Below are 141,487 nucleotides of genomic sequence, written 5' to 3' on the forward strand. Positions count from 1 at the left end.
AGTGCTCTGCTCTTGTACAGGTTAAATTCTTAAGGTCTAAATTAGCAGAGCAACCAAGCAACTATTAGTGAAAATAATAACTGCTTTGGTAACCAGCAGGCTAGTTTAGTCTGGATTTTTTAGAGTGTATTATTTTGTGGGTGTTTCGAATGTGCTGAAAAACAGGGACATTTCCAGGAACAGATCAGGTCATGGACAAGACACTAAAAACCAGGACTGTCCCTGGAAAATGGGGATGTCTGTTCACTCCTAATTTGTGTTTATAGCATGTGAGATTCTGTGAGACAAGCAAGGAAAACACATATTGAACTCTATGATGGAACGGTTGTGTATTTGATTTGTAGTATTATAAAGAAATTTTTTACGACACATTTACACCTTGCAGGTCTCCATGTGCACGAAACGAACAATCATAAATGAATTATTCATAGCATGTTCACAAACATCATATCATCAAGGCAGTTTGCCTCTAACCTGTGATACTGTGCAAACGTGGTGTTAATGTCATCATTGGCACAGAGTAGCTGCTCTATAAGCTTCTCATCGCTCAGTCTGGGTATGAGCTCCACCATCCGGCCCTGCATTTCTTTGGTCATGGAGTGGAGCTGCTACTGACCGGCAGAGAGAAGAGAAACAGCAACAATCCTTCACATTTATAGGCCTAAAATCAAGACTGGAGGATGAGTGTGTTCATGCTGAGAAAAGAAAGTAAGGATGTGTATTTGTGGCCGTGTTTGATTGTAACCTGTAGCAGCTCTGTGTCTGACGGCTCAAGACTCGCAGGCTCCATCTGACTCATCATGTCTGACATCACTGATATATTATTATGCACCACCTCCAGTTCAGTCTTCAGTGTTTTCATCTGGAACACAAACACGCTTGAAACCAGCAGTATTCAATAATACAGCCATTTAAAAAAAATCATTTTACATCATTCATTTACCATGGTTAATGCAAAATTTTACATATACTCACATTTTAAGATGTATAACTTAACATTAGTTCATGTACTATGAACAAACATTATTTATATTAAGTTTTTTTTTTGTTAAAAAGTATAGTTAATATTAATCTGAATTGATGTTAATTTTTAAATGTACTATTAATAATTGATATTAATGTTGAAAAAAAAAAAATAGTTAACCGTCACTTTATGGTAATAAATTGAACCTTACTGTAATATGAATTGGTACTAAAAATGTTTAACATTATTTAAGACTCACGCTGTTAGGTGTTAATTTTGTGAGGAGCATCATTACATGAATTATGCTAAATAATAATAAAAAAAAAAAAAAAAAAAAAAATATCACACACATACCTAATATATATATATATATACATTTTATATATATATATTATATATATAATATATATATATAAAATGATATGATGTATATATGTATATATAAAATTATATTTAATATTTATTCAAATGCATTTTATAACAATTCATAACACACACACAAATATTTTTCTTATGATCATTATATCATGTAATATCACGTAAAATTTAAATATGAATTATTAAATACAAATATTAAACTCACTATTTCAAACATATACTACTTAAATAGTACTAATGTACTACTCACACTTTTGGGGGTTAATTGTGCAATGACCATCATGTACCATATGTATACAAATTACTAAATATTAATTATTAAATAATATCTAAATTGAGTCCTGCTGAATGGATACTGTTGTAGTCAGCTTAATCAATTTAGTCCATCCATAACATTTTATTCATTCCTAAAATGTCCCAGCCCCACCCACACTTCAGCCTGAGTCAGTACTGCTCTGTGTGTGTGTGTGTGTGTGTGTGTGTGTGTGTGTGTGTGTGTGTGTGTGTGTGTTTTACCTGTTGAGGTGACAGTGTGATGGGCATCTCTGTATTCTGTGGCTGTGAGGATGTGACGGAGTGACTTTCTGTGTGAGCCATTACTGGAGAGGCTGACTCAATGGTCTGTTGGAGTCAAGCATTAATAAATTAATAAATCTAAATCTGAAATTACGCAAAAGAATGGCACATATTTGCATGTTAGCACTCTACAGAGGATATACTATATGATTTTGAGATGTTTTTATGTTTTTTACTTTTATATAAACACATATAAATCCCAATAAATCTGTATTTGGATTTATAATTGTTTATTAAAAGCTGCTTGTTGTCATGTATTTGAATGTGCAGCGGTTTATACCCTGTTGGGAGTGTGTATAGGGGAACAGCCATTAAGTTCAGTCATGGGAAACTCAACGCCTTTTCTCCTGAGATCCTCATAGATGGTCACGACACCCGTCAAATCTGGAGAACTACGAAAGGCATCAGACCACGCCTAGAGTGAGAGAAAGATAGAATCAGATGCCAGACACACCCAGAGCTCTGTTTGAATACTTCACACTTCACAGCAAAAGAATATTAACCACACAATGACGTTTACTCTGAGAGTTTATAAAGGGTTTGTCTGGACCTGTATCATACTCAAGACTTTGTCCTGAAGAACCACTGGGGCGTTGTTTTTAGGCAGGATCGTCTGGACCAAAACATTCTCCACAAAATCTCTGGTGGACACGTAGATGTGGAATTTGTGTCCGCAGTTCTTCACACAGGCCTCCAACACCTGCAGCAAAACCAGAAGAATGATTCCAAAGACTGTGTGAAATATCATGTGAATTAAGACATTGAGTTGATGGTAATAACATTATGTTTGACACTTACACTCAAAGTCAACATAACCTCTTTGAAATTCCTATTTCCCAGTATCCTCTTCTTTATTGCTCTGACTGCATCTTTAGGTCTGCAAACAGAGCAGTATCATCACAAAAATTATGTAATGTTATATAATGTATGTTATACTATCATCATACGGTTAAATTAAATTATTATATTCAGACACTTAAGCCATTTATTATTATTTTATGTAATTTTATGTTATAAATATATTTATGTCATTAATAGAATGACAACAGTGGCAAAAACTGTTTTATTTGAGCTATACAGCTCAAAATAAAGACAAATTGTATTGTGATACTTTCTGGTTGTGATACATTAGTTATTATGGTAACACTTTATTTTAAGGTGTCCTTGTTACAGTGTAATTATACATTTAAGTACCGAGTAATATTAATTAACTACATGTACTTTATGGTTAGGATTAGGGTTTGGTTTAGGGTTACTTACATGTAATTATGCATAATTTATTGTTATTATAATAGTAAATACATGTAACGTGTAACAAGAACACCTCAAAATAAAGTGTTACCATTATTATTAAGTAGTTTGCTATTTTATATAACACAGGGTTAACCAAACTAAATAATTACATCATTAAAATCACACAAATGTAAAATTAAGATAATTTTACTATAAAAACTTTTAAAACAGAACACCTACTAAAACATGAAATAGATGTTATTTGTTTACCTACTACCTACATGTCATGTGACCATTAACCAACATGACAGAACCATGAACATACACGTGTTGTTAAATTTTATTAAATATTTACTCAAAGGAAGAGTTTACGCAATAGGAATTTATTTACTCAATAGGAATTTGCTTAAAATGTACTCATCCTCAGGTCATCTAAGATGACAAAGTAATCGACACAACTCCAGTCCATCAAGAAATTTCTTGTGAAGTAGAAATCGCCATTTTTGTAAGAAATAAATCCATAATTATCATGTTTTAACTTTTAACCATTGCTCCTGGCCAAAATATGACTCCATAATTCATAATAACATTTACTCTAGTGAAAAAGGTCATCCCTGGTTGTCCTCTCACATTAAAATATACCAACAAATTTGTTTAGACCTTTTTTGGACTGCATTTGCTTGTAAACAGTGATCTGTGCTTATTTCACTCCTGATTTAGACTTTTTTTTATCAGCTGTTTGGACTCTCATACTGACAGCACCCATTCACTGCAGAGGATCCATTGGTGAGGATCCATTGGTGAGCAAGTGATGTAATGATACATTTCTCCAAATCTGTTCTGATAAAAAAAAAAAAAAAAAAAAAAAAAAAAAAAATCTACATCTTGGATGGCCTGATGGATGGGGTGTTTAGGGTTTTTATTTTAGTTTTTATCAGTTCAGCTGACAAAAAAATAAATAAATGTCAGTTTGGGAATCCATGGTCTAATACAATGACGTCCAAATACAACTGAGGAAGAGTTTAAAAATAATTAATTATCATGACCATATAAACAGAAATCTGTTGTATCTGACAACATACACACCCTTCATCTGTTTCATTGACAATGTCACAAATTTCCATGTTGAGGCCCCAGTCTTCAGACGGGAGAGAAGAACTGGTGGCATGTTCTGAGCAAGAGACCAAGAAACAGTCAGACACACAAACACAAAGGCTTCAATCTAAACTGAAAGGATACAACAACATGTTCTGATCACATACTTATCGTCTCTTTTTGTTAAGCACAACTGAACAAAATGCAGAAACTCAGATGAACCCCAAGCGATTATGTAGATGTTTGAAAGCTAGCATTGTTCCCCATCAAAAGAAAAAACAATTAACTTTAAAAGGAACTTACTCTTGCCTTCAAACAACTCATTATACTCTCTCTCTCTCTCTCTCTCACACACACACACACACACACACACATAACAAACATCACTGAACCATCAGTCGACTGGCCTGATATTACACCAGGACATTATTGTCATCTTACTCATCAGCAGCAGTGTGGTTTATGATTCATAACAACACTGGTAGAGTTACAAACACTGATGATATAACAGCTCCTTTTCGTCAAGAAGAAGAGTCCAGACTAACTTTAAAAAGTAATTCACTTGTATTCACACTCACTTTATTCTGGATTAGAGAAATCTCACCCATATGCTGAACTGATCATTTAAACTAGGTTACTGAGTCTAATGTGACTTGTCGTATTGTTTACAGTGCTTAATGTTCTGCATCTAGGCAGGGAAAACAGGCTTTACAACAGTATGAAAGGGCGAGTTCCATCAAAAGCTCTGTCATTACACAGGTATTCATCCCATGCAATGGCACAAACCTGAATACCATCTTTAAAGGGATAGTTCATGCAAAAATTTAAATTCGGTCATTATTTACCCATGCTGTTTTCATCATATACACATATATCCATTCCATACATAATGTTCCAAATGGAACACTACAGGAGATGATGTGAATTAAAATTCTTAAAAATCCTTTTATATTGCACAGAAAAATAGCAGCATAAAGTGAATTGTGAATTCGTGACAGAATGTGAATGCTGGTGTGAACCTTTCCTGTAAGTTCATTTGGGCAATCTGACAATTTTATTCATCTAACGGAGAAATCTGAGCTGAACAAAGCATTGCAAAGATAATTTTGCTGCTAATGCATAATTATCGTGTTTGGCTGGAACAAACAGTTCCTCCCTAACTAATTGCTCTGTGAAGCCCATTTAGATGAGTCTAGCTGCAATGACACTATCAAGAGAAGCAGAAGAGCCTTTGAAATTAATGAAAAGTAGCCCTAATATTGCATTTCTTGTGAAACCAAGAGTAAATTCTGGAATGGGTTACATAAGCGCTTTAATACTCAGATGTAAATAGTTCTTTTCTAAACAACAGCGACGAAGAAAATGGGTCAAAACGTTATTAGGGTATACTGAGACGTGCAACTTCCAACACAAACCCTCTTCGTCCCGCCCTTCCTCGTTACTATTTGCGGAGAGCATTGATTGACACACATTTCCGCCAATCACAAACACAGCGTCGGGGCTTTGAGCCCGCCTTCGACATTGGATTGCACGAATGAAGTGTCAATCCAAATTTAATCGTATCCTTTGCTGTCATCCGTAATTAAACGATGCATACGTGTTAATATGTGTCTTGCAAGTGAACTAGCTACGAATATACGGCGAATATTGTTGAAATATATGTAAATATCAAGCCGTCGAATTGGACACATTAAGGTTAACTACACTCGCTCATCTGTGCGTATGAAGCTCGCTTAAACGTATTGCTTGTGATTTGCGATCTCATCCAGAGTGTCACTTACCTATAAGTTGACCCACGGGTGTAGAAAAAGGGTTTCCTATGAAAAACTCCATCCTCCGAGCGTGTCTGCTGCTCAGTGTTTCGGCTTTGGGCTGATCAGCTGGAGAGCTAAAACAAATTTAACCGATTACATCATCTCTTAAAGTGACAGTAGCACTGGCGGGGATTTCTAAGAATACAGTACACTGTATGCTGCGTACAGTTTTCGCTAGTATGTAAAGTAAAACAGAATGCATTGTGCAACAATAAACGTTTAAAACAGTAGCACGCTACAGTCTTGTCTAGAACAGCAGTGATAAGCTATTTTGCATGTTTAATTCAAGTCGTGGCAACTTTTAACCTATCTTAAATTGAATTTCTGTTCTCTAGCCTAGGCTATATATGTTGCACATTAGGGTAAAAGTTGTAGATCATCCAGGTGTTCAGTGCATACAGAAAATTCACATATTGTGCACAGTACATACTGCATATTGCATAATGAAATTTTTCTGGTTGCATATTAGATTCTTGTTGTTTGGAAATGGAAAGTCTTATTAGGAGTTATGCATACATTGATGTATAAGGTGTGGTGTTGTGAAATGCAGGCCCTGCCCTAGTGTGTTGCCCACATGATTTGGTTTGAGAGTTCATGACAAAAGCAGTCTGGTGACCTGTCTTGTCTTCTCTCTCTCTCTTAGTATTTGGCATTTCAGTTGTGTTTTTTTCGGTCTTGCTAACCTAGCTGGGCAGGCAGTGTGTGCTCTCATCACTTTGTGCCTGAAAAAGGAGTTTTGTTGACTTTTAGGGTTTTTTTTGTTTTCACACAAAACATCTGAATCCTTGATGCTTTTTTGGGGGGGGGTCTTGTAAAGACTAGAATCAAATGATTTATAGATTTTGATGCACGTCAGACTTTATGCGCATCTGTGACAGTGATTGACTTGATTTATGCATTGTGATATTTGGACATACTGGTTTTTTTGTCTCTAAAGGTCAATTGCCCACGTTATTTTAGATAAAAAAAAACTTTAACATGCTATGGTTTTTTATATTTTGTTGAATCTGTTTGTAGTTATTTTTGTGTTTTTGTCTATAAAGTTCTAGATAGTTGTAGTTAAACCCATGTCGGGCCTTCCATTAGTTTTTATATTTAATGGTTTTAGTTTAATCTTATAATAATCATTGTTTTTATCATGTCGTGTTTTGCTTTTTTTAGTTGACATTTCTTCTGTTTTTCTTTATGTATTTTAAAACAGTTATGGTTTTACATGCTACTTAAGTTATATTTTTGCTTAGGCCCCCAGGGAGGGCAACCATCTGTTACATTTTAATAGAAACATCTGAATCCTTGGTGTATGAGATGCATTATTTATTTATTTTAGTCTTGTAAAGACTGACATCTGAATCCTTGGTGTATGAGATGCATTAACATTGAAAAATGTGTAAAAGTTAGTTGACATAAGATAATGTAATAAAAAATGTTTATGTTTGTTAAATTAAATATGCTGTACTCCTGAACATGAAAAAATGTGTTCATAAGAAAAGAACGACATTGATCTATCATAGACTTCTGAGTCGATGGACTTTTGTGATGAACCACGTGGTGGCGTACGTCTCTGTGTGATAGTCTTCCGAACTCCACTAAGACAGAGCAAGCAAACCAACACCTGTGGTACTGACGTTAAGGTCAGAAATTCACATTACACTACACAGAGATACTGTAGGCTAATAAAATGTAGGAGTATTCATTAATTTTTTTTTTTTTTTTTTTTTTTCATTTCATGGTCTTAAATTTGTCCTAGTGTTGCATGTCATTTCAGATAATTCTAATAACAGCGGCAAGAAAATGACAGCTGAACAGCAAAATAATTATTTTGGCGTGTGTCTGACTGTTGATTAACATACCTGAGAAAATTTCAAAGCTTTTCACAGTTCTTCATTAGAGGCAGAACTCACAAGAACATCCTCCTGTAATTAACTTGGTCAGGAATGAGTCACTTGTGACTCACGCGGCACATTTCTGAGTGTGATGCAGATCAACAGAGGAAAAGGTTGAAAGCCAAAATTAAAAAAAAATAAAAATAAAAATAGAGGGAGAAAACACATTTTGGTAAGACCCAGCTAATTATTAAAATAAAGTAAACCAGTAGCTAACTAAATAAATTAAACTGATTCAAAAGTAACAGTAAACACTGTAATAAAAACCTTTCTATTTGTAACAACTGCTGCTCTTTTGAATGTTATTTTCTTCAAAGAATCCTGAAAAAAAATTAATGGTTTTCATGAAAATATAAAGTGGAACAACCGTTTTCAACATTGATAATAATAATAATAGTTTGATAATAATAATAATAATAAATGGTAATAATTGACAATAATAAATTATTATAATAGTAAATCAGCATATTAGAATCATGTGACACTGAAGACTGGAGTAATAATGCTGAAAAATCAGCTTTGATATCACAGGAATAAACTACATTCTAAAATATATTTAAATAGAAAACACTCATCTTATACTGTAATAATATTTCACAATATTACTGTTATTGTTGATTAAGTAAATGCAGCCTTGGTGAGTCTTTTTTCTAAACCATTTAAAAAAATCATACCAACCCCAAATAGCACTGTGTATCTGCAAACAGATAGTTTTAGGAGCTCTTCAGAGAACAATAAAATCCTCCATGAATCCATAGTCAATAACCTGTGCAGATAACGGACATAAAAAACACTGAAAAACTTAGTTTGGTCTTGTCCGCAGCACACAAGCACACAAAGCAAGGGGAAAAGCTCTTTAGAAGAATAAAATGGTCTTTGTTAGAGCACAAAGCATTTCATAAGAGTCGATAATTCATTTGAAAAATGAATCAGCTTTTCATTTTATAGCTGAATGTCAATAATGGACCTCACATGACGATACTGTCAAGACCAATTAGGAGATATTTATTATGAGTTTGATCATTTTGACATGATCGTGACAGCAGAGGTAAATATCACAGTGCCTGCAGCGACAGGGGAAATGAGCTGGATTTCCCTACAGCTGTGGACAGAGTTCAGCCAATCAACCGAAATGTCACAGACGCTGGATCCTCTGTGAGAGCTTGATGAAGAAGAATCGGCCATGTAAACTGAATCCTGATTATATTGTGCAGAGCCAGAGTCTGGTCATTCAAAATACCAGCAGATTTGACATCCGCAGACATTTATTGCCTGTAATTTCTCGGTTCCTTCCTGCCGGAACCGGTCAATACAGCCACACACTCAGTGACCTTGGTTTATTAAATAAGAGTATTGTTAGTGCTCAGGATGAGATTTGTTGGGACTTTACTAATGTGAAATCAACATAAAATCACTCTTTCCACACTATTATAGGACAAAAGATCTTTTTAAGAAATGGTCACTGAATGTTGATCTTCAAACTTAAGATGTTGGACTACGCATTGTAAGATGTTTCCTTTTCTATTCGTTTCATATTATATTTTGAGTTTGATTATCATGGTTTTGTTATATATATATATATATATATATATATATATATATATATATATATATATATATATATATATATATATATATATATATATTATAAATAAAAGATAAGTATCTGTAGTATATTTAGCTGTCCACTAAAAGACTATGAAGCATCGGTTCATTCATCACAATTCTTTTATATTCATTAGTGGAAAAATATCATTTAGAGGCATGAAAATAACAACAGAAACATAAGCATAAATCAATTCCTGCACAGCTAAACAGCATAGTACATGTCAAGTATGTCTGTGAGCATTATACAGTATTTCAATATTTTGTTGCTGCACATATTAATAGACAATTATCACCAGCTTCACAATTTCATTTCTTTTTCAAAGAAAAACACTTTAAATTTTTTTGCATAAACACTTTAGTTAATACAATGCATCACAAATACACTACCGTTCCGGTGTTTGGGGTTGGTAAGATTTTTACAAATATTTTTATGTTCACCAAGGCTGCATTTATTTGATCAAAAATACAGTAAAACAGTAATATTGTGAAATATTATTACAATTTAAAATAATTATTTGTGTTTTCTTATGTTTTAAAATGTTGCAAAGCTGAATTTTCAGCATCATATTATTCTGCAAAAATTATTTTATACTGCTTAATATGTTTGCTGAAACTGATGTTTTATTCAGATATTTTGTCACTTTAATGCATCTTGCTAAAAAAGTATTCATTCAAAAAAATCTTACTGACCCCAAACTTTTAAACAGCCGTGTACACAATTTGTACATATAAATAATGTTATTAATACTAAAGCACATTAGAGTGGAGAAAGATAAAGACATTTCCTTATTAAATTTGAAAATCAACTAAAATTGGGTCAAATATAAATATATGTTTTAACTTTCAGACTGCATTTGTATTATGTCAAGATACATATTGGGCACCACAAAACTACAACTTTCATCAGCGTCATAGTTGTAAATGAAGATGAAATCTGTGAATTTAGAAGTCAGAAGCAAAGGTGCACATTCACCTAATTAGTAAGCAGATCTTCTGGCCATCTCTGTTGTTTAATTGTACACCATAATTTAAAAGAAAAAGCATGCTAGTACCCCTCAGTACTACAAGCTTATGAAACATTTGTTAAGGTTTATTATTTGACCTCCAATCCCTTGTTACTATGAATTAGTTTTTATTTTTATTATACTAAACTTTTAATAATTTAGTTTTTGACATTTTTAAACAGGTTTATGCTAGCTTTTATTCATTTGATTTCAGTTTTGATTTTAGTTATTTTATTTTATTTAGTTATTTAAACTAAATGAAAATGAGAAAATGTTGCCATGGCAACTAGACAAAAAAAAGTTCAAGTTTTTTTTTATACTTGATTTCATGTTAGTTAACATTTTTACTTTATTTCAATTCATCAAATACTGACAGAATTTTAATTTTAGGTGAACCATTCCTTCAAAACCCAAGGACAATGTCAGTGTTTTTGGTGACATACATTGTGGTTGGCTGGTGATGCAACTCCACAACAGATAATTTAGTCTTTTGCAAGAAGGGAGGAAATAATGTGCTAGCAAGAGCAAGAGCTTAACAACAGCTCATGGGAATTCTGCAGCTGAGCCTGACGTTCGTCTGCTTTAAAAGAAGAGTTCACCCAAAATGAAAATTCTGTCACACTTTACTCACCCTCATCCAGACCTGTATGAATTTCTTGCTTCTATAAACCACAAAGGAAGATATTTTGAAGAAAGCTGGTAGTAACATTCTTCAAAATATCTTTTGTGTGTGTGTGTGTGTGTGTGTGTGTGTGTGTGTGTGTGTGTGTGTGTTCAGCAGAATAAAGAAACTCATACAGGTATGGATTAGGGGTGAGTAAATGATAACAGAACTCTCATTTTTGGGTGAACTATGCCTTTAAAACTACACCGTACCATCTAATCACACTGCTAATTCTGGATGTCTCCTCAATTAGGTTAATGCAATAATTCTTCTTCATAATATGCACATCAGTTTGGCGCTCATGCACTGCCGTCTGTTCTGAAATGTAACGTGAAAGAGTGCTTGAAAATATTGTGCTGAATCACAGATCTGGGGGCTTGTTTACTCGTCACTCTCTCCTGTTTTACATTCATGTATTTACATGATGGAGCAGGTGAAGCCGCAGCACTCTTTCAGCAGGGTGACACCTGTCTTGGTCACGTACGGAGACGAGGTCTGCTGGGCTCTGGACATCATTCTCTTGTCCTTGGTATGACCTGAATGAGAGCGAGCGAGAGAAACGCAGTGACCTTCTCTGAATCACACTCTCAAGCATCTCTGAACGCCGTCGAGCATCAGCGCTGAGGTATATTCATACCAGAACATTTGCAAATATATTGGGCTTAAATGAATTTTGACAGCATTAGATGAGTTTAACTTATCTGCGCACTGTACAAAAAAATTTTCAATAGTTGTAAATAGAATAAAGATTATACATTTACTATTTCAATTTTTCTATTTCAAAATGTAAAGTTTAACTCAATGTGTTACTTGCCATTTCTAATTAAATGTGAAATGTACTAACAATTTCTGAGAATTGTTTAAATAAAATATTATTTAGTGAATTTAGGAAAGTGCTACAAAAATACAATTTTTAAACGAGTTGAATTATTTGAATATAACTGAGTTCAGTAAAGTCAAGTTCACTTTGGTAAAACTCAAGTGGATTAAACTGAATTGATTTTAGGAGTCAGATTTCAGTTGAACTGAACTAATTTGAAAAGCACAGTTCACATAATTTGAGTGCATTTGAATTGAATTGAATTGAATTAGTTCCGTTCAATCAAGCAGTTGAGATTTGGTATATAATACTGTATGTATGTTAAGGGAAATCTTAATTGTTTGATTGTTATATCATCAGCTATATATAATCACCCATCAATATATTAATATATACTAATATATATATATATATATATATATATATATATATATATATATATACATAATATCCGACTTTACCTGCATACAAACAGCACACTCACATAAAGTAATATACAGTATACTATTAAAAAAAATCGGAATTGCAAAAAAAAAAAAAAAAAAAAATGTAAATGTAATCGTTGCAAAATGTTAACAATTGGACATTTATATGCATACTCTACATACAATATACTTGCATATGGCAATATATAATATAGCACATCTCAACTGCTTGATTGCTTGTATCAATGCAAAATGTTAACTACTGACCAGCTCTAGTCTGCCAAATATGACTATAGGGCATGAAGATTTTATGATACTACAAACATCACCAGCATGATTTTCTGTAAAGCTGCTTTGGAGAAAAAAAAGTGTTGTGAAAATAGCGCTATGTAAATAAATCTTGATTCACACTGAACTGAACTATGGAATAGAGTTGGACTGAGTTCAGATGAATTAAAATATGTTTACTTTGAGTGAAAAGCTCAGTTCATAAGATTTTTAAAGCAGCACTTATGATGATGAAATATTTCTATATTTTTGTGAGATGTTTTAAACCTGACCACAACACTGATTAGTATTTGACTGTGTTCTCTCTAATTTACAGTCAAGCCTTCCCACTTTCAGTGACATTTATGTACTTCTGCATTATTTATTCCGTTTCTGAACTAGCTCATTAGTTTTGAGCTAAAAGAAAACAATCAAGACAGCGGCGAGACACTGCAGGTGAATAGTTTGGAAAAAAAACAAAAAACTAATAGTTATCACCTTACTTACCCAACTGATTGATTACATTGATATTTAAAAAAAAAAAAAGAAAAAAGAAATATGAGGTAATTTGCATACATTTATAGTACAAAAATCTAAACACTGGATGATGTCAGTTTCAAAATTCTTGTTTATTTATTTTTATTTTAATTAATTTTTTTTTCGACATATTAGAGTCTGTTTACAGAGGTAATTTTGGGTTTCTCATTTTTGTAACTCCACAATTCAGAAAATGCTTAGAACGTTGAGAAAACACTATATTTTCACAATTTTGGGAGGATAAAAGTGTTGTATATAATCAAGCAAATTATATATGAACAAATCCCTCTGTAAAAACCTTCAAGATATAGACAGGAATAAAAATGTAAAGTTTGGTGTGTGTAAGTGCTACTGAAGTGGAGATTTATGGCTCAGTATAGGAGAAAAAACTCATTTTGAGAAAATGGCCTTTATACTGTACATATGTATTGTAATTGAAATCTATTGACACAAATAGATAAAGTGCTATAAAAGAAACACTTAACAGTGTCTTTTGGATGTTTTCTTTCCACTAGTCTGAAAAAAGTCTTTATGAAAAACCAAAAAGCCCAAAATCTCAAACTTGACAGGTGCATGAAAAAACAGTGTTTTTGCCTGCAGTGTCTCCCCTTAACACCCTGAGAACAGAATTAACATTCACGCTTCTGACAATGCCACAACATAAGCAGATTCCTTATTCATTTCTCTAGTTTCCATTTTCATTAAGCTTGAGCAGGCAGTGAGTAAAACAAATAGGGAGATGCTCAAAGAATATATAATATATTATTATGTTAATTTGTGCATTTAACAATGAAAAAAAAGAGGTTTAAGGCCTTAGCCTTGAGCTCACAGCACCACAGTAACACACACATACATACTTTTCATGCTGAAACTGCTGGGAAATTTGGTCTGTAGAAGTCAGCCATCTCTTTGTCCTCTTCTCGCTCTCTGAGTGAAGAATAAAAGGCGTCAGGAAGGCAAACGCAGAAATACATTCAAATACATAAGTCAGGATAAATTTTCATGTCCACATGAAGAAGTCTGGAGTCTGTAGTATGTTTGTTTTGTTTTTTTTTTTATTGTGTTGTGTGGTGTCTTGTGTTTTGTGATGATGAATTTTTATTTTGTATGATGCAGTAAAACAGAAATATTGTGAAATATTATTAAAAATAACTATTTTGTATTTGAATATTCTAAAATGGAATTTATTTCTGTGATATTAAAGCTGAAAATCGGCATCATTACTCCAGTCTTCAGTGTCACATGATCCTTCAGAAATCATTCTAATATGATGATTTGATGCTTAAGAAACATTTATTTATATTATTGTGCTGCTTAATATTTTTGTGGAAACTGAGATTCATTTTTTCCAGGATTCTTTGATGCAAAGAAATTGTTTTTTCATTTACTTGTAAAAGAAATCTATTATAACATAATAAACATCTTTATTGACACCCTTGCAAATAAAAATATTCATTTCTTAAAAATCTTACTGACCCCAAACTTTTTTTTTCATTTATTTGACTGCAATGGTTATTTATTTGATTTGTCATGTGTATTATTTAAATAGCATTTTTTTTGCCACAACATATATAAAAAATACAACATTATATATATATATATATATATATATATATAACATTTGTGAATAAAACTGAAGCTTATTCTGAATCTGTTCTTCAATATATTAATGAAATAATTTAAAACTGATTTTTAAAGCTTTAGATACAAAATCATTGCAAATGATCCTAATTTTCAAGCTAATTAATCACACTAAGCTTTCTGTATTTATATATTTTCACTGAGATTATATTCTGCATTTTTATAAATCCATTGTTCTTGTTCAGTTGTTGTTTGCTCCCCACAATGCCACAAGGATTTACTACTTTTTCACAGTCCCTGAAATCTAAAACCAGACCCACACGCAAACAACTGTGAAGTGAGACACCGAGCATTAACCAAACATTCACACTCAAACACCAAACAATCAATTATTCTCTTAGCACATCAGTTTAGTGTGCAAACCGAGATTGTTTGACATCTCTCTGTCTCTGTCTCTCTCCACCATCCATCCGTGTAATAGCTACTTGTCATGTGGGTGACGGCGGCTCATTTATCCCATGAATAAACTGTGAGGACTTCATTGGTGTTGGGCTCTGAAGCGTGCGTCACTCACGATTACTCACACACATATAGTCGTGAGGTCTTGGCAGATGGCAATCAGCCCAACCCACTGAAAAAACACATCTCTTTACTTTTTCCATTTCTTCCTTGCCTGCAAATCAATCTCTCTGGTTTCTCAGAATCAAGCCGCTGGGACTGTCAGTGAGCGTGATGTGAGGGGTGTGCGTGTGTGTGTGTGTGTGTGTGTGTGTGTGTGTGTGTGTGTGTGTGTGTGTGTGTGTGAGGTAAGGGTGGATTATTGGCTTCAAGTGGAGGGTTAGTATCTTCTTGGATTGCAGTATCTTCACAGATGAGGGAACAGCCACAAGAGGCACAAAACACATTCTTGGCGCCGACAGTCACGTACGCTAGCTGGCAATCCAAAGAGTTCCTGTCCCTGAAGGCCGGCGGCTCTTTAAAACTGACCTGAGCCTCTCAAACTCCATGTCGTCCACTAGAAAGTCCCGCGTCTCCACCAGCTTCTGGATCTGCTGAAGTAGTTCTTCCTCACGCTGTCTGTCCTCATTTGACTTTTCTGTGTCTGCAAAGAACATTTGAACATTATAAAAGTAAAGGCATTTATAATGTTACAAAAATATATTTATTTTAAATAAATGCTGTTCTTTTGAACTTTCTAATAGTCAGAGAATCAGGGAAAATTAAAATATACCACAGTAGCAACAAAAATATTAAGCAGCACAAATGTTTTCAACATTCATAAAAATATGAGATGTTTCTTGAGCAGCAAATCAGCATATTAGAATGATTTCTGAAGGATCATGTTACACTGAAGACTGGAGTAATGATGCTGAAAATTCAGCTTTACCATCACAGGAATAACTTATTAAAAGTTATAACTTATTAAAAATAAAGGTGCTTAAAAGGTTCTTCACAGCGATGTCATGTACAGTACAGTACTGTATATATATATATATATATATATACAGTACTGTATGTGTATATATATAATAAGTGCAATAAGTGCAAATAGCGATAGATTTTGTTTACACTATGTAAAAATACCAGCATTTTCTTTGCAATAAGTATAGTTATATGCTATTTATACAACACATTTTTTCATTGTATTTTTTCCAAATCAAAAATAAGAAATTATTTCAAAATATTGTCTTTTGTTGTGAAGACAGGACGTCATTCTGGTTTGGATCAACATGAGGTATAAGTAAATGATGATATAATAAAATATCAAAGTACTTCAAAATCCTGATCACAGATGAGCCAGAAAGGACCTGAAGGTCTCAGAATAAATGGACAATCATTAGCACTGGAATGTGTTTCCCACTTGGGTTGGGACGGTACATAGTATAAGACATTATTATCTGCCGGTGCGGATAAATAACCTCTTCTGTGCGCACAAGCTTTGTATGCGCTTGCGAAATGAGGTTTCTGCAGTAAACAAAACGTGGTGGATCTCCTTGGAAACAGGAGACCTATAGTGAAGTATGTCACAACCATGTGCTGAAGACAAGCTGGCATGAAAGCAGGAGGAATGATACTAATAAAGAACATGCAGAAATGAAAAGCAGTTGCATAATACTGGATAGCAAATCCATTTTTTCTTAAATTCTCTTCTAGACTGTAGATGTTAGCTGAATCAGTTCAATAGTTCAGGGTTGGTAAGAGTCTTAATTGTTTTTTGTTCAAAAAGGCTGCATTTATTTGATTAAAAAATACAGTAAAATTAGAAATAGTATATTATTATAATTTATAATGTCGGATTTCTGTTCAAATTTATTTTAAAAATGTAATTTATTCTTGTGATGGCAACATTTTCAGCATCATTACTCCAGTCTTCAGTTTCACATGATTCTTCAGAACTCATTCTAACATGCCTTGGGACAAATTTGCAGTTAAATATTTTGAATGAACTGAAGAAAAAATAATTATTACTTGAGTATCTAACAGACATGATGTTTGGCTTAGAACTGTTTAAAGCATCAGGGAGCTGCTCATTGTCTAAAAACAGATGTTCTTCACCACTGAGAATGAGATCTGTATCATCTCACAGGCTCAATGCAACAGCACAATATTATTGCTTAAAATTCTGGTACAGCATTTTTTGGTGAACATACCTGGGATGGAAACCAATTTCTGGAGTTCTTTTTTGAGCCTTGTGATCTCCTTACACAACTGGATGTCATCCGTCCTAACAAATAAGGGAAAAAATAAAGCAAAATCTATGTAATTGATTTTTTTTTTCTTTTAACCATCATTTAAAAATCGCAGCTTCTTTCTATAATATACAGTGCTGTCGATCAATTAATCGTGATTAATCACATCCAAAATAAAAGTTTTTGTTTACATAATATTCTGTGTGTGTGTACCGTGTATATTTATTATTTATATACTGTATGTATACATTTCAGAAAAATATGTTCTGTTTATATATATATATATAATGATTATAAATATATGCAAGTTATATATTAAATATATTTATATATAAATTAATTTATTTTTTATATTTTAAATATTTTTATATATATATTAATTTATTTTTTGAATATATTTAATTATTTTCTAAATATGTTGTCTTCATGCTTTAAAACATTTTCCAGTCAAGTCAGAAATCAAGGTACCCAGCTAACAGGGAACGTTATTAGAAATTTGGCTGAAGTTCTGGCAAGCTTGTTTTAAAATTATGAACAAACGTCTTCCAGTAACGATCCAGAATGTTTTTCGAAGTTATCTGGTCTAATAATGTTCTTAAAACATTAGCAAATAATTTACACAGCCTTCAAAGAACTTCTTTTTCTGGAATGCTTGAGCTGGATGTTTTTAAAAGTTAATGTTACAGAATGTTTAGAAAACATTCAAAAGTAACAATCCCATAATGTTTGCAAAATTATGAAAATGGAACACTCCTTTAACATTTGGATAACCAAAAAAAAAACAGCTTTTAACATCCAGACATAACATTTTCATAAATTAATAGAAATGTTCTTAAAACATATTTTGTTAGCCAGGTAAGTGTGAATACCATGATTTTATTGAAAACAGATTTCACTGGTTGATGCCAAAGTAGTCTCTGTTCAGCAATGAAATAACAGATAATATGTTTTCTATATAGTATTCACATTGCTGTCAAACACACACAAATAACAACACAGACACATATATTTGCAGTTGATGTTTAGCTCTGGCACACACATCTTACTGCCATAACAGACAAATCTCACTTGCAGGGCTTGTGACAGACTCCATCAGATGCTACTGTTGTAAATAAATGCAGTGCATTCATTTATCTATAAATGTCCTCAACAATTTCCCCTGCTTTTATCTCATCCATACGCCTGACTCTCACACTCCTGCTCTGCACTGATGCTGGATACACATTATTTGTGTTCAAACTGGTACTGAATGAAAAACAAACAAGTCAATGTGACACTTTCTCAGATTTGTATTTTTTTAAAGGCATAGCTCATTCAAAAATTTACCTTTCGCTTAATATGCTGTTATTCTTTTCCATATAATGAATATGAATTGTCCTCATTCTTTTTCTTTGTAGAGCGTTTTGACAATTAACAATTAATAATGATGATACATCTGTGTGAATATAACTTAAGAGCAGGAATATTGTTCATTTTATTTTCATGTCCCAGGCTTATACCTTTATTTCTGTGTCTAAGAAAATACCAAGTTAAAATGGTAAAATAAAATGAATGTAAATTACCCCATAATTACCTGAAGATTTTCAGATATTCAATATGATCAGTGTTGTAGAAAATAACTTTAAACTCATGCATATGGTATATTTTATTTTTTATTGGGTCATGTCAGCTTACAGTACATAGCCTCAACTGTGTCGCATTGCGTTATGGGATAATTACTTACATTTTCTGTTAATGTCTAATGTATTAGAGTCTAATGTCAGGAAGCATTATTATGGATTATGGACTTGTATTTTGTCCAGAAGTAATGGTTTAAAGTTAAAATACCTTAATGATAGATTTGTCTTACAAACATGGAGCTTTTCACTTTATAAGACATTTATTGATGGACTTATTGATGGAGTTACTTGTGGATTATTGTGATGTTTTTATCAGCTGTTCACTGCAGAGGACCCATTGGTGAGCTAGTAATGTATTGCATGTAGACGTAGCACATCTTGGATAGACTGAGGGTGATTAAACTTTCAGCAATTTTTCATGTTTGGGTGAACAATTCCTTTAACCTTGTATGTAAAAGAGCTACCTCAGGTTCTACCACAGTACAAAAACAGTAAAACTCGTTCAAAAAACCTGACTCACATATATCTGAGCTCAGACTCTTTTCGGACCAGTGCGTCCTTTATCCTCTCGATTTTGAACAGCTCTTCCTCGATGTCCTCCACAGTGATGGTGGAATCAGCCATGGACACCACATCCTCTTCAGCTGTGATGAAGAACACATGAACTATGATGAGAACTGCTCAAGCACATTACATTACACCCATGTAAAGAAGCAATTTCAGAAAAATACTAAAAAACAATATAATATAATAGATTTGGATGGACATGCATGACAGTATTCCAAAGAAACGGGCAAGCAAATAATGACCAAAACTTTGTATTAGATACTGTATACTGTTTTGCCAGTTTGTTGTCTTTCCCTTGAAGATAAAAATAACAGCATCATCACACATTTCTACAGAAGCAGGGCTTCTCTAATCTGGAATCAACTAATAAGCACCCTGGTGTTGTCCAGGCTTTAACTAAGGAGTTGGGTGACAGTGCTGCAGTGTGTGTTGTGTATGATGCTCGTCACTGGGCTAATTGGGTTCGTGTTATTATTACTGAACTCTGCATCAATCCGAGGGTGGGCGAGAGCTTTCCGGTCACTCTATGACAGACCGACATCATTTTAATCACATGTAGCATTGATTCAGAGAGTCAGTGCTCTATATATGCATGTATGATTACAGGCAGATACTAATAAAACGTAAAAAAAAATAATAATAATAATTTGGCAATAGTGAGGCTTACATTCTGGCACTAAATTTCATATTAAACATTAAAAACTTTCTTTGAGAATTTGTTTTGATTTGTTTAAAAATTAGTGTTTTTGGATTATTGTGATCTTTTAATCAGTCTCATTCTGACGGCACCCATTCACTGCAGAGGATCCATTGCTAAGCAAGTGAAGTAATGCTACATTTCTCATGAGGACACAAACTCATCTACATCTTGACTGGCCTGAATATGTTTACATTTTTGGTGAACTACTGTACTCCTTTAAATAACTCTGTCTAAAAATCAGGAAAAACTAGGTTCCACTAATGTTTTATTTGTGTGCACAGTCATTGCACATTGATTTTTTACAATTACACTTCTCAATTCGATGTCTGTATTTCAAAGACCTTCAGTCTTGAAAAAAAACAGCCTTTTTTTGCACCTTAAAAAGTGAGGCAGTTCGTATCCTCCGATGACTCATTTGGCTTATCCTATGATGCATTCAACAACTGCAATGCCTCATAAACTAAGTTCTGTCTCTATGGAAACAACCTGGGCCTTCAGTTTTACACAGTTATTGGATTTCAAAACAATGGAACTGACCCCCAAATCCAGTAGTGTTATGGTTAAGGCCACTGCAATCCCTGGTGCAGATCGACAAAGCAAACACACGTGGCATTTCACTTATTTTACACCCATCTATGTAAACATGAAACTAAAATGAATAAGAATTATGTCATACTTACTGGAATGATGCTATGCTATTCCACATCTATAATTACAAATGTATTCAGACTTATATTACAAATATTGTACTGTATGTAATATGTAAGTATGTCTCTGTATGGGCTATTGGGGTTGTTCAATATTTTTCATTGCTGTCCTTTTCTAAAATGCCAAAGCAAATCAGGTAAAGAAAACTGAGTTAAAGGAACATTACTGTTATTAGGATTTTTAGCACATGTAAGCTTTAAAAAAAGCATGTGTAAGCACCAGGTTCATTTCCTTTGGGTAACATATTCCATCTTTATTAAAGGAGTCTGCTGTTATAATAGCCGATACATATCAGGTTATCATGATTTAACGGTACTCTACTGAACAATATCTTTCTGATATAACAGACAAACCTGATTTATATCTGATCTCAAACCGATTTACTTATCACAAGATCAGTGTGATATTAGTTGATTCATGACTCACTAAGAGACAAAATACAGGAATATCATAATTTAGAGCAGGGATTTTACAACTGGGGTCCAAGGGGCCACAAGGGGGCGCCATGAAAAAAAAAATACAAAATGTATTCTAACAAAGCAAAACAAAAAAAAATCTAAATATGCATGTAGTTTTGAGGAAAAATGTTTTGCATTTGTTTCTAAATGTTATGAAATATTTCAGTAATGTTGTGAAATATTATTACAATAAAAAATTATTGTTTTCTACTTGAACATATTTTAAAATGTAATTTATTCCCGTGATGGCAAAGCTACATTTTTACCATCATTACTCCAGTCTTCAGTGTCACATGATCTTTCAGGAATCATTCTAATATGCTGACTTGCTGCTAAAGAAAAATTTGTTATCAACGCTGTTAATATGTTTGTAAACCATGATACTTTTTTTCAGGATTCTCTGATGAATAGAAAGCACAAAACATCAGAATTTATTTGAAATATAAGTATTTTGTAACATTATAAATGTCTTTAATGTCACCTTTGATCAATTTTACACATCCTTGCTGAATTGATCTGAAAAAAAAAAATAATTAAAAGACAGTAAACATGTATTAGCTTAGAACACTTAAAAAACACTGTTTTAGACAATCAATTTAACAAATGACACATTTTATGATGATGCTAAATGCTAAATCACCTAATTTAAAGGTGAAGTGTGTAATTTATATCAACACACACAGCATCTTTAAGGGGTTCAACTTTATATCTAGTGATTAACAGAAAACACAGGCGAGTTCACTGGCTTACAGATGGTGCTATCTGTGTTTTTACAGGCGGCTGACACTAACACCTTCCTCAGACTGAGAGCGAGCACATTGTTCTGATATAAGGTACATCTTTTATCCCTCCATCTCTCCACTTCAATGCTTTCTCTCTCTCTCTCTCTCTCTCTCTCTCTCTGCCGTCGGAAACACTATAAGCTATGAGTCACCTCACAGCGCTGAGCAGATATTGGCTTTTAATTGCCTGACAGTCAGTGAGAAAATATGTCTAAACAAACCATATCCACCAAGGCAAAACAAAAGGGATGGAAAACGGTAATAAATCAAGAGCAGGATTATGGGATACCCTGATGTGGTCTGGTCAGTGTGCTGAGACTTGTACGTACGTGTGTGTGTGTGTGTGTGTGTGTGTGCACGAGTCAGTGCCGCCTACCCAAATGTTTCAGATCAGTCCTGACAGATTTATTCACATGTGTCAGTTCACCAGACTTGGTCTCTGTCACACGTGGAAAACTCTGCAGGACTGACAGGAATTCACAGCTTCATGTTTTAAAACAACAGTGATAATCTGACAGGGAACAGGTAAGAAGTCAGAGAGGATTCAGATGGAGATGGTAGAAATGCAAGAATGTGAACTTGAGGTTTCTTAGTCATGTGAAAAAAAGTTAAAACATGTCTGAAGATCAACTAAACCAGTGATTCCCAACCAGAGGGGTGTGTAACCAAACAGGAACTTGATTTTGCTTTGTAAACCCTATACAATGATGTATAAAAGAGTATAAATCAGTCTTGGGGGGTGAGGGTTATTTAAAGTGTCAAGAATTGTCCATCTTTACTAAAAATAAAATATAATATAAAAGCCTATAATTAGTGTGTGTGTGTGTGTGTGTGTGTGTGTGTGTGTGTGTGTGTGTGTGTGTGTGTGTGTGTGTGCAAAATATCACTGGCGATATCATAAATATTCATGCAGGTCTAAGCTGGTCTAATACTAGTGTCTATACTATAAAAAAAAAACCTTAAACACAATACATTGTAAATGATGATAGTAGGTGGATCAACAGCCTTTAAAACATTAATGTGACAAAAACAGATCAGGTTGGCACATCTCCTACGCTTGAGAAATCCCTTAAACCTGGAGATTGTAAATCTACATGATTCCTGTTGGAACAGAGGAGGCGTTGGGAGCTAACGCTATCTCACAGTGTCAATCAGTCTTCACAGTTTCAGTCACAATGCCTGGAGCGACTCCTACACCAGCTTATGCAGTACGACAACACACACACAAACCATTTGATTGCATTTTACCACAGGAACTACAGCACTGAACATCAAAAGTTTCTGTAAAACACCACAAACACTTCAAAACGATCTGTTTGTCCAACCAGTGTGGAAAGGAGGCAAGTAATCAGGAAACCTGTTTGTCATTATTTATGCAATTACATTTAGTGGCAATTTAAAGATGCAAGGAGTTACTGAGGCATAATTTACTAAGGGTCACTGAAACCAATACTAAGTGTTTAGATACAATTTAAAACCACGTCTCTTCTGCCTGCACACACGTTGCACAAACAGCATCAAAGTACTACGAAACACGCACTGCGGCCTTGTAATAGCAAAACCCAAGAGATGTGAGGAAAACAGCACTTTATATGTCTTAGTTGTATTTATGTCTTCTGAAAGGTGAATCTCTAACCATTAAAGTCATTGCATCCATAGAACTGATTCTAGTTAGATCATTGTGCCAAAGGATTAGAGGAGTTTCTTACACTTTTCAGAGTCTGTCAAGTTCTATCAGATTTAATGAGAAGTTTTAGTGAACTGCCATGAACCGCAGATTTTCAATATGGGTTAAAGTTCAGGCTTTGCTCTGAAACACTTGTCTAGAAAGCACATTTCAGACTTGATCTGAGGTTTTTCAGCTGTAAAGTCAAAACTCTTTTGTAGCTGACACATGCCAGAGTGTGCGATCGGTGCGAAGTGGATCTGCATGATTCTGCCTGGAGCGAAGTGCATTTGTTTGTTGCAAAATCAGCGCTGGTGTTTCATCTTGTTATAAAATTGCACCGCGATGACTTTTTTTTTTTTAACTGGAGAAAGTAATATTATGGATAGAAGGCTTGTATTTTAGCCAGAAGCAATGGTTTGAAGTTAAAAACAGCTCGATGGATTTGTTTATTACAAACACACAGCTTTTCTCTTCACAAGACTTTAAATGATGAACTGGAGTGGTGTGGATTACTTGTGGATTATTGTGATGTTTTTATCAGCTGTTTGGACTCTCATTCTGACGGCACCCATTCACTGCAGAGGATCCATTGGTGAGCAAGAGATGTAATGATACATTTCTCCAAATCTGTTATGACGAAGAAACAAATTTGCACATCTTGGACAACCTGAGGGTGAGTAAATTTAAGCAAATCTTCTCTTTTTTTGTTGAAGTATTCCTTTAATTAATGGGATTTGTGTTTGTTTTCTGAGAATCGCAACAGAATGTCTTACATAAGCTGTGCACGACGGTTTGGCTAACAGTTGAGACTCCCCAGACTACATTAGATTAAACTGAAAGCCTTTAACAAACTCGTCCATCTGCAATGAACCTCCTCTGACTTCTCTTATTCAATTTACTGTGATATTCTGTTATGTTATGCAGAAAAGCTGAATCACAAAGACAGTTTTCAATTTGCAAAGTCACTTTGCATAAAAATCTTTTGAGCGCGGCACTCCGGTTTAACCATTTGCACGGCTGTTTGCTGCGGCACACTGTCATGAGGAGAACTGAATTCTTTCAGTTTGAAGCTGAGTGTTTCTGTAACAGTTTTAATTGCATGATCCAAATTTAACGTCTTGCCATAGTGTGCCTCGTGAAGAAAATTATAATGATGGGATGTTAACAGAATGTATTCTTGGCATCGCCACACATTAGGGACCCCATCTGTTAAAGATATTCTCTCTTATGTGGGACACACTTTAGTTGAATCTCTCCAACAAATAAGCTTATATATTTTATATATCTGACTGTTCAGTTCTTTAATCTCAACTCAGTGACTGGTGAAGATTGCCAGTACATAACTGGATTCAATTTTTATTTAATTTTTTCACACAAAGCTGGTGTAAGAGTTTGATGAGCGGGAAAAAACAAAACAGTTTGCTGCGTGGGAACGAAATTCCACGAAAAGGGTATTGCTTTACGGCAGCAATATATAAACGTGTACAGCTATACAGTATAATTACGACAGTAAATTCCAATACTCTGAAGTCGCAAAAGCACACAGAACTACAGTTGTTCAGGTATCACAAGGTCTGTTTGCTGGAATTTCTTTAGTAGCTAAATATCAGTCACAGCAGCCGACAGCAGTCTCGCTCTTTCCACCCTGCTGTCAGAATCTGTATAATGATGAAAATATGATTTGATGTATTCAAATAATAGTTGCTTCCTGGTGTGAAAGCAATACTGGAACCTGACAGGAAAAATAACTTTAAATGTCTAGCTTACTAATAAATGAGGGACAAATAATGGCTTTTACTGTTAGTAGCCTACACTTCAGGTAAAAAAAGAAAGAAATACAAAGAAAAAGTAACAGCTATTTTGTGCACACCCACTTAATAGGCTATTCACTAAATATAGGCTACTGTAAGAAAAACCGTGTTTCATAATTGTTAAAAACAGCCAAAACATGAATTCATTTACAAAGACCCTTCACATACGTCGCTTTCTGTAACTATGGACAGAATTAGCGACACTATAAATAACTTAATTTCTAAGCGACTTGACGATGTTAAAGAGAACTGCATCGATGCAAAAGTAACATCTTTAATGCATATGTCAAACTGAAGTCAAGTATGCCACGAGAAAGCACTCAACATTCATAAACGCATGCAGAGATCGATGAATTTCATCACCTTGTTTGACTGTGTCTCCGCAGAGCTCTGTTTGATCCAGGGATCCGTACAGTTTCGGGGTGTTGCGTGCTTTCTCCATGCTTTCAAGCTCCACAACACACTTGAAGTTTGAGCTGGATCAGAATGCCGCTGCTTTGCTCTTCGGCCGGTGAATTAAAGCGCGGTCTGACTGAAGGAGGTTTTTGACTCCATGTCCTCGGTGATGCACGCAGTGATGCGCGCGCCCGCACCTGCTGCCGATGCTGTGAGTGAGTGTGTGACACATTGATGCTCAACACATGTATTCTCCCATTACCTGAAAGCGCCACCCTGCGAATAACGGGAAAAGTGACATTAAGTTAAAATCTCTTTGTTTTCCTTTCGAAATTAGATTTTTTTTTTTTTTAAGATCAAATAGGCTACCCTTATCACACTTATGAGACTTCACCGTTTAAGCTTAGAAAATGTGATACATACTGTATGTGCTATTAAACACATTTTAGGCCTAGAAAAAAAAAGTTTTGTGAATTTAGTGTTTTGTCATTACAATGTTTAGAGCATATTAAAAAAAGGAAAAATAATTTTGAAAAATTATATTTTGGTAGCACTTTAATATAGGGACCATTTCCCTGGTTAACTGGTTGCTTATTAACATGCCTATTATTAACATATTGGCTGTTTGTTAGTACTTATAAAGCACATATTCTGCATGACCATGTTCTACATCCCTGATCAATACCTAAACTTAACAACTACCATACTAACTAAGCAGCAAATTAGGAGTTAATTGAGGCAAAAGTCATAGTTAATGGTTTCTTAATTGCGAGAAATCAACCTTAAAATAAAGAGACTGATACTTTATTCATGCTATGCTATGTCCTCTGTAGAGGACACCAGGACTAAAGATGCTTCTCAATTATGTTATGAAAGATATAACAGAATGATTTGATATACCATTTTGCTTTGTACAGTATGTGTAAAATGGCAATAAGAGGGATTTCTCATTGTATACAATGTGTCTTTTTTATGTTTTTTATTTTTTTATTAATTTGTTTTTTGTTGGGGCGTTGTTATGAAAGAAGTGTTGTAAGTGTGGGTGTTAATTGGAGTCATTTTCATAATAATATCTTATATTTTATATGAATATTGAAATATAATTTTTTAAAGACCAAGGAGAGGGAGTGGTCATAGTGTAAGTTCTGATCATTTGGTATCTCTGAAAATGTGCTGAATGTGCTCTTTACAGGACATCCAGACTTAAAACTATGGCATGTACGTTCTGAGAAATTCACTAAAATATAATGTCCTCTACAGAGGACAAAAGTATATTCCTGGGTCGCAGGAGGTTATAAAAAGTAATATGGACACACAAAGTGTGTATGCTTTTTGATGTCAAGTGCTTAACAACTATAGTGGGTTTTGGTCAAAATGTTGCCAAAACAATTAATAAAATACAAACATGCAAAATAAACACATACAATTCTTGCCATACATACCTGTAAATTGGCTCATGGTTTAAAAAAAAACGAATTGAATAAAAATACATATATATATATATATATATATATATATATATATATATATATATATATATATATATATATATATATATATATGCAGTATATAATAATTAGCATTATCGCTTGGAGGCAAAATACAAAATAACACTTGAAGAAAAGCCTTTAATAAATGCTGTTACGTAGTAGAGATGCAAATTTATGTAAAATCATATAAATGACATTTTTACATATTTTCTTGGGATGTTTTCTATTAGTTCAAGTTTATGAATATTTGTGGAAAGTCAAAGGTTATAAATTTATCCAGAGCAAATTCTTAGAAACATTTTATCAGCGCTACAGCCTATCCTCTATGATAACACAGCATGTGCTTAAATGAATTTGAACTGTAAAACAAGTGGTTTATCCCAGTTAACAGTCAGGACATAAAAGTTAAACACACAGTATGCTTGCACCGTGAATTAGGCCTACAGAAAATGTTTGTGTGGTTTGGGTTTCATCTAAAGGGAGTGTTATAATTTGGAGGCCTCTTGCTGAACCATTAACAGCCTGGTTGCACTGACAAGCAACCCTTTGAGGAGAAAGCACTTTTAGCTGTGGTTAGACTTGAGCTTTAATTCTGATCTAAAGGCAACAACGTCAACACTGACACATTGCTATGCCATGAAATGTCAACATGGCAAATTCACACTCGCTGATTATGTAATAATGCCATAAAACGATTAACACTGGGTCAAAGTCACCACCTGTTACGATGCAGAGCGTATCAAGACATTTAGACAAAATGACAAACTCTTGACCATGCATTTGTTGAAAGATGAAATAATTTAACAGATCTTTTTTTTTTATTTCAAACAATGAAATGTTAAGAATATTTATTCCCATCACTCTGTGTGTGTGTGTTTTTTTTTTTTTAAAGAGTTGTCCGTCACAGACATGCCACTCTACAAACTGCTCTACAAGCTGTACAGGAAAATTTACTCAAGAACAAGTTTGGGAAGCTTTTTTTTTTTTTTTTTTTAAATACAGGTTTGGCAAACTTCATTTCTAAGCCAAGTGTTCCCAATACCTTAAACTGGAAATTAGATAAAAAAAAAAATTATGATTATCTTCAATAAACCCCATGTACTACTGACACTTAATTGTGGAAAATGTAAGTGCCTAATCATGCAAAATAAATAAAAAACAAAGCCTCTGCATAACACGCAACTGACACTCAGCTTCAGATCACAAATATTTGCAAACATAACAATGACTGGTAAAGAAAGGGTGTGAAGATGTTAGAAACAATAGGCACTATCTGCTTGTGTGGCAGAGAAGACATGCTTACTGTAAGCAAACAAACCAGATTAGCTCATCTCCAGTCATAATCCATCAGTTTATGAAAAAGCTGGCCTGTAAAACAACAAATATTCTCACACACACACACACACACACACACACACACACAAGTTTATAAAAAAGATGGAATGAATGTACATTTTGGGATATTCAAGTATACTGTATTGGAGCTGTAAAGACTCTCTCAAAGCCTTAAATAATCCCTAATAGAGATTTATCTGTCTTGAGTGAGTAATTAACTCATATATCTTCATCCATGATGGAAATGTTGATTTTCTTACTTAGTTTTTTGTCTGATTTTATTACAAATATTTCAAAAACTAAATCAAGATACATTTACTTGAGAATTAAAATGACTTCAGATATTAATACATAAATGTGGTTTTAATGGGGTAAGAAAAATAATTCAATAAATTAAATTAAATAATTTAAACTGTTTATTTTTCTTACCCCACTGACATATACCCCCCCCCCCCCCCCCCACCAGAAAAACAAGACTTTATATATTGAGTATATTGACAAGATATTGAGTTGTTTTCTGAAAAAAAATTTAATAAAAATAAAAAATAAATAATAATAACAAAATAGGGTATCAAAAAGGAAAAACTTCCCCTTTGACTTCAAAGTTATTTTTTTTCTTTCTCCACTGACAAATATTTATATATTATTTATATATATTTTTATTATATAATATATATATATTAATCATAAATTTACTTAATTTTGATGCATTATATTAGAAAACAAAACTTATGTCATTGGTTATGTCATTACCTCTCAAGTAAATGCATCTTTTTTTTTTTGTAATGGAAAACAAGACAATAATACAAAGTAAGAAAATAATTATTTTCAGTGTACTGAACAGTTTCAGTGTTATTTCACTCTTGGTTCTTTTAATTTGCCCTCTGTTAATAAGTCACTCTTTGCTTCCATTGATTAAGATTTATCCACTGTCCACTTGTTATTTCCTCTGGCGTCGTCTTCCATAGCTGTCTCAAGCCAGTCTTTCTCCTGGTCTGACTCAGACTCGCTCATCTCTGTGTCAGCGGCCAGCAGGCGTGAGTAGTTTATCCGGCGCTGCCGAGGAATCTTCCACTTGAGTACGGCAAGAGCGCTGCTCCACAAAGCCAGAGTGACTGCCGTGCCTTGGAAAAGCACCTGGACCCCAAACTTTTGCACCACAAACCCAGCCACTAGACTGCCAAACGCCGCTCCCAACTCCAGAGAAAGCACCTCAAACAGCCTTAAAATGGTCTTTTCGGTGTCGGGAGTGGCGATGTCTTCACTTTGCGATGTTACGGACCACCAGAGGGCGCCTGTGCTGAAGCCCGCCAGCAGTTGAGCGGGTATAACAGCCCACGGGCCCCACAGGAAGGAATAGTAAAGACACTGCAGGGCTAAACTAACAACGGCCAGTACTAGCAACCAACCGTGGCACTTCAGAAACCGGGAGAGACGCCCAGCAAATGGAGCCAAGCCAATTTGGCTTAAGTGCGCCAAGGCTAAAGAGATGCCCATGTGGATTTCGGTTGCACCGCAGTCCTGCATGTGCCATAAGAGGAAATCGGACACAGCTGAGCTCACCATGCCCATCAGAATGACAGTGATGGCACAAAGTATGGCCTGCAAGCTCCCATGCACCAATTGTAGTGCCTTAAACCCTCCACTAGTGGGCCGCTCACGCTTGCGGAGGTAGATAGGTAGCAGTGCAGCTGTGGGGATGGTTAGGATCATAAATACAGTGTAGCAGTAAAACTCCAGTGTAGTTCCTGTAAGACAAAACAGGCTGGTTACAAGAACTCCAACCACACAGCTGCCAAAAGCAGCTCCAAGTGGCTTCCAGACCTTCACACCAGTATAGCGATCGGTGGCGTCTACAAAATCCAAGTATTCGTAGAGTCCATCATCCGCCGTCCACTCCAACGGGGCAGCCATTAACTCCCACAAACCCATCACAATGAGAACCAGAAAGAACATCTGATGCTGGGCATCCATAACTTTTAGGCTCCCAAGGAACTCACTGTGAGGATCTTCTTCCTGTTCAGGCTTCTTCAAAGATCTCAGGCCTCTTGCTGACCAGTTGGAGCTTACAAGTGTGGTAACTTCAACAGGGAGTTTGCTACTTATAGATGTTTGGTTTATTGAGTAAACAGTAGCGTTTGATTGCGATGGGACCGTTGTCCTCTCTAAAATGGCAGTGGGATTAGCATCAGGTCGACTAGCATTACACCGTCCACTTTCAGCTTGGTTTCCTGCGGACGGGAAGAGCAGAAGAGTCAAAACCACCAATGCCGAGCTGAGCAGAGAGCCCACTAAGACCACCCGCCGCTTGTCATACTGTCTGGCGAGGACGCTGGAGAACGGGCGCCACACCAGAGCAAGCAGGTGCTTGGACGCCATGATGATACCAATCATGGTGGCGCTGAGACCCAGGTGTCGAAAGTAGAGGGTCAGGAAGGGAAGGAGGCAACCGGAGCCACAGGAATGGAGGAAGTGAAAGACACCCGCCAGCCGCAAGGCTCCCTTCACATTCCACTGCTTGCTCTTCTGCATAGCTCCCTTCTTCATCATGTTTGACTTCAGTAAGCGCTCTGTGTGGATTAAAAAGATTAAATTAAGTAATAAAATATATGCATCTTTACAGGTCAATTAAGAACCGTATATAATGGTAAAGTGGTTGCATCAGTTTGTCCAAAAAAACATGGCATTATTATGATAGTACCATGTTACTTTTTGTGGAATGTTTAGAATTTGTATTCCTTTGTTACAGATATTATTTACCTACAATTAAATATTAAATAAATAAAATAATTGTAAATAGCCTACATAAATAATGTAAATGGGTAAAATATAAATGAATGAATATATATAATATATATATATATATATATATATATATATATATATATATATATATATATATATAATTAAGTGCTATATTATGGCTAGTAATACCACAGCACTCTTTGATATAGAAATTCTATTTCATTTTACAATGTCCATTTCTAATGGGTAACGCTATTTTTCACCAAAGAAAACAATGCACTATTGTATCTAAATGGTACTTCGAGGTGTTTCATTCCCAGGACTTTATAATTGTAACATTACTTTATAGCACAACAAGCAACACAAGTTAACTGGCTCCATATGGCGCAAAACTGTGTCCAGTAAACTGCATTTAAATCATATGTACACAACACATCCCCTCATCAAGATTTCCTAAAATATGACACTTCTAGAAAACGGAACATTGTATCAAAGGAAAGTAAATTAAAAGTGTACTTTATTAAAAAAAATAAATAAATACGGAAGAGAGCATGCAGTCACTGTATCGCAATTTCACAAAACGAAACCTGAAAGACTTATAAGAGTTTAAGCAGATGTTTTCCATAAAAGCCTTTTGTAATCTTGCAAATCGTATGAGCTGACTTAAATAAGTTTTTTGTTTGTATGTTTGTTTGTTTGTTTTTAAAGACAAGACTTAACATCTGCGAGTAGCCTACACGACAAACTCTCAGTACAGGTAACGTCATCATCGTGCACCTGCTGTAACACGTCACGAGATTGCCGTGCGTTTGCTATTTACCTGAGCTCTATCGTAGCCTATCCGTAAACTCATGGTTTGCCCGACAGAATATTGTCGATTAAAGTTCTCGTTGGCTTTTCATGTCCACACCGTGTCCAGGTAAAGTGTAACAGGTTTTCTTTCTCTTTGACAAACAACCAATGGGCGACCTCAGCGTAGCCTATATCGCGCAAACTCTAGTTTACTACGCCACCTGTTGGTGAGAAGATGAACGTACAGTATAAAATAAGCAGTCACATGAGCTTATATTCAACGAGTTATATAAATTCAACGAGTTATATATTACTTTACAGTTATTGGCATATCCCCCATAATGTGCTATGTTGTAGCCTACAGCACTTTTTGGCAAATGTAACAGGTTTCCCTACTTGCATACTGCACACAGTGTATATATACTGCATACTGCACACAGTGTATATATACTGCCTACTGCACACAGTGTGTATATACTGCCTACTGCACACAGTGTGTATATACTGCCTACTGCACACAGTGTGTATATACTGCTACTGCACACAGTGTGTATATCTGCCTACTGCACACAGTGTATATATACTGCATACTGCACACAGTGTATATATACTGCCTACTGCACACAGTGCGTATATACTGCATACTGCACACAGTGTATATATACTGCCTACTGCACACAGTGTGTATATACTGCATACTGCACACAGTGTATATATACTGCCTACTGCACACAGTGTGTATATACTGCCTACTGCACACAGTGTGTATATACTGCCTACTGCACACAGTGTGTATATACTGCATACTGCACACAGTGTGTATATACTGCCTACTGCACACAGTGTATATATACTGCATACTGCACACAGTGTATATATACTGCCTACTGCACACAGTGTATATATACTGCATACTGCACACAGTGTATATATACTGCCTACTGCACACAGTGTGTATATACTGCCTACTGCACACAGTGTGTATATACTGCCTACTGCACACAGTGTGTATATACTGCATACTGCACACAGTGTATATATACTGCCTACTGCACACAGTGTATATATACTGCATACTGCAGAAAAAAGGGTACCATGCTATTCTAATCTAAATGCTTACAAGGCTGCATACAAAATTGCATGCTTTACTTGTAGCCAAAAAACAGTGTGTGAAAAGAGCGGTATGTCAGAGTTCAAAGTATTCATAAAACATGTGAAGTTACGGGACACAACCAGGGGCGGACTGGCTATCTGGACATCATCCAATAATCAAAGAAGAACTGTGAGATAAAGTGACGTTGACAGCCGACAAAAGGGGGCCCCGATGCAATCTATTTTTGCTTATAAGAAACCGAAACTGCCGTATGCGGCCCGCAATGTCTTTTAGCAGGCCCGCTGGATCATTTTAGACTCGGATGATCTCATTGATTGCCTCAAATGATCTCATTGATTGCCTCAAATTTCAAAGGTAAAATGCATTGTCAACAAAAGCTTTTTGCCAAATGCATGACAGAAATGTTTGCACTGAACTACGTTCTTAGGGTTTCCGCGGGGCCTTAAAAAGTCTTCAGTTAAATCGTTTAAATTTAAGGCCAAGTAAACTCTAAAATGATACAAAGTCTTAATTATTAGAGGTCAGAAAGACACAAATTGCAATATAGATTAGTATTTAGATTAAACCTCAGAGTGCTATGATTTCACTGAATGAACTTGAGCGCTGCACGTTTCAGAGTCACAGGAGCTGTTTTGTGCTGCGGTTACCATGGAAACTGCTATATTTCCGGAAGTGAAACTTGCTGCGGCAGAGGACGAATTTGCTTTTTCAGTAAGCCCGTCTGCTATTTTTTTCTACATATTTTTATTTTTGAAATAGTGTATTGTTTGTAGCTATTTGATTATGTGGATCGAATCAAATAAGACACTAAGATATATCTATGTAATTTAATATAATAATTGACTAATAATAGTCTAATTGTTTCAGTTAATATAATAATTGATACTTTTGACTCTTACCTTTTCTTAAAAATTGTTTAAAGGCGTTGTTAATTTTGGGTTTTATTTTGTTTTTAATTGTTCTTTTTTTAAACTGTCCTCGTATGTTGTTTTGAGAATGTTCTGTAATAGAAAATAGGACCTCTGTACATTTGTTTGTTGCAAATTTACAGACAATGCAATTGAGATGTTTATTTGTTGGGGTGATATTGCTGACAACAAAGTTTTCCTTTTGAATTAGCCTAACCGCACAATAGTTAATAAAATCTTTGAAAACAAATTGCATTAATTATACTTTAATTTTCTTCAATAAAAAGGAAATTGAGTAAGACGGTGTAAAAGTTGTGTGAACTTGGATTAGTAATCTGGCCCTTGGTATAAAGGAGCAAAAATGCTGGCCCTCGTCACTATCAAAGTTGCCCATCCCTGCTACAGAGCATGTGGCCTATGAGCACTATATTAAAATCCCAGGACAGCCCAGCCCCAGTCCGAATGTTCACTGCTATTGATCACTTCACATTGTGAGGGGTTAATGTTGCATTTGTTTATGGGGAGGAATGGGCGTTTGTAGATTCTGGAGAAGTAATGAGTTTGGAATATTGAGTTAGAAAATAAAGTAAATGAAATCGCCTATAAGGTGATAAGCCTGCTTAACATGAATATCTATTTAAAATACTTTTTTTTATTTAATTATATGTAATCGCGTGAGAGAGAGAGAGAGAGAGAGAGAGAGACGTGTGAATACTCAAATTGAAGAATTCTGTTGTTTCTAGATTCTAGGTTTATGCTTATTATTGTAAGTATTTCAAGTATTTTAGTTCATACAATAATACATTTATTTCAATCCCCTACTGAATATATATATTTAATGCTTTTAATGGTTAAAAGTTGATGGTTTGTAGTGGTATTTGTAGTGGAAATCATTAGAATTTCAGTGATGGTCTCTATTGTTTTTGTCAGCAGGGTCACTATGGGTTTTGTGATGTTATTTGGCATAAATGCGACAGAATTGCTGTAATAATGTGAGATTGTAGTGACTGTTTGTAGTTTTGGTGGAGAAAATCCAGGGCCGTTTTTCACTCCCAGTCCGTTCCTGGACACAACTGATGGCATGGGTCACATGACAGTGAACGTGATGATTGTAGTACATCTAAATGAAGTACACACTTCCATACTTATATACAGTAGAACATACTTTTTAACAGTCATAAAAAGTAATTCATTATTCAAAAGAAGTACCTACTCAGAGAGTATGCGATTTCGGATGCAGCTATCATCTTTAATGCATTTTATTTTCTATCTTGTTAGTTAATGGCAAGTGTCAAATGAAAGTCTAAGTGCTTCCAAAGTATTAAATTAGGCTACATGTCCAAGTATCATACAGAAACATTATTGTCATTAAAGTAAAAAAAAAAAAAGTAGTGTAAACATGACATTTTAAAATGTGCAGACTGCAGGATGTTTCACAAAGATCAAGGTCAATTCAGACACCATTTCAACACATTCAGTTAGTCTATGAACAACATATCTGTTCATAGTTCAGCAGGAAGTCATGGCCTCTTGAGGTCACATGTATTTTAGGTAACAGAGAAGAGATAAAAAGAGGAAATGCACACATAAAAAACACCAAAAGCCTCTGAGAGGTATCAGGTTTCAGTTTGTCTCGTGACTCAAGCTGTTATATCATGAATTCAAATCGTATAGTCATTGCTCTATGCCACAGAAGGTGTTGATTGGTAGCGTGAGGGTCTTGTTGATATATTTGCCCAGCGGTTCACTTCCCTCTCCCAAACTGTACTTGGATTTTGTATTCGGCTGATGGGAGTATCCTGGGTCCAAGCATGGAGAAACTTCAATGCTGTGGGCAAAAGATGACATGTATGACTCCTCTGGAACATATGTTACACATAATAGGTCATGTTGACCATTAATAAAAGCAAAAAAGAAGGTCAACACTGTTGATATTTTAGAAAGGCATTATAATCTGAATGCTCACCTATGGACATTCATAAATGTTTTACGTCGGTCTTTATCCAAACAGACTGTGAATGTCCGCTCCTCTAGAACTCTGATATTGGCACTAACAGCTCTGAATGAATGCTAGAGAGAAAACAGGGTTGTTACATCAGTATTTCATTCAGGATTACTATCTAGAACAGAAAAAAATCAATCTGTCATAAGTTTAACATGTTCACTTACTGTGCTGGACCTTGTGGGATTCATATCTTGGAACCTTATGCTGACACTGTGTAGACCTGTAGACCAAAGGGACACATTACAAGTGAGGAAACCTGTGTCTTAATTTCTTTGCTGTTTTCGTTGCCAAGGGAACATTTCTAATTTTCCTTTATTGAAATGAGTAAAAATTAAACAAAAATAAAAATAAATAATCATCTTAAAATAAAAACTTGAACTAAAATTAAAATAAAACAGAAAATATTAATATAAATTAATTAAAATAATTTAAAATAATAAATACTACAAAAGTATATTAATGAAACTAAAATAAAATCATGTTAACACTAATAGCAATGCTGTCTTATTGCAATGACAAAGAATGTTTTAGGATTTTAAGTATGTGACATACTTTTGACTCTGCATGAAGGCAAGACACTGATCAACATGCCACTTGTCGACAAAGACATATCCATCTCCTTTTCTCTATCACTTATTGAGGCCTAAAAGAAATGTAAACCAAAATTTTATGACGGATCCTGTATTGTAAGAACATTATGCATACAGTATAACTTTATGCAATTATTCTGCATATTATTTTTTGCACATTAAGCAAGTATTTAATTTAAATGTGTTTTTGTTCAAAAGTAAACACTTTCTTTTGAAATATTTTATTACTTTTATTCACGTGACACTGAAGACAAGTAATGATGCTGAAAATTCAGCTTTGCATCACAGAAATAAACTTCATTTTAAAATATATTCAAATAGAAATCAGTCATTTTAAATTGTAATAATATTTCACAGTATAAGTGTTTTACTGTCATTTTCATCAAATGAATGCAGCCTTGGTGAGCATAAGATAGGCCTACTTTTTCATTTGTAAAAAGTTACCAACACCAAACCTTTAAATGGTAGTGTATATTAAAAACATAATAAAATTTTTTTAATTCTTATATTTATCCCCCAACTTTCAATGGTAGTGTATAGTAAAAACATTAGGCTAACTCCCTGGGGTCAACGTTCGCGCTGGCGATATCATTTGAAACTGTTAAGTGTCTACTTTTATTTGTGTACACTCACAATAACATCAAAATGTTGTGCTTTTGTAAAATAAAGAAAACAAACATAAATAAATTGATTTTGAAATGCTTATATTCAAAATTATCAATAAAATACTCACCTTTCTATAATTAACTGACACAAGTGCACCATGAAATTCTTGTGGGTTGTATTTTTTGTAACGCACTGAACCTTTAAGGCAAAATTGATGGCAAACATTTAGTAAAAACAGATGAAAAGTGCTGAGATATAGGCTATGATTTTATAAAAGTAAAACATTTCAAAAATGAAAATGACGTTAGCACCTTTAATTGTGTCTTTAAATGTGGCTCTGTAGCGTTTGACCTCGGGAAAGTCCATGGTGAGCTGAGCCACAAACACCTCCTCCACTGTGGTGTTGCTGAGGCCAGAGAAGCAGATCTAGACATGAGATTTTGAAGTGTTTTATATTTTGTTTTGGAAAACAATTTTTAAGATGTACAATCATGACATAATCTCTTTGATCGTAAGAATCATGGGTAATTTTTTGTCAGCACAAGGACAATTTCCTTTTCATCCAAGTATTCACACAAGTGGGGGGAGCCAGGAGCGATCGTAGCAGAGTACTGCAGTCAATGTTTTTAGGGGATGTTAGTGAATTAGAAATTATATCTATTGTTTCTAAGTCAAAGAGTAAGACTTGCCATTGACTGTGATGGAATAGATATGATTTATATTAAAAAAGACAATTGACTGTGTGTTGTCAAACCCCTGTTCTATATTGTAATCTTTTACCAAGTGGGTATGTTTCCAGATAGACTGAAAGAGGGCAAAAGTACTTATTCCACTATTTTAAAGCAGGAAATAAGCAAGAAGCTTCCGATAACTATAGACCGGTTTCACTTACTTTCACAGTTTTCAAAGAGGTACACTGGAAAAACTTTTTGTTTATAAGTTGGATAGTTTTTTAGAAAAGCATCACCCAGCTGAGTGAAAAGCCCACGTATGTGGCTTTATGCCGCAAAAAAAGTTCCACAGCGACTGCCTTAATGAATATATGTTGAAGAAATAACAGCAACAGATGAAAAGAAATTCACAGCGTAGGAGTGTTTATGATTTGACAAAGGCATTTGATACTTTTGAATCATGATATTTACTTTCTAAATTAAGTTGGTTATGGAATGAGAGGAATGGCCCTTACTTGGCTTGAGAAGTTATCTGCATACAACAGGACAACAATATGTCCAGTTAACCTGATGTCAAATTGACAACTTATGGAAATTAAATGTGTGGGGTAACCACAGGGTGAACTATTTTGGGACCCTAAACTCTTTCTTTTATATATGAACGATATTTGTATGTTTCAAGTTATTACAGTTGTGTTTATTTGCAGCATGATACTAAATTGTTTCAGTTCTGGAAGCATTAATATACAGAAATTAGTAGAATCTATTGAATATGAAATGACAAAACTGAAGAAATGGTTTGACTGTAAATAATGTCAGTGCAATTTTAAAAAAGACAAAAGTTATGGTCTTTGGAAATAGCGAAAATATAATGAATCTGTTGCCTTATCCATAGATGGAGTTTGATATTGAGAGAGTGTTGAGTTTCGTTTTTTTGCGTGTAATTATGGATGATAAGTTATCATGGAAACTCACATAGCACACATTAAAAGAAAAATCTGCCAAAAGAAACAGTTTTGTTCTTAATACAAAGTGAAGGAGGTATCTAATAGGAAAACAATGATGAGAAAACTTTATAGTTCCTCATCGTACCAGATTTATTTATTGCATAGAAGTCTGCCGGGGGAAACACAATCAGATAAATATCAAACCTTTAATATTCCGACAGAAGAGGAGCACTAAGAATTATTCATAAAGTTAACTATCGAAACATACAAGTAAATTATTGCGCGAATCCAGAATATTAAAGTTAGAAGATTTGGTTAAGTTTCAAACATTAATGATTTTGTTTAAAGCAAGAAATACATTGTTACCAGAGAAAATACAACACCTTATCAGTTAGAAACAAGAGTTTCAGTAGGAGAAGGTATAATTTTAAACCATCAATTTGCACCAAGTACAACCAATAAAACAATGTGCCCTTCAGTATCTGGGAGTAAAAGTGTAGAACTCCTTGCATGATAATCTTAAAAGTTGGTAGTAATATTGGTCAGTTTAAGTAAAGTAAAAAACATAGTATATTCAGTCAGGTATAATATGGTGATGGTCTATGTTGTTTTGATTTTTGGTTTTTGCTTGGTTTTGTCTCTTTGTTTGCTCTATATATATTGGCTTTAGTATATTGGGTCAGTATGTATGTAGGACTTACTGTTGCTTTTGTTGTGGGCATTGCCTGAATGTATTCTACTCGAACAGGAATGCTGAATGTTTTAAACCAACATTGTTTTTGGATCAGTGTAACTTTGGTGTGTATGCTGCTTAAGAAAGGTTATTTTGCTTTTGGAAAGGGCCGACATGATATTATAAGATTTGAATCTTCTTTGCTCCACTTTGCAACATGGGAATTTAAATTATCTAAAGAAAGAAAAACAAAAAGTTTGTGGTTTTTGTTCTCTTTTTATGAAATGTTTGTTTTTTTGAAATGTGGTGAAATGAAGTATTGCTTCATTCAATAAGACAACATGATGACAATCGACGTAACCTACACTCACAAAATAAAATGAAATGAAATGAAATGAAGTATTTTTACACTTCTCGCTTCTCCTCCCCCTAAACAATGTCTAATCATCCTTGATGCTAACATGGCCAGATATTGATACTTTCTTGTTCTACTCTTACCATCTGTTTAGACACTGTCTCTGCTCTTACTCCAGGCCACCCGTGACACCCCTTCTGCCCTTGGCTGTCTGATGTTCTCCATGTGAACATCACTTTAAGAAGGGACCTGCTGAAAGCGGCTATGGCCGCAAATCAAATCAAAATATCAAATTGAACTCCCGTCTCTACTGTGTATGAACAAGTCACTCTCATGCTCGTCGTTGCCCACTTCCAGCGAGTGTGTTCACTCTGCACGGTGTGTGTAGTGCACGTCTGCAGAGCCACCAATTACGCAGTACGGGGGTTACCATAATGGAAATCACGACTATCATAACAAAATCGCAACATAATTGGTCTAACTCTGATCTCTATTCCACTGGCTCAGGTCATCCCCGGTGGGTTTTCAAGCCATTTTCCTGCAGTTGTTTAAATACCTGCACTCACTCACACTTCATTAACATTTTCCCTTCACAATGGTGTTTTTCCAGCAAGCATTTAGACAGCTTGTCTAACCCACCTAATACCTCCTTTCCGAGAACCCACTACTTAAGAAACCCACCCTTAACCCACCTCTTTTCGAGAACTATAGACCGGTTTCCCTTCTTCCTTTCATTACAAAAACATTTGAATAAGGTGTGTTCAACCAAGTCTCTGCTTTTCTCACACAGAACAACCTCCTTGACTGCAACCTGTCTGGTTTCAGAAGTGGACATTCAACCAAGACTGCCTTGCTCTCAGTTGTTGAAGCCCTAAGACTGGCAAGAGCTTATTCCAATTTTTTAATACTTATCTTGCTGGATCCACAATATCCTCCTGTCAATATCCTCCTGTCAACCCTATTGGCATTGGAATTGCACTCAAGTGGTTTGAGTCTTACCTCTCAGATAGATCCTTCAAGGTGTCTTGGAGAGGTAAGGTATCCAAGTTGCAACATCTAACTACTGGGGAGCCTCAGGACTCAGTTCTTGGACCATTTCTCTTCTCTGTCTACATGGCATCACTAGGTTCTGTCATTCAGAAACATGGCTTTTCATATCGTATCATTTCTTGCTAGATGAAGGACCATCACCTTCAACTCAACCTTGCCAAGACAGAACTGCTTGTTGTTCCATCAAACCCATTGTTTCATCATAATTTCACCATCCAGTTAGGCACATCAACTCCTTCAAAAACAGCCAGAAACCTTGGAATTGTGATTGATGATCAGCTGACTTAACAGACCACATAACTAAAACTACCCGGTCCTGCAGATTTGCTTTATTCAACATCAAAGAGATCAGACCCTTTCTTTCGGAACATGCTTCACAACTCCTTGTTCAAGCTCTTGTTCTGTCCAGGCTGGACTATTGCACTGCTCTCCTGGCAGGTCTTCCAGCCAGTTCTATCAAACTTTTACAATTAATCATCATCTGATCGTGGTTGTATCTCTCTATTAGTGCTATTGGATCTTAGCGCTGCGTTCGACACTATTGACCACAATGTTCTTTTGCATAGATTAGAAAACTTTGTTGGCATTAATGGAAGTGCATTAGCATGGTCCAAATCGTACTTATATGACCGCCATCAATTCGTAGCAGTGAATAAAGAGGTATCATATGGATCACGAGTGCAGTATGGAATACCTCAAGGCTCAGTACTAGGGCCGTTACTCGTCACACTATACATGTTACTGTTGGGAGATATCATCAGGAAACATGGTGTTAGCTTTCACTGTTATGCTGATTATACTCAGCTCTATATTTCTTTGCAGCCCAGTGAAACATACCAATTTGAAAAACTAGCGGAACGCATAGTCAATATAAAAAACTGGATGACGATTAATTTCTTACTGCTAAATTCTGAAAAAACAGAGGTGTTAATTATAGGACCTAAAAACTCTGCATGTAGTAACCTAGAACACTGTCTAAGACTTGATGGCTGCTCTGTCAATTCTTTGTCATCAGTTAGGAACCTAGGTGTGCTTTTTGATAGCAATCTTTCCTTAGAAAGCCACTTTTCTAGCATTTGTAAAACTGCATTTTTCCATTTCAAAAATATATCTAAATTACGACCTATGCTCTCAATGTCAAATGCAGAAATGTTAATCCATGTGTTTATGACTTCAAGGTTAGATTATTGAAATGCTTTATTGGGTGGTTGCTCTGCATGCTTAATAAACAAACTCCAGCTGGTCCAAAATGCAGCAGCTAGAGTTCTTACTAGAACCAGGAAGTATGACCATATTAGCCCGGTCCTGTCAACACTGCACTGGCTACCTATTAAACATCCTATAGATTTTAAAATCTTGCTTATTACTTATAAAGCCCTGAATGGTTTAGCACCTCAGTATTTGAACAAGCTCTTGTTACATTATAATCCTCCACGTCCGCTGCATTCTCAAAACTCTGGTAATTTGATAATACCTAGAATATCAAAGTCAACTGCCGGCGGCAGATCCTTTTCGTATTTAGTGCCCAAACTCTGGAATAATCTACCTAACATTGTTTGGGAGGCAGACACACTCTTGAGGTTTAAATCTAGATTAAAGATCCATCTCTTTAACCTGGCTTACATATAATACATTATTACACTTCTAATATCCAAATCCATTAAAGGATTTTTAGGCTGCATTAATTAGGTCAACCGGAACGGGGAACACTTCCCATAACACCCGATGTACTTGCTACATCATTAGAAGAATGGCATCTATGCTAATATTAGTCTGTTTCTCGCTTATTCCGAGGTCACCATAGCCACCAGATCCAGCCTGTATCCAAGTCAGAGGGTCACTGCAGTCACCCGGATCCAGTACGTATCTAGACCAGATGGTGGATCAGCACCTAGAAAGGACCTCTACAGCCCTGAAAAGACAGCGGAGACCAGGACAACTAGATGAGCCCTAGATACAGATCCCCTGTAAAGACCTTGTCTCAGACGACCAACAGGACAAGACCACAGGAACCTGTTGAGTCCTCTGCACAATGTGACTTTGCTGCAGCCTGGAATTGAACTGCTGGTTTCCTCTGGCCAGAGGAGAACTGCCCCCCCGACTGAGCCTGGTTTTCTCCCAAGTGTTTTTCTCCATTCTGTCACCGATGGAGTTTTGGTTCCTTGCCGCTGTCGCCTCTGGCTTGCTTTGTTGGGGACACTTAATTTCCAGCGATATTGTTGACTTGATTGCAAATGATTGCAAAGATACTGTTTAAACTGAACTGAGCTGGATGATGACATCACTGAATTCAATGATGAACTGCCTTTAACTGAAAAATGAGTGTCTACTATTGTCATTTTGCATTACTGACACTATTTTCCTAATTAATGTTGTTCAGTTGCTTTGACACAATCTGTATTGTTAAAAGCGCTATATAAACAAAGGTGACTTGACTTGACTTAATTCAGCAGCAAGATTAATTTTTAATGAGCTGAAAAGAATGCACATCACACCTCTGTTTATCAATTTGCATTGGGTACCAATAACTGCTCGCATAAAATGTTTGACTACAAAACCACCACTGGCTTTGCACCCCTTTACCTAAATTTATTACTTCAGGCTTATGTGCCCTCTAGAAGCTTGTGTTCTGCAAGTGAATGTCACTTTATTGCGCAAAGAGGCACAAAATCACTTTCACAGACTTTTAAATTAAATGTTTCCTCCTGGTGAAATGACCTGCCCAACTCAATCCTGAGTCATTAGCTATCTTCAAGAATCACCTAAAAACACATCTCTTCCATCTTTACTTGACCCTCTAACTCTAGCATTCTCTATTCTAATTATATTCTTTAAAAAAAAAACAAAAAACAAAAGCAAACAAAAAAAAAAAAAAACCTAACACTATTTCTATTTGTTTTAATTTGATTTATTATACAAATAACAAAGTATAAAAGGCCTCTAAAACTAGCATGCTCTATTCTTTTTCTATTCTATTCTATCTTTTTATTTATCATATAATTAAAAAAAAAAGCCTTGCTAGGTGTACTGTGTTAAGCTACTTGCATATCATTGCTCTTTTGTTGATTTTGATTGCTTTGATTGTCCTCATTTGTAAGCCGCTTTGGAAAAAAAAGCGTCTGCTAAATGACTAAATTACCTTGACAGAGTAGATGGGAAGGTGAACCGGATGCTGGCTGACACGTGTGTAGTATGAGATGATATCTAGCAGGAAGGTGTTGGGGTCTGAAGATTCACTCTGAGTTGATTTCTACAATGACATCATTTAAGAGGAAGGTTTAAAAACTCCCTGAATCACTAAATATACATATATATTTATATCACATAGAGAAGCATTTTCTCAGTTTCATTTGGCAAATAATAACTTTAGACAGACATAACAAAATAAAAAAAAAATAGTAAAACATAACTCATGAATAACTCATGAGGGTCAACTAGGGTTGGAAGACAGAACCGGTCTGATTACAGAACAGATGACTCTTATGAACCAGTTCTTTGCAGTAAATCGAAAACACTAACATTGAACTGCTGAGCGAATTACATGTTTGAGTCAGTTCTTTTTGGAAAATCAACACATACAGTGCAACTGACCGCCAAAGAAATGTTTCTTACGAGCATCCCCAGTGTCCAAAAAATCCAACGCAACCAGTTCGACTGTCGAATGAATGACTCTTATGAACCTTTATTTTATTTTTTTAATAGTGAATCAAACACATTCAGCACCATTCTACACCGACTCTCAAATGAATGACTTTAATGAGACGGTTCTTTATAGTGAATCAAACACATACTGTACAGTGTCCACAGTGTAGTCTGACTCCCGAAAAAAAATTTTTTTATGAGCCTATGATCCTTTTAGTGATTCAAAAATGTACACCATCTTCAATGTAGTTTGACTCCTGAACCAATTACTCTTATGATTCGGTTCTTTTTGAATCAAACACATTTACAAATATCTTTATAAATCAGTGTTGTTTCTGACTAGTTGTTCATATAACAAAGTGATGTTAAATGTACATATTATGCACTTTGTCACTATAAAAAATAAATAAATAAAAGAATGAAATATGCTATCACATTTCCAGTCTGTTTAGTATTGTTATTTAATATATAGCCTATTTAAGGCAAACTAAAAATACTGTCATTTTGAAAATCCATGCAAGATGTAAAAATTTAATTCTCATTAATCTTTGTCAATGTAAATGTAATATCATTTAATCTATGCAAGATGTAAACATACATTTTGCAATGATTATTTAACATTTTTACCTAAAAAAAAAAAAAAAAAAAGACATTCAAATGGATATAAAATGGATTTAATAATGGAATTTAATTTATTTTTCCCACATATTTATCCCATTAAACTATTGTTACTGGGACTGCAAAGGATCCGGAGTAGATAAAAGGAACTGGAAGCAGAATTATTAAATTCTAAACAGTTCCCATTCATATTGTGATCTTTTCAAAGTGTAATAATTACCATCTGGGCCAGTTTTATTATCATGGCTCCCAAACGGTTGATATTACAGTCATACCATGGGTCCACGCTTCCCAAATATCCTGCCAATGTCAGCATGTCTTCAGGAACGCCCTCCTGGAAAGCACATGCATTACAGTGAGCTGTCATTGCTGGTGTTTTTTTAAATGAAAACTAAAGCAAAATCTATTATACCTGAACAGGAGAAAGCGTCTGGTCAGTCACTGGAATGTAATACATCTCCATATTCACTCTCTTTGTCAGCAGCAGATGTCGTGCCTCCCTTTTCCTGAGAACAAACATAGAAAGATGAAAACATCACAAATTAGACTCAAACTTTTTTAAATGCAAAGGTAAAATGTGTAAAAGAATGGATGCAAACATCTTACCGTATAGTGTGGAGAGTCTTGGCGAGCCGTCCTAGCGTTCTGTCATCACCCATTACAAGGATTCGAGCCGTGAGGTTCCTTTCCTCTTTAGTGAGGCTGTATCCTCCATTTCCCTTAACAGCCTTCATCATCAGTGTCTTTCTGTTGCCAGCTATGGGACATCGCGCACACACCCTCCTGTAGAAGGACTGAGAGCTGCTCTGCTCCTCTGGGCCGCCCTGAGACTCCAGCATTATAGAGGAGAGCTCACTGATGGGCATGTCTCCCTCTATGCCGCTGTCCGTGGACACGACAGAGGTACGCTTCAGGTCATCCTCATCCAGACAAGCAGAGTTTTGTTCCGTAGGAACCATAAGTGCAAAGTTAGCCAGCTCATTCCCTGTTTATTAAAAGAAATTGTAAGACGCAGCATGTTGGATTTGTTTTACATGAAAGCTTGTTTCCACCATGAGATAATAAAAATATAAAAAAGTAATTTCTCATGCAATTTTGACAAATAAAAAAAATAAAGTCAAAATTATAAAATATAAACTAACAATACAGAGAAAAAAGGCAGAACTCTCACAATTTTGTCCTTTTTCTCTGCATGTTGAGTTTACATCTTGCAATTGTAAGTTAACATCTCACAATTCAGATTTTTTTTTCCTCTGAATTCTACATTTACATCTTACAATTATTTTCTTCCACCACAGAATTAAAAATTAAAATGGCAATCAACATTTCTTAACTCGAAATCTCACAATTTTGACTTTTATTTCTCTTAAACTAAGATTTTCTATCTCCCAATTCTGACTTTTTTTCTCTGAATTTACATCTTGTAATTCTCTTTTTTATGGAATAAAAAAAAATATATATTTTAACTTTTATTTTAAAAATTCGGACTTTTTTCTAGTAATTGTGAGTTTATATCTCATAATTCCAACTTTTCTTCTCAGAATTGTGATTTAAAAAAATATATATATATATATCTCACAATTGTGAGCTCTACACTGTAAAAAATGAGTGTAATTTTAACTGTCAAATTTTGTAAAAACTGTTAACAGTAGGTTCTCACTCTATACTTTATACAGGGAAAAACACAAGATTGTAAAATTTTTAGAAGTAAAAAAAAACAAATCAATGTATAATTTAAAGTCAAAAAATATAAACTGTTCCCAGAATTCCCTGCGTGACACTCCACATTTGAAAGTATTTTGTTTAAATAATTGTGTTTCTTAATAGTTTATGTTATCAGTTATGTACATTTGGGAATTTATGTTACATCATCTGTGGGTTAGTGACTGTTTACTGCATTATTTTAGTGTCATGTGTCATGATGTGTGTTACCATATAGGCGTTTTGTGTTTCCGTGAGGCACTTTCTGTAGATTACTATATACTTGTGGGAAAGCTACTTGTTGTGAACTGTGATTCTTCATGTGGCTTCATCTTTTACCATCTGCGTTATTATGGTGGTTGTCAGTATATGTTCATGGTATAAAATAGATTTAAGTAGCAGTGTGCATTGTTGAATTTACTGGTTTAGATTGAAATAGTCTTGTTTTATCATGTTCAGTTTACAGTTTTTTCTGTTTTTCTGTATTTCTTACAAAGTTATTATTGCAACCACAGCTGCCAAAATTATTTTGTAAAACAAGCTTTCTTAGTTTTAAGGGTACAAGCATTTGTTGAAATAACAGCAGTTGAGCTCACATATCTCATCCTCTTTGGTCCAGACATGGAAGCTGACCTCAGGACTGGGCAGCTGAGTTTCTGCTTGCGAGGCTGGACATGACGGATCTAAAATGACCAAACGTGTGAAATAACTACATGTTTCAGCTTGTTTGGAATAAATAGTGTCTTACTAGACCGTGTTGAGGATCATTTCTACCTTTGGCAGCAGTCAGGATGTCTTGGTAGAACTCTTGTAATCTTGTTTTGTACTGATTAACGTTAGAAGGTCCATCTTCTGTTCTCTGCTCTAGGATGGTGACGAGATCCTGGAAGTGCAGCTCCAGCTCTTCACCTAAATGCTGAAATTAACAAAATATGCAGTTATTTAGGGTACAGGATTTTTCAGCAAAGACTTTATGGACATCTTAAACGATTAACAGGATCAAACTTGCTTATATTTATCAAGCTTCACCACATTTGATCTTGTGCTGCAGGTATTTTTGCTACTGAAATTTACTCAAACAAACACATAAGTTTGCAATATCTTTCATAAGATTATACACACACACACACACACACACATATATATATATACATATATACTAAAATGTAATTTTCTTTTACTTTTTATAAGAATATTAACCCATGTAAAACTTACATATCTAAAAATAGATTTTTTTTACAGAAAATTTTATTTCAGTTTTATTTTATTGAGTTCAGTTGATCAAAACTGACAGTAAAGACTTTTACATTATTACAATAAAATTATATTTCAAAGAAACACTGCGATTTTTAACTTTCTATTCAAGAAAAATATTTATTAGGATAAATTTGTTTTTCAAAGAAACACTGCGATTTTTTACTTTCTATTCAAGAAAAAATGTTTTAAAAAAAATTTAATTATTAATTAATTATATTTTCAATTGTAATAATATTTAACAATATTACAATTTTTAATTTAAAATTGTTGTAATACTTGACCATATTATTGTTTCTACAGTATTTTATACAAATAAATGTAACCTTTGTTGTGTTAATATTTAAGAGTATATTAAAAGAGTAGTTTTTAATGGTAGTGTATATGATTTTATTTTATTTTTTTTAATTTTAAATCCTATGTATTATATATAAATGGGTATAAGATGGAATAAATATGGGATGGGTAAAATATATAACAGATGTTTTTAAACACAACAAACCTCTAGAGACTGTGAGAGCTGGTCAACCTGGCACTTCTTTCCTAATCCAGCCAGCACTGTGTGCAGTAAAACTCTGCGTTTGTAGATTATTGAGTCTCTTCCAGGGTCTGCACACTCTACGTCAGCCTTGAGCGCACTCACCAGAGACAGAGGAAACACAACAGGATCTACAAACACAAACACCCTGATGAAAGAAAGATACAGTGAATAAAGAGACAATAAAATGCAAACATTTATGTATATATGAATCAAACAATTAATTGTGTATTAGTCACAGACATGGAAAGTTCTTTCTTGTAAAAAGGCATAGTAATAACTCCTTGATTTCAAGCGAAAAAAATTGTAAATGAGTCACCATGGTTTGACTTACTGAGCAATGTGGGCAGAATTTAAATATGTAGGTGAAATTTGTTATAAAGAATAGTATATCGCTAACAATTAAAAATAATAAAAAAATAAAGAACAGAAATAATATCTGATTCAGAAACAAGCAACGGTTTGTTCAAAAATTAAAGCAAGGTGGAGAGGCTGCAAAACAGAACCATATGAAAAGTGTGGGGTTGGTAAGATTTTTGTATGTTTTTAAAAGTCTCTTATGCTCACCAAGGCTGCATTTATTTGATAAAAAAAATAGAAATAGTAATACTGTGAATTTATGATGGCAATTTTTTTTTTTATCAATGTTGAAAACAGTTGCTGATTATTCTTTTTGTGAAAGCTAAAATATAAATGATTACAAATAATATATGCATAAATACAGTACATTCATTTGAAATAGATTTTTTGTAAAGTCTTACAATAATTGCCACTTTTGATCAATTTAATGCAACCTTATTAAAATAACCATTGATTTGTTAATAATTATTCTTACCGTGCCCAAACCTTCAAACAGTAGTACTGTATGTAAAATTATGAGAATGTTATTAACCTGGTATTACACTTACTTCTCTTGGAGTGGATAAATATCATTGCAAAGATTATGTTCGGCACTGACTCTCTTCTGATACAGTATTCCTAAAATAGATTAAAAACAGAACCTGAACAATGTTGCAAGATGGGATTTCCACAGAATATTTAAGTCGTATCTGTGGTACATCTTCTGAATATCTTAAAGTTTATTTAGATAAACTGTATCCAAACATGCTGTCTCCTCGCATGAATGGTGGTTAGAAAGAAATACACTTGTAAACAAAATCAGGCTAAATGAGTGTATCTAACTGATCATGAAACTCCAAATATCCAGTTTAACAATTAGTTTGATACATGGAAAGCATCCCAGTTTAATTCTGGTTCAACTCCAGATTTACACCAGAAATGTTTTTATTGCTTTAATGTAACTGTATTCTATATTTTACCTGGTGCATTTTGTTCCATTTTCATCTGTCTTGCATAGTTGAGAGCGATTGCACAGTAGGGTTTAGGTAATGTAACTAAACTTTTCAGGCAAAAATACATCCTTTGATATAGATCTTCTGGAATAAATACAGACTGAAATAAAGCAGAAAACCCGATGAGTATCACGCATCACACACAGCTGAAAAACAACCCAATCGTGTTGATTTCCAGTTAAGACACAAGGAATGCACTTGGTTATTAACGTAACCTTGGTTCCCTTAGATACAGAACGAGTACTGCGTCGTAAGCCGTTTAGGCTAAGATGCTATGGGGAAAAGTCCTTTTCTCCTATTTCTGAAGCCTCTTTCAATCACGCAGTGAAACTGCACGACCATTGGTTTGTGGAGTTCAATAGAAACCTGAGCCCTCCAAAAGGGGTGGGGCATCAGGCTATATAAGCGGACGTCTCACCTAGGCAAACTGATTTAATTTGACTAGAGCGACGACATGAGGTGTCCTTACACATAGCACGGCAAAGTACGCAGTACTCGTTCCGTATCTAAGGGAACCGAGGTTACATTAGTAACCGAGTACGTTTCCTTTCGATACTACACTCGTACTGTGTCGTAAGCCATTTAGGATAAGACGCTATGGGGACAATATAATCACGTCGTGCTATCAGGAAGGATGACCGGGTATTCGCCCAGAGCACCAAGAAGGGCTTGTAACGAATACGTAAAATATCCAGACCAGTCGGGGATGTAATTACACCAGTTATCTTGTTGACCTCCTACAGTTCAGGTGCCAAGGGGCCTGAGAACTTGTAGGGGACAAAGCTAACCCCAGGGACCCGGACGCAGTCAGGCTGGACAACAAGCAAAAACTGACCATGACGGTGGGCTTATGCTGACAGGACCTGCCTTTGTAGTGCAGGAACATCTGACAAATGTGGAGGGCGAGGCCCAGCCGGCCGCCGAACAGATTTCTCTCTGATAGACATGTCACTAGACCACGCCCATGTGGAGGCCATGCCCCTTGTGTAGTGTGCTCTAGCTACTATCGGACATTGGAGCCCGGAGGATGAGCGAGAGCTATCGCGTCCACTATCCATCTGGATAGCCTTGGCTTCGAGACCGAATGACCCTTGGTGCGGACTCCGAAGCACACAAAGAGCTGTTCTGACTGTGGGATATCGCTTCGATAGACCAATCTACTTCGAGTGTAAACTAAACGAGCCAATGCACATTGGCATGCAATTATTGCATCCAGCTGCCGCTGATCACAGCGTGAGTATAATAAGGCAGCAGGTGCAATGCATACCAGGTTTTCGCTGAGGAGCCGAGCCAGAGACCCGGCGGCTCAGCAGTGGTACAGCAACCATGGCGACGGGATGTGGCGTCTCTGTTCCCTCCTTCAGTGAACAAGGGTTACCATACGTAACCGAGACGTTCCCTTTCAGTCGGTCACTCTCAACGCCACGTCGGTGACCGATGAAAATGGGATCCCTACCAAAGCGCCATGGGTGCTGCCCCTTCCAGTGCCGTGTGCGAGCCGCCTGCACCCCTGTTAGGTGTAGGCCGGGGCTCGGAACAAGTAGTTCCACTCACCATTGTCAAAGCACTACCTCACTGGGTGAGATTGGATAACACTGGGAAAACGTACCCATTCCGCTTGGAACAGGGACGCTGCGGAAGCCCCATCCTTCCCGAAGGAGGTCTCGGGAGCAAATACACATATAGCATCCGTTTTAGGTGTATATGGAGAAATTTGAGGTGATTCAAACCCTCTTGGAAAGGCAGAAGTCTGCCGGGGAAACACGGGCTCTAAGGCTATACCGTGGACTATACGCATACGAGTACCGCTGAAGCGGTCGGTCCTGAAGCTTTGTGTCCGGTCTACATAGCATCTCAATGCTTGGACGGGACAGAGCAAAGCCAGGGCTGGGTCTGCCTCCTCCAGGGGCAGCGCTTGCAAGTTCATCACTTGGTCTTTGAAGGGTATAGTGGGAACCTTGGGCACGTAGCCGGGCTGGGGCCTCAAGATTACCTGGGAGTCAGCCGGCCCAAACTCTAGGCAGGAATTGTCGACCGAAAATGCGTGCAGGTCCCCTACCCTCTTGATGGAGGCCGGTGCAAGCAGGAGCAGAGTTTTCAAGGAAAGAAACTTGGGCTCGACTGAATGCAAAGGCTTGAATGGGCCCTGCTGTAGTGATTTCAGCACCAGAGTCAGGTCAGAGGGTATGGAGGGGGGCTGGGAAGGATTTAACCTCCTGGCCCCTCTAAGGAACTTGATGACGAGGTCATGCTTACCTAAAGACTTCCCATTCACGGGGTCATGGTACGCAGCAATAGCGGCAACCTGGACTTTGAGGGTGGAGAGAGACAGCCTTTGCTCCAGACCTTGCTGCAGAAAGGAAAGCACGACCACAATCAGGCATATTCGAGTGTCTTCTCGGCGAGAACGACAACACTCGACAAACATGTTCCACTTCAAGGCGTAAGCGTGTCTCGTATACGTGCTCTTGTCGAAGTGATGGTGTTCACTACCTCCTGGGGTAGGTCACCTAGAACCTCCGCGTCCCACCAGGGACCAGACATGGAGTTTCCAGAGGTCTGGATGCGGGTGCCAAACGGTGCCCCGTCTCTGAGTCAGTAGATCCTTCCTCAGAGGAATTGGCCAAGGAGGGGCTGTCGTGAGGAGCACTAGTTCGGGGAACCAGGTCCGAGTGGGCCAATATGGCGCCACTAGCAAGAGTCGCTCCTCGTCCTCCCGGACTTTGCACAGTGTCTGTGCGAGAAGGCTAACTGGGAAAACGCATATTTGCGTGGGCCCCACGGCCAGCTGTGTGCCAGTGCGTCCGTGCCGAGAGTTCCCTTGGTCAGGGAGTAGAACAACTGGCAGTGAGCGGTCTCTGGAGAAGCAAACAGGTCTACCTGAGCGGCTCCGAACCGTCTCCAAATCAACTGGACCATCAGGGGATGGAGTTGCCATTATCCCAGGAGCATTGCTCGAGACAGCTCGTCAGCTGTACGGTTGAGCAGGCCCGGAATGTGAACGGCATGAAGTGACCTCAGAACCGGTTGATGTACGCAACGGTCACTGTGTTGTCCAATTGGACCAGCACGTGCTTGCCTCATACCCAACCTTTGAGATGGTTTCGAGGCAAGGTGCACTGCTAACAACTCTAGGCAATTGATGTGCCACTGCAGCTGCGGGCCCGTCCAAACCCCTGAGACTGCACGCCCGTTGTACGTGGCCCCCCAGCCGGTGGTGGAGGCATCCGTGTAAACCACAGAATGCCTGGAGATCTGCTCTAGGGGCACCCCCGCAAGATCTGACCACAGGGTGAGGGTTTGGCGACAGGCTGGTGTAACTTGGACCCGGTGAGTGCTGCGCTTCCATGCCCACCTCAGGACTCAGCCATAAAGCCAGTGCTGGAGCGGTCTCATATGTAACAGGCCGAGCGGTGTAAGTGCCGCTGTGAGTTCAGCCTTCTGGACCCCTTCAGAAAATGAACAACCAGGTTGTTTTTACCCACAGACTTCCCGGCTATAGGAGCATGAGAGGCTGCAATAGCTGCAACATAGACTTTAAGGGTAGAGGGTGTACGGCCCCTATCCATTAAGTCTTGGAGGAAGGACAATATCTGAGATATTTCAAAAGTGAATGGGTCTTCACCCTGGGCTGTGCACCAGGCAGTGAAAACTGACCATTTAAGGCTATAGAGGCGCCTTGTCGATGGAGCTCTAGCCTGTAATATGGTATTCATGACGCTCTCTGGGAGGTCTACCAACTCCCGTCGAGAGGCCATACATGGAGAGCCCACAGCTCATGTCTGGGGGGCCATATCATTCTGTTCGCTTGAGAGAGGAGGTCCCGTCTCAACGGGAATGGCCATGGTTCCGCTAGCGACAGGTCTGAAAGCCATGGTTGGCTTCTCCACAGAGGGGCTACCTTGTGGGCATCCTCCCTGATTTGTCTGATGACCTGGGGGATCAGAGTGATCGAGGGAAAAGCATAAAGGAGGAGACTGGGCCAGTCGTGGGCCAGAGCATCCTTGACTTTTGAAAAATAGATTGGGCAATGAGATTTGTCTTCGGAGGCGAAGAGGTCAACCTCTACCTTTCCAAAAGACGTCCCAAATACTTTGAACAGTCTGGGGATGGAGCCTCCACTCCTCCGAGGGGAGGTTGCCCCGGGACAACATGTCCACCCCTGTGTTCAGAACGCCCTGCACATGCGCTGCCCTCAGTGAGAGCAGGTGGTGTTGGGCCCAATCTAGGACGCTTTTCACTAGAGTGAATAGGGGTTTTGAGAAGAGCCCGTTTGGCAATTTATGAAGGTTACCACTGTCATGTTGTCCAACCGGACTTGGACGTGTTTCCCTGCCGGGAGTGGTAAGAAAGCGTAGAGAGCTCGACATACAGCCAGCATTTCCAGGCGGTTGATATAGAGCTTGCTTTCTTTACTCATCCAGGCGCCAAAGGTCAGATGGCCTTCGCACAGGGCTCCCCAGCCTTTCTTGGAAGCATCTGTGAGAATGACTTTCCGCCTGCCAACTATCCCCACCGCTGCCCCCTACTCGTACCAGCTGGGTTTCATCCAAGGGGCCAGGGTTGCACTGCACACCTGACTCACCTTGATCATGAAAAATTTATCCTGAGGCCCAAACACTCTAGGTGGTTGAGGAGGAGGGATCTGTGAGCCATCAGCTCCACCTCTGACTGGGCCAAAATGAGCCAGTCATCGAGGTAATTCAGTATGCGCACTTCCATCTGTCTCATAGGGGAGAGAGCCGCATCTATGCACTTTGTAAAAGTACCGGGAGCCAGAGACAGCCCGAACTGAAGGGCCGTGTATTGATATGCTACTCCCTCGAAAGCAAATCTCAAGAAGCGCCTGTGATGGGGGGCTATCTGGATGTGAAAGTAAGCATCTTTCAAATCTAGGGAAAAGAACCAGTTCCCTGGGCGTATTTGCATGAGGATCTGCTTCAAAACGAATTGCAGTATGTAACCTCGTTTTATTGTTTTTAACACCCATTCTGACACTCCAGGGATGGCCTGCCAGGCCTCGGCCCGCATGGTGAGGGGCTGTATTGGTTCGGGCACTGAGTCGCTGTAAGGAACTGTGGTACTCGTAAATAGTGGAAATTTGCTCTCTTTTTGAGTATGTTTGTGTTTTATTGAATCCGCTATAACAGCGGTGTGCTGCCAGGGCACTATGCTGGGCTCTGTGCAGGCAACAAACACATTGCTTCGGGCACCCAGAACAGAACAGGGTGACAGGAAGGTGAGACGAGGCAGTTTGGAGGGTGGTCCGGCCGAAGTGGGACTTAGCCTCCTCCTCTTCTTGACCGGTGCATCAGACTGACTTCTGAGGCGCCGGGTCCAGCACTTTCTTGGGCTGGGGTCCCTGCCACTTCGGAAGGGGGTATCGCTTAGCAGAGCGTGAGCGCTGTCGGGGCTCAGGCCACGGCGTGAGCTGGTTTTTCAGCAGCGTCGTTTTACCAGGCTGCTGAGTCTGAGCTGGCTTGGGGCAACTCGAGACAGATGAAGACGAGCGCTTGGGCAAAAAGTGTCGCATAGCCTGGGGCGACTTTTGTGCAGCGGTGAAGCGCTCAGTGAACCCATCCACAGCGGGGCCGAAGAGACCAGCGAGGGAGACAGGCAAGTCGAGGAAGACAGTTTTATCCGCATCCTTGATCTCCATCAGATTCAGCCAGAGGCGTTCCAACACCACCTAGCTGGCCATCGAACACCCAATAGCCTGGGCGGTGGCCTTTGTAGCATGCAGGGCCAGGTCCGTAGCACTGCGCAACTCCTTAAATGTGGCCGGGTTGTGCCCCACTTCATCCATGGTGCGGAGTAGCTTGGCCTGGTACACTTGAAGCACCACCATGGAGTGCAATGCCAAAGCAGCCTGAGGCATAAGCTTGTCCTGCGAGAGCCGAAGTCGTCCGGCATGGCTTGGAAGGGAGGGTTTCCTTAGACTTCCATCCAATGGCAGCAGGTGGGCACAGGTGTGCGGCCACAGCTTCATCCACTGGAGGGATCTTCTCATAGCCCTTCTGCCCCACGCCATCAGCCGCAGTGAGGGCGTGAGACGCAGATGTTTTGAGGTGGGCAGAGTAAGGGGTGTGCCACGTCTTGGGATCTTCTCATAGCCCTTCTTTAGAAAGGAATTGGATGAGGTGTGTGTCCACAGATGTCCTGGCGTCGACCGGCTGGGTAGACAGCAAGGGGGTGAGGTCCTGCATCAAGCCCGACCAGTCCTCGGCGTCTGAGGCCGCTAATGACATGCTGTCGTCTAGTGGCTCGTCTTTGGACCCACCGAATGAGACCAGGTCGTTCACAGAACGACGATGGTCTAGGTGGGAGAAGTGGACGGGCAAAAACTCTCTCAGGACAGGATTAGCTCGTAGTCCACTGAAGTCCTGGCGTCAACCTGCTCTGTAGACGACAAGGGGGTCCTGAGTCGAGCCGTTTCTTCCTCACAGGCTCCTGGGAGGAGAGAAATGGGAAGGCACAAGGGGCAGAGTCGCTTTCTGAAAAGAAAGTTTTCCACTAGTGCAGAGAGGCCAGACTCATATCCACACAATGTGGAGAGGTCATGTCGATGAGCGCGGCTTCAGCATGGGACTTTCCCAGGCATCGCACGCACTCATCGTGCCCGTCATCACCATGCAGGGGTGCCCTGCATGAGCCACAGCTGTGGCGCGACATTTGAAACAACATGCAAAATTTGCTCTAGGAAATTTCCTCTTTTTATACAACCTCAGCAAAAGCAGGTGGAAGCACCGAGGCGCGATCGACACTGCAGGCGGCTTGTGAGCGTTTCGCTGACCGGGCGCTTGTGAAGTGGCGTGGGAGTAGAGCTGCTGGGGAACGGCAAACTGATCCGGCTGCCGGAAGCGGTACGGCAGTCAGGGGCTGCTCGGGGGTGGTGAGCTGAGGCGAAGAGCTGCGAGGGCGGCTGGCTGCTCAAAGCGGCGTGCTGCTTGTGAGCGGCAAGCTGCTAGAGAGCGTCGAGCAGGGAGAAGTGGCTGATCTGCTGCGCAGAGTGGCGAGCTGGTCAGCGGTGATCTCGGCTGCTTGTTTGGCTTCAGGTCTCGGATTCAGTGAAGAGATATCAGGGACATGCACACGGGCCTTGAGCCGACGTGAGCTCGATCTCATCTGAGCGCTGGGATCCTCTGCTCTGCTGTTTCTTCCTCACAGGCTCCTGGGAGGAGAGAAATGGGAAGGCACAAGGGGCAGAGTCGCTTTCTGAAAAGAAAGTTTTCCACTAGTGCAGAGAGGCCAGACTTATATACACACCATGTGGACAGGTCATGTCGATGAGCGTGGCTTCAGCATGGGACTTCCCCAGGCATCGCATGGACTCATCGTGCCCGTCATCAGCGTGCAGGGGTGCACATTTGAAACAACGCCGCGAAATTTGCTCTAGGAAATTTGCTCTTTTTATACAACCTCAGCAAAAGCAGGTGGAAGCACCGAGGTGCGATCGACACTGCAGGCGGCTCGTGAGTGTTTCGCTGACCGGGCGCTTGTGAAATGGCGCAGGCGCAGAGCTGCTGGGGAGCGGCAAACTGATCCGGCTGCCGGAAGCGGTACACCAATCAGGGGCTGCTTGGGGACTGCGAGCTGAGGCGAAGAGCCGCGAGGGCGGCTGGTTGCTCAAAGCGGCATGCTGCTTGTGTCTTGCTAGAGGGCGGAGAGCAGGGAGACGTGGCTGATCTGCTGCGCAGAGCAGCAAGCTGGTCAGCGGTGATCTCGGCTGCTTGTTTGGCTTCAGGTCTCGGATTCAGCGAAGAGATATCAGTCGTCGCTGAAGGAGAATGAAATCAGTTTGCCTAGGTGAGATGGCTGCTTATCTAGCCCCATGCCCCGCCCCTTTTGGCGGGCTAGGCCACCATTGGTTCATTTCTATTGAACTCCACGAACCAATGGTTGTGCAGTTTCACTGCGTGATTGAAAAAGGCTTCAGAAATCAGAGAAAAGGACTTTTCCCCATAGCGTCTTAGCCTAAACGGCTTACAATGCAGTACGAGTGTAGTATCGATAGGGAACAGTTCCTGCAATAACAAATCTGCCTGGAACTTGCTTACAGACGCATTTCATATCACTAACTGGAAACAATAACAAAACAAACAAAGAATTCGCAGATGCTGTGGAAAAAACAAAGCAAGAAATCTGACCTGTAGGACTGTGTAGACAAGTGTGTGAAGTAAAGGAATAATGCGAATCTTGGAATCGATTCTCTCAGCCTGGAATAAATCAAATCAAGGACAAAGCAGCTTATTATTCGCTGTAAAAATCTTTGGATGTTCTATAACTTGAAAGAATGACTGAGGAACAAACCTTTTCAAGCTCTTTTATGAGAACCCTCAAAAGAGAGACACTGATAGATGGATTTTTGTCCACCCTGTTATGCAGATTCCATCTCAACATGCCTACACACACACACGCGCACACACACACACACACACACACACACACACACACACACACACACACACACACACACACACAAACATATGTTTTTTTAAATATATGTAACAATATAACATAATTTTGAATTGTGTACTTTTTGGTGCTTTTTCAGAGCTTGGCAGATGTGCTTATGATGAGTTTTCATATCGAGCTCCAATAAGAAAATTCTTCAAAAATGCTTAACATACAGGTTTGGAGCATTTTTGGTTGAACTATTCCATTAATCACTTCATAAACAAGGGAATATCATATTTTCTTTAATCTCTATCCAGATATCAAACACATGATATTTCCAGGTTATATGACACATTTTAGAGATATAAAATGTATAGATTTGTATTACCTTTTAGTTTAGATTGTCATAGTAAAGCAGGTACCTTTATTGCAGGCTGATCCACCCTGAGGATTAGCGTCCAGTTCTCTGAGGATGGAATGGACATTGTGGTAGAGACTAGACTCCATGACTGAGGACACACCACAGACTGCAAAACAGTTAACACAGCTCCTTTAATTCTCATGGAACATGAACAATTAATTTTGAAAACTTTAGTCCTAAATTTGCAGATTTTGGCTTTCAAGAAAAAATATTAATACATAAACTACTGTTCAAAGGTTTTGGGTCAGATTTTTTAAGACTCTTATCCCTAGAGAAAAAAAATACTAAAATGTATTTGAATTACATTTATTTTGTGCTAAGTGTTCTACAAAAATATTTACATATTAATGTGCTTAATTAAAATACCCTGTAATTGTACTTTTGGTGTACTAAACTGGTATACTTAAAACTAATTTATGCTTAATGCACTTTAATTGCGCGGAAGTAGTGCTGAAGTCCAACTAAAGATATACTGAAGTATATTTGATTGTGATAAAGTGGAACTATTGCCAGAATACTTCAGGTTCACTTTAAATATCTTGCATTCAAAGACTGATATTATACAGAGATCATACAATCCTTATTAATAATGATATTAAAACACATTTTAGGCATAATATTAAAAAATGTGCATTGTGCAATAAAGAAATACTCCAAGTAAAGTTTAGATTATAATTGTATATCAGTACATCTTAAGTGATATATCAATAAATATGTTAATGGATTTGAAGTATACTTAATATGAAATACATTTTAAATAAATTATGGCATGTGTTTTTTTCTTTACTAGGGATGTTCACAAAGGCTTCAATTATATTATCAAACATAAAATAAATATATCATTAATGCAAACTATTATCACAATTTTAAATAAGCATTTTCTATTTTAATATATTGTAAAGCATAATTATTTTGTGATTCAAAGCTGAATTTTCAGCATCAGTCTTCAGTGTTACATGATCCTTCAGAAATCATTCTAAAATACTGTTTTGCTGCTCAAGAAACATTTCTTATTGTTTTTAATGTTGAAAACAGTTGCGCTGCTTCATATCATTGAAGAAAAATTATCATTTTATGATAATAAAAAATATACATTTATATTTAAAAAAAAAAATCCTACTGACCCTTAACTTTTGAACAGTAATATACTTCACTTTGTAGTCTACAGAAATATACTATAGTGTACTCCCATAATGTACACTATTAAATAAATATTATACTATGGTGGGTGAATAAAACTACTAAAATGCAAGAAATCCAGACTACAAAATATAACTGAAATGACCATTTTAACATCAATATCAAACCCTCAGAAAGAATGTTTCCGTGAAATGGAACTCAGTAATCTATAACAGACTAGCAAGTGTCAGGAAAGAGTGTTTTTAGTACATGTTTCTTCCATGGTAGGGTTCACAGCTCAGATAATATCCACATGACATGGATGAGTCAGTTAGAAAGGTCCTTCATTTCTGCAAGCAAAAAATGAGAGAACATGCTCTTGTGTAAGCACACAGACATGTCAGCAATATATCACAATGCACACAAAACTTAATGAACTTGACAACATGATTACTTTGGCACAATATATTTTTTTATGCCCATTTCTTGCATTGAGATTACAGTGTGTCAAAATAGGAAGGATGCAGAAAAGACCCTAAAGTTCTCACCACAGGAAGCAGAATTCAAAGAGGTGAAAACCTCAGGGGTTTTCATGTTGACAGAAATGTTGTTATTTCTCATAAATCACGTGTTAGACATATGGTTACATATCTACATTTAACAAATGAATGAGCTTCAAACACATTAAATCAGTGATCCTCAACTGAATCGCAACCCAAAAACAGGCCGCAGAGGGTGGGGCAAAAAACAATGTGAAATGCAAATAATAAAATGCAATTAATCACAAAATCTCACACAGGATAGCAAAATAAATAAGCAACTTTTAAAAAGGGAGGAGAAAATGCTTCCTATATCTTTTTTTGTCATGACAAAGGCCGTACGGTACTTTACTTTTAATATATTATAGTGTTTGTTCTGTGTGTTCAACTAGTAAATCACACTTTCGTTGTTTATGCAGTTGTTAAATTCATGAATTTTGCATATTGTTGGGCCTGTGCGGTTTATCGTACTATTAATTAACTTAATGTGTGATTTTAATTCCCTTTTATTTGTATTGCGCATTTCACGATGCATATCATTTCAAAGCAGCTTTACAGAAATGTCTACATTACAATTAAGAGTGATCCATATACACAAGTATTGTCCACACGGTAAAAATGTACAGTTCTAAGATTTTACAAATTATGCAGCTAATTAATGTCACAATTTCTTTTAAGGTTACTTCAATATACTAAGCATTTTGCCTTTGCATTGGGTCGCCACTTGAAGCTCAACTGAGAACTGCACTAAACAACCTTATTTTTATCATTTTGACACTCTACAAAGACAAATGCTTCTGCTTTCTTCCTATCCCAAACAGTACATTTTAATAAATTATTCTTTGATTATTATTGTACTATCCACACAAAAATAACATGCAAAATGGAAATGCACAGTAAATTCCTACCTTCTATGCATAAAACCGCTGTTACAAGGAACTGTGAATCTGTGGCAATCCCAGTCAAGAGCAGAAGGTATTGAATAATCTTGAAAACAGTCTTGTTCATAAGGAAGTCTCTTTTCCTGTCAGACCATCTCTATGAGTGCCTACCTGTGCTAAAAGGATGAAACAGGCACCTCACTGCTTTGACATTCAAATGCTTTCTTTCTCTCTCTCATACACAGACATACTGAAGACTAGAGTCGGTTGGTTTCCTGCAATACAAATGTGTAGCTAAGCAGCTATTTTTAGCCTCTCATTTTTTTTAACCTTTCACCAGCGTGCGGAGTAGAAAGGCCCATATCACTCAGAAACTCATGCTTTTCACAAACGGTAGTAAATCACCTCATAGTAAGCTCTATTATCGTGCAAAACAAAAACAAAAAAACAGACACACCTTTATGGAGGCCAAAACTCGAGCTCCACCTCTGTTTCGTATTACATTTAATATGAAGAAAAGGGAACTTGCAGTGACAGATATAGTGACTGACTATATGAAAATATACATGAATAATATACAGATCATTTACAGGGCCAACAATGCGCATGACCCCTAATAAAGAGTTTTAGGGAAAATGAATGAACGAATCTATGAATGAATGAATAAATAAAGAAATCTTCAATGCATTCAGACATTCATCAAAAAAGGGTGTGGTCATTCTGGTTTCACTTCACTGACCAATTAAATACTTACAGAAACAGAATTAAGGGCAATGACAGGTTAAATAATTATTCCCAAGGGGATTTCAAACATCTGAACCTAACAGGTTTCAGTCACTTAATATTTTAAATTTGGTCTTTACTTATAAATGAAAAATAGATAAAACCTCCCTTAAAAAAACCCCAGATAAAACCAGCCTAAGCTGATTTTGGCTTGTTTCTGGTTTCGCAGCCTGGCCAAGCTGGTTTTAACTGGTTGTTCCACTGGACTTTCAAGCCTGATTAGCTAAGACCAGAATGACCAGCTAAAGCAGTGGTCAGAACCCCTCTAAAAGTCGTGGGGAAGTTGTGGCCTAATGGTTAGAGATTCAGACTCGCAATCCAAAAGGTTGTGAGTTCGAGTCTCGGGCTGGCAGGGATTGTAGGTGGGGTGAGTGAATGTACAGCGCTCTCTCCACCCTCAATACCCTTGAGCAAGGCACCGAACCCCCAACTGCTCCCCGGGTGCCGCAGCATAAATGGCTGCCCAATGCTCCGGGTGTGTGTTCACGGTGTGTGTGTGCACTTTCGATGGGTTAAAAGCAGAGCATGAATTCCGAGTATGGGTCACCATACTTGGCTGTATGTCAAGTCACATTAAAACTAGCCTGCAAACCAGCTATGACCAAACTGGACGAAGAGCTCAAACCACCTTGATGAACAAGATTTGCACTCTATTTTTAAGGTATGTAAACTTGGTCCAATATTGTTAAAAAGCTGTTAAATTTAGCATTTTTAAATATACATTTTAAATACATTTCTGTATTATAAACTAATTCATACTTTATTCCTCTGAACGAGTGCTTCAAAAATTATTGTGAGCAACACTTTTTTACTTTAATAAATATATTTAACATAATTATTGTGAATATATAAAATATTATCTTTTAAATTTCACGTTAAAAATAATATAACAACATCCATTTTAAATGACTATAATAAAACGGTCAACTAACAAATCTTTTAGATCCATTATGGTGACACAATGCAAAGCACCTTGACTGAGGTAAACAATTTGTGAATAATACATTTGCATCGCCATAATATTACTAACACATAAGAATACATTTGTTGAAGGCAGATTTTTGTGCCATGAGATTCACTAAAGCACGTTCTGAACGTTCACAGAGCACTTTAAATCAGCTTACCATTGTTTGTCTGATGCAGATCCGCTTCACTTCATTCACACTTTACAGATGACAGAGGAGCCCACTCAACCTATGTCGCACCGCGTTACTGGAGCACTTCCCATTGCAATCAGCAAAGCCAGTGAACGACGTCTTTGAAATCGCTTGCTCGAATGATTACATTTTGAGAAGTGATGTATGTTCCGGAAAGTAAGCAAGGAAATAAATAAATAAATATTTTTCTCCTTCCTTTTACCAAACCAATAAAACCATATTTGCTTTCTAAAATTACAGACTCTGCAACCCTCATACCTCAGTCGGATGAACATAAAAGGAATTTTATTTTTTGTATATCTGCCCGCAGCTCTTGTTGTATGTGAGGAAACAGTTTACTTCCTATACATATACCACAACACTGAGAACACATCACACGTGGCTTTTATGTAAAAACCATGTCTTATTGTCATGTCACCCCAAAATGAGGAGTTAAGGACGTAGGTCTATAGACGTAGGCGGAATTATGACATTACCACCAAAGAGGTAAAATAAGAAGTTAATCTGTGACATTAACCTTTGCTGATGAAAAAGAGGACATGAGAAACTTGAACACTGACGTGCACATGCATTTCCTGTTTTCAGTGGTTCAAAATTGACCTAAGTTCTGTATTTGTGCATTTTAGATGTGTGAGTCATCACTGTTCAGTCATCATAAAAATCCATTGTGCCTACATGAATCGAACAAAACCCAACACTGATGGAAAACTCTGAAGTATTTTTGTACCATGCAAGTGGAAAGCAACCCACAACGCATCAGTGCTAAAATAGATTCTGTGTTATGATATGTTGCAGCCACACTTTGAGGGAACCTCACTCTTAGATTTTGAGACAAATTTAGCATGAAATCTCTTGCTCACCAGTGGATCCCCTGCAGTGAATGGGTGCCATCAGAATGAGAGTCCAAACAGCTAATAAAAACATCACAATAATCCACAAGTAACCCACACCACTCCAGTTCATCAATTAACGTCTTGTAAAGTGAAAAGCTGCAAGTTTGTAAGAAACAAATCCATCATAAGATGTTAATTGATGGACTGGAGTCATGTGTGTTATTTATGGATTATTGTGATGTTTTTAACAGCTGTTTGGACTCTCATTCTGACGGCACCCATTCACTGCAGAGGATCCATTGGTGAGCAAGTGATGTAATGATACATTTCTCAAAATCTGCTCTGATGGAGAAACAAATTCATCTTGGATGGCCCGAGGGTGAGTAAATTTTCAGGAAATTTTCATTTTTGGGTTAACTTTCAAAAAAATATATATATTTGTAAACGTTTCAGAATAAGATGAATTATTGAATTAACGGAAATATAAAAGGATACTTAAAAAACATCAGACCTCAGAAGTCATACATTTTTAGATATTCCAACATTTGGTCACTATTAAAGACTTTAATCTACCAAAAGTTACAAACCTGTCTTTTCTCTGAGACCTGTGATAATGACATTATTCCAGTTTATCCATGGCTTCAGCACCAAGGACAGTGGCGAGAAAAGCTGACACGCAGGATAAAAAATATAACATTCATCTACTGCCAAGAAACTAAAAAGTATGTGTGATCTAATTTTCATTTTAGAAGATGAATAGGCCCTACTTATGTATGTGTTGCTCTTTTAAAGCGGCATGACCGTTCTGCTACTGTAGCTTTCACTTAACCTGCACTTCCGCTGATTCAACTGATTCAACACACAACAACAGAATACCAACACTAATGATTGTTTCCTGCTTAAATCTTTACTTCTCTTCATCTTCTGTTGAATCATCACAAATTCCCTTGTAAACACAGTTGCCTGCTATTTTTTTTTTTCTAATAAGCTTATTGTTTTAGTAGATTATCAACAGATTATCAACTATGTGTGCAGTTTACATATGGCCTATCATGAAAGTCTCAAAAATGAAAATTTTAAAATTTTTAAAAAATGACCCCACCCAAAAAAGGTTTCGACATTTCCTGCTTTATAGAATCTTATAAAATGGTCAATTGGGAACCAGTTGGGCCAAATATTAAATGCTACACTATTGGAAGTATATAAAGTAAGTGAAGAGAGAGCTCAGTCAGATCAGACACTGCTGGTCGGACTATTCTCCCCTCTACCACACGGTGTCGCTGTTTCTTTATTGTGAGGAACGGTAAATCAACAAGTGAGTACGGCACACGGTGGGTGGCCAGCAGTGGATTTGCGTAATCAGAGCTGCGTCTGGATTTTAATGGACATTTATGATGTACATATGCTATTTATTTACGTTTTCACAGATTAAACGCCACATCCAATGAAAGAAGTTTGGGGTTTATAACTCAAAACGCAATGTACAACTATGCTATAGTGCAAATGCAAATTTGCAATTTGCATATCAATCTGTGCGTCTGTCCATTCAGACCTTTATTTATTTTATTAATTCATGTATTTTTTGTATTGCTTTATATTGTTGTACTGTATGCTTATATTGTCTGCTGTTTTAAAGTAAGAGTGATTTAGTGATTAGTTGTTGTTTTTTTCATAGTGATTAGTTATTTTTTCTGTCCTATATCAGATTTTAATTGATGTAATTTATATGAAAAAAAACAATACATTTAGATTTAATAATGCAAAACATATATACACATATAGATCAATATTCGTATTGTAGCCTATTTATAACGAAAAGTCCCCCTCCCCCCAATACTGCAGTCATCACGCATAAATAAATAAAGTTTTACTTTTCCAGATAGGCCTATTCAAAATTTCCCCTATATTTAAGAATAGCTCGCAATGCAACTATAGATAAACGTACATTAGAATTCCATTGTGCTTCTTGCACACATGGGCAATAAAGTGCTTTACTCATGCAGGAGCACGGAGAGAATGGTAAACGACTGAACCCCCCCCATTGAATACAGGCAGAGCAGCAGAAAGAGAGAAGGGCTGAGCTGCGACACTCAGTCACAGAGAGGCAGAGGTGTGAATGAGTTAGGCAGAGGAAGAAAGGGAGCCTTGGAAAGTAATAGCGGGTTTTCTGTTTCATATCGGTTGAAAGTGGGGAAAGAGATTACAACATATCCGGTAGAGAGAAAAGAAGGGGAGAGTGCCCTATAATTTCGTTTTTAGAAGGGTTTGCCATACTTCTCCACCAGAGCAAAGAGGTATAGTGCACTTTGTGGATTTGTCTTAAAAAAAAAGTCGCCTGTAATTACGCACAAATCTTTCACACATAGCATAGCTTTTGGAAACTCCAAGCTAAATTATTATAAATACATGCATTTCGGTCTTTTTTTAAATGCAAAAGTTTCTTTATTTGTTCAGTGCTGTTTCAGGGACACTGAGGACCCGTTGCAATGATAAGGATTTTGGTAACGTGCGTCTCCACGGTGTCCATCATCGGGATGGTGGCCGGTGCTCGCGGTGGATACGGAATGAGTATGTTCGCGGCTCAATCCTCTCCTCCGGACCCGTGTTACGACGAGAACGGCAACCCCAGACGCTGCATCCCCGACTTTGTGAACTCCGCGTTTGGAAAGGACGTGCGCGTATCCAGCACCTGCGGCGCTCCGGCGTCGCGGTACTGCGTGGTGACCGAGAAGGGCGAGGAAAGATCGAGGGACTGCAACATCTGCGACGCCACGGACCCGAAGAAATCGCATCCTCCTGCGTACCTGACAGACCTCAACAACCCTCACAACCTCACCTGCTGGCAGTCGGAGAACTACGTGCAATATCCACAAAATGTGACTTTGACGCTGTCCTTGGGGAAGAAGTTCGAGGTGACTTACGTGAGCCTCCAGTTCTGCTCTCCTCGCCCTGAATCCATGGCCATCTTCAAGTCCATGGATTACGGAAAAACCTGGGTGCCCTTTCAGTTCTACTCAACCCAGTGCAAGAAAATGTACAACAAACCGAGCAAAGCTGCGATCACCAAGCAGAACGAGCAGGAAGCGATCTGCACGGACTCGCACACGGACATGCAGCCGTTAACAGGCGGCCTCATCGCGTTCAGCACGCTGGACGGCAGACCCTCCGCGCACGACTTTGACAACTCTCCCGTCCTGCAGGACTGGGTCACGGCCACCGATATCAAAGTGACCTTCAACCGGCTGCACACGTTCGGGGATGAGAACGAGGATGACTCGGAGCTCGCCAGGGACTCGTATTTTTACGCCGTGTCTGACCTGCAGGTCGGCGGTCGGTGCAAGTGTAACGGGCACGCGTCAAAGTGCGTAAAGGACCGCGAAGGGAACCTAGTGTGCGAGTGCAAGCACAACACGGCGGGACCGGAGTGTGACAGATGTAAGCCGTTCCACTACGACCGGCCGTGGCAGCGCGCGACGGCCAGAGAGGCCAACGAATGCGTCGGTGAGTCTTTTCTGATGCGCTTTACTTCAACAAGTGCAGCCTGAGGCAAACACTTCAGAATAGGTTTCATTAATGAGTCGTGGTATTATGATAGTATAAAGTCTCCTGCTCTAATTAGGATATGTGGTTATTACCTATATAATGCAGTGACGATTGTTATTGCAAATGAAGTGTTTCCCCAGTCTAAAAGTTTGAGGCTACATTTAATATACATTGAATGAGTCGGTAAATCATTTCTGATGTTCTTTACCTCAACAAGTGCTGATGATTTGTTTGTAAGCAAACATTTCATAATAGGTTTCATTAATGAGTCATGCATTAATGTTATGATGGTATAGTGAAATATGAAAATTTATGAATGAAAGTCTTTAACTAGGATCTGTGGTTATTACATATATAATGCAGTGAGGATTGTTAGTGCAAATGAAGTGTTTTCCCAGTCCAAAATCTGAGGCTACATTAAATATACATTGAAACTTTGAAATTTTGGTATAAAAAACTTTGGTATAGGCAGATTATGATGAAAGAAATGTGTATTAGATTAGAAAAATGCTCGATATGTTGATATTTCATTAGTGGTATCAGATTTTTGGACTGCACAAGATGCAGAAATCTCTAAAATGATTAAAAGATTGGGTGATAAGGTAAAAAAAGAGTTCTGCATAATGTAGTTAATAAAAGTATGAAGGGAACATCATACTTTTATTCCAGATTGCGTAGATCTCTCAACCTTTAGTTTCATTCTTTCTTTTTTCTTGATTAATCGATCAACTTTAGTTCCAAAAGTATAACATCACTTAATGCAAATGAACATACTAAATCAAAATGAGTCTTCTTTTTTAATTTCAGGAGCTTGGGATGATTTTTCTCAGATATATATATTTCATCATTTACCTATCAAAAACTTTTGAACATATGAATCTAATGAAGACTCTCAACCTGAACAGTGCACGCTGGCTTATTCAAATAGGCTGTTAAAATACCATCAAAATGCTCCAAACAAACTGCATTCATTGTAATTTAAAATATTTAAATGAATTTAGATATGATTTACTTTATTGCAACTTTTTTTGTGAGAAGAATAGGCCTTTTATTCACATATTTAATGTGAGGAATACTTCAGAAAATGTCTTTTACCCACATTTTACCCATGTGAACACCTAACAATGTGTCCATGTTTCCGCATAAATCCTTTTATATAATCCCACATAATTTTTACTCCTAGAAGTGATTCATAGATTAGATTTGAGACATTTGATTATAGATTAAAACAAATATGTTGTAATCTCATTTTAAAACATACTACTGTTGCTTTTTTTTTTTTTTTTTTTTTTTGGCAACAAATTTTGCTTGAAATCACTCACATGTTATACAGGCTGCCATATAGTGCTCATAGTTGTTCCGCTTAATGGGTGGGTGGGTGTAACTGAGTTTGGAAGTGCCTTTCAACATCCATTCTGTGGAAGGAAGCATTCTGGAGGGCGAGATCTGCTGAAAAGGCTTGTCGTGTTATTGCAAGGCAGGTGTCATTATCAGATTGAAGGGAAGATTACATCAGTCTTGTTGTTTGTTTTGGCGAGTTGAAAGTAAACTGCTGGGTTCCAGATGAAAAGTCAGTTTCCCATTAAGGAAGAAAATAATATCTGTCTCATTGTGAAATAACTGTATAATTACTTTCATTTTTGGATAATAATTTTGCATTCATCATAAGGGCTCCTTCAGGTGTTTCATCAAATTCATAAGTTGCTCTTTTTATGGCCTGTCACATTTACTGCCATAAAAAGATTTTCTCTATTCTATTCATGCCGTGTTAAACATGACTCCTTAACAAAAGCATCAAGCTGTCAGCATATGCTCTATTTGATGAGGTTGTTGTCACTTGGTGAAGTCAAAAACTAAATTATAAAAGTGTGAACAGATATCAAACGCTTCTGACAGATGAACATTGTTGCGCAGTAGATGAATGTGTGTCACTGGGCCTGTGGTTATAAATAAAAGTTCATTCCCATGAATGGAGAATGAGGGCACCATCATGATATGAGAGATGATTGACAGAAGCTATTTTCTCATTGTGTGCTTTTGCACGCGACAATGCAGAGGTGAACAGGAAGGCTTGATGATTGTAAATGAGATCAGCCAAAAAAAAAAAAAAAAAAAGTCTGGTCAAAAGTTTTGTCTCAAAGTTTTTTCAAAGAGATTGTTACATCTGGTACAAATTTGCTTGCTTTGATCAAGTGTCTCATAAATTAGAGTAAGTCTTTTTGTCCATTCTACTTTGTGGAATGAGGTGGGCAGGGCAGGTATTTGTGGCAAATTAGGTGTAGCATTCACATGACGATAGGAATGTTATCTAGATACTTCCGGATTTTATGTATGCACTGTACAATTTTTGCCAAACTTGCAAAAACATGCAGGGCAGAAAGCCAGCAGACTGAGAAAACATTGTTAAAATAGATAATGTTGTTTTTATTATTATTATTATTATTATTATTATTATTATTATTATTTATTCCACATTTGTGCATTATGTTGATAAAAATATTTAAGATAAAGGTCTTAAACCTGCACCTTGCAGATGGATTCAGTTCATTTGCAAACACTAAAACCACACCTGCTATTTTAAAATGCATTAAATATCACCACATTACTTTAAAAATACAGAGTAAATTTTAAAGTCATATGTGCATTTGTTAAAATTACAATGTCACTTTTATTGATAATAAATACTATAAATTATTTCATAGAAAAAATCTTATCACCAAAAAACTGTTTAAAATTAATTTTTGGATTTTACAATTAAAAGCATCATGTCATGTGCAGTTAGACAATTTTAAATGCAGCTTCTGAAAAATGATATGCATTTGTGAAAATAAATTTGCATATTTGGTTAGAAAAGCTCTAAAATGTCTTGAAATAAATCATTTATTTGCTTGTGTAAATTTGGTCAGTCCAATCATAATCATTTGTTTCAAATATAAATTTCTGCTACATGAAATAGCTAAAAAGTAAAGTATTTTATTTTAGGGGTTATATCTTGTCTAGTAATCCAGAATTGACACTGATGACACAGTTTATTACAAATGTTTTGATGCATTTTAAATTCATCAACTGTTTTTTTCAGAGCTACTGATGGCTTGGTAGTGTACAAGAAATTTGTATCTTTGTAAGATATGAGTAGCAATATAACATTTTTACAGTAAAATGTACATATGTGTGTATTTACCTGTCATATATTCCACATTTGCATTGTGCAGGATGAAGATAAAACTCTTTAGATACAATTTAAGAGACCTCAGCTTTCAAAATTAGTTAAAATATTTACATGAAATAGTTAGAAGGAAGTACAGGAGTTTATTTTGAGCGACATTAGCTTGTCAAGTAAGCCAGAATTGACACTAAAACCTCCTCAAAAATCAGGTGCATGATGCCACTGTTTATGACGCATTTAACCTTTCATAAACTATTCAAGCATAGAGATCTTTCAGAGCTACTGATGGCTTGGTTTGTGAATGCTGTATCTTTGTAAGATATGAGAAGCGATATAACAAAATCTGATTATCAGACTAAGGATCTCTCACAGTTACATAGATATAACACAGAGACAATATAAAAATAATTTTGGGGGGGTTAAAAGAGCTAAATGTGTCATTTGCAATGCTCTTTGGTATAATATTGAATTTAATAGATCTCATAATGCACCTATCTATTTTAGAGCTACTGTAGTATTTAAACTTTAGATTGAAAAAAGCAATGGTATGGATGCCTGTTTCCACCACATAATGAAAAAATTACAGGACCAATGACTTCCAGGACTTTGTTTCTCAGAATTGAGAGATATACACTCAAAATTCTGATTTTTTTTTTTTTTTTAATAGTTTATGTTTCACAATTTGGTCTTTTTCCCTCAAAAATCTGAGCTTACATCTTGTGATTTTTTTTCTTTTTTGACCATGGAATAAAAAAATAAAAGTCAATTACAACATTTTGTCTCACAATTCTGAGTTTTATATCTTGCAATTCTGAGGGGGAAAAATCTGAATCTAAATGGTAAGAAAAGTTGTTTTTTTATTCCGTGGTGGAAACAGGGGAATAGGCTTTATTATAATGGTATTAAATTTTATTGTTGTAAAAGTGTATTATTTAGTTTGTGACTTTCAGAATTGATTTGATTGAAAGCATGTGTTGACTTGGAAACCATATGAAAATTCTGCTTCTTCAGAAACTTTCAAAACATTCATTTTCATTGTGCACAAATACGTCATCAGCAAGGCAGAAGGTTTTCAATATTTTTTGATTAAATCAGTATCAAATTAGCTCAATTCTCCTTCCCAAAATTCAGACAGAAACTTACAAATAGACATGAGGCATTCCTGCGCTTCAGATTTATGTGTAGACTTTTATCAGGAATTGCACTAAAATTGAATGAATATAGTGTACAAATTGCTGTTTCTTTTAGCAAAACTTTGTTGTGGACTAAACGTTCACATAAGCAAGTTAACCCATGCGTGGAAGCTAATTAAGGCAGACATGCATCGCAGCTCTTGACACAGAGCAGACTGCTGGAATTGTCTTGTGTTGGATCTCTCTGCATTGTTCCACTGTGGTCCTTGGGGTCATGGTGTTTTTGGCCTGCTGTGATACGAGCAGACTAAAAGGAACCGTGAGCAGATTTCTGGGCTACCATGAAGAGCTGCTTGAGGTCTGCGGACCATCTGTGGTTTTCTCAGTGCTGTTGCCGGACCAAAAGTCTGATGAAAGAGTTGTGCAAAAGGGTGATGTCATGAAACCTCTGCAGTCCCCCTGCAGAAAACAATGACTGCTAGACATTCATTTCCTCATGTGTGTTTAAAGGTGTTAGTGGAGCTTTCAGGAACGAATTTCATTTAATTTAACTAAAACTGTTTCAAATTTTGAAAAACATTATATATTTTTATATTTTATTTGTATTATTTTATAATAAAAACATTTTATTTTATCAGTTACTTGATTTGAAATTTCACACTTTTTAGCCCTTTTTTAAATGAATTTGTTCATAATTAAATGTATTTTTAATATATATTAAAACAATAATTACTTTAATTACATTTCTTTTTTCAACTGTTTTTAAATCAATTACTTCTTGATTTTTAAATCAATTTCTTAGTTTTTTTTTTGCTGCAGCGATACATTGAGTAAAAAGGAGAAAATTCCTCTAGCTCAGTTTTCAGAAACAAATGTCATTTTAACCAATATATATAATGGTATTTTATAGAAATTTTAAATGATATTGAATTTTTTATTATATTATTTATAATAATAATGACATTATATTTCTTTAAGCAATTACTTGATTTCTATTAAAAACTATTACAATTATTTCAAATCATGAAAAAGTAAAATAGCAATTTATAGTTTTTTTATATTTTATTTTAATACATTATTTATAATAATACATCCATTATTTATTTTTCCAGGTTTTTTAAAATCAGTTACTTAGTTTGCATTACTTTAGAGTAATGGGGGAAAATACTTCTAGTTCAAACAATGGAGCATGTAACTAGCAACCCCAAGGTCATGGGTTTGATTCCTACTGAATGCATGCAGTGATAGACCTAAAATTCAGTATAAGTAGCTTTAGTTAAAAGCATCTGCCTAATGCATAAATGCAAAAGAGTACAGCCCCACCCACTGTGAAATCTGACTGGTTTAAAATCTTGCTATCATAGCATATAATAAACATAAAAAATCTTCTCGCCAAACAGCAGTTTGTGGTTAGACAAATTTTTAAGAACCTTGTGTTACCAATGTGCCTCTAGAATATCAAGTTATTTGTTAAAAACAGGAAATGAAATTGTTTAAATCACACAAAACTACATCTGTGTGATCCCTGTCCCTAAATGAGCAGAAAATGAAGCCACAAAAATGAAAACAAATGCTAAGAGAGAAAAAAGAGTTCAAGCTGCTAATTGGAAGCAGGTGGACTGCTGGACAGTCCTTTAGAGCTGCTCCTGACACCAACTACATGGAAATTTACACATCTCCTAATGCCCCTGCAGTCAGCTGACTCAGTGACTCAGGGCAGAAAACACACAATCTGTAGTGTATTAAGATCTGCCATTGAGATAGATGTTACTTCATTATGAGATCGCCACAAAAACAAAAACAAAATAAATTGTGAGCCTCCTTCATTATATGTTTTTTTATCCACAAAGTTAACTGTGCAACATCTACTCAACACAAGTTGTGCACATAAGTTTAACATGTATAATATTTACAAATACTTAAGTATTTGCTCAAATCCTTAACTTTTTTTTTAATTATTTACTAACCTTCATGTTGTTCCAAACCTGAATGAGTTTCTTTCTTCTGTTGAACACAAGAGAAGATATTTTGAAGAATGTAGGCAAACAAACGTTTGCGTTTGTTTGTTCAAAAGTTGACGGTAGCCATTGACTTTCATAGTAGTTTTTCCCCCATACTACGGAGGTCAGTGGTTACCGTCAACTGTTTGGTTGCCAACAGTCTTCAAAATATCTTCTTTTGTGTTTAGAAGAAACTGTTTTTTAACAGAATTCCTTGGGAAACACCTCTGATATATATTTTAAAAACAAAATCAAGACGAAAAAAAACAACTGATTTTAAATGGCTTTTTAGTATTTATGCACTTACTTGCTGTTTATGCTGTGTTTTTCCTCTAGAGAACAAGTCTTTAATATGACATTTCTTTTATTTGTAGCCATTTTAAAAACATCCATGAAACCACAAGCATTGTTTGACTAACCAAAACTGTAGGATCGCAGGCTTGTGATTTTGTGGTAAAGTACAGGGGGAAGAAAAAAAAAAACAGAACAGAACAAGACAAAGAAAACACAAAAGGGATGTATTTTGGGATTTCAAAATCCAAACCCCAGTGTATCACCAGTCCTCTGGGCAAAGAGCTCCATGTTTTAGGGATTTTGTTTTGTTGAGCTCATAATTCAAAACACACATGACTTATGAGCCAGAAGGCTTTGTTTGGCTTTATGGGAGTTCAGAGAAAACACGATATATCCTGCTTTTAGAGGCTGTTTAGAAGAGGTGGTCCGTTTTCTGGTGGAAGGGTCTGCTTGCTTTGGCCTTCTGCTTGTTTCCCTGCTAATATTTATGTTTTTAATCCCCCGTCAGTCGGTGTATATTTGCGATCGGTCTTTTGGGTATTATTTGAATCTCTTTTTGGATGTCTGTGATGGTGTTTCATCCTCGGGGTCGAAATTCTTGCCAAAGCCTTCCGGCAGGTTTCAGGTCCTGTGATGAAGTCACTTTTGAAATACACCTGTCTTGGGAAAATGAAGGCTCATCTGTGAAATGCTGAAACTGGGGCTGTATTGAACAGTAACAAATGATATTTACTATGATACTGAATAAATGACTGAAGGAATTTCTATCTCCTTCACAACCAGAGAATCTTCTATATATTTATACGTATATTGGTATTTGCAATTCTGGTTAGATGCTTCTGAATGAAATTGAATTTTTTTATTTTGAGTAATCCTTCGCTCTACAGTACACTCTTAGGTTACATTTACTCGACAGTGATGTTTTGCATTCAGACGACAATGTAATCAAAACGATACCCATCAAATAGAAATGCGAAAACAACTAAAGCCACTGTTTTATGCATGCCAGGCCAGTAGGTGGCAATGTCACTTTGTAAAGAAACACTGCGCACCTGCATACATACCTATAGAATGAACATGTAATACGCATGTGCGTGACATCACCATTTTCACAAGTTTGTTAATTTTCATAGTTAACTTTAGAGAGAGATTATAATGGCATTGTTTTTAAAAACAGCTTTCAAAAGTTTTGTTTTCAGACCCCCAAAACACTGTTGCTGTGTAATTGAACAGCCAGAATGCTAAAAGAGTTTTCCATTTTTAGTTGGTGTCGTTTAAACACCCCCTTAAAGGCAGGGCTTTTTAAAAGTCTCTTCACACTCTTATAGCATTCATTAAATTAAGTGGTTTAAATGTATTTATATGTATTTAGATTTATATGGAAGGTGTAGGACCATAATATGTTCATCCAATGTTTGGTCCGAACATTACGTTAGTCTGTCCTGCCTGTCAAATATTAATTATAAATACTTGCATACCCCTGCGCACCCTGTTTGTGCAGACATGATACGTCATCAGTGCGTTCCAGCATGAACGAAAGGTGCTATTATTGTAACATTATACGTGTTGTACTTTTATGTTTTCTCAGTGGTAAATGAGACATGAGGTAAACTCAATCCTGCACCAAAGCTGTCTCTCATCGTGTCACAGGTTCTCCTCTGGTCTGCCTGAGAGCGTTCATGTGTTTTGTGGGAGGCGTGGCTTTGCAGAGTGATTATGCAGAGAAGGTGGGGATTTTGCTTTCAAAGCTAGCTTGCTATCACTAGCCTTTCTGAAATCGCCTACCCTACCTAAAAATAGAGGTTCTTTGTTGGAATTGGTGGTTTGATGAAGAACCTTTCCATTCCAAAAAGGTTATTCAGATTATTCAAATGCTCTTCACAATAAGGAAAATAAAAATGTTTTTTTTTTTTTTTTTTTTTTTTTTTGAGGAATGGCATCATTGCAAAAACAACATTTTAAACCTTTATTTTTAAGAGTGTAGATAACAATACAAGTCATCTAAAACCCATTACATTACCCACAACATTACAACTTATAACTAAAAACCATTATATTTACATTATTCTCTGAGGCATTCAAAGAATACCATGGTATTACTATGCCACATGAACAAGAAATTCCTTAAACGCATCATTTAAGTATTTAAACACACCGTATGTGTAAGTATTGTTTGAAAAACTGATGACACAGTATGTTGACCATGCTAACATTCTTTTAGTGGGCAACCACAACAGCAGCTCAGAAGTAAACATGTATTTTAGTGTTTAAGAGTTGTGCGTAGTTGTGTATGTGTGAGAGAGTCAATATCTGCTTGTGTGGTGTGACATTTATGTTTCTGTTGGTTTTGCTGTGCCAGTTTGAATCTTTTTTGCCTGTGTTTGTGATAGCGCTCTGGCTAACGCAGGACCACCCTGAGCTAGAGAGAGAAAAGTGGAATGATGAATGCTAGAGTAAATGGACACTTTTTCTGCTCTCTCTCTCTCTCTCTCTCGATGAATGACACATCTCTCTCTCTCTCTATTTATATATATATACTTCTTTTGGATTATACACACTGGCACAGACAAACAGAAATCGTACTTCTTGATTCAGTAACTCTTTTTTGTGCCGCCACATGTTCAAGCCAGGGCTAGAAATCAGATTCCTTTACTATTACCCACTTTTTTTTTTTTGTATTATTCCAGCCAATTACCCAAGATTCCTTTCAGATCTGCTGCCGCTGCTGGGACAATCTGTAGTTGAACTACTTTAAATGATGAGTAGCTTGTAATGTAGCTTGGATAACAGTTTCAAACTAGCCTCCTCAACATTGCTGTTACCGTCACATCAAATGCCGCATTTGCAGTGAATGCAGAAATAAGTCCAATCATGACTACATCTGCACAATAGCTGCCAATGGGGAGGAAATGATGGATGAAGTTCTTCTGTCATTGGCTGTTGAGAGATGATTAAGACAGAGTTGTGATCTCCCGCTGGGTGGCCCACATGCTGTCAGAAAGCAAAGGCATTTTTAAGCCATAACTATTCTACATATTATACCATCATCAGATTTCTGTCTATAAACCAGTTAGGGATCATTGCCTTGTATTTGCGGCTTAGTCATTGTGCAACTGTCTTTCTCATCAATAAAGTCAAATGAAGCATTTGCAAAGCATTTAAATTCTGCATGTTATATATTATATAAAAAATCTGAAAAGATTTAGGCTTTTATTTTTACTGCTTCATGCTGGGTAGCCCCACCCACACTGAAATCTGATTGATTAAAGGGATAGTTCACCTAAAAATGAAAATTAAGTAATTTACTCACCTTTATGATGTTCTTAATGCTGTATGCCCTTCTTTCTTTTTCGGACCACAACAGGAGATTAAAAAAAAAAAAATGTCCCATGTGTGCTTGTTCATATAATGGCAGTATCACAGTCATCTGCTGGAGGGCACTCTTTTGGACTTTGTGTTCATGTTTTAACTGGACTGCATTTCCCATGGTCCCCTTCACTCTGCTCCCGTCAACCCCTGCATCCTCATTGTTTTATTGGTTTCAGCTGTGTCTTGTTAGTTTGATTATCCTGGTGTATATATGTTGGTTGGTTTGTGCTGTAATGTGTTCATGCCTCGTATTATCTTGTGTATTCAAACATTAGTTTTGAGGAGTGTAGAGTAGCACTTGTTGTTTGTGTTTCTCCGATCACAAATGCAGACATAGTTTTATGTTTACGCAGAGCGATATGCATGCAATGCGTAAAAAGACAGTATAAGTCATTATAATCAGTAATTACGTCCCACTGGATGCAACAAATACCTAATTTGTAATGGGTTTCATTGGTTTTGTCTCGTAGTGCTGGGACACAGCATCACAGTATGGTAAGGGGTGTAACATTTCTGTCACACGCTTGAGGCATTTGGTTAATCACAACGCACTGGATAGCTGACCAATCAGAGCACACATCGCTTTTCAGAACGATGAGCTTTGTAAAAATCTACGCGTTTCAGAAGGCCGTGCATAAAGGAGCAACAGTGTACAGTATGTGGAAAAAGGTTTTTATTTTATTTTAACTTTGAACCACATAAACACATTGCATTACACCAAACACACAAAATAATGTTCTTTTTAGCAACATCATATGACCCCTCTAAATAAGTTTGGCTTTAGTTAGTGAAGTGACAGATGAGACTAACAGCTTCTCTGAGTGAACTGAGGTGCAAATTGTCTTTCTTGATCTTCAGGAAGAGACTGGAGTTGTATTTACCTTATGTTAACACAAGCCACTTATACGGCAATCAGCAGACAAATCTCAAAAATTAAACAGTCAGGCTAATTTAAAAAGTGTCAGGGGGGTGTGTTTGCGATCAACCCTGCAGGAGTGTGAGCAGGACTGTGCAGACTCAGGTCCCAAATCAACGTAATATGGCCGCGCCCTATTAGTACAATGGTGGATTCACATTTCTTCAAAAGTAGTGAGTGAAGGTGCGTTGTCACTTTTTTTTATAATGTATGGGTACAACAATAAGCAGGAAGTTATTGTTTACATTACATTACATTTATATAAATATGCATTTAGCAGACGCATTTATCTAAAGTGACTTACAGTGCATTCAGACTAACATTTTTTACCTAACGTGTTCCCTGGGAATCAAACCCACAACCTTTGCGCTGCTAATGCAATGCTCTACCACTGAGCCACAGGAACAAGGTCATCAAGGATACGCTGAGTGATTGTGGGCAGTCATGCCATCTTTTTCAAAAGTCTCTGTTTTGGTCCGTTTACACTGAAACGCAACCCCGGAGTTTTCAAAAGACTCTGTTTTTGAGGGTCAAAAACGCTGGAGTATTGCAAACGACAGCTGTAACTGTAGCAAAAGTTATGTGTTTTAAAACGAAAATGCACGTGTAAACGTAGCCTAAATATCTCTGGACCGGGTTGTCATGACAGTCAAAATGACAGTTGACAGATGAACAGGATAACTTTTTGTTGCGATGATCACAACAGATACATTTACATCAGAAAAGAATCACATGGATGGTATTTCATGTTGCTTTTTTTTTTTCATCTTGATTTTTCACAACTTGGCTTTTCCTGGGTGAGTCGGACTGAACTGCTGTGCTAACAGAGTCTCATGAGTGTGCAGTCATGCACGGAAACCATCATATTGTTCGTATATTCTCATATTATCACAAATCAACATAGCTTTTATGAATTTTGAAGCCTAAATACAATCAAAAGAAGTAAAAAGCTTAACATAGGCTACAAACAAACTGCATCGTCATCACCATTAAACTTACGATAACTCTTTGATTCTTTAGTTAAAAAATAAAAATAAAATACAAAATTTTCCCTGAATGTTTGAGTTTGAATAGTTTGGAAGAGCATGATTATAAACACAATGAGGCTTTGAAAGTGGACTAGTGAGTAGATGAGTTTGCCTGTTTGGCGTGAATACAGTTAATGTCCCGATAACCTCTGCAGTCCCATTTTGCTTCCTGTTAGCAACTGCCTTTTTCAAGACATGCAAAAGCTTTAAAGCAACACACTTATGCATGCACGTGTGCGCGCGCACACACACACAAGGGGGTAATAATAATGTATTTAATGTTGTAGAATAAATGTGAAAATATTTTGAGCTTGTGTTAACCCGACCCAATTTCAGAAATTTATTCAAAAAAACATCACAGAAACCCATTGACTTGAGGGCGATGGAACCGGAGGTACTAAAGTGCTAACCCTTTTCTGGATTTTGGCCTACAAAAATACATCATCCCTGTAGCACTCTATAGTAGACATCAAATATGTTTTGACTGGCTTTGATTTCATCACTTCACGTCAGCATTTCGCTTCTAGTGTGGAAAATATTTCTTCTATTGAATGAATACAGAAAAACGCATTTTTTTGTGAATCCTTCCTGTGTAAGCCAAGCATTTAGCTGGAGACATTTCAAATCACGCCAAAGGCCTGAGCCCTATAACTGGTATATTTATCCAGATAGTAACCTCTATTTCCGCAGGATAACTCTGTTGAGATATGCTATTTGCCCTCTACGCTCTCTAATGGGAAACAGAGTGAATTCTGTGTCCTGTGTTCAACACAACAAAACGCAAATGTCAAGATCACTCAGCAGTTGCTCTGTAGAGTCAAGGGTCTGAGCTAAAACACTCGCCATTTCCTTAGCACGCTCTTTTTTTAATGCACTATAAATACTCCAAACTTAAATGCACGTACAGTCACGGTTTTAAGAAACATTAAGCAGCACAAGTGTTATTGATAATAATAATAATGTTTCTTGAGCAGCAAATCAGCCTATTAGAAAAGATTTCTGAAGGACACTGAAGACTGGAGTAATGATGCTGAAAATACAACTTTGCATCACAGCGGGAAAAAATACATTTGACAATATCAAATAGAAATGAAGGAAAATGAGTACTGTTTTGATTTTGAGTTTTTCTTGCCATTTTGATCAAATAAATGCAGTCTTGGTGAGCAAAAGAGACTTCTTTAAAAACACTCTATGGAGCTGATGATGCGCCACACTGTATTGACAGATGCGGGAAGCCGGTCACAGAGCGATGACATATTGCATGTTGGTGTTGCCAAGGGTTACCAGACAAACAGTTGCACAGGTCAGCGCATTGTGTGTGCTCTCTAGCTCAGGATGTAATTGGCTTCAGTGTGTTTCCCAGGATACTTGTGGCTCACAGCAGGAAGTTCTTTCCTTCTTCCTTTCCCACCCTGTTGCTGGAAGCCACCTAGTTTCTAGTGTGTTTCATTAGAAAGTGTGTGTGGCACAGTGCGGCTAGGCTTTCTTTAAACAAGTTGTCGTTTTAAATTATAAATAATGACGCTACCTGAAAATGTGTGGCTTGTTGAGCAGAGGTGTGCTCTTACATTTATAGTATATTTTTTGACTAGCGGTAAATAAAACAGGTGGAAAAAAATAATATTTCGGCATCAGAATATCATAGGCTTTGTTCACATTGCACACAAATGTTTAATTATTCACTGGAAGGAGTGAGAGAAAATAAGTGTATTTCAACAGGTGATATTGTAAACTTTGTATGACAGAAAAAAACAGAGCTCTGAATATTCAAAATATATATTTCTGAATTCTAAACATTTGATGCTTTATTTTGTTTGTTTGTTTTGTGTTTTTTTCAGACAACTGAAAAATTTGGTGGTGAAACAAAAAGTATGATTTAAGTAAAGTAGGATTTTTGCTGCCTGTTTGAACAAAAGCTGTTAAGTAATGAGAAATTTTGACATGCAACCACTCAGTAATTCCACTCATAACACCACTTACTTTTTTGTTGCAAAGCCTTGTTTTTCATATTAATTTGTCAAATAATCATGCACTAAAAAATATGTGTAGAAACAATTTTTACTCAGAAATGTCTAGTAAATTTTACAAACAATTACAAAGAAATGGCAACACACTGATTTGAACATGAATTTGTGAAGCTGAAAAACTGAAGTAATATTTTCAATAAATCTAATTATTCAAAATCGACCATTTTCCCAAAATAATTTTTTTTTTATAATATATGTAATCTTTTTTTTAAAAGTATTATTTAGTATTTTTAAAATGTATTTTCTATGTTTATTTCACGAAACTCCATTATTTGAAGGCTATTTTGAAATCTCAGTCATGCAATCTCAAAGTCTCAGTTTAGAGGCTATTCAGCCCCAAAATTCGTCAAACATCAGGTGGAGTCTGTGCTGTTATGTACGACAGGCTTGCAACAGCACAGTCAAACCACAGTTAGGATGAGCAGTCTCCTGGAGTTTGTAATTTACAGCTCTGCTACTCAGCTTCTTGTCCGCGGTGGGGTAACTGCAGCTCGAGCGTGTGGCAGATTGGTTGAGCTTCAGCCCGCTGTGGCATCTACAGAAAACACACCTCCAGCCAGACTGCAAGTTTCATCTCATTTTCTTGGTTCTTCTATAATTGAGTCTGACTAACAGCAGGCTACTGCTCTCTGTTCCTCAGGCAAACTTTTAATTAGTAGCTTTAGAAAGGTCTTCATATTCTTCTTTTACTTGGATTTGGCTTATCTATAAGTACATCTGCTAGTTTCATTCTTTCTTCTCTGTCTCCTTATTGAAATAGACTTGAATGTTACAAACTGGTCTCTCGCATGCAATACAAATGGCTAAGATCTTAAAAGGGTCCCATCATGTCATTTCTTTTCCACTTATAATGTTAGTAATGTTTGGAATAAGCAGCTTAGCTTCAATAAAATACATTTTTTCCTTTGAGGAGGATGTCTTGAATTCTAAAATTACATTATGTTTTCAAAGTCCATTAAACTCTTTTTAAATCTCAACAGATCAAGGAAAATTTGATTCCACATGATATGACCCCTTTAAGACATTCTTGTGCACTGAGACATTAAGGAGAGTAATATGTAAACTTTTCCCGCATGTTTTGCGTTGATTTTGGAGGAAAACCTGTGGAATGGATTTAACCCTTATGTCATTTTGACCCAGAGAGGATTTTCTTTTTCCTGAAAAGGCTAATTTAATGCTATCGCATTGGACTACAACTTTACTGACTTTGCTTTTATAGGGTATAACAACTTCTTAAAAAATGTGATCAATTTTGTATTTTTGAATTTTTCCCCACCTGATTACACTGTGGTGCTCAGCAGTGACCAGCCTACAAATAATTGCTTATGAATTTCTTGCAATGCTTTGTTATTACCAAATATTGGATTAGATTTTGTCAACTTGTTTTCTTTCACTAAGCACAGGTTTTGTGTGAACATTGCCAAAATTATCCACAAATAAGTTTTTTTCTTTCACTCAAAAACTATGGTGCATAAGATCAGATCAATGAGGCCTGCGACCAATCAGTTGTACAAAACCTGTGCTAACTGAAAGAAAACAAGTTGACAGACTGAATCCAGTTTTGGTGATAATATAGCATAATGAGAGATTTGCAAGCTTTATTTTTTTTTTAAAGGCTAGCATTTGTTGACTGGAAACTGGAAAGATTTTTAGCACAAGGGTGAAACATCGTAAAACTTAAAAAGTAAGTGAGTGAAAACATATACAAATGAGCCATTTCTTTGAATTCTATAGGTGTGCAAATATCAAAATTTCATGTTCTGATTGATAGCCAGTAAATGGCATGTATAAAAATCCATACATTCTTGTTTAAAAAAAAAAAAAAAAAAAAAAACGCCAAAAATCTATTTAATTAACAAATGCAATTTTTGGCAAATGCACTCAGAAAAAAGGGTACAAAGCTGTCACTGGGGCGGTACCCTAAAACAAAAGCTAAAAGGTATGCATTTGTACCATATTTAACCCTAAATGATACACATCAGTACTTTAAAAATAAATATTATTACTTTAAAAGTGCATATTAGTATCTTTACAAAGATACCACCACTGTGACAGTTTTATACATTTTTTTTTCTGGGTGTATGGATAAAAATATCAATGTTTCAATAAAATGCATGTCGTAAAAAGCCTAAATTGTATCCCCAGATATGTGAGTTTTAGATGTAGTAGGATCACAAGCTAATATGCTTGTTTGTTTTGTAATGCATCTGTGTAGAATACTATAATTTATAGCAAATCAAACTGCATCCAAACTATGTTTTCTTAGTACCAGAATGAATTCTGCGAATGAATGAATAAATTCTGTTCTGATAATTAAATGAACAATTACACTTATGCATCACCATATTATAATGTGCAGTATAAAACACGGATGACTATTAGATCGGATATTGAGAATGAGTTAAACTTATATTAGCACTTATATGATGGCAAAAGAAATAAAAAAATAAGTTGAAATAAGCACCCACAATTAAATGCCTGTCATCAGTGAATAAATATACAATACTGACAAAAAATTTGTTCTGATATGTCATGCATCCCTTCTATATTCACACAGAAACAAAAAAAGGTATAAAACTGTCACAATGGTGGTACCCTTTCAGAAGGTATGTACTTTATATGTACATCTAAGGATATGTGCAATTTTGGGGTAAATAAGGTACAAAGATGTACTATTTTTTCCTGAAAGTATAGTTGTGCATTGCCTTGCAATCACCCACGTCATCACGGAGGCCTTCACCCAGCGTGGAGCTGCATTCCAGTAACACAGCGTCAATGAGGCTTCTTAGTGCCGTTCAAGGGCTGTAAATCTCAGCTGGTGAGAGACAATGAGACCAGAGTGACGACACCTGCAGTGGAAAAGCACAATCCAGCCGTCCCATGCCACATCACGCCATGATCCAAGGGAGATTCCTATTTACGGATCATTTGGGATTTGGACCCCAGACTCAGGCTGTGGTGGAACTGATGGGCCACACATCTGCAGCCCGGGCCTGTCGTGAGGATGATTTACTTAGGCTTGAAAAACAGAAGGAATGCCAAAATGATGGGAAGCGCTCACATTGTGGTCCCCCTCTTTCAAACTGATTTATGTTCAGTGGGGAAGCCTATCCAGCCCTGCCAAATTCTTCAGCGTCTGGTGTCCAGCGCTGCAACAAATGTCTTTATCTTTTGAGCTTAGCTCCAATCTAGAATTCCACCAATTCCACTTGTCTTCCACTTTCAACTCTGAGACAACATGAGATACTTTATTGAATTTTACTGAGTGTTCACCCAGAGTAGTACAGTAAATACACAGTAGAATAGTCTTTGAAAACTTACCAAAATTTACACAACTGTGAGAAACCTGAGGATGTTGGGCAAAGCTTACAGTAAATGCTGCCATTGTCTAGAACTATGTTTATGCTGGATCAAAAGATGGTAACAAAAATGCCAAAGTCATGGGTTCAATTTCCTGGAAGCACATTTTTACAGATAAAATATGTATCTTAAAATAAAATTATTTGCCAAATGCATAAATTTAAACATAGAGAATTACATTCACAGTCTCAAATACATTGTAGTTGCCATTGAGAAGTTTGGATTTCAATTAAGTAGTTTTATTTACATTTTATTAACTTTATTTGGGAGACCTAGATGCATAAAAAGAGTGGTCACCCTTAAAGACTTAAAGTTGGCATATTTAATCATAGTAGGTGACTTTAACTCATACAAAAATGTAATACAGTATATAACAAATATTGCCATATATGTTACCTATAGGGCAATATATAATTCTCTGGGCAGATGAAGATTTAAATTGATAAAATACCCACAGTAAATTTGTACATGTATATATATTAGTAAGATCTATACAATGATTTTTATATGTAGCAACCATATATGTCAACAGTATATATATATATATATATATATATATATATATATATATATATATATATATATATATATATATATATGTAGTAAATAAATAAATAATATATCTTTGTGTATAAATTTTATATATACTTATGAAATATCAACATGTACATGGTATGTCCGTAACTGTGTGTGTGTGTGTGTGTGTGTGTGTGTGTGTGTGTGTGTGTGTGTGTGTGTGTGTGTGTGTGTTATTATATGAAATTGTTTGAATTTCTAGAAGGTTTTATATATTCTTTCCTTCAAATGACAATATATTTCATATTTGCATATGGGATGTAATAGACCCTTGGCAACGAGACAAATGCAATTTTACACAAATATGAAATACGCAAGGTGCTAAAATGTTTTAATAAATTAAATGTTGCAAAGAAGCAGGAATTTTATGCCACAAATGTGTGACTTTTAGATGTGGCAGAAATGTAAACTAATGTGCCCAAGTTTGTTTTCTCATAAATATAGAGTAAATACAGGTAGAATATACAGTAGTTCATAAACTTTATGTAAAGCTTCTTAAGCATCTGCCAAACAAATAAATGCTTAAAATTACAGACACTTTAATTCAAAGTGTGCATGCTGTTTGTTTTCTCAGTATCAAAAAAATTCTGTACAATAAATTGAAATGAAAAGGAAGAAGAGTTCATTGAATTGGAATTCAAATTAATTTTACACATCATAAACTTGAAAATAAAAATTAATAAATACATATTTTTGAATTATTACAGTCACAATCACCTTACAATTCTTTTTGCTACCTTTTTTACATTCTTAATTCAATTTTGAACAGTTCACAACGCAGTACATGCACTCCCTGAGAAACAACCCCTTGACCTTGGCATAGCTAGAGTCATGCTATACTAGTTAAGCTGCAGGAACACCAGTAGAAGTCCAATTAGAGACATTAAATCTCAGTAATGGATCCAGCAAAATGTTCATATTCTTTGATGTAAGTTTTTCAGTGTGACAGGATGTTTTTATTTGAATTGGAAAAGCATCTGAAGAGTCCTAAGACTGGTCTTGCTGCATCTCTGTTGGCAGGTTCTCTGAGATTTACAGCTGCTCTCACACTCTTAACACTGTACATGTAAAGAAAATTAAAGTGCTGCAAATTAATCACCAATTACTCAATGGGTGTGTTGCGTTTAAGAAAACAAACAGGCAAAGCTCAGAGATAAATCAAATGACTAACAAGCCGTGCAATGATTGGCTGATGCAATAAGTCAGCGAGGTGCGATGAGTTTCATCCTGGCACATTTCTGCTGCGATTATATTCCAAAAGGAAACATACACTCCTAACAGAACACGCTGACATCCCACCTATTTTGTTTATTTTCATAAATTGCTCAGAAGCCCTGAAATATTAGCACGACTAATGTGTCAGCCAGTGATTTAATTGGAAATTTTTATGGGCCAATGTTTTCCAGCGCCGCCCGCCCAAGCAGACAAATCATGGATACTAAGGACTCGTATACTCACTGCCATTTTGATTCAGAAAGCCTCCTGGAAGTTTAATAACACAGCGCAGGGGTTCTATGAGGAGGCAATAGAGTGTGACATGAAGATACACAGGCCATGAGAAACAAGTCACGTTTCTGAGAAGAGCTGGACTGCTTCCCTCTAAGCGATGAGCGTAGTAACTATACCAGCCGCATTCCTTATGGAGTAACCTGGGCCCATTCCAGCCCTCTAAACAGGAGAAATGGCCAGAGATATTCTGGCTATTATGCATTATTATCCATTACATGTTGTTATCATTGGCACAGAGTACGAGCAATATTTATTCATAAAAGAAATGGAGATCTTGACATTACTGATTGGATAATTATACAATTTTACAGTCCCTTGGAGTCAAATCATTTATTTGCATTGAGTATTTGAGATGTCCCAAGATTCACAACACCTTAAGAGGCCCAATTAGTGTGAACAAGTGTAAAACTGTGTGTGTTTGTGTGTGTGTGTGTGTGTGTGTGTGTGTCTTAAAATCTTAAAGGTTCTGTGGGCCTCTTCTATGAACTCTGATCTGTAGTTCTTTCCATAGATTTTCTATTGGATTCAAGTCAGGTGATTGGCTGGCCATTCTAGCAGCTTTATTTTCTTTTTCTGAAACCAGTTAAGAGTTTCCTTGGCTGTGTGTTTGGGATCATTGTCTCGCTGAAATGTCCACCTTTGTTTCATCTTCATCATCCTGGTAGATGGCAGCAGATTTTTATCAAGAATGTCTCTGTAAATTTTTCCATTCATCCTTCCTTCAGTTATATGAATTTGGTCAGTGCCATACCATGATGTTTTGGGGTGACGTGCAGTGCCATTTGACTTCCAAACATGGTGTGTATTATGGCATCCAAAGAGTACAGTTTTGGTTTGACCAGACTATATTCTCTCAGTATTTCACAGGCTTGTCTAAATGTTGTGCAGCAAACTTTAAATAAGCTTCAACATGCTTTTTCTTCACCAATAGAGCCTTGCGTGGTGAGCCTGTATACAGGCCACTGCGGTTGAGTGCATTACTTATTGTTTTCTTTGAAACATTTGTACCTGCTAATTCCAGGCCTTTCTGAAGATCTCCACAAGTGGTCCTTGGCATTTTTTTTCACTGCTCTGTCAGAAATCTTGTGAGGAGCACCTGGTCATGTCCGGTTTATGGTGAAATTATGTTTTTTTCCCCCACTTCCGGGTTATGGCCCCGACAGTGCTCACTGGAACATTCAGAAGTATAGAAATCCTTCTGTAACCAATGCCATCAGTATGTTTTGCAACAATAAGGTTGTGACGATCTTGAGAGAGCTCTTTGCTTTTACCCATCATGAAATGTTTCTTGTGTGACACATTGGTCATGAGACACCTTTTTATAGGCCATCAGTTGAGACTGAAGCAGCTAATATTAATTTTCACTGACTAGGGGCAGGATTGCTTTCTAATTACTGATAGATTTCAGCAGGTGTCTTGGCTTTCCATGCCTTTTTGCACCTTTCTTTCTGAAAGTTTTCAATACTTTTCCCGTGTGTCATTTGACTTTATTACACAGAACTTAGGCCTAATTTCTGAGCTAATTTATTTTGCTTTCTTTATATGTATGGTTTTTTTTTGGATTGTTACCGACATCTGGTGAAAATTTCATGTCAACAGCCCCTTTGGAAATATATTTATTGAGAAAAATGGTGATGTGTTCAATAATTATTTTTCCCCGATGTATATATATATATATATATATATATATACTGTATATAATATAATATATATAAAGGGTGTATATATATACAGACACATAATTATAAAAAAGATATTATATTTATTTATAAGACAACAATATAAGTGTATTTACACTCATATTAATTATATTTAATAAAAAATTTTCTGTTATTTATTGTATTGTATTGTAGTCAAGAGAACTTCTGCCCTTAAATGTGCAACGTTATGATTTGTGGTGAATGCAGTAGCAATTTCACAGCCAGTTAGTGGAAGAATAAGCTTTTTGCTGTCTTTTGCTAGTTAAGTGCATGCTGTGGTTTTATTTGGTCTGATCGTTTTTGTTGAGACGTTGTATATCACTTTCACTAGGCAACAGTGACAACCAGTTACACAAACAAAAAAGCAGGGAGGTCCGATTGCCCCACTAATTGGTGCTGGCAAACGTTTACAGAGCAGGGCCCATAATGGAAACGCCCCCTTAATTCTCACCCGTCATTACATCACAGTACTCTCGGGCGAACACAGGCCTTTCCAGATGGCCACGCGGGAGAGGAAAGATTTTAAAAATGAAAAGAAGCAAACCCGTTTCGGTTGTGAGAGTATAACAGTGATCTCTGAACCTATAATGCAATACTATTAACATGATATAATTAAACTCAAAGTGGTTTGAACTTTTTCATTCTTTTTTTTAGAAAAAAGGTTCCTTAAGGAATCAATATATTTTTTATATATAAATCAACAACATAGAAGTTTCATATTTCACAGTTTAATCAGAGATGGTTTTGAATCAATTAACTCAATTAGGGTGACAGTGTTTAAGTGGAACAGGTAAATATACTAAATGCAACAAATACACCATAAGTTACATCTAAAAAAAACTTAAAACATACTTTTGAATCATGAATCATTTTTTTTACTTAATTGATTTTCAGTGCATGAACCATCTGAATGAACGGAGTCGCTAAAATGAATCTGACTTTTCAGCACTGCCTATGCAAGAAAGAGGATTGTTTAACTCATTCACTATAGAGGAAGACTCATGAATGAGTTTTCTTTTCCTATCAGCTTACATTTATCTAAGGCCATCAGAAATATTGCAGTTAGATAACTATGATTTATTATTGTACAGTCACTCTCCTGGAAGCTTTGTTACTTTCCATCATATGAAAAAAAAGTGCTGTGGAAATGACCAGTAGTTCAAGCTCTAAAAGCAGCCTGTATACTGTTATGTATATGTATATGATTATATGTGTGTGTGTGTGTGTGTGTGTGTGTGTGTGTGTGTGTGTGTGTGTGTGTGTGTGTGTGTGTGTGTGTGTGTGTGTGTGTGCGCACATATTCTGGACACCTGTTAAAAGTATGTGCACTGATAGCCCATCTTTTTTAAAGATTTATCCGCCCTCTTTGGTCCACATGCACCATTTGGAAGCACTCAGTGGTGACGTTAATGGCAGGATTCAGTTCATTTAACCATGTTTATACCATCTCAGTTTAGCCTGATAATTTGCCCCATTTCTACACCTCTTGCTTCAGATTTTCAGTTCTCTGAGGATTACCAGTCACTCACCCAAAAGCCCTGCAAGGCTTCTGTAGTGAGAGGAGCTGGTTTCTGTTGTAAATAATGGAGCCATGCTTGGCTGGATGTCTTTCACATGCAAAAAGTAGCTTAATGTGCTTTCCACAATCAGCTGGATGAATGACAAATTTACCAGACTTTTTTCCATTCCTAGTTTAGGCAACCAATAATAAATAATCTTCAAAAAGTCTGATTAACTGACATTTGTAATGATATTGAGATACTATCTGAAGAGAGCAAAAGCAAAAGCATTTCATGTGCAAGGAATGTTTTGACAAACATTACACAAATACAGAGCTGCTGAGTGAGAGGACAGAATTGCGGCACAAATAAAATCATAATGAGTTAGGATAATATAATGGAAAAACATGCTCATTCTTTTCAGAGGACTGGGGAAAGGAGTAAGTGACCTAGACCTGGTGCAAAGAGAGCAATTCATTTCAATTCTACTGCAGTATTAACTTTTTTGTGTGTTTTTCCACTGAAAAAGATACCTGTACTTGTATACTTTATCCCTTAAATTTATAGGCCTTAACTCAAAACTGATGTGACTAAGTATGAACACATTGTTGCTTCTAAAAAGGTGAAAATTGTGTCGCTATCAGAAGTATCATGGAAGATAGTGTGTAAAAGAGGGAGAGATAGTCAAAGCCTGGTTGTGTTATCACTGTGCTGAGTGGATGAAGTGTTCTAGGTGTCTGCAGAATAAAACATGACAGCTGCTTAACACTTCCTTCCTGTGTATGTGTGAGTGACAGTCCATGTCCCTATTTAGTCACTAACATCTAGACTCCTCAGTGTGAGTGTGGCTGCAGTAAGAATACTGTCTCTCTTTTTTGGTTTGTTCACTTTTATGGTTTTTACAGGTTGTTATGGTTATTTTGTAGTTGTATATCATGTATGGAGTTGCCATAGATAGAATGATCGATTTAACAAACATCAGAATGAACAGCTAGCTAGAGATAGAATGATCGATTTGGATGGATGGATGGATGGATAGATAGATAGATAGATAGATAGATAGATAGATAGATAGATAGATAGATAGATGGATATATAGATAGATGTATGGATGGATGGATGGATGGATGGATGGATGTATGGATGGATGGATGGATGGATGGATGCTTGGACCAGGAGAGGTCAGAGGTCAAAGCCATGAGCAGGTGTGTGTGAGAGTACAGGATCTGGAGCGAGTTGTTTTATGAAGCTGTCGTCTCTTAATGAAATGCTGTAAATGGATGGAAGCCCAGAGATCCAGTGATGTCATTAAAATAATAAAGCTCTCTCAGGATACTAGTCAAACGTCTCAATGATTCTGGCCTCTCCTCTCTCCCACTGTGTTAAGGGTCTTCTATGATCACCAGGAGACAGAAAACACCACCTAAATCAGTTCACATCACATCAGATTTAGATTGTGCATTGCCAGGAGCGACATGCCCCGAAGAATACTGCAGCAATAAAGCAATTGTATGGTTGTTCACTAAAATATATGATACTCTGTGAGGGTGAATATGAGCGTTATGGGTATTTTACAGATAAGCATCTGTAAAAATGTGGGAATGTGATCTCTTAGTCGTTTGTCCTTTACTAGGACAATTTCCTGTCAATTAAAGAAATAGTTCACCCAAAAATGAAAATCTGCTGAAAATGTATTCACCCTCAGGCCATCCAGGATATAGATGATTCGTTTCTTCATCAGAACAGATTTGGAGAAATATAACATTGCATCACTTGCTCATCAATGGTTCCTCTGCAGTGAATGGGTGCCGTCAGAATGAGAGTCCAAACAGCTGATAAATACATCACAATAATCCACAAGTAACCCACACCACTCTAGTCCATCAATTAACATCCTGCAAAGCCAAAAACTGAATGTTTGTAAGAAACACATCCATCAATAAGGCACTGTTTTGGCTTTTAAACAGTGCTCACTCTGTGCTTATTTCTCTCCTTATTCAAACAAGACGGATTTTTCACAGAGGAAAGCAATATTATGGATAGAGGACTCATATTTTAGCTGGAAGCAATGGTTTTAAGTTAAAAATGTCCTATAGATGGATTTATTACAAACACAAAGCTTTTCACTTCACAAGAAGTCAATTGATGGACTGGAGTCGTGTTGATTACTTATGGATTATTGTGATGTTTTTATCAGCTGTTTGGACTCTAATTGTACGGTTAGCAAATTTTCAGTACCTTTTTATTTTTGCGTGAACTATTTCTATAAAGCCCTCAAATGGAATGTATAAAAATGCATTTTTAAATACAGACCGACATGATCAAGTATTTCTGAGAATTTAGTGGCTGGTACTAAACAACTCTCTCATTTTTTCTTCCCTGTGTCCATCTCTCTTAAAGCCTGTCACTGTAACTTACATGCCCGCCGCTGCCGCTTCAACATGGAGCTGTATAAGCTATCGGGCCGCAGGAGTGGAGGAGTCTGTCTCAACTGCAGACACAACACAGCCGGACGGCACTGCCACTACTGTAAAGAGGGCTACTACAGAGACATGACCAAGGCCATCTCACACAGACGCGCCTGCAAAGGTAAGCAACCATGTACACTGGAAAAATGTTGATTACTTTACAACTACTGCAGATAAAAATACATGTTAGATCAACAATATTCCCCAAAATGTTGTGCCAAAGAGAACATTCCAATGCTGCAGATTGAGGGTTTGAGTGTTCAGCATGAATAAATTTTGTGGCAACAATGGGATTGTTGCTGTATTGTTTTCTGACTTTATTTACACTGTTGGTTTTATCATCACTACTACTTCTTTGTTGTGTGGTGATGTTAAAAGCTTATCTGCATTTAATTGAGTTTGTTAATGGTCGTAGACATTAAGGTCTGTGTGTATTCATGAATAAATACATTTACATTTAATTTAATAGAATAAGATAGTATTTATACAAAGGAGTTTCCTGGAAAATGAATAGAGGCCAAGTAGACAAGTAGGACTGCCATGGAATTTGGGACAACAGAGAATATTAACAATAATAGTGAAACAAGCCAATTATTCACTCACCCATGAAAGAAAAATAAATGTAAAGGCACTCTAGATCACGCATATGTTCTAGACCTGAGAGACCTCACGTTCACACTCAGAGGTCAGATGGTCTGTAAGGCTTTGTTCAAAAACTTTGTGAGCTAGCTATGTAGGCAACATTTTAAAGATCATAAGGGACACAAAAGTCTGAATTGTACAGTCTATAGCTTGCTCGAAATATAACTCAGAATTAAGACATATAATCTCGTAATTTTGTGGGAAAAAAAGTCCAAATTGTGAAATATATAAACTCAGAATTGCAATATAAACTCAATGTTTTGAGAAGGAAAGTCTGAATTATGAGACATAAACTTGCAACTGCAAGAAAAAAAATAGAATTATGAGATAAAAGGTTGCAATTACCGTTTTGTTTTTTATTTAAAAAAGTCCAAATTGTGAAATATATATAAACTCAGAATTGCCATATAAACTCAATGTTTTGAGAAGGAAAGTCTGAATTATGAGACATAAACTTGCAACTGCAAGAAAAAAATAGAATTATGAGATAAAAGGTTGCAATTACCGTTTTATTTTTTATTCCGTGGCGGAAAAAAAAGAGAAAAAAAGATTTGTGATATAACCTCAGAATTCCAAGAAAAAGTCAAAATGACAAGATGTAAAATCAGAACTGTGAGGAAAAAGTCAGAATTGCAAAATGTAAACTTAAGTATTTCTGTGCTTAGAGTATTTTGAAATTAGCCTAGAAAAGCTATAGCTAATTCTATTGTTGCAAAATCTGTTTGAATCAATTGTGAGTCAAATCTCCCATGCACTTCACTAGTAGAACGTTCCAAATCAGTCACTTTTCCTTAACTTGCACCTCACTATGTTTTAAAATAGAGCCTGATTGTGGACATGAAGTGAGAAACATTTCTTAAAGATGAGCATACAGCTTTAAGAGGTGCATGTAAATGCATATAATACTTTTCTTATAAAACATGAAACATTACATTATGTCTTTCACAGCCATCTGAAATAATACATACCGAGATGGCTCTAAAGTTTTAAACGGATGGATTTTATCCACTGTTGGTTCACTGATGAATTTCACAATGTCATTCCCCCGTGTTCCCATAGTCCATTCACTCACAAAACATTCTGTGCTATTGCATATTTCCCACCTTCAAGCCAAGATAACTTGTATTCTCATCTGACTCTCGCAGACCCAAAGTTTTGATGGACTGAAAGCTTCAACAAACCGCAGCATAATTGATATGAGAGGCTGCTAACCCAATCACTGGGGCAGCTTATTTTTTTTGCGGACTGTCGTGTTCCAAAGCACAGATGTGATGGATGGCAAACACTGCCCAAGTTTCATTGACATTGCTGTGTATTATCACATAAGGAATGCATCTGATTCAGAAGAGGGTTTCAACAGCTTTCCTCTGCCAGCCAAAACATTTACTCAGGCTATATATGGGATGCTCGGAGGCCAGATGCGAGGGATACAGGCATGCTAGTTTTACAAAAGCAGCCTCTTGTAATGACCTTAACATACAGTAAATGGCCGGTAAAGTCAAAGCTTGTTCGGGAAATGCTGAGGAGTTCCAGTCACCTTTGTCAAGATGATTGCTTCACTCGTCTCAGGTGACAAACTCCTCAACGTTGTGACGTCATCTAGCGGACTGCTGTATTTATTGTTCATGTCAGCCAACCATCTCATTGTGCTTGTTTTGGACAGGAAACACGACATTGTGCCAACAGTGTTCATCACTTTCGAAAATTATATAGGAGATTATTTGAAAAAGAAAGGAATATCGCTTGTAAATAAGGTGAAAAAGCACCTACCAAGACAAATTGGACCTCAAACCAGATCCATTGTCAGTGGCAGTCTGAAAAATCTTATGTTTTATATTTTAGATTAACAACTTCATCCCTCATTGAGTACAGTGTAAACACCATGTCACCCACAAGAACTATGTAATTTCTTTCTCTCACCTTTGCACTTAGAGGAATAGCTCGTCTAAAAATAAAAATAATTTCATTATTTATTCACCTTCATATCATTGTTTGATTAATCCAAATAAAAACTAAATCGCTGTACGTCTTAGTGTGATTATCAAATTGCAAAGGCTGCAATTTAATTAAATTATTTTATATCATGGCAACTTTTTGAGGGTTTAGCATGGTAATGTACATGACAATGTTAATGTGTTTAGTCATGTCAGAATAGATCTGCTATACTGCTGCAGCTGTGGCAGAGCTAGAACTGAGACTTGCTACTGCTAATACATTAACAGACATGCTGCTATGAGTAAGAAAAACTGCTGCTGCACATACAACATATATGAATTAACCCCTTATAAAGCATACATGATCACCCCGTAGCAGATCTATACAGGTGGAGCTGGGGAAGGTGGAGGGTTTTTGAAGTGCATTGCAACTGCTACAGCAACCACTAGCAAAGTATTTGAATGTTGAGCAGCAAGCGCATTGGCTGCTGATATAAAAAGAACCAATCAGCTGCGCCATATGATAATGATGTCATTATGTCAGATTGAGTTTTACCTGTTGTACTACTGTGCCATCTAGAGTTTCATGACAGAACTTTGGGTATATACACTGTATTTCAGAGTGAAGTGCAGCACTGTTTTTTTATATATGCAAGCAGATCATGATCCAGGTTTTCAGTGTCTCGGATCGGCTTGGATTTCAGTAAATGCTGCTCCACACAAACTCATATCTACATCTGCAGAGTTTGGAGAGAAAACACAACATGTGCAACCGTCTTTCCAGAAGCACTTATAAAATAAAACTGTATAGCTTTAAGGGCTCCCTGCGACACCAAAACAAAAGCTCTATGGTTTAATGTTTGAAAATGAAGGAATGAAGACCTTTTTTTTATTATTATTATTTAATAATAATAATAATAATAATAACGATGATGATGATGCATATTTCCCCCCAAATCATGCATCCTGACTTACTTTATTTTGTGGAGCAAAGAAGAATTTGAAATGTAATTATTTTCCATGCAGTTCCAATAAAAAAGTAATTAAAAAAAGCAAAAATTGCCATAAAGTAAAATACATTTTCAGTACTCTAAAGACAATCATTTAATTAAAAAGTTAATTTAAAAAGGTAATAATCCAATCTATGCCAACTTCTTTAAAGAAAGTAGCAGTCTGTCTCATTATATGATTTGAAAACAAATCGTTCTTTTGAATGTGATCTTTTCAATAAATCATTTGATTCAGTTCACAAAACAGGTCTAAATGAGTAGCTTGCGAATCAGACTAATTCATTTCACAATTTTACTGACTCACTGCGATTAACTGCCCTCTGCAGGGATATTAGTGAATTACTATGACTGCATATGTAAAATATAGTGCACGTCATTTGGACTGCTATTATTGTGCTTTTGCACCCTGTTTGAAGCTTTAAATGCTTAGTCCTCATTCACTGTAATTGCATGGAAATGTGTATCCTTGAAATAAAAAAAATATTAAAAAACATTTTCCCTTAGCACTCCACTAAAGAAAAAGTCATATCTGGAATGACATAAGTGTGAACAAATGATGACAGAATTTACATTTTTGGGTGAACTGTTCCTTTAAACATGGAGAGGGGTTTTCAACAGCCATGAGAACTTACAGTCCATGCCGCATTGCTTCACACTCATTTCCCCAGCATCTCTTCTTACTACTGCTGAATTATTAGTAGCTCTGGTTTAGATTATGTGCTGTAGAGTTGTAGGGTCGTCTGTGAAGGCGTAAGAGTGGTGTCGTAATTCAGCAGGCGGTGGGCTGGTTGGTGGGTGGCTTAAGTGCAGAACTGTAGCTGCTTTTTACCGAATGTTAAGTGGGCATTGAAATTCAAAGCATCCCACCACTTTGTGTAGCATTTATTAACATCAGCTAAATCATCAGAGGAAATAGTGAAACCAATCCAACTGAAACTGCTAAAATGCTGTTAAAATAGTTTTCTGTTCTCAAAGCATGATTTCTACAATTCTTCTGTATGGCGTCAAGTCAGAAAACAATATGCAGATTGCCTTCTATGAAACCTTGTATTAGCCAGTTACTGTATTAATGCAAATGATTTACTAATATGCTATGTAGCCTGAATTTCACATGCCTTTGCATTCTGAAATGTTTCTTGAAATGTCTTTTATGTTTTTTTGACGTCAACTAGTCTTCGAATTTGAAATGTTGGCTGAAGTGAATGCTGGCTTGAAATGGATTTGTTAGAAATAAAAAAAAAAGTTTAGGGGTCTTACAAACAGATAGATGAATAGGTAGACAGAAACATAGATGGATGGATGGACAGACAGACAGGTAAATAGACAGACTGATGAATGGGACCTACAAACGGACGAAAAGACAGACAGACAGACAGAGATAGATAGATAGATAGATAGATAGATAGATAGATAGATAGATAGATAGATAGATAGATAGATAGATAGATAGATAGATAGATAGATAGATAGATAGATACATGGATAGACAGACAGACAGACAGATAGACAAACAGACAGACAGACAAATAAACGTAGATGGACAGACAGGCAGACATACAAACAGTCAATCAGACAGACAGACAGAGATAGATGGACAGACAGGCAGACAGACGAACAGACAGATGACAGACAGACAGACAGAAGAACAGACAGACAGATGGACAGACAGACGAACAGAGACAGACAGATGAACAGACAGACAGGAGAACAGATAGACAGAAGAACAGACAGACAGATAGATGGACAGACAGACAAACAGAGATAGACAGATGAACAGATAGACAGACAGACAGGCAGACAGACAGACAGACATATAGATGGAAAGACGAACAGACAGACAGATAGATGGACAGATAGAAAGACAATCAGACAGACAGACAGGCAGACAGACAGACAGACATATAGATGGACAGACGAACAGACAGACAGACAGACAGACAGACAGATAGATGGACAGACAGAAAGACAGACAGACAGACAGACAGATAGATGGACAGGCAGACATACAAACAGTCAATCAGACAGACAGACAGACAGATAGATGGACAGGCAGGCAGACAGACGAACAGACAGAGACAGATAGATGGAAAGACAGACAAACAGAGACAGACAGACAGACAGACAGACAGACAGAAGAACAGACAGACAGATGGACAGACAGACGAACAGAGACAGACAGATGAACAGACAGACAGGAGAACAGATAGACAGAAGAACAGACAGACAGAGATGGACAGACAGACGAACAGAGATAGACAGATGAACAGATAGCGAGACAGACAGACATATAGATGGAAAGACGAACAGACAGACAGATAGATGGACAGCTAGAAAGACAATCAGACAGAGAGGCAGACAGACAGACAGACAGACATATAGATGGACAGACGAACAGACAGACAGACAGACAGACAGACAGACAGACAGACAGATAGATGGACAGACAGAAAGACACACTGACAGACAGACCGATAGATGGACAGGCAGACATACAAACAGTCAGTCAGACAGACAGACAGAGATAGATGGACAGACAGGCAGACAGACGAACAGACAGAGACAGATAGATGGAAAGACAGACAAACAGAGACAGAAAGATGAACAGACAGACAGATGGACAGACAGACGAACAGAGACAGACAGATGAACAGACAGACAGACAGACAGACAGACGAACAGACAGACAGACAGACAGACAGACAGATAAACAGACAGACAGACATATAGATGGACAGACAGACGGACAGACAGACAGACAGATAGATGGACAGATAGAAAGACAATCAGACAGACAGACAGACAGACAGACAGACAGACAGACAGACATATAGATGGACAGACGAACAGACAGACAGACAGACAGACAGATAGATGGACAGACAGAAAGACAGACAGACAGACAGACAGACAGACGAACAGATAGACGGACAGACAGACAGACAGATAGATGATAGATAGACAGACAGACAGACATATAGATGACAGATAGACGGACAGACAGACAGACAGATAGATGGACAGATAGAAAGACAGACAGATAGATGGACAGACAGAAAGACAGACAGACAGACAGACATATAGATCGACAGGCAGACAGACAAACAGTCAGATGGACAGACAGAGATAGATGGTCAGACAGACAGATAGATAGACAGACAAGCAAACAGATGAACAGACAGATAGACAGATGAACAGACAGACAACAGACAGCCATAAAGATAGGTGGGCATACAGACAGACGAACAGACAGACAGACAGACAGACAGACAGATGGACAGCCAGACAGCCAGATGGACAGACAGACAGCTATGTGTGGTACACTTGAAAAATTGTTGCCTACAGTATGTAGTGAGTTAATATTCCGTTACTTATGAGGTTTCATAAAACTCACAGAGAGAAAAGAAAAATGGCAAATAATTAACGATCACAATGACTCGTCTCTTCAGAACAACCATTTCTGTTCTGCCACTATTTTGACTGTGTTCAGCTTCTCTTGGGCAGACATAAAGCTGAGACTAACAATTGCCTTTGTTATTAATTCAAGAAGTGACTTCTATTATTCATCAACTTTTTTTAGTCCCAAGAGCTTTGAGCTCTCGCTGCGGCTAGACCACTTCATATAATTTCCAAATTAATCCCTGGCTACATTAAAAATGGCTGAAGGGAAGAGTTGAGTTGAGACTTCAAACAAGTAACTTTATGGTAAACGTTTGGCAGCGTGAGCGCACAAAGACGTTCTCACATTTTAAAGTGTGATCATCCCGACTAACAGCTCAGCCAGAGAATCTTTGAAGTACACGCCGTTCTGTCATTAATGGGAACATTATTCAGCCTTTTTTGCAATGGCTATGCTTTGCCAAATGTCTTTACGTTGGAAACTTGATCAGGCTGTGCACGGCCTCTGCATATGACAGTGCTATGTCAGATCACGAGAAGTATTAACACCTGCCAGGTACCTGTTGCTTCCACACAGCGGGTATCCACCATTTCCACATAGACCTACACACTCACATGGAAGTAGTCTGTACAGGATTCAGGCACAGTGCGTGCGCGCAACACACACACACAGGTGTGGGCAATAACTATTCTTAAAACTCCACAAACTAATTTCAAACAGAAGTTTCTAGTTTGTCATATGGCAAAGTAAAGTTCCAGATTTAATATCACTTTAAGGGGCATAACCTTGCATTCCCCCACCACAAAATCTTCATCGCCACGGCAAAAGAAATTATATTTTACCTGTTTGTAATCTGTATTGAATGTGATGTAATAACGACATTACTCTCATTTCCAAAATGACTCTGATGAGCTGGTTAATTTTAGTAAATAAAAACATTTAGTGCAAACTATGCAGCCTATACACGAACAATGACTCATATGGACCAATTCGTTTTGCTGAATCAACAACGAACATCATGAATGGAGTAATATGATTACAGAATTAATTATTCTTATGAGCTGTTTCTATTTAGTGAATCAGCAACATACATGGTGACTTGTGTAGTCTGATTTTCAAACGAATGCCGGTTGTTTTAAACTTGAAAGCTGAACTGAACTGAACTGATTTCAACAGATCAGTAACTGAATCAGCATCTAATTTCTCAGTCACTAGATCTAGGCATTATATTACTGCAGTAGTAACCATTGGTTTTGTGTTTTCTCTTCAGCCTGTGATTGTCATCCGGTTGGTGCAGCTGGTAAGACCTGTAACCAGACGACCGGACAGTGCCCATGTAAAGACGGTGTGACTGGCATCACCTGCAACCGCTGCGCTAAAGGATACCAGCAAAGCAGATCACCTATCGCCCCCTGTATCAGTAAGATCTGGCTTCTTTTTCTCTTTCTCATTTTATGTCTTTATAAAGGATTATGTGTTAATTCTTAGTGTTGAAATTTAGCAAATTAATTACACTTCTGATTGGGGTCAGTAAGATTTATTTTATTTTTTTTATTTTATTTTTTTTAAATCAATACTTTTACTTAGCAAGGATGCATTAAATTAAACAAAAGTCACAATAAAGAAACTTATAATGTTACAAATTATACATACAGTACACTCATTGGCCACTTTATTAGGTACACCTTGCTAGTACCGGGTTGGACCCCCTTTTGCCTTCAGAACTGCCTTAATTCTTCATGGCATAGATTCATCAAGGTGTTGGAAACATTCCTCAGAGACTTTGGTCCATATTGACATAATAGCATCACGCAGTTGCTGCAGATTTGTCGGCTGAACATCCATGATGCAAATCTCCCGTTCCACTACACCCCAAAGCTGCTCTATTGGATTGAGATCTGGTGACTGTGGAGGCCATTTGAGTAAAGTGAACACATTGTCATGTTCAAGAAACCAGTCTGAGATGATTTGAGCTTTGTGACATGGTGCATTATCCTGCTGGAAGTAGCCATCAGAAGATGGGTGCACTGTAGTCATAAAGGGACGGACATGGTCAGCAACAATACTCAGGTAGGCTGTGGTGTTTAAACGATGCTTAGTTGGTACTAAGGGACCCAAAGTGTGCCGAAAAAATATCCCCCACACCATTAAACCACCACCACCAGCCTGAACCGTTGAGACAAGACATGATGGATCCATGCTTTCATGTTCTTTACGCCAAATTCTGACCCTACCATCTTAATGTCGCTGCAGAAATCGAGACTCATCAGACCAGGCAACATTTTTCCAATCTTCTTTTGTCCAATTTTGGTGATCCTTTGTGAATTGTATCCTCCGTTTCCTGTTCTTAACTGACAGGAGCGGCAGCCGGTGTGATCTTCTGCTGCTGTAGCCCATCTGCTTCAGGATTCGACGTGTTGTGCGTTCAGAGATGGTATTCTGCATACATTGGTTGCAGAGTTGTTCACAAGTCTTTACCTTGGAGTCCGAGTCAAGTCTGGAGTCTTTATCGCTGGAGTCTGACTCAAGTTTCAAGTCTTTGGTCATGAGTCTGAGTCGTGTCTCAAGTCATTTAATGACTCGCTAAAAAAATCCCATTCATATCCCTCATGTACGGAAATCTTCCTATTTACAAATCTGTTTTATAGGCTATAGACAAAAAAAAAAACATTTTACATTACATTTAGATACATGCAAGGGCATGTGACAAAATAAAATACTTTTTTTTTCAGGGTTTTGCTCCTGAAATCTATACCATTTTAATATTTTACTTATATAGCATTTTCTACTAAAAACAATGTAGCTACAATAATCAAGACATTCTCATATTGAGCAAAAAAAACGTTTCAAAGTTTAAGTTCTATCATAGACATCTAACAACAATTTTCCCAATTATAATTAGGCTACATGACGATTCTTTTGAAATGTTCTCAGCCTACATATTAATAATGCTAAATCACATCTGATAGATAGTAAGAAAAATAACTTGCTATAAAAATAGCATTGTTGTTTTCTGTTGTGTTTTGGTGAAAATAATCTATAATTTTGGCATTTACCATGTTTCTGTTGTTGTTAAAATAACCGCGTCATCCAAAACTCTTGAACTTGGCACCGGTGTGTGTCCGGATTGGGGAAAGTTGATGGTGGTGATGGGGGTGGTAGAAAGAGTGTTTTTTTTTTTTAGATAAAAATACTAGAGGATATACTAGAGCACTGAAAGATATTTACCATAAACGACCCTGAGCACTTGTTATGTGGTCCGATCCACTGTTTTGGCGTGCTGCTCACTTAAAATGGTGCTGCTACAGCTCGCGGTCCGGATGGATGCCGGGATGCGGATGCGGTCCGCCTTTTGAATATCAGTTATGTAAGTGTTTAAGGATAAAAGACTCGACTTTCTTTTAACATTTTCACAAGTCCTTTTCCTCAAGTCTAGTCAAGTCTGGAGTCATTTGTGGTCGAGTCTGAAGACAAGTCTGTAGTTTATAAAAATGCCGAGTCACTATCCGAGTCACTAACTCAAGTGCCCACCTCTGCTTGGTTGTAACAAGTGGCTATTTGAGTTACTGTTGCCTTTCTATCATCTCTAACCAGTCTGCCCATTCTCCTCTGACCTCTGACATCAACAAGGCATTTTCGTCCACACAACTGTGGCTCACTGGATATTTTCTCCTTTTCTGACCATTCTCTGTAAACCTTGGAGATAGTTATGTGTGAAAATCCCAGTAGATCAGCAGTTTCTGAAATACTCAGAGCAGCCCGTCTGGCACCAACAAACCATTCCACGTTCAAAAGTCACTTAAATCCCGTTTCTTCCCCATTCTGATGCTCGGTATGAACTTCAGCAAGTCGTCTTCACCACATCTAGATGCTTAATGCATTGAGTTGCTGCCATGTGATTGGCTGATTAGCAGTTTGTGTTACCAAGCAATTGAACAGGTGTACCTAATAAAGTGGCCGGTGAATGTATTTCAATGTTGTTCTTTTGAAATTTCTATTCATTAAGGAATCCTGAAAAAATTAGCATGCTTTCCACAAAATAATAAGAATGATTATGTCAAGGTTTTGGTAAAGGGATGGTGGTGCAGGAGAATAGGCTTTATTAATAATAAAATAAAACAACAAACAAAAAAAATGCCCAGAGTGGGGAAACGGACAGGACAGGACAGAGCCGGGGAACATATGACAACAAACTGGCACAGGACTGCAAACACAAGGAAAATAAACAGGGAGCAAATGAGGAGGGTAACGAGGGAGGACAGGTGAAGCAACTGAAACCATATTTGGGTAACAAGATGGGCGGGGTCAAGACAATTGACATGAGAGCACATGGCACACAGGAAACAAAGACAAAAGCCATGTGCTCACACAAAACACACACACGAGCACATGGCCGGCAAAACAAAATCATCAACCATGTGCAAAAAAAGACACGAACACGCAGCTAAAGAGAATACTCATAAGCCGAGTGTTCACACAGGACAACACAACATGAAAGCACGCAGCCAATGAAAAACACAAGCTGCGACAAGAAAGCACGCAGCAGAACATGAACCGGATGCTACACAAAACACCACAACAAACGCAGACAGAAGAGCGCACAGCTCGAGTGAACTCGAGACCGCACGCTCCCACAACAAGACAGAACATGGAGCATGAGTGTTCGAACCCCGACACAAAAACAAAACTCAAGACACGAGTGCCGGGATCCAAACCCCCCACTCCAACAAGAAACAAGGCACGCAGACAACATGAAAACAAGACATGATGGGAGTGTCAGGGCTCTGTCACAAAACCACAAGAAAATGAGACCAATGTGACAGAACCCTGACAGATTACATATTAGAAAGTTTTCTGAAAGAAAACACTAAAGACTGGAGTAATGATGCTGAACATTCAGCTTTGCATCACAGGAATAAATTACACTTTAAAATATATTCAAATAGGGAACAGAATAATTAATTAATTAGAATAATATTTCAGAATATTATACTGTTTTTACTGCATTTTCTAAAATGTTGAGATCTCTGAGAGTACCGTAGAATAAATTTTACTCCTCCTTCTACGCAATTGGACAATACTTGTGAATAACAAAAAAATTACAATAAAAAACACCTAAACTTAATATAAAGCCATTTTCAAATGCATTAGTGGGAAAACAGTACTGAAGCACACTGAATAACCTTCAATTTCATTGCATCTCCTCTACCTCTTGAAAAATTAGGGTGACCTCTAAATAAATAACACAGTGACACAAAATGGTTGTTATAAAAGCACAAATAATAATCTATTATTCAAAAATTATTCTTGCACTAAATGAGGTGGTCCAACATGACTTGTTGTCCCATTACCACCCACAGAGACATCAATAATAATACTCCAAAAAAATTCTGCATAAACACCTATTATTATTCATGATTTCATGGCCCCGGCCCATTTAATTTCCGTATTGTTCCCCTGTTCCATTATTTCCTTGGATGGACATTTGCTGATTGCCCTCCGCTAAGTCAAACAGACCATAAAGCCCTGGCTGACATGACCTAGTCAGCCCTGAACCTCGCTGACGGCCTTTCAACTCATAAATCTCACAGGCTGCTCCAGGGGCATGATGGGTGATATGTTTATTGGCAGTATCAACAAGGCAGCAGACGGTCTCTTTGGCGATTAAGGACAGGCCCACACAGCAGCTGGCATTTCTCGATAAGATACTCGCTGGGAGCGTAATACAGTGTGTGCCTATTAATGTGAACCACTTCTATTATGCAGTAACTGATGACATCGAAATAAAGATTTATCTGGACTGCTGACAAAAGCAACTGTACACACGAAGCCATTTAGATTAGCTTGGCAAGAATTCATGTAGACAAATGAAACCCCGATCCCCGAGAAACTAGATTTCCCCTTATTTCTCAGGGTAGGTAACAAATGTGCTGTTAAACCTGGAGAGAAAGAGGGAGCCCCATCAATTGAGTGGAAAATATTTGGTTTCTCATATATTTCGTGATATAACGTGCTTTTGTTTTAATAGCCTGATATTAAATTTTTTGCGACATCACACTTTTTGCCAACTGCACATTTTAACAAGCCTCGATCCCCTATTGGCGTATATGTGACAGCAGAATGCTTAAAAAGGAAGTAGGGGCTTCACACAGGAAACCCATTAAAACTAGACACCGCCACATCTTCACGTCATCAGTGATATATCTAATAAACCTGATATGTCTTATAAACCTCATCTTAAAAAAACAAGTTCAAATGTGTTTATTGAAAGCAGCAGTATAAAGTTCCATGAGGGTTTGATTGTTTGTTCTTGACTGTTTGTTGCAGAGATTCCTGTTGCTGCACCCACAGCTACCTACAGCAGTCCAGAAGAGCCCACAGGTGAGTTCAGGACAGAAAATAAAACCTGCATATAAAAATACTTTCAGGAACTTCAAATTCACTTACTTAATAAGGCATATGTGTAGCTCTATATGGGAAGATAGTCCAAACACAAATTTGTTTATTGTTTGTGATTTTTTGTGCTTTGATTCAAACATTCTATGCAAACTGCAAAACACGAACTGCAAAATGTTGATAATTACACCATGAAAGTTGTTTGTTTGACTTTTATTTTTAAAGTTTCTTTATGAAATTTGACATGCTGAGTACAAAAATCACATTACCTTTTGTATGCCATTACTGGTGCTCATGAAAACAAAAAAATATTTTGACAACTTACAAGTTAATACAAGCTAATCTCTTTTTAATCATGCATAAAAATTACATACATGCATAATACTGAGCTAACAACAGACAGTTTAACATAATCAGTTACCATAAGTGAATCATCCAAAACTTGTATGCTGCATGTGTACGGTTTTGTTTTTAATGACTAGTCCCACAATGTTCTTAAATGTTCCAGAAATGTGTCCATCCTCGCAAAAGCTAGATATTTTTAAAAACAAATATGCAAAATTTGTGCAAAAATTTATATGTACTAAATCATTGTTTCATAATTAAGTTCTAAAATTTACCTGGTCTAAATTTTTACCCAAAAATTGATGCTACGTGAAAATAAACAGTAGAATAATAATTAGCACCACAGAATTACAGAACCATAAAAATTTAAGTGAAACCATTTTTTCTACATTGTGTAGTAATAATAATAATAATAATAATAATAATAATAATTCTACTACTACTGCTACTACTAATTTAAAATAATATATTTATAATAATTTTCAAAGTCTTCTCTCAGTTAATTTCTTAATGGTGGAAACATGCTTCGATAACTTTTACATATAATTAACTTTAAATGAATTAATTTTATTAAAAAATTATAAAATATATATATATAACTAAGTATATATACTTTATTGTATATACTATATATATATATTACTTATATGTATATATATATATATATATATATATATATATATAGTTTGTATATATAACTACATCTAGTTTCTTTATATATGTATACACACACACACACATATATAAGTGTAATACATAAAGAATATGAATAAACTGGAACACAATGACTTTAATTATTTTTAATATATGAATCACATTATTTATATTATATATTATTCTTAATATTAATAATAATAATAATTCATTAATCTGTCTTCCAATTTTTAGTATAGTGTCACAGCAACAAATTCTCTACATAGTTTGTGTTAGTTTGTCTCTCATTTCATGCCAAAACAAATCTAATCAATATTTCATGTCTCTTTATGTATTTATTTGCCACCTGTGTCAACATTACACAATAAACCCCATCAGCGTGCTGACTTTACAGCATGCCTTAGATTGCCAAAACAGAGCCATAAAAATGCAGCAGTGGATCTTTGATTTATAAGATCTGCGTGAGGTTTTCTTAATCATGAGGATATCAACATGAGCCATGGCTTTCCTTCTCTACTCGCTCTGTCTCAGTCACCATCGAAACTGGCTGGGACTCTAATCTGATTACATGCTTCATTTGAATGCGTTTGCTTTCCCGTCACACTCTCACAGCGCTGTGCCGTGAGGGAGAACACACCCTTGTACTTCTATTCATACTCAATTACCCAAGCTGCCCGATCACTGTCTGCGCTGTGGGAGTAACGCCTGTGACGTGCAGCCGTCCCATGGAGCCAAACTCAGCTGCTGAAAGCTGTCTGGCTTCTATCAGCTCTGAGATGTTTCACTAAGAGAAATAAAATTAAATAAAAAAAAACTTGTGTTGTGTCCACTGTTTTCCCCCACAAACTTTGTACACTTGTTAAATTTTACATAAAAATTGAAATATATATATAATAAATAATAATATAAATGTATAAATTGATTGAAATAGAAAATTATTAAGTGTCTAAAAAATATTTAAAATATTAGTAAATATATAATATATATAAAATATATGTAAAACCTGTTTTTATTCATTTCAACATGATTTGTATAGCACTTTTCACAATACATATTTTTTTAAAACTGCTTTACAGAAAATGCTTGTTTCAGTATTACAATAAGGAAGTGTTTTTTTAATCAAATAAATATAAGTGGATTCAGACCTCATATTTTCTTTCTTTTTTGATTTCCTGTCAATACTGTAAAGAAATTTATTCACAGAATGATAATACAAAACATGAAACATCACTATATTATAAATGATATACTGTAAACTACTATTCAACAGTTTGTGCTCTCTAAGAAATTAATACTTTTATTCAACAAGTATGCATTAAATTGATCAAAAGTGACAGTTAATCCATTTGTAATGTTTCTATTTTGAATAAATGCTGTTACAGTATTTCAAACTTTCTAGTCATCAAAAAAAATAAAATAAAAAAAAAAACCCTAAAGAATCGATCAATCATTGTTTCCACAAAAAATTAACCAGCACAACTGTTTTCAACATTTGCCATCACAGGAATTATTTATGCTTAAAAATGTATATAAGTAAAAGACAGATAAAAACTGTAACAATATTTCACAATATTACTGATTTCATGTATTTTTGATCAAATAAATGCAGCCTTGAGACTACTTTCAAAAATATTCTGGACACAATCTTTAAAATGGCACATAGAATATGTTCAAAAGTTTGAATGCTAGATGGAATTAATAACATTTACATGATGTATTCTAAGATTAAACAGATTTCATTAAAAAGGGGCCAAATGTAATAGTAAGTTTAACCTCTTTTCTTACTGTTTACCTGTCCTGCTGTAGTTTACTGTGAGGACACTCCGGTGTGGCTCCCCAACAGATCAGCACAGTTGTGCTTGAGGGACTCTATTAAGCAGATATTTGTCCCTCCACAGGGGACATCCATTATGGAGAGGACGTGGGTGTAATTGGCAGCGTCAGGCATTGTGCTGCTTGCCTATAGCCGCCCAGTCTTATCAAAGAGAGGCAGGATGAGGCGGACAAAGGCCGTCGCCACACAAAAGCCGCCCCGTCGTCCGTTCATGCATTTACATGGAAATCAGGCGTGGCTGATATGGACTCGCCAGAATCATTTACTTTTTTGGGACGCCACCCTCTTCTCTGCACTTTTTCTCATTCCCTGCCTCCAGTTCTCCCCCCACAGTCCTTCACATCCTAATTCTGCACACCACTTTTTTGTATTACCACCACCCCCCAAAGCTGCCAGACATCTCGCTCTTCTAGCCCTCAACCCCCCTTTTACTTTCCCCCTTCAAACTTTTTTTTTTTATTCGGGTTGGTGGTTCTTTCCTGCTTCGCCGTTGCCCAGGTAACCTCATTCAGACGGAATATAAAGGGACATGAAAAGGGTGGATTGGACTGAGGGCCGGAGAAAATAATGAAGTTTGTCCATATTCAGGCGAAAGCTGAAAGGTCTTCTCGCTCCCATCTCTTCCAGTCAGCCAGAAATCTCGCAGTTATTGCGTATTATTATGTGAAGTAGCTGCAACGAGAGACTCTCGGGTATCAGTTTGCGTCAGGAGAACCGAGCCAACGCACTGGTTTGGGTCCAGAAGGTGGCTGACATTGAAGTGACTCCACGGGCCAGGCCTCAATGTGGGGTTCAAATCTCCACAGCGGTGTCGAATATAAATCATAGCGCGCTGGACGTCATCCCTGAGGTTTATATGTGGAAAGCAGCGTTTAAATGAGGAGTCGCTATTGTGGGCATTGTGATGGGGGTGTTCTGTGTCTGAATGAAGTTTAAATGACCTGTGAACCCCCTGTCCTGACATCGCTGAGTTAGTGGGGGGATTTGGGAGGGGAGCTGATAATTAGGGTGAGAAAATGACTGGGTTAAGTGAAGAAAAGATTAAATGATTAAATAGCCATTAAGTCTTAATTAGGTCTAACGTGAATCTCTTTAAATGTGCAAATGAAGCAGAGGCTTCAAAATCATCTGGACACTTGAGTCACACTTAAAATGTGTCAGCGTTATTGCATTAGACAATATAATACAAAACAAATGGCATCTAATTTTTGTAGAAAAATCATGTTAAAATGTGAGTATCAAATATGACACAACTTTTGGGAAATGTTGTTAACATGTTATTTTACAGTGTCATTGTTACACGTTACATGTACTTAGTATTGTAATATCAATAAATTATGCATAATTACATGCAAGTAACCCTAAACCAAACCCTAATCCTAACCATATAGTAAGTACATGTAATTAATTAACTTTAATCAGCACTTAAATGGATAATTATACTGTAACAAGGACACAAAATAAGTGTAATCAAAATGTTTATTTGTTAATCTCTCAATCATCATGTTGCATTAAATTATATTTTGCCCCACAATAAAAACAACAGCGCTTTGACCATAAAACTTTTAAAAATCATCTTACTAAGACATTTTTTTTAAAAAAATTTTTTCCAGTTCAGTTTTGGCCTTTGAGTAAAACTGAGGTGTTTTTTTCTCTTTGAGCATGAGCTCCATATTGTCTTAAATCATACTTTAAGCTTAATATCTATTCCATTTCAAAACCTTTAAAGCATAAAGTACTAAATATATTCAAAAATGCTAGATTTTGCCTCCTTATGTTTTCTTCCTCCACATCTGACAAACTCATTTTGTTGTTTCACACAGATTTTACCTGCCTTTCACTAGTTTTCTGTCTGTTATCTTCCTCAGGCTGTGACTCCCACTGTAAGACTCCCAAGGGCAAGATGAAGGTCACCATGAAAAAATACTGCAAAAAAGATTTCGGTAAGTAGCTCCTATTGAGAAACGCCTGCTTCCTTTTCACTTCACGTCACTAGACATCTTTCTCTTCTACGTCTTTTCTATCTCTCTCTTTATGTGTGCCCCCTCTCTCATAGTGCTGACAGCTTATTCAGAGGCTAAAGGTTTATGTTATAGCATCAAAGCGTGTGAACTCAGCAGGTTTCTCCAGATGGACACGCTCAAAGTGCCTCGCAGCATCTAGAGGACAAAGGGGACAGCTGGTTCCTGTTGAAAGCAGAGATTTCACAGGTTCAAATACTAATATAGTTAATATAATAACGGACTTATAGAAGTTCAAGAATGTAGTTATAGGTTTTAAGGTTAGAAGTGGCACAACAGATAGTCAGTGCAGGTTTTTATCATCTTCTTTGAGAAATATCTACCACATATGAGAAACAGATTAGATTACAAAGAAAAAAATATATACAGAAAACTGCATGCACTCAGTTTCTTATTTTTTAATCATATTTTTATGCTTACCAATGCTGTATTTATTGTAATATTATATAATAATATTGCGAAATATTATTACAATTTAAATGCAATTATTACAATTTTGATGCAAACCTCAATTTTCAGTATCATTATTTAGTCTTCACTTGTCACATGATCCTTCAGAAATCATTCTAATATGCTGATTTGCTGCTCAAGAAACATTTCTTATTATTATTAATGCTGAAAACAGTTGTGCTGCTTCATATTTTGATGAAAACCATGGCATGTTTTCAGGATTCTTTGAAAAATTGAATTGAATGATTTCCTTCTGATAATCATATTAATGTCTTTAAAAAAATCTTACTGACAAAAATTAAACTGTCTGTCAAATTCCTAAATTATATTAAATGAATGTATACATTTAAACTACATTTGTTGTACTTCACCTCATATCAGAGTGCAGTATAAAGGCTCTTGCGTGCAAATGTGGTAGAGGTAGAATCTCTGTTTGACTGCGCACAGGTCCTCTGGCTGTTTGCAGAGTGGAGAGAAAGATGTTTGATTTCACAGTGTGATATCATAAACTCATTCCTGACTGGCCTCAAGTCTGGAAACACATCTGAGATTTGTGGTGTCCAAGAGACTGCCTCTGCTCAAAACACTGCCAAGCCAGAAAGAAAAGAAAGAAAGAAAGACAGACAGACATGTGTCCCTAAATAGATGCAATGCATGTTTCTAACATAAGCAATGTTTCGGGCTGTGCTGAAACCTGGAAAAAGTGTAACCAAACATTGTGTATGTGAACATATATGTGAGAAATCCCTGATAAAAGCATGTTGAAAAGTGTACATGCTTAAAAATAAAGGTTCTTTATTGGCACCCATAAGAACCTTTAACATCTATGGAACCTTCCGTTGCACAAAAGGTTCTTTAGATTATTAAATGTTCTTCAGACTAAGAAAAATTATTCTTTTAAGAACTGTTCACTGTAAGGTTGTGTCCTGTTTATGACACAATTCCAGATTAATATGGAAGACATTGCTCGCCTGTTGCTTAATGTATAGTACAATGGGCTTCAAAAGTCTGTGACCACTAGATATGCATATTTTTTTTTTAAATTGAGTAGAATTTTTCCCCATTTCTTTAAATAATGAATTTCAGAGATTTGTGTAAAGACTGTGAGTAAAAAATATTTGAAAATGATCCAAAGAGCATCTTGAGCTTCAATGGATTGAAGCAAGAACATCTGTACAAAGTTTTTAACATGCTCATTTGCTTATTTGACAGACCTAGAAATGCTGCAGAAGCAACTTTACTGTACAAAACTTATTTATTTCCAGGCTTAAAAACTTTCCAGATTGTCAGACACGAGCGTATATGAAGGCCTCAGCGTGCCTGCAGCATTTAGCACAAATTGAAATATGACTTTGCTGCTAAAAATGTTTTACACAGAATTAAATTTATAGATACACAGGTTTCCAATTTATCCCACGCACACAGGCCATCTGAAGTGCAATTTCCTCATTAATCAGTAGCACCTTATCTATATTAACATCTCTTACTGCTCATTACTTGAAATGACTCATTTACAATCCCGCTCTGGTTTCCAAAACATCTTTAGGCATCCCCTGAGGTGAAGCTGATAATATTAATATAGATAATATCCACCGGTTGAATCAGCAACCGCACAGACTAGCAGAACAAGAAAATCAAGAAGAGAAAGCAAGAGAAGGAGCATTGCTGGTCATCTGTAGCTGCTATCGTTCAGGCCGTGATATTAAGTTTCATTCGGTTTTCACTCTTAGCCACAAGTGTTCATGCTCAGAGGTTGTTCTCATAGGGGAGTCGTTCATCATGTTGATGTTATATAGGACAGGTAACACTGGCTAAGCCGACTGGAGTATAAATCTCGTTGGGTGGGGAGTATGAAAGGGCTAATGGTGTGTCCCTGTTCAACTGGCCCCCATGTGTCAAAGAGACCCCATGATTTTTAGCCTACTGTAGCAAGCAAATGTATTGCACATTGTTAGTTAATGTTAATGCATAGGTAATGCATTAAATGGTTAACAAATGGAACCCTTTTGTAAAGCGTTACCAAATTATTTTGTAACATTATATATTATAAATGTCCTTACTGTCACTTTTGATCAAATTAATATGTTCTTGTAAATAAATGCATTAATCACCTTAACTTTTGGGAATTGATCCAAGAGTTGCCCTATTTTTAAATGGTAATGCATCATGGGGTTATACTTTATTTTAAGGTGTACTTGTTACAGTGTAATGATACATTTAAGTACTGATTAATATTAATTAACTACATGCACATACTATATGGTTAGGAATAGGTTTGACTTAGGGTTACTTGCATGTAATTATGCATAATTAATTGTTATTATAATAGTGAGTACATGTAATATGAGTATGAAGGACACTTTAAAATAAAGTGTTACCCATCATGGATTCCACAAAAATGTTTAGAAGCAACATTGATAAGAAATGTTTCTTGAGCAGCAAATTAGCATATTAGGAAAACACTAGCAAAAACAGTATGACTTTGCTGGACAAAGATTATTTTAGACAAATTTGGACCTCCTCTCACACAACACTCTGCACCCTTGTCTGATGAGACAGTCTCAGTGAAACAATACAATCGTCCAGAACCCACAGGACATTTACACTACCAGGTAGAGCTGTTACATCCAGCTCTCCGTTGCTGAAGTTTTAAATCTTCAGCACTGGAAGATGAGACAGACAGAGGCGAGAAAGAAAGAAATACTCCCTGTTGATCCACTTTTGTTTGCCGTCGCTACGGAGACAGCGGTCCGAAAGGGGTGCATTCTTCTACTCTTGGGTGGGGGGAGAATGACAATGAATCAAAGAACCGTGTGTGTGTGTGTCAGTGTGTGTATGGAGCTCCTTAGCATTGCCACACACACACGGCGGAGCAGCAGTCAGTGCCCCGGCGTAAGCGGCTGGGCGTAGGGCGTCCCAGCGGGGAGCTCGCAGGAGCTTCAGTGTGGTAATCAGGCGCACTAATTAGATTAGAGGCCAGCTTGTGTACCGCGTGCAGCTCGTGTTCCAGCACACTGGCCGTGGACACTGAAAACCAGCGGGACACCTGGCAAATCTATGGGCCTCTTCCTCTTTTTAAATTAATTTCTCTCCCACTCTCAATCAGGAGAGAAATCCCTCACCTTCTAGTTCCTTTCTTTCTCTCTTTCTCTTCACACTGTCATGACGGAGAAGAAAAGTGGTCTCATCCCATTCAGCCGATCTAATAGAGCTTTGGAGATGGATGGCTTTGCTGGCCTGTGCCGTGTGGCCTCATGCAAAAGAGGGTTTAACTCGCCAGATTAAACAGGCACTTTAACATAGTCTCATTGTATTGTGCGTAGCTTTTAATTCTGTTATCACCATGATATATCAGGATATAGATATCTGTATATATATTTTATGAATGTGTCAGGGAAAAATTTGAATTTATTTTCATTGTTCTTAATCAGTTCTTTGGCTTCACTTGTACATTTCAACTTCCCTGCAGTGTGACCAATTAATTTTTAAATGCAAATATGTCATGTTAATCAGTTAATATGAGCTCATGAAGGCAGTATCAGTATGCATAGTAATTATAAAAGTTTAACAAAATGGGGTTTAAAGTAATGCCGGATGGATGGCATGTCACACCACAGCAGGTGAAAGTTTTATGTCAGTTAGCCATTAATAGAAATGATTACAATAATAGTGTTCAGACCTATTGGAGTCTCGTTCAGGTTTCATTAATGTTTAAATATGTTTAGAGAGAGAAAAAAATAATAATAATAACCCCTGAATGATTGAACTGTTGAAATGCTCTAAGAGTAAAGAGCTATAAAATTTATTTAAAAAAAATTTTATATATATATATATATATATTATAAAAATATAAGATTTACAAGCATTTATAAGCATGTAAGCACTATATATTTTTTTTGGATAATTTTTATAAACATTTATATATATATATATATATATATATATATATATAATATATATATATATATATATATATATATATATATATATATGTTTATAAAAATTATCCAAAAAAAAAATCATTGCAGCTATACTATTTTGATTATTTTGGTCTTGTAGGTGATTTTGGAAGAATTAAATGAGAAATGTTTGAGCTGATATTGAAGAATTAGTTGTTGTTAATTAAACTACTGATCTTTAAAAACTGTTGAGAATTCAACAAGGCTTTTATGAAACCTGGGACCTCTATGAAGTCATGTGAAAGAGCAACTTCTGAGTAATAGATTCATATCCTAAATAGTGCTGTTAATCAATTAAAAAAAAAAAAAAAAACTAATTAATTAATCACACTTTTTTTTCTGAAATGAATCATGATTAATAATTGTGATTAATCCCAACTAACATTAAAGTTTTTAAATATACTTTTATATTGCAATAATTTAATATTCAGTCATCAAATTAATGTTAAAACAACATGAAGACAGAATATTTAAAATATTTGTTTAATGGCATCTATTTTATGACTGAAGGCGAATATCACTGATACCAATACTGATGTCTCTAGGAACTTTTTTCCCCTTAGTATTTAACCATTGACTATAGCATTCTATATTACAGTATAAATAGCAATTTAAACAGTTATTAGACTTAAAAAAATATGAAAACTTCTAACCTGTGCCCTTCGGCAAGTAGGAAATATACAGAAATTGGATAAAGTTATCAAACTCTAAATTCTTAAGTAAATATAGTAATCCTTAAAGCTAGAAAAATTATATATATATTTTTTCTTTGATTAACAGACATCACAGCAGCTGAGCTATTAGTTATTTGGCTGCTATTACTTTAAAAGCTGCCGCTGCTGAACGTGACGTGGATCTGACACACATGCTCATAGTTTCTCACTGTTTTAATATCGGATGAATTCTTCTCATCTGGCATCTTGGTAAATCTGAGCACTCTGTATGAGACTCCAAAAGAGAAACACATCTTGAGTTTACTGGGGTCTTTTTTTTTTTTCAAGAAAAAAAGCAGAAGATTCTCCTTTTAATGTCATGTACAATTTTCTCTCTACAGCTGTAACATGGGCAGAAACAAAGTTAACCTACTAACATGTACAAACAAAACCTTTCATTTGCAGAATAAAAAACCTCTTCTTTCTCAATACCTGGACAAATCTGGAAAGCCTTTGCCACCCGCATGGTGTATCTGTGGTTTAAGGCTGCACTCATACAGGAGTTGTGCCCGTTTGGCAGGATTTGATGAAACCAGTGCCAGTGATCACAGCATTAAAGCGTCACGCAGAGAGAGAGGGAAAGATTTGATATATTACAATAACACATTCTCAATATACGCACACTTTATATATGTAAAACAAACAGTGATGACATCACTTTTAATATATTTTCCGCACTAAGCATTTAGGTTGGTTGGTAGGTTGGCCATGTATTACAATACACACAATGCTTTGTGGTTGCTAATGTATTCTTTGTAGTTTAAAGATGTTGCTATGTAGTTGTTAATGTACAGCATTCTGTGTAGTTGCCAGGATTCTGCTTTGTGGTTGCTAACATAGTCTTTGTGGTTGCCAGGATGTTGCTTAAGTGTTCTGGGTGGTTGACAAGCAGTGCTGGGTAGAATACTTAGAAACTGCCATCTGTTACTGATTATAAATTACATGATGAAAACTGTAGTTAGCAACATTCAGTAGTCTGGATTACCCATATTAGATAAGTCTATTATAAGTTAGTCTGACTAGTTTTTGATTACTTTTAGATTACTTTTGACCTAGCTCATTTATCACATAGATTTGAATGGGATTATTGTGTAAAACCTGTCAATGTGATCATTACTTATACCGTATTGCAGGGTTTCCCATACTGTACATTGATTTATTTATGGTGGCCCACCACAATATCTACACTGACTGCCACAAATAGATTTTCCAAAAGGCTTTAACTTCGTTGAATAAACATGAGCACTGCACCAAAATCAAAACCCGGCATGGGTGTTTTTATATAAATGTATCTTTATAAAAGAGAACCGACTGTCTTCAGAAAAGTTTTGATGTCATTTTCATTTCATCTTTCCTAAAATGCCTGAAAAAGCAGCTTTATGAGGTCAGCTTGATTACAGCCGTTACCGGGTAAACCGCTCTGCCGCTCATAATTAATTAAATCATAAAAAGGTCAAATTAAATGAAGTCATTTTAATTCATTAACCAACATCCGTGAGCATGCAAATGTGATACTTAACTAGTAAAATCATTTGTTTTACTGAATTTGTGCATTTTAATGTGTTTGAAAGACAAAGGTTTTCCAAAGCTGTAGTAATACATGGTTAAATAACCTACCAAGTGATAATTATAATAAAAATGATTATGTTCATCAGCAGTTGATGCAATGTTGAAACACTTCTCAAACCTGAAATGATTTTTCTAAGTCAGTAGTCAAATGCTGTGTAGCCACCTGACTAGTGACTGATCTCTGTGTGAACGTCCACAAAACCGCAAGACTTTCTGACTGTATATAAGCAGTAGGGTATTGTAAAAGAGGAATTAGGGAGAATCAATGCATTTGGAATCATTTATTGTGGTTGTGTGAATAATATGTAATCATGCAATCCATAAAAAAGTAGAAAAGAGTCATTTTTGGAATCTGATTACGTAATCCAGATTATTTTATTCTGACTGGTTGCCAGAGTATTGCTGTTGTGTTCTAGGTGGTTATAAAGTGTTTCAGGTGTTCTGGGTGGTTTCTAGGTGTTTGCTTTCTTGATCATGAATATGACCTAGTTTTCTCTCTCAAAATAGCACTTATTAGACAATTTGACCAAAAAAAACAAAACATAATTCTAACCCGGACAAGCTATACGGCGACGTTTAACACGAACGAGCAGAAATCAGCAAACACCGCTAAGAAGTCAAAGTGATTGTTTTCAACTATTTCAAGAAGCCCAACAGCACATTTTGAGTCCGTTTCGGCTCGCTGCTGTCTCCTGCTGTGGAGAAGCGAGAGCAGGTCAAGAGCGAGACCCGGAGCAGGATTCTCACGCCAGCCGGGCTCAGATAGCTCATGAGCTCCAAACACATCCGCCATTCTTCTGGCACCTTCTCTGTGGCTGGGATGATAAACAGCACCCCCCTCCCTCCTCTCTGGGCCGCGCTACCCTCCGCACACCCTTCTTTTCTTTTTATCTCTTGTTATTTGGATGGCGAAGCGGGCTCCGGCCCAGAGAAACACAGGCAATGAATGGCGGGCCTGTGGGAGTGCGTTCTCTCAAATTGGGTACAATTTGCTCACAGCCTCCCCCCCTGCTGCTCAATTGGGACATTCCTTTCAGCGATCGGGGTGATCCTTGCCTCCCTCTCTAAAGAGAGTGTTCACATTCAAGAGCGAAAAGAAAAAGCGCTAGGAAAGAAAGAGCACTTCCTGTGTCATTTTCACACAATGCTGTAATGGCATATTTCTTAAACATGACGTGCCACTGGTTCACGGGTTACTGGCCGCAGGGTGTGTGTGAGTGTTTTTTAGGGCGGCACAGCCATGCCTTGCCATTACACACCGGGTCCGTGCTAAATGTGTAATAGAGGTCGTTTTTTCTCCCTCTGGGCGTCCTCCCCGTGTGAAACCACTTCACGTCAAGTACAGATTAGCTCGCAATCTGTGAGTCTGATGATAGTTAAAATGGTGTGGCCCGCGGGGATCTCTGCGCTTGTTAGCGGTTACCACATGGACTGGACATTAACATCTGATGTCTGACTTTTTCCTTCCATTTGCACCGTAGTTGTGGATACTTAGTGAACTGTGTCCAAAAGACTGAGTCCTGGATTGCTTTTTTCAATGTAAACCTTTAAAAGCTTTAGGATTTTAAAGGATTATTCAAATTATTATTATTACAGTATTATTATTACAAATTATTGTGCTTATATGAAATGCAATAAAAATGTTTTGAAAGTTTTAGTATATGAGTTCAATTATATGTTTATATATTTTTGTTTATATATTAATAATTATTGTATCTTGTCCTTTTTTTTACTTTTAAGGTTAATTAAAACAATACCATTTACATAAAAAATTAAGAATTAAATTAAATTAATTACATTTGAAAAATAAAAAAGACAAATAACTAAAAAAACAGGAGACTTCAGGAAATATCTCTATTTGCTTTCCATTTGATCTCATTGCTGTCTAAGTGAAACAAGTTATCAAAGAAATTCCAGTTTTCTTTTTTTTTCTATGGGTGGTACTCAGATAAATGTCTTAAAGTTACAAAAAAGCTTTATGTTTCACACAAAAGATAATGAAGAAAAAGGAATGGGTTGGTCTCCATTTTATCAGTATCAGGAGATGGAAGGAAGGAGTTTCTATGGCAACGTAAATTGAGGTCAAAAAGAGAAGTTATTTTAATGGTTGAAAGAGGACATTTAATAACTCAATAATAATGTCAATTTAGAAATCAATAATAATTATTATTATTATTAACAAAAACACATATATATAATTTTATTTTAATATTATTTTCATAATTGTAAAAATCATTTAAAATAAAACATACAACTTTTATCTTAGAACTTATTTAATATATAACTTTTTTGTTTCTGTGAATGTGTCCTCTAACATCTTTTAATCGGACTGCTTGTTTTTTTCCGCAGCTGTCCAGGTTCACGTGCTAAAAGGAGATAAGGCGGGCGAATGGTGGAAATTCACTATCAACATCATATCGGTCTATAAGCAGGGCGGACATCGCATTCGCAGAGGAGACCAGCTCCTGTGGGTGCGTGCTAAAGATGTGGCCTGCAAATGCCCCAAAATTAAACCGGGACGGAAGTACCTGCTGATGGGCTCTGACGACGACGACTCCCGCGGTCAGAGCGGTGTGGTGGCGGACAAGGGCAGCCTGCTCATCCCGTGGAAGGACCTGTGGGCCCGTCGGCTCAGGAAATTCCAGCAGCGTGACAAGAGGGGCAAGTGCTAGAGAAAAACATGGAGGAAAAAACAGAGAGATCAGGAGAGAAGGAAAGAAAAAATAATGACCCGAGCAACGTCGGAGCAGATTGATTGACGATTGATCAGAACTGTGGTGAAGGACAAGCAGTTGTGCAGTTTTGCCTTCCGTTGTTTAGCGTTTTTTTTTCCCATCAAGATTTTATTTTTTCATATCTTCGATTTTGCAGAATTTGCACCTACTATTAAGTATATGTAAAGTCGTTTGTGTGTGATCTTTTCTGGTGTCTCTTTATGATTTCTGTCTTTTTCCACAAAACAAGCAAGCTACTGAGTCAGTTTATCTACATGAACGTTTTCCTTCAGAAGAAGTTTGTTGACAGTCAACATTTCAAAGTACAAACAGTGGGGTCCAAAACTCTGGGGTCACGCTGATAATCTGAATTGAAAACAGTAAGCTGAAGAATTAAAAAAAAATAAAATAAATAAAAACAAAGATGCATTCAAATGACAAAATATTTATAATTTTTCAAATTTTTTACAAAAAATTATATGACCTGTGGTGCAGACCTGGATCATGTCCCAAACCCATTCCCCCACCTTCTGAGCAGAAATCTCCAAAAATCTAATCAATAAAATAAAAAATCCCCACTCAAAATATAATAATAATAAGAGATGAACACTATATATATATATATATATATATATATATATATATATATATATATATATATATATATATATATATATATATTTTTTTTTTTTTTTTTTTTTTTTTTTTTTTTTTTTTTGAAACATTTTTTTTTTTTTTTTAAAAATGCTAAATAAAAACATTTTCATTAGTGCTCTCAGACTTTGGGCCCCACTGTACATTATTTAGAGTTTGATTAAAAAGGTAGCAGTTGCATTATTGTGATAGAATCATAAAAAAACGATCTGTTAAGCCAATACTTGCCAAAATTACACATAGCATCCTTTACGTTCCTTCCTCTCAGATAGAAAATCTTTTGACAATACCTCACTGTTGCTGTTCAGAAGAATTGTGATTGGTTCAAAATGGCATGACATCACAATGACATCATTTGGTGCCAAAAGCTATACCGACACTTTTGGCCTTTGATACTAACTGTGGTGATCTTTAAAGTGTGAAGTCTACCTTCTGTTCCATAACTAGTTATAGTTTGAGTTTAGTTTAGTTATAAAAATAGAGTATTATTTTTAACCCCTTTATGATTTTTGAGTTAGAAAGAAAGTGTTTTTTTCTTTATGAACAAGTTCCCTTTTCACTGTTAAAAAATGTTAAGGTCACAATTATAATAAGCATAATCTTATTATATTTATGAAGACTTCCCAGATGTAGTATTTAAAACTCTCATCATTACGAGTGAACACTCAAATCTGAAATGTTCTTCAAGACATCAAGACGACTAGAGTTTGGGGAAATTTAAATGTTCTAGATACTAAATTTGAGCCATTATGTATGTCATTGCTAAGGTTTAGTGATAAAGTGATGGAGGATATAAGAAGGAAAAAAAAAAGTACACAAGCCTGAATGGTTTATATTTACCAGTGTATGCAAACGCAAGGTTTCATCCACCAAAATAAATCAGATAAATATGGCTCTTATTATCTAGAGAAACACATAATTTTCTGTGTTATCACTTATGTGGTACCTTTCTTTGTTCTGGTACTTTACTAAGGTGATATGCTCTACTGTTTTTGTATAGTTGTATAGTTTTCCTTTTTTTGTACAATATTTAGTAGGTTATATTCACATGCAATTAACCATTTTTATGCCATGAACTTGATATTCTGAAAATAAGAAAATGTTTTTTGTTTGTTTGTTTTGTTTTAGATTTTCTTTGTTTACATGAGTTGATAGTATAGTGAGATGGTTGTTCTATGTCTGTGTGACAGGAAAATGCACACACACACACAAACACACACAAACTTTAACATTCAGTCACTGTCCAGCTCTGATACTCTGACAGTGCCTATGAACTGACAGTCAGTGGCTATGGTTTATTAAAACTCACAGATGGTCTAGCTCTTTGGAGAAACCTTGACCTCACAAGTAGACTTTGACCAGTTTTCCAGACATTTTGGAAAATGACTCTGAACAGTTTTTTTTTTTTTTTTTTGAAGACATTTACAATGTTCATGGTCCTCCTGTATATGATGTTTTACTGTGTACTTTGAAAAAGCTGTGTATTGTCCCGTAATGCATACTAATATATTATGATTCTTATAAATGACCATATTTAATGATACATGAACTCACATGGCTGTGTGTTTATTTTTGATCCCAAATATGATCTTTTAAATATTATTAAATATTGTTATATTTATAGTCTTAATATTATATTTAGAAAAAAAACAGCAAAATGTATACTAATAATATTAATTCAATTAATAGAAATGTCCATAAATAGTTGCAAAATTAACTCTAAGATGCACTTGAATTTTTTTTAAAGTATACATTTACCTGTAATATTGCTTATATGAATGGACATAGTTATAAATACATTAACTGTAATAATAAAATGTATTATATCTATATGATTTATTTAATTATTCATTTACTTTAAAAGGTATTGTTATTACATTTATTAAATGTATCTTATTTGTAGTAGTAATTGAAAATCATAACATTTAAAAGGACTTAATGTAACCCTGAGGCCAGAAAATCTTCAACAGTACAAACTAAATCACTAACAATGCTTGATCAGAAGATAAAAATTCTCAATAGCAATATAATTTTATATTTCAACTACCACATGGATGGGCCTGTTAAATGTGAAGCAAAGAGTTAGTGTGAACAATAAATGCAACATGCAAGTAAATTACAGTCCTGTTTTTGCGACAAAACCCAGCAGCAGACGTAATAAGCTGCATCATCATTTACTTTGGCACTCTGGACCTCAATAAAGAGAAGAGTTTCGAAGAATTACATCTTCAACGTAAATGTCAAGGCTTGTGTATTTTTAGATTATAACTAATCTAGTGATATATCAAACAGCTAAAGCACAGCACTTGGGAGCTCTCATTGATAACCTCAAATGAAAAGCATGCCATTTTTAAGCTCACTTCCATCAGAAATCTTCGACATGGGGGAACCAAAATACTATGACCAAACTGCCTCTTGTCCATCCGTATGAGAAATACTGCAGAAACTGCAATAATGTTGTTTCTTAATAAGGAAGCAAACTATTAGACTGAAATGGCAAAAACGGTGAAAATATGAGAATAGACCACTATAGTCTAGTTGTCAGTTTCAGGACAAGCAATATAAGAGGAGACAATGACATTTTAAACATATGACTAAATGGAAAGTGTAAATGTCCAATAATTGAGGGTGATATTCTAAGGGAAGAACCGGCTAAATGCAAACTCCCCGGCCTGCTCTCAAAACATTTATCTTAGACACACTCCCACCATTGTGTCTCTGTTAACAGCAATCAGGCACCTCCTAAAACAACGGCTTCCGGAATGTCTGCAAGTGTGTGGAGGGCTGGAAAGGTCAAGTTCATATCACCCTAAGACAGGACAAGTACCAAAGGCTATATTCTGTTCTCAGAGCATGGGATCGGTAGTTGTACCTCAGCAGTGTGACTGGAAGGATGGATTAACACTGTTTGTCAGGGTTTCTCAGCCTCAGCTTAAGAAGGAAATTAATCCATAAGGAATCTCATTTAACTCCTTGAGATCAGTCAACATTACTCATTTAGATCGCTTTCATTCCTGTAAGGCTGAAAGAGAAATGTTTAATTTAGTGTTTGCTGTCTCACAAGTTCTTCTCTGAAGAATCTCTCTCTCTCTATCTCTCTCTCTCTCTCTCTCTCTCTCTATCTCTCTCTCTCTCTCTCTCTCTAAGTAAACAATCCACAATTAGGATCTCTTTTAGTTCTGAGGGGCTGATTTTTATAGGGGTCACGAACTGAGAAACCAAAATTCCCTTGATCTTTTGACACATTAGAGGTAAATGCTATATGAAAACATCCTGTAAGTTGCAGAACTCAAAAATTTCTTGTAAGTCTAATAACAGCTTGTATTGAAGGCACTCTGCGAAAAGCTTTTGGATTGCTCAACTCGATGTAATTGTGCGGATAAGCACCGCCTCCACAGAAGAAGATCAACACCAGCTTCTACATCACTGGCTGTTTAGCCCCGCCCACTGGAGCATTAGGGAGATGAGGAGAGAAGATCAATAGAGGATCATTGGTCTTAAAAAAAACAAAACATGGCCTTCCAAAGGATGCTAATTCTAGGAAAGTGATTATTTTCAATAATCAATCGCAGTTTCGGCACAGGCTTTGCAAACAGACTTTTACTGAAAGTTATTGACCTGACAGTAATACAACAACATAGTAATCGTGTTCATTCTAATGGCTAATCTTAAATTATAGAAAGCGATCAAAGAGCGCTCCCTTTATAATCGCTGGAGCTGTCTGTCACACAGCATGATTTTATATTCAGTGACTCAGTCTACACTGCACAATGAATTTCTTATTTACATCGTGTTTGCACTGTTAGTTATGATGAAAGCTTTTGTGAAAGTGCAGAACTTGAGTTGCAATGATCTGTCATCAGCTACAATGCTCATCGCTGTATCCTTTCATGCAACAGGAGTAGATATGCTATAATCAACTCTTTTCACAATTAGTTCATCTCAACCTCTGTAATTGTAAAAATATAGTAAAAGTTTTTAAGAGAGCTCCATATGTAGGCTAATACTTATTCCATATGCAAAGATGTTAGCCAGTCATACTGTAGCAACGGGTGTTTCCATTAAAGTCTCACAGCAGACATGCCCTTTCCTTCTAACAGAATGGTAAAATCAGAGGACCCCCCCCACACACACACACATTCACACATTAATTTGGCAAGGATTTAAAAAAAAAATACAAATAAATAAATTGTAGAGGTTATCTATAACTTACTATTTAACACAAAACAACTTTATTTATTTTAATTGGGCAACTTGGTAACAAATAAAGTGATTAAGCTAGCAATTATATTATTGTAGCAAATAAAATCATTGTGAAGACTATCAATTTCTGGAAATTAATAAATAGACTAACTACAGATATACTGATGAAATATTACATTATACGAAATATTAGTTAAATATAATGTAAAAATATTATTAAAAATATTTTATGTTCATAATATTATTATTTTATTTCTTATTATTAAAGGTGTGTGATCTGATTAATATCTAGTACATTTATTTCAAGATACATATCACAATATAGTTACAATAAGACAAATAAAATATAAGAAAGACTCAAAAGAAATGAACAGTCCTTCAGTCTTTTCAGGTACTATTTAATAGTTGCAAAAAATACTAAAGAAATGAAATAAATGTAAAAATGAAACAGCAGAGTCTTCAAAATTTTTTAGCAAAGAACAGTGAGTAATATTATATTTTTACTCACTCTCTCCACATAGAGAGGTTTCTCCTGTCCTCTTCTCCCAGCCTTACCAGCGTCCTTCTGCCATCGCGAGCGATCCGGTCTCATTTGGGGGGAGTGACGACGAGCTGCTGGATGACAGCATGTCATTGGTAGCCTCGGATGCCGAGGAGTTGTCGGGCTTGACTGCTGACCCCGCCACCGCCCAAGCCCAGCGACGTTAAGCCAGGGATGGATGCCAAATTACTTACGTTAAGCCGTCGAGGAGCTGGGTTTGGAGTGGTCTCCTCCAGATGAGCCCTCATGTAGCCGTCTGGATGAGTGGTTTCTGCCGGGGCGCCGTCAAGCCCCTCATCAGAGATCCTATCCTTTCTTTTTTCGGAGGTCCATGACGAGCTCACCAAGTCATGGCGCTAAGGAGTTCCATTCCTAGGTCTTTAAGTCGTTGCTTTCGCTCTTACTGTGTGTGGCTGCTGACCTCTGCTCTGCCCGCCCTTTCTGCTGAAAGACATCAGCTCTCACTGGACGTGCCTACTCCTCAGCTGTACAAGCGGCCTTTGATGCTTCATTCCGTGGCGGTTCTTCAGGTCTTCCAGGCCAAACTCCTCGTCAGCGCTGATGGGTCTGAAGTTAGATATCTGTGTTGGTGAGCCCCCGAAGACTGCACCTGCAACTGCCGCCTCCCAACCAGCCAAACGCTACCCATTCCCGAAGCGACAGGGACCCCGGCCCAAGATAGCATTGGATCCTGCACCGCCGGGGTCATCCTGATCTAAAGGTCAGGAAGAGTAAGGGGCCAAGTCTTGCCACAGCCAGACCACCCCCCAAGCTGCCTCTTATGAGCCGCCAGTCACCCCGTCCAGTTCCAGGTGCAGTCGGATATGTGTTGGCTGCAAACTCTGGGCCCGCTCAAGCGCCCAAGCGGCGTTACGCTGTTATAACAACCAAAATAAAACACATACAATATCAAAAAGAGAGCAGTTTTCCTCTTCCATTTCTCACGAGTACCACATCCCTTTGCAGCAACCAGGCACTCGAACCGATTCAAACTCTGTCTTTCTGGGCCGAGGCATGGCAAGCTATCCCTGGCATTTCAGAGTGGGTTTTGGGGATAATAAAATGAGGCTACTCACTGCAGTTCACTCAGAAACCCCTGTGTATCAATGGAGTGGTCCCACTTCGGTACAGAACGAGGACACTCACGTCCTACGTGCCGAAGTGAAAAACCTGCCGGTGAAAAGGGCCAAAGAAGTGGTTCCCCCAGCCTAGAGTGAGTCGGGCTTTTACAGCCGTTACTTCCTCGTCCAAAAACAGGATGGCGGCCTACGGCCCATCCTCGACCTGAGGCGCCTAAAATCATGCCTTCATGAAACGGCTGTTCAGGATGACTACATTGAAGCAGATCCTCTCGCACATCCACCCAGGGGACTGGTTCTTTTCTCTGGATCTGAAAGATGCCTACTTTCACATCCAGAAAGCCCCCATCACAGGCGATTCTTGAGATTTGCCTGAGTGGCTTATCAATACACGGACCTTCCTTTCGGGCTGTCCCTGACTCCATGCACTTTTATGAAGTGCATAGATGTGGCTCTTACCCCCTGAGACAGAAGGGAATCCGCATTCTCAGTTACCTAGATGCTTGGCTCGTTCTGGACCAATCAGAGACAGAGTCAATATCTCACAGAGCCCTGCTCCTCAGCCACCTAGAATGCCTGGGGCTCAGAGTGAACATGGCCAAGAGTGCACTGTCCCCCAGCCAACGAATCTCATTCCTGGGAACAGTGTTCGAGCAATGGTCATGACAGAGTGCACTGTAGCTTTACAGCGACTCGCAGCCTCCTTCAAAGCCGGTGCCTCTCGCCCCCCTTAAGACGTTTCAGAAGCTGCTATGCAATAGATGAAACGGAGTGTTTCCCTAGGAATGGTCCACAGGAGGAAGGTAGTCTCGATGGATGCATCCAATTTGGGTAGGGGAGCACTGCGTGATGGACAAAAACCTTTGCTTGGCCGTTGGTCAAGAGAGGTGAACAGCCTTCACATCAACTGCCTCGAAATGTTGCCAGTATGTCAGGTCTGACAAACTTTCCTGCCGGACCTGAGGGGACACCACGTCTTGGTCCGATCGGACAGCATGAGGGTGGTGTCTTACATAAATTACTAGGGAGGGCTGTCATCGAGGCACCTTTTTGTGCTAACAGAGCGCCTTCTAGAATGTGCTCAGCTTAACCTGCGCTCCCTGAGAGCAGCACACTTTGTGGGCAAACTGAACAAAGGAGAGTACATATTGTCTTGAAGCAAGGTCCTCTCAGAGGAGTGGATGCTTCATCCACAGACGGTTCAGAGAATTTGGGATATCTTTGGCAAGGCGGAAGTAGACCTCTTTGCCTCAAAAGACAATTCTTATTGCCCAATCTACTATTCAAAGGGCAGGGATGCAATGGTCCAATCTCCTTCTCTATGCCTTTCCCCCAGTTGCACTGATCCCGCAGGTGATAAGACGAATCAGGGAACAAGAACACAGGGTTCAGCTCTGGCTGGCCGAGCTGTCACTGCTGCTTACAGCTGCTCCATGCCCCATTTTCCTGAGGCGGGACCTTCTCTTGCAGGCGAACAGAACGATATGGCATCCCCATCTAGAACTGTGGGCTCTGCATCTTTGGCCACTTGATGGGAGCCAGTATGCCTCCCGGAGCGTGTCTTAAACACCATTTCTCAGACTAGAGCCTGAGACATCAGGCTACAAGGCTACAAGGCGCCTCTATGCCATTAAATGGTCAGTGTTTTCCGCCTGGTGCACAGAACGCTGTGAGAACCTGATAGTCTGTGACGTATTAGTGATACTTTCCTTTCTGCAAGTGTTGTTGGATAAGGGGCGCTCCCCATCAATGTTCAAGGTATATATAGCAGCTATAGTGGCTTCTCATACCCCTATAGTGGGCTAATCAGTGGGCAAAGACAACCTTGTTGTCCGGTTTCTGAGAAGGGCCAGAAGGCTGAACCCGCCTCGCCCCCTCACTGTCCCTATCTGGGACCTGCCCACTGTTCTAAGAGGTGTTCAACCAGAGGTGTCGCCTCTTCTTGTGCCTAGTCTAGTGGCGTGACCATTGCAGAAATTTGTGCAGCGGCAGGCTGGGCCTCGTCGTCCACATTTGCTAGATTTTACAATCTAGATGTCCCTGCATTACAGGCAAGGGTTCTTTCTATATAATGGGCACGTTCCTGCTTCAGATGCCAAGCGATGTGAGTCTTTTGGATGATCACCCAGGGCCAGGTGTAACCTCTATGAGTTTAACCCGTTTACCTTATGGTGTTGCTGTTTTTTGTTCCTTGGACCCTGCGGTGCCTAGGACAACATAACACATGTGGTCGTTCCTATGCCCAAGCACAGTGTGACTGTACTGTGTTCCCATAGCGTCTTTAGCAAGATGCAGTACGAGTGAAGTATCGACTCGGTTATGAACGTAACCTTGGCTCCCTGAAATACAGGAACGAGTACTGTGTTCCTAGCCATGCCAAGTAGCTGCAGGACGCAGTCATTGCTTCAGTCAAAATAACCTGAATCCTGTGGCGAAGCAGCCGCTTATATAGCCAGATGGCCCGCCCATTCTGGCAGGCTTTGGCAGGCTTCAAAGCCATAGGTTTGTGCAGCACCGCTGCCAAGCTATTGGTTCGTCTTTAATACACTGCACGAACCGATGGCCGTGTAGTTTCACTGCGTGACTAAATAAGGCTTCAGTTTAGGAGAAAAAAGGACTTTTTCCCATAGCATCTTTAGCAAGACGCAGTACTCGTTCCTGTATCTCAGGGAACCGAGGTTACGTTCGTAACGGAGTATGTTTCTTCCGGTTTACTTCCTCTTTTTAAAGCATAAGCAATGTTTAAATACCTCATTCATTCGCTTTTATTGCTGAGATTTTTGCCTTATTTCAAATACAAATCTAAAAAATTCTTAAATCATGATGCATTTTCTATATAAGAAAAAAATATATGTGATATTTAGTCTTGTGTACCCCAGGAAATAACCCAAGTATCTGTTTACTTACCCACAAGTTCTCCAGTGATCTACTCTGCGATACTTCTGCTCTCGCTGGTGTCTTGTCTATTCCTGCCACAGTCTTCAATAAACCTGCTGTTATACTGCTTTACCCAGGTGTTCCCATTGTGATAGCTGACACAAGGATGGCAAGTTTTTAATTAAAAAGTCACATATTACGCTTGTGTAAGTATAAGTTTCCTAAAATAAAAATACGGATACTTGAAAAAATTTGCCTATAATTACAGTAACAGAGTAAAAATGCTTTAATGTCAACAGACTGATGTATTGTTTACATCTAGATTGCCTCAGAATTGTCATTGTATAAATTAAACCAAATCTTGTTTTTAATTATTATTATCATTCTTTTTATGACACAAAAGATTTGTATGCAAAGGCACACAGTATAGAATTTAAGGTAAATCTGGAATGTTTTGCACTTTCAACCTATGATTAATATCATTTTATTTAATTTTTGAACTTTTTTCAACAAATTTATTCTGTAATATCCCAGATTACCCTAATATGCCCCAGCACACAGGCAGAAGATGGCCACCAACCCCGATTAAACCCCATACATGCATGTGGTCCTGTTCCTGTTTAGAAACCAAACCAAACAGGCGCGATGGTGTTTCTGGTGTCTTGTCTCGTGAGCATCAAGGTTCAGTGTTTTCTTGTTGCCAGTTTGGAAACAATGTGAATACACAATGAGCATGTGCACTTCCCAGTTCTCCTTCTCCCACCCCTCTAATTCTCCCCGTCTCTCGCTCTCTCTGCTCCCACATGGTTTTCACAGAATGGCCCAAAGCCCTTGAGAATTGCTCCATGAGAAACAAATGCCCAGGCGCCTTAATGGAGTCCAAATCAGAGCAGGATTCAAAGAGGTGCTCAATATCAAGCGCTTCACCCAGTCACACACACACACAAAATGGGGGCCCAAGTGTTTGACACCTACGCCCTTGGCATTTCTCTCTGTCCTTTTCCCTTATTCCTTTCACTCATTCTCTCCGTTTCCCCCTCTCTTTCAGCGCTAATTTCTGGCTTACGAGACATGGGCACAAAGCCGCCTCTTATGTTCATAAAAGTGGCTGGGATTCCTCACCTCGCACAGGAATGTGAGGTTGGGTTGCTTTTATCTCATTAACATTTCCATACAGGATTAAGGCACTTGGCCCTCAGGACCTGTATGTTATATATGTCAGCCATTCTCTGGGATATATAGGTATACTCTTGCCGGCTGCAAGTAAACAACCAAAAAGACAATTCGCTAATGCTTAAGCACTCTTAATTTTCATTCACATGCATTCAAGAAAGGGCAAAGGCAGGTGTGAACACGATGCTCTTGTTTCGCTGGTGGGACGACAATTAAGATGTGCTCTTCACATTCCAGGGCATAATACACAATCTTAAGTGTTTAAAAAACATTAGAAACACTATGTATACATTAGGAATTAAAACTTTAAAAACTTTAAAGACTTTTTTTTTTTTTTTTTTTGCCTCAGGGTAAAATAATAATAATAGTGACTTTACATTGAGATTTTCTATGTCATTTCCATCTGATCGGAAGCATGATTATCCATGATTAACCAGTTTGTAACAGTACCTTTGTAACAGTTTATTTTTTAATTTTTTTATTTTTTAATAATCATGTGTAAGTGAATTTTTTCACAGTTCCCTACTAAAAATAATCCTCTATAAATGGCCAGTTTCACTCAGAATGTAAAATGATGAGAATACAGGCAGGCTATATTAAATTACTACGGTAAAAAGTCACAATTATGAGATGTCTCAGACATGAGAAATAAAGTATAAATCGTGAAATGTCAAGTCAAAAATAATAAAAATAAAGCTACATTTGCACACTAAAAACAGAATTGGTGTATAAACAATTTTCACTTATTAACTTATTAATTTTTTTTACTTATTTTAACTTATTAATTATAAAAAATGCCAAATAACACTAGATTGAATGTGAAAATGAAGTAGAAAGACTAAAATAGTATTTTCTTGTAAAATGTACTCTAATAATCTTTGTAGAAAACATGCATCACCACTATGTTGCTTTTTTTTAAATCAATATTTTTGTCTTGTTTTTTAGTAAAATATCAAAACATTCTCAGAGCATCATTACTCCAGTCTTCAGTGTAACATGATCCTTCAGAAATCATTCTAATATGATGACATATAATCCGTGTTGGAAACAGTTGTGCTGCTTAATTTTTTGGGGGGGAGAGGATCTGTGATTCTTCACCTGATTTATCATCCACTTTGCAAAAACAGTTCAATCACTTTCCACAAAAGCATCCCTGAGCATTTAAGGTGTCATTCATGACTAAAGCACAATAGTACTAGTGAGAGATCTTCTCTAAGAGAACTTTAAAACATATAACCACACTGACAAAAGCTAATCAATCAAACCATGCATTAACGAAGTGCAGCGCAGATCCCTAGAAGATAAAAAACATTAACGCGCTGATTCATCACACATTAAAGACATCAGATCAGAATATTTCAAGAGTGATTTCTATGAAAAAAGAAACTCCACTGTCAAGCGCTGTTGGATTAACAGCCCAATGGGAATACAGGAAGAAAGAGAAGTCCAAAAAAGTGCGGACAGAAATACAACAGCACGGTGAGAGCATGGAATTTTCCATCCTTCACAAGCAATCCCTATTGACCCCCATTTCATCAGAATACATTAATATTCCCGAGTATTGGCACAGGCCTGCGGCACTCACCAGTCGAACAAAGTACTTGGTGACTTTGACGTCTGGGATCTTCAAATAAACCCCAGCTGGGAGCCATGGGGACAGGGAAGTGGAATTAACTGCTATATTAGCTGACCTTCATCCTGTTGTTTCTCCAAACTTGCCTGGTGGGGGCCCCTCGCTCCAACGTAACCAGGGTCTCCCAGCTCAACAATGTGGGCATTTCCCTTCATGGCGGTACACAAGACTGTGAGGTTTACTGTGCAAACAAAACCCAGTTCTGCCAAAAGATTTCGCTCCGACATTCCTACATCATTCTTTCAGCTTTTCTCGCTCAGCTTTCTTCACCTCTGCCAGCGCTTCTGGATGATGGAGGGAGTGCAACTCGAGATGAAGCCTGGCTTGTTGCTGGTGAACTCATTTCAGTCAACTCTGAGAGTGAGTCATATAGCATCATGCTTCTTTTCACCTGATGTTGGCCATCACATCAAAACTCACACTGTTCTCTCAGCGGGACTGACATCTAAAACTATGAATACTAAATCAGCACCAGAGACCGCCGGATGACTTGGAGTCAATCGCACGCAGCCGTGAGAAGCTCGGTTACAGATTGCACAACCAATTCAGAATGAAATTAAACAACTCATGTATTTATCATGATCAACCTCCTTCAATCTAACTAGCTTTTACAGCCACAAACAAACCTGTATTTACACAAACCCGGTTTAAGAGAAAATTCTTTACAACAAAGGCAAATAAAAAAAATCATTATAACACTATATAACCAGCCATCATAAGATTATGTGAATCTGGTAAACAAAGAAATGAATTAAATTTAAAAGTACAAAAATAAAAGGGATCAATTAGATAAAAAAAAAAATGTCTCAAAGGCCAGTGACACTGACTCTGTAAAAAAAAAAAAAGAACTGAAAGAGAGCAAAGCAGAATCATGCAAAACACTGATGCAATTGATTTTATAACTAATTTTCAAGACTCAAAAGCATGTAAATGCACCATAAAATATCAGAAAGATGATGTTGACAAATTTGACAATTTTATACAGTATATAAATATTTTTGAATTTTTATAAATATTTAATGTTGAATTTTTTTTGTTTTTATAATTATTTTTTAATGTTGATATTTGTTTTTATTGTTTTGTTTATTATAGAAAAAAGTCAGTCCAGCAGATCTATATGGGGCAAATGAATAATGACAAACAATTTCTTTAGAATTAGAATTAGTTATCTGAAAATGCACTCACTCTTTGGCCATCTAAGATGAGTTTTTTCTTCATCAGAACAGATTTGGAGAAATTTAGCAATACATCACTTGAAGAATTTCACTAGAGGAAGCGCTAATATGGATAGAAACTTGTATTTTGTCTAGAAGTGATGATTTAAGGTTAAAACATCTTAGTTATAGATTTGTTTCTTACAAACACACAACTTTTCACTTCACATAACATTAACTGATGAACTGGAGTGGTGTGGATTATTGTAGTGTGATCATTGTGATCATTTTTGGGCAAATGATTACTTTAATAAGTTCAGACAGTGCCTAAATGATTTAATATGTTTCTGAATGTACTGTAAACAACTCTTCTGACTTTGCATTGTTACCTCAATTTACTAAAATTGTTTTCTTGCTATGTTTAGAGTTTATGTTTTCTATTGTCTTCAGCTAGTCCACAATTGCATTAGCAATACACATGTAGCGTAACTTGTCATGCCAATAAAGCACACTGAAACACTGAGAGGGCTAGTAATAGTTCCCATCTGGCCTTGTCTCCGTTTTTCCTCTGTCAGCGTAACGGAGGATAGACTCTGATAAACACGTGCTGGAGGTGATGTCCTCGCTAGCTGACAGTGAACAGATAGCGATCGCATTAAGGACTCGGCTGCTCTCAAGTCCCTTGCCATCTCCACTTGTTTCCTGACAAATATCATGAAGATACAATTCACACACATCCCTCCTAGATAAAGAGTTTAAATTATTAATCAGAGTTTTCCTGAATGCTTCCTAAACAAATTATGCTATCGACTGCAGATGATGCATGAATGTATCCTAAATATTGGGATATAACTGATTGGAATATTTATAAGTCCCTAAGTCTAACTCCTTCTTTATCCCTAAAATCTGATTGGTTGATAGGGATTTTGTTCCGGGTCCAGGACATTGATCCAGGAACATGTCCTACTTGCTAAAATCGCTGTAAGAGCCAGGATGCATGAAAACATAATTATATGACACCTGTTTGAAATGTGTCAGAGTTTCTCTCTCCATCTTTGCCAGTATTTGTCCAGCCCTTATAATGATCATCAGGGATTAATTTGAAAGTTTTTGTTGTTTTTTTCCAACATGAAAACACTAAAAGATGTTTATAATTTGCTTTGGATAAGATCACCAGTCATCAGGAAAATGCCTTAAATGTCAATGTAAAACTTTGTTACTAGCTACTACATAGTGCTTAAAAAAAACTGCCTCCAAAATTTCGGCATGTTTTGCCAAAGCCTGCACTTGTAAATTGTTACAAGTCAGGCATTGATCACTGCAAGCCAGAAAGTAGAAACCTTTTGATTGATCCCAATTCTGCTTAAAAGCTCCCAGACTTTCAGGATTTGATGTCAAGCCTGAACTATGATCTAAAACAAAGTGTTAAGACAAGTTTGATGGGGAAATGATGACCGCATTGGAGAACATAAAAATCAGATGGATTATGTTCAAGTACCTTACAAAAAAAAGTACATGTGGCACAAGGTAGGCTACATTAATTCCTGCAAAAGGAATTACAATTACAAAGCCATAAACTGTATATAAATCTATATTATGATTTTCACTGGGAAAGTTCATCCATGGTTTTTAAGCCCACTGTTATATAATCAAAGATGGAAATTAAAAGCACTAATACTTAATATCTTTACCTCAGGAAGACACTGCCCTCGAGTCACTCAAGCTGCACATTCAATACGCTCCAACAGCTGTTAGATTACAAATTATAAATCTGTTGGCCTGCACTTAGAAAATACATCATTTTTTATTCTAGACCATTAAGTCAGAAATCATTATCAGGACCTTCTTTTCAAAGGGAAGAAAAAGGTGAGAGAGATTAATCCGAGTGAAAGAAGGAGCCTTCAGCCAAGAAACAACACCTCCCAGTCCCCATCCCAGCCAAGACCTGACTCATCCACAGGATCACATATACAGAACCAAATACAAAACATCATCTGTTATAAATCAGTATCGTAGGATATGTATTTCATGTTATATATATATATAAAATTTCAGTAATTCAGTAATGTAAATATATAAATTATATCTATTAAATATCTATTATTCAGTAATTAAAAGCCAGTAAAGAAGGAACAGGAAGGTCAACTGTGATTTTTTTAAAGAGACAGTTCACCCAAAAAATAAAACAATTGCCAGTAGCCACTGATTTCCATAGAATTTTATTTTTTTCATTACTATGGAAGTCAGTGGCTACAGGCAACTGTTTGGTTACCAATATTCTTCACAATATCTTCTTTTGTGTTCAACAGAAGAAAGAAACTCATACAGGTTTAGAACAACTTAAGGGTGAGTAAATGATGACAGAATTTCATTTTGGGGTGAACTATCTCTTTAACATTTTTCAGGTTTAGAACAACTTAAGGGTGAGTAAATGATGACAGAATTTCATTTTGGGGTGAACTATCTCTTTAACATTTTTCAGGTCTTTTTTTGACAATAATTTAAATGTAAAACTTTGATATAAAAAGTCAATTTAATACACATTCATGCAATTTAATGTGTAAATTTGATATAAATTGTTGATTTAATTAAAATTAAGTTTAAAAAAAATTATTTAAATTCACAGATTTGGGTTGAGTAAAAAAAAAATAATAATACTTATATTCAGCAAGGACGCATTAAGCTGATCAAAAGTGATAGTTGTTATGAAATCCATAACTCATTCTGATGTTTTTGTTCTGTTTATCTCTGTAAGCATCTTTGACACAATCTGTATTGTATAAAATGCAATAGAAATAAAGGTGACTTGAAATAAATTACTTTAAATTATTTTTATTTTTATTTATTCATCAAAGAATCCTAAAGAAAACTTATCACTGTTCTCACACAAATATTAAGCAACAAAAACTGTTTTCAATAATAAGAACCATTAATATTAATACTTGAGTATCAATAATAATTGTGCAGCAAATCAGCATGTCAGAATGATATCTTGTTTTCAATAATAAGAACCATTAATATTAATACTTGCTGTTTATTTTTTATTAAATTCATGCAGCCTTGTTGAATAATTCCAAACTTTTGACCGTTAATGTACAGTATATACTGTATACAGTATGTGACTCTGTGCTAAATCAAACACTTCAGTGTTATTCCAATTCAAACGTGCATGTGTGCAAGACTAAACCTATTTTTACTTTCCCTCTCGCTTCCTATCTGTATTGAGGGACAGTGGTGTGAGAGAAGGAGACCCCACTCCCCTCAGCATCTGGTCTTCAGAAGCGTCTGTGCACACATGGACCCATTAGTTCCACTTCTGGCTGGACCTAAACCTAATCCTGTCTCGCTTGCTCCCTCTCTCCGAAATCTTCAAGGGCCCGAGGGGGCCACCCAAGAGACCCATAACCACAGCAGCACTAGAACAAAAATACCTCAGTCCTTACGTACAACTTCACAACTCCAGGTGATTCTGTCCCTGGAACACCACTTCAAAGCTCTGCGTGTCACCCTCTACATTATTGCCCTGCCGTCTCGACTGACTTTGAGGGGAGCAGGAGAGATAGTCAGAAGGGAAAAAAAGAGAAATGAAAAGTGAAGGAATGAGTAAGAGAAATAGGGGAAGACTGAGTCTGCGAGGTGCTACCTGGATGTTAGCAAGAGGAAAGTTGGATGTGAGGGTGTGACCGGGTACGAGTCCAGGTTCTGCCGACCTTACCATAAGCACTTCATACATCAGTCACTTCATGGACAAATACCTCACTTTACACCAGTAGATCACACTATTCCTTGAACTAATGAGAGTTCAGAATAGGGGAACATTCTCAGGAAGGAACTACTCTTTATAATGCCAATCTCGAATGTTGTCTTGCCAAAAATCTCTATCATCTCATTATGTATTTTTGTATTTACAGACTTTAGTTTAATGATACGAGCTACATAAAGCAGTGGTTTACAAATGGTGAGTTGCAACACAAAAATGGGTTGCAGATCTATTCTGAAAATAGTATTCTGAAAATCACGCTAAAGGTAAATGATAAAATCATCTAATTGTGCATAATCAGGATTGATCACAGTGTTTTGTGCTGTGAATTATTGGCTGCCTAAAGCATGAAACAATCAAAATGAATATATCAGTCATAAAGTAATATAAATCAGTTAACTAATTTAATTTGCCACTTGATGTTTACTGAAATATTTGAGCCTCAATTCTGTGGCAAATGGCTAGCATGAACTATTGCAAAAAAAAAAAAGACATTTTAAATTATATTACAACAGAAAACAGTTGTTTTAAAATTGTAATAATACTTAACAGTATTAATGTTCTTATTGTATTTTGATCAAACAAATACAGCCTTGGTGTGACTTTTTTTTTATAACATTACAAGATTCCAAATTAATAATAATTCCACATTTTTAACCGCCAATCTGGTTAATATAAAACACTACACTATAAATACACATCTAGCATGCATATGTGTGACATTTCACTTATTCTCTCACCAGGGTTATTAAAATTAACAAAAAATAAAATAAATAAATAGACAATATATCATTGCATTATTGTTGTATTTGTTTCTTTGTTTTTTAATAATCTTCTTAGTTATTTTCTATCCGATTAAAATCCACCATTATTAATCTATATCCAAAATAGCTTGGTTTAGACGAGCTTGAGTTCATGTTTTGTTCAAAATGTCATGCTTTTCACAGAAAGCCTTGTTTCATTCATCTTCTCACCCTCATATTTCTCCACATGACTCACAATGAGGGCTTTTAAAAATCTTTGCCACTTCTACAACTTAAACGTTTCCCCCCAGGCAACAACATTTCATTCTGATTCCACACTCCCATGCCCCGTTCCATATCCCTATAGCCAAATGTAAATTTATCCTCCTCCTACAGTTCAAAAGTTAGACACATTGAACCGTGCTCAGAGTTAAAGCTCATGCTCGAGAATATATGAGAGATTTTAAACTAAAACCACCGAGTGTTACAAGTAGTTTGCTTCAATTTAACAATTAATTTGCTTTGTAAATGTGAGTTTTATACAAATTCCCCAAAAAGCAGAGAGGAATTGTAAGGATTTCGTTCTCATAACTTCTGTTAAAACAATATTAAGAGGACATACTTTCAAGCGTCATAAAGTGCTTTCATGGTGATACTCTTTGAAGAAGTCATGGGAAATTCAAAACTCCCTTTCAATAATATCATTACAACATAAAGCAGCTGACCTAACACCTGTAAATTTCCAAATGTGGAGAAAGGCAAGAAAGAAAAGGCTGGGAGACGTGTGCAGCTGGAAAGCTGCAGTACAGATGTGCACTTCCACACTATGAGAGAGGTTAAGTGTTTGTGACCTTGACCTTTTCTATAAACTTTGATATAAAGCCAGACTTTCCCCAACTTTCAGACTCTGAATTGTTCATGTGATTTATGCAGATCAACCCTTACTCAGAAGTAAAGCCTCATAAGTCTGTATTTATTACAACAATAAATAAGCAGCAGAATTCATCAGTGTCCAAGTAGAAGGGTCAAGAGGAGAAAATAACTGACAACTTTAAAAATATAGATACATTTAAACATTGTTGATAATATTTTTTTTTCTTCTTTTTTTACATTGGCACATCAAAACATTTTTGATCATTTGAATTTGCAGATGGTTTAGTTGTAGTGTCACAATTACTTTTTGACTTCAGTCATCAATTAGTCCCAACCCAAAATGTAATTGGCTGAAGTCTGTGAAATGATTTAATTTTTTTCCAAAGAAAATCAAGCTTAAGATTATAACAAAATTCAATGCAAATCGGATGAACCCCTTAAGTTAGGTTTGTAAAGTTTTTTTTTTTTTTCAGAAAGGGTAGAACCACATCAGTCAGTGTTACTTTGGTATTATTTATATAATATTAAAGCTTTCATGATTATATTTTAAGTTACCACAATACCATTTGTATTTATTTTAGTAATTAGTTAATCATTTTATTTTTACTGTTTTTGTTTTAAAATATTTATATTTAGCTTTATTTTTATTTCAAGTTTTACCAATGGCAGTACTTAATTGTTTTCAGTTAAATGTTAAATTCAGTTAATTTTTTTAGTTTTCATTTAACATTCATATTTCAGTTTTATTTCATTAATGAAAATGATTTTTAGTTTCAGTTAACAGTTTTCCCAACCCACATGTTATGTAAATTTAAAGGGTGCATTTATATGACAACAATGCACTTAAAAGGGATAGGCTATGTTTTTCCTTTGCGTTTTTTGCATACAGGCGAAGTCAAAACAATCCCCGTTCACACGGATCACACGTTCACATGCACATGATGTCACCGCTTTCACAAATTTAAATTTTTATAGTTTACACAGAGATGAAAACAGTATCATTTTCAAAAACTTGCACTGTGAAATCGATTTCAAAAGTTTGAGTTTTCAGGCCCCCAGTATGCAGTTGTGTAAATGAACGACCAAAACGCATAAAACATTTTCTGTTTTTAGTTAAAAATGGTGCCATGTAAACACCCCTTTGGTCAGACTCATATAGATTCAGTCACACACAACTGCATATGGTTACTGTAATCTAAAATCCATCATTACAATGCCAACTACTGGCCACTTCTCATATAATTTAGTACAAATGCTTACAGTATATACCAGACACTGGTATTTTTTCTGTTTTTCAGTTAGAAACTTTTAGAAGAATGCCTGATCAAATCAAAAACAATTAATATAAAAGATAATGTCTCGGTTATGTACGTAACCCTCGTTCCCTGATGGAGGGAACAGAGACATTATGTCGAACGACATATGGGGTCTCACTTGGAAGGCCAGTTTCTCTTAAACTCAGAGATGATTAGCCACCCAAGTGAGACCCCATATGTCGTTCGACATAACTTGTAGTGACCGACAGATAGGGAACTATAGCGATAACAGACAACACTCTGCAGTTTTGTCATCTGCCGCTTTAAATGCTCAAACTCTTTAAAGTCGGTTATATTCTGATTGGCTGTCAATGCATTTATTATTCATAAGTTGGAACAAAATTTATCTGAAAGTGATTTATATTTCATCCTTCTGTGTCCTTGTTTATGTACAGCAAATGCAGTTTGACCTGTAACGTCCAATTCACAAACTAATTACTGTTTTGAGACAAATCAGTCAAAGTGACTCACAAAGTAATCTTGAATTTAA

At 36.9% G+C, this 141,487-nt stretch overlaps 4 protein-coding genes and 1 pseudogene across 7 annotated transcripts in view; 1 reads left to right on the forward strand and 4 right to left on the reverse strand.

Annotated features, from left to right (window-relative positions):
- The window catches only part of tom1 (target of myb1 membrane trafficking protein), a 12,865-nt gene extending 6,688 nt beyond the window's left edge, over positions 1-6,177 (reverse strand). For 2 of the 3 annotated variants that reach the window (XM_042720620.1, XM_019069751.2), the window contains exons 1-8: positions 6,028-6,177; positions 4,238-4,322; positions 2,717-2,795; positions 2,469-2,618; positions 2,199-2,333; positions 1,859-1,963; positions 746-862; positions 475-608 (exon numbers count right to left, since the gene is read on the reverse strand). In XM_042720620.1, the coding sequence (XP_042576554.1) occupies positions 475-608; positions 746-862; positions 1,859-1,963; positions 2,199-2,333; positions 2,469-2,618; positions 2,717-2,795; positions 4,238-4,322; positions 6,028-6,079 (857 nt within the window). In that variant the 5' untranslated portion in view covers positions 6,080-6,177. The remainder of the gene's footprint in view (positions 1-474; positions 609-745; positions 863-1,858; positions 1,964-2,198; positions 2,334-2,468; positions 2,619-2,716; positions 2,796-4,237; positions 4,323-6,027) is intronic. The other variant, XM_042720622.1, reaches the window with a different exon arrangement.
- Positions 6,178-11,306: 5,129 nt separating this feature from the next.
- Positions 11,307-26,491, reverse strand: LOC109053609 (annotated as a pseudogene).
- Positions 26,492-29,781: 3,290 nt separating this feature from the next.
- On the reverse strand, positions 29,782-32,842 carry LOC109046422 (major facilitator superfamily domain-containing protein 6-like). Its single transcript, XM_042720623.1, has 2 exons — positions 32,640-32,842; positions 29,782-31,644 (listed from the first exon to the last, which is right to left on the reverse strand). Exon 2 carries the CDS (start codon positions 31,622-31,624, stop codon positions 29,990-29,992), a length of 1,635 nt encoding a protein of 544 aa, XP_042576557.1. The 5' UTR covers positions 31,625-31,644; positions 32,640-32,842; the 3' UTR covers positions 29,782-29,989.
- A 3,021-nt stretch (positions 32,843-35,863) lies between these two features.
- On the reverse strand, positions 35,864-64,296 carry LOC109072617 (phosphoinositide 3-kinase regulatory subunit 6-like). 2 transcript variants are annotated; one of them, XM_042720624.1, is made up of 21 exons: positions 63,900-64,296; positions 62,020-62,168; positions 60,843-60,922; positions 59,455-59,559; positions 58,946-59,037; positions 58,783-58,851; positions 50,603-50,735; positions 50,192-50,261; positions 49,248-49,431; positions 48,266-48,407; positions 48,088-48,174; positions 46,397-46,775; positions 46,203-46,296; positions 46,011-46,124; positions 44,670-44,780; positions 38,146-38,260; positions 37,962-38,032; positions 37,191-37,281; positions 36,803-36,858; positions 36,600-36,703; positions 35,864-36,461 (listed from the first exon to the last, which is right to left on the reverse strand). In XM_042720624.1, the coding sequence occupies exons 3-21, from the start codon at positions 60,853-60,855 to the stop codon at positions 36,308-36,310; spliced, it is 2,184 nt and encodes a 727-aa protein (XP_042576558.1). In that variant the 5' UTR covers positions 60,856-60,922; positions 62,020-62,168; positions 63,900-64,296; the 3' UTR covers positions 35,864-36,307. The 2 variants fall into 2 exon arrangements, with proteins under 2 accessions (XP_042576558.1, XP_042576559.1); XM_042720625.1 differs by lacking the exons at positions 60,843-60,922; positions 62,020-62,168.
- A 2,472-nt stretch (positions 64,297-66,768) lies between these two features.
- On the forward strand, positions 66,769-121,571 carry LOC109082626 (netrin-1-like). The gene is made up of 7 exons (XM_042720626.1): positions 66,769-67,059; positions 67,220-68,266; positions 93,286-93,474; positions 101,607-101,756; positions 106,664-106,717; positions 111,434-111,508; positions 120,627-121,571. The coding sequence occupies exons 2-7, from the start codon at positions 67,252-67,254 to the stop codon at positions 120,947-120,949; spliced, it is 1,806 nt and encodes a 601-aa protein (XP_042576560.1). The 5' UTR covers positions 66,769-67,059; positions 67,220-67,251; the 3' UTR covers positions 120,950-121,571.
- The last annotated feature ends 19,916 nt before the right edge of the window (positions 121,572-141,487 follow it).

The sequence above is a fragment of the Cyprinus carpio genome, chromosome B3 (genome assembly GCF_018340385.1).
Source record: "Cyprinus carpio isolate SPL01 chromosome B3, ASM1834038v1, whole genome shotgun sequence".
Classification (NCBI taxonomy): domain Eukaryota; kingdom Metazoa; phylum Chordata; class Actinopteri; order Cypriniformes; family Cyprinidae; genus Cyprinus; species Cyprinus carpio.

Bases quoted from the DNA above. Each gene is read 5' to 3' on its own strand.
- LOC109072617 (XM_042720624.1), bottom strand. The intron at 58,852-58,945 runs GTTTGTTCCTCA...GATTTATTCCAG, and splicing joins TCATAAAAGAGCTTGAAAAG to GCTGAGAGAATCGATTCCAA. The intron at 36,859-37,190 runs GTATGTCACATA...TTTGGTCTACAG, and splicing joins GCCTTCATGCAGAGTCAAAA to GTCTACACAGTGTCAGCATA.
- LOC109082626 (XM_042720626.1), top strand. From the start codon at position 67,252: ATGATAAGGATTTTGGTAACGTGCGTCTCCACGGTGTCCATCATCGGG. The intron at 68,267-93,285 runs GTGAGTCTTTTC...TCTCTCTTAAAG, and splicing joins AGAGGCCAACGAATGCGTCG to CCTGTCACTGTAACTTACAT. The intron at 93,475-101,606 runs GTAAGCAACCAT...TTTTCTCTTCAG, and splicing joins ACACAGACGCGCCTGCAAAG to CCTGTGATTGTCATCCGGTT.
- LOC109046422 (XM_042720623.1), bottom strand. From the start codon at position 31,624: ATGATGAAGAAGGGAGCTATGCAGAAGAGCAAGCAGTGGAATGTGAAG.